This window comes from Lissotriton helveticus, chromosome 6 (genome assembly GCF_964261635.1).
Source record: "Lissotriton helveticus chromosome 6, aLisHel1.1, whole genome shotgun sequence".
Lineage (NCBI taxonomy): Eukaryota > Metazoa > Chordata > Amphibia > Caudata > Salamandridae > Lissotriton > Lissotriton helveticus.
Genome location: NC_136067.1, coordinates 189662479 through 189806657, shown reverse-complemented (window position 1 = coordinate 189806657; position 144179 = coordinate 189662479).

Genomic DNA, 144179 nt, shown 5'->3' with positions numbered 1-144179 from the left:
TATGGTTTTTTCAGTGAATTTCTAAGGGTTTTTAAATGCTAATTCCTAACTATAACCTGCTTGAAACCTATTGTTTTTTCAGTGAATTCCTAATTTATTTTTTTTTAAATGTTTTTATTGGTATTTTCACATTACAATATATGACATGACATATAACAAATAACACATTTCGCGGGGCACTCGTGTTACAATATTGGCTACATGTATTTGTGGGGTAAGCGAATGGGCCTATCAGACTGCGCTTATCTGCCCTTCTGACCTGTACACATATAACATAGAACATGTAGGTATTTGCGATTGGTCTCGTATCTAAAAGGTACATATAGCATAACACAAAACATATAGGTCTTTGGCGGTTATTTTGTGGCTGACCGTCAGCCTCGCGAGGGAGTTTGGGGCCACTACTACCTTGTCACCCCGTCATGTCCCCACACCCCTCAGCTTAGCCGATCCCTTGTGGGAGTACATTCTTGCAGGTGTAGCATATTTTAAGTTGTTCATGGGGGTTCATATGGGTCTAGGAATTTGTCTAGTGATGACCACATCCCTCTATTGGAGTTCTTCCATGGTGTGCTTCTTAGTGCTGTGCTGTCGGACCCCCTTAGATATGTTACCCAGTGAAGCCACCCCTTGAATGTAGCTTTGATGGTGTCCTTCCATTTGGCTAGCACTGTTTTGACTGCTGTCGTTAGGAGGAAGTCCAGGAGGTTTCTGTCTTGTTGTGTGGCTATGTGCGCCGTAATTTGTGCTGTGGTGATTGCGACAAATTCTTCTTTTAGAGTACAGTCTAGGGCCTTGGTAATGAATTCAAACACCTTTTCCCAGAAATGTCTAACCTTAATGCATTGGAATATAAGGTGCGCTAGGTCTCCCTTTTCCGAGCCACTGTTCCAACAGCAGTCCTTATCTCTATGTCCTATCGACGCTAAGCGTGCTGGTGTCTAGTATGCTTGGTGTAGTAACCAGAATTTCGTCTGCGCTAACACTGGGGAGATCATATTTTTTTATGGGGCTGCCCAAAGGGTGTGTATCTCTTGCTCTGTAAGTGTGGAGCCTACCTGCATTTCCCAATAACTGGTATTTTTAGCATTAAGTCTGGAGGAACCAGGGCGGAGAAGCTTGTATAAGTGAGACACCTGGTTTGTTTAGGTTCTCCATATACTGAAAGATCGAAGGTTTCTGCTTGGTTATTTTTGATTTTGTCAGGCTGTTTTAATTGCGAGGAAGTTGTATAGTTCTATGTCTGGGAGGTTATGTCGTGTTTTTAGGCTGTTGAAGGTGTGTGGCTGCGCCTCGTCTTCCAACTGTGCAGGGTAAGAGAGCCATAGCCTTTTCCATGACTCTATGTCCAGGGGTTTCCCTCTGTATTTAATCTTGGGGTTTGCCCAGAGGGTTTCCCAGTACGAGTTTTTGATGTTGTGTTCGAGTTTCTGGTCTACCTTGAGAAGCGCGTGTCTAGTGGTTTTAAATATCGGGTTATTCTTTTGTGCCTGCTTGTTAGCGGTGAGGAGAGCTAAAGAGTCGGTGTTGTTTAGAATGGCCTTCTCGACAGAGATCCAGGTTGGGGTGTTTTTCTGGTTCGGTAATGTAATGTAAAAAATTCTTATATAGCGCTGCTGCCACCCTACGGGTATCCTGGCGCTCAGACCAAAAAAGACTGTCATGCGGAAGATCAAAGAAACTGAAGGAGGGGGGATCACGCCTAGGGGAAGAACCAGATCTTCAGGCTTCTTCTGAACTCAATCAGAGATTTATTTGCCTAATACTCTGAGGTAGCTCATTCCAAAGATGAGCAGCAGCCACGCTAAAGGTCCCCCCCATCCTAGACCGCTTAAATCTGGGAACTGCCAGCAGACTTGCGCTGGAAGAGCGCAGCTGCCTCTTGAGGAGGTACCAGCAAAACGTTTCCTGTTGTGGGACTGGGCCCAGATTGTGTACTGCTGTAGGCACCAGACAGAGTGATTTACAGTAAGCCCTTTCCTTGAAAGGCAGCCAATGGAGGTCTCTCAAGACGAGAGTAGCAGAAGCACTTCGTTGCCTCTTTAACACCAATTTTGCGGCTGCCAACTGGACTCTCTGCAGCCCCTGAAAGATATAATGTGGAGCCTCTAAATATAGGGAATTGCAGTAGTCCAGTCTGCTTAGCACTGTGCTTCTCACTACAAGGGAACGTGAGTCCTTCGGTAGTATTGGTAATATCTGACGCAACATGCGCATCAAAGTGAAACACACCCTGGCTGTCTTATTTGCCTGTGATTCCATCTGGAGGTTCTCATCTATCAGAACCCCCTATTTCCGCACCGTACTGACAGGAGCCAGGCAGCTTCGCTGGGGAACAGCACAGCACCTCAGTTTTCTCCCCATTAAACTGCAGAGAGTTCCTCCGAAGCCATCCTGCAGTCTGAGGCACACACTCCTGAAATGTATCCATGGAGACGGCATGTTTTCCTTCTATGGAAAACGCCCGTTGTGTATCTTCCGCATAGTTGACCAGGTCTACCCCGAACAATTTGATGATGGAAAACAGAGGCTGCAGGTAAATATTGAAGAGAATAGGGCTGATCGCAGAGCCCTGCTGGGGTACCCCATGAACTACCAGGGATTTGCAGGATGAGAACAGTGCCAAGGTTACCACCTGCTGCCTCCCTGCCAGGTAGGACCGCAACCACTGCAGAACCCATCCCTTCACCCCAATCTTCTCCAGCCTTTCCACTAGGACTGAGTGGATCACCTCGTCGAATGCGGCCGACATATCGAGAAGCACTAAAACAGTGGCATTCCCTTTGTCGGCACGCATACGTAAGTTGTCCAGCATAGTGGCTAGAGCTGACTCAGTCCCATGACCCGGCCGGAACCCAAATTGGTCCTTATCCAGTAGCTGATTGTCTTCCAGAAAGCAAGATAGAGTCTTGCTTACTGCTTTTTCCAGGATTTTAATTGGGAAAGGGAAGAGAGAGATCCAGTACATTCCTTGTCTAGCTATAAGGGCCGTATGGAATGTCTTGAGGTCCGCCAGGTTTAGTCCTCCTAGCCTCTTCTCTAGTCTTAGTTTTGGGAGGCTTAATCTAGGTTTTTTGTCTCGCCATATGAATTTGTTTATCATTTTGTCTACCTTCTGGTGGAATTAGTCTGTGAGAGTGAAGGGAAGCATTCCTGCTAGGTAGTTCACTACTGGAGTAATCATCATCTTTATGGTGTCTATTCTCCCCCACCAGGTGATGAATTTGGGCGACCAGGTTTCCAGGAGCCCTTTGATCTTTTCTAGGGTTACTTTCTCATTCTGCTCGAGAGTGGTCTTTAGGTTCTTCCCAAATTGGATCCCTAGGTATTTAACAAACCCTGGTTGCCAGGCTAACCCTGAGTCACCTATTACCTCTCTGGTTGTGTGTATGTCAAGTGGCATACATTCTGATTTGTCTTTGTTAAGTTTGTATCCAGAGTGGCTAGAGCACCTCTCTATGGTGTCCATGAGTGCTGTTATAGAATGATATGGGTCCTCTGTTATTATGAGTACGTCGTCCGCGTAGGCTACAAGTTTGGCTGTGGTCTTGTTGATGGTTACTCCCACCATAATTCTGTTTGCTAGGGTGTCTTTAATCAGGGGTTTGAGTGCTAGTAGGAACAGCGCCGGGGATAGGGGGCAGCCTTGCCTCGTTCCCTGCTGGAGGATGAATTGGTTTGATGTTGACCCGTTAATAGCTATCTGTGCCTTGGGGCTTTTATATAGTGCCATTACTTTCATCGTGAAGCTTTCTCCCAGGTTGTACGCTTGCATGCTCTTTTCTAGGAATTGCCAGGACACTCTGTTGAAGGCCTTTTCTGCGTCTAGCGTGATTGCTACCGCCGGTTTGTCAGATTTGGAAGAGTGCTCTATGACATGGCAAAGGAGTCATGAGACATATGTGTTTTCAGATAGCCTACCTGTGTGTTTCCAATCAGCTGTGCAAGCACGTTGTTTCATCTTGTGGCTAGGATTTTGGCATATATCTTGCAGTCTATGTTGATAAGTGAAATGGGGCGGTAGTTTTTGGGCCGCTGTGTGTCTTTGCCTTCTTTGGGTATGACAATTATGTTTGCTTGTGACATAGATTCTGTTACCTCCCACTCCCTTTCACAGTGGTTGAAGACTTTTTTTATGTCCGGGAGGAGCTGATTTTGGAAGGGTTTATAGAAAGGGACCATGTAGCCATCTGGCCCTAGGGCTTTGTTGTCCTTCAGGGACCTGATAGCTATTGTAATATCCTTGACTTTTATGTCATGACCTAGTACCCTGGCTTCCTCGTTTGATACCTTGGGCAAGTTAAGTCTGTTTAGGTAGGCCCTGCATCCTTCCTGGTCAAGAGTATTGTCTCTTTTGTAGAGCTCTTGGTAGAATTCCATGAACATGCGCAGGATGTCCTTATGTTGGGTGTGTGCAATGTTGTTTGCGTCTATGATTGCTGAGATGCAGTGTTGTCTTTGTTTGTGCTTAAGATATGATGCTAGGATTTTCCCTGCCTTGTTTGCCTCGCAGAGGTTAATTTGTTTGTATTTTTTTATCGATAGGCCTATAGGTTCACTAAGAATTCTGTTGAATTCGTACTTTTTTCCCTGTGAGCTCTACAAGCGTACCAGTGTTCGTAACTTCACGTAGAAAAAACAAGCCAAGCAACATTAGGATCAGGAAGGTAGTCTTAACCACACAACAGCCAATCAAATGTTTTTCAAAATCTGCGCAACAAAAGGGATTGGTTACTAATACGTCTTCTTACAATGCTTCACAACCAATCAAAAAGAGGTGTAGAAAGTTTCTGTTTTCACCATGCGAGCAAATCAGACAACCTTACAAGTACACGCAGCGAGAGGCAATTATTAAAGATGACTTGCTTTCGCAAGACCCCAAAAGACTTCTTCCAGAATAAGTACGCACTTCACTGCCAGACCCCATTTAATGATTATCCAGGCTCTGAAGCCTAAACATGTCACAAATCATCTCTCGTCACTTTCTCTTCTTCCACGTTCATCGTGAAAGTGCGTGTCTCCTTCTCCTTTAACTCCTTTCTTTTTCATAGTAATTGTTACTCATACACTATCCTGCAAATACCCCACAGATGCAACCCCCTGGATTTGCAATAGTAATTGTTACTCATACACTATCCAGCACATACCCTACAGATACACCACCTTGGGGTTGGAATATTTTTTTTTTTGTGACACACTATCCAGCACATTCCGTACAGATGCACCCCCCTGGTGTTAGAATAGTAATTGTTACCTCTACACTAACCTGCACTTAACCTACTGATGCACTCTACTCTCTATTTCAAAATCCAAACCATATTTACAACACCCTTGCACCTCTTTCGCGTCACTTTTACCATCTTAAAAGTGATGCAATAGTAACGCAATGAACTTGTAAATCTACCCTTATGCTCATTACGAGCAGAACAAGTACACAACTCATTCATTTCTTTATCGATCACAATTAGACCGTGTTGTTTCACGATTCACAATGAACTTCAATAAATACTTTGTGCCTATTTAAATGGAAGACGAGATTGTCGACATTACAAAACTTAGTGGCATATTTACAAAGACAGAGTTAAAATTGTCGTCGCTTTAACGCCTGCAAAGTAAAAAATAAAACACCGAAAATGGACTTCAAAATCCTTTGTTATCTTACCGGAAGATTGTCTCAACATTGCTGTTTCCTATACAAGACCGAGAGCCACCACCGAGGCAATAAAATAAATGGTTGTGGGGGGCTCCAATGCCCCCCCATCAAAATTAAAAGTGTAGGGACCTCAACGACCCCCCTCAATCCCCGGGAACCACCACCCCTGGGATTTAGTGTATTGTGCGAGGCAGACTGCGTGACCCTATGCCTAGAGCCCTCCAAGGCCCTGGATACCGCCACCCCCCAGGGACGGCTCCTGCAGTGTCCCGGGGTGCCTACCCCTGGGACACTGCTGTTTGCTACGAGGGGGCGTGAGTCTCGAGCTTTCCGCCCTCCTATAGCAAACTTATTTTGCATTTTGAAAGACACAACAGTGAAATCTGTTCTAATTTTCAAAATCCAAACCAGACTGCTTTTCCACATGCAAGATAGCATCTCCCCATGTGGAAAAGCAATGCTAGCTCCTGAAGAATGTGGGAAACTGGCAGGACGGTGGGGGCATTGTGGCGCCCCCCACGGTCCCCAACATTTTTTATAAGACCCGGGGTATAGGGATCCCGGGAATATATACAAAATTACTGATATGGGCTTTTTTTTACGGTAAAATTATAACTAGTGCACCCAGCTCAGTGCGGCCCCCTGGTGTGCGTGCGCTGGATACACGACTCATAATCTGTAGGGTGCGCGACTCCAGCGCCTTTGGTGCACAACTTCTACGCGTTTGGGAGCCGGGATTGCTTTTCCACATGGAGACCTACTAACATGCAGGTCGCCATGAGGAAAAGCAATCTCATTTACATTTTGAAAGAGAGAAAATATTTCCTTGCTATAGGAGGATGGGATAGACACCTCAGGACACTGCAGGAACTGGCTCTCCCACAATACATAAAACCCCGGGAGTTGTGGTCCCCGGGGCTTTGGACACCTTGCAGCCCCCCACAACCATTATTTTTTTTAGCCCCTGCAGTGCGGCCCCCTGGTGTGCACACGCTGCATGCACGACTCATGATCTGTAGGGCAGGACCGGCGCTAGGCATAGGCAGCGTGGGCAGCTGCCCAGGGCCTCGCTCTCAGCCCACCAGCATGGGGCCCCAAACCGATCGTGTTTCCTGTCTCCTGTCCTGTCCTGTCTCCTTGAAATTAGGGTCCAGGGAAGCCCCCCCTACCTGGGCCTCTCAGGGATGGTGTCTGGAGGCCTAGGGGAGGGAAATGCTTACCCTAGTCCCAATTGCAAGGAGACCCATTCAGAAACACGGCGGGAGGCCCATTGTACATGATTTTAGCACCCACACAGTGTTAACTCTCAGCCCACAAGCAATTCTTACACCTATCAGGCTGAGGAACTACTGAACAGATTAACACCATTTAAGCAAAAGGCACAAGTCTGAACTGAGGACTACCTCTTCGCCAAATTTGGTGTAATTCCATTCAGCCGTTTGGGCTATAGCCGTGGCTAAAGGTCCTATGGGAAATTGCATAGGGAAAATAAGTTTTGGAATCCCCTTTTTTCTCGGTCCCCGCTTGACCAATCATCCCCAAACTTTCAGGGAAGTAGCGGAACTGAGCTGGCCAAAAGTTTGGATAATTTTGAGAAGATTCATCAATCAGCGCCAAAGTTATTGGCAATAGAATCTTGCGGATTTCCCATGCATAATAGGTCCTAACTTAAGCTACCTACTGGTGTCCGCCAGTAGGTAATATATATATATATATATATATATATATATATATATATATATATATATATATATATATATATATATATATATTCAAGCTCCAAGTTTGTCCCACAAACGAGAACACACGCAGGCTGCAGCAAATCCCCTCAGACCTCCACACACTGAGGGATGTAGCCGACGCGTTTCGGAGAAAATTCTTTATCACAGGCTGGTAACCACAGTTCACAGCGTTTCTTGCCACACCTATTTATTCAATTACAAGCCTCCAGATGGGCCGGTAAGCTGCTCCAATGAGCATCGTCCAAGGTCTTATGGGACATGTAGTGCGGTGATTTTACCCAGATGGGTGCAGTGTTCTGTGGGTCCCCAATCAAACCCACTGATGGGCCCCGGAGTGAGCAAGGTTTACATACTCGGTACTGCTTCCCCATGTAAAGAGCCCGACAGGATGTCAAGCTCGATGGCCCGCTGTTCTTAGATGCGGTGGTGCGATCTCCAAGGCCGGACCACGGTGTAAAAATTCAAGCTCCAAGTTTGTCCCACAAACGAGAACTCACGCAGGCTGCAACAAATCCCCTCAGACCTCCACACACTGCGGGATGTAGCCGACGCGTTTCGGAGAAAATTCCTTTATCACAGGCTGGTAACCACAGTTCACAGCATTTCTTGCCACACCTATTTATTCAATTACAAGCCTCCAGATAGGCCGGTAAGCTGCTCCAATGAGCATGGTCCAAGGTCTTTTGGGACATGTAGTGCGGTGATTTTACCCAGATGGGTGCAGTGTTCTGTGGGTCCCCAATCAAACCCACTGATGGGCCCCGGAGTGAGCAAGGTCTACATACTCGGTACTGCTTCCCCATGTAAAGAGCCCGACAGGATGTCAAGCTCGATGGTCCGCTGCTCTTAGATGCGGTGGTGCGTTCTCCACGGCCGGACCACCGTGTAAAAATTCAAGCTCCAAGTTTGTCCCACAAACGAGAACGCAAGCAGGCTGCAGCAAATCCCCTCAGACCTCCACACACTGCGGGATGTAGCCGACGCGTTTCGGAGAAAATTCCTTTACCACAGGCTGGTAACCACAGTTCACAGCGTTTCTTGCCACACCTATTTATTCAATTACAAGCCTCCAGATAGGCCGGTAAGCTGCTCTAATGAGCATCGTCCAAGGTCTTATGGGATATGTAGTGCGCTGATTTTACCTAGATGGGTGCAGTGTTCTGTGGGTCCCTAATCAAACCCACTGATGGGCCCCGGAGTGAGCAAGGTCTACATACTCGGTACTGCTTCCCCATGTAAAGAGCCCGACAGGATGTCAAGCTCGATGGCCCGCTGCTCTTAGATGTGGTGGTGCGTTCTCCACGGCCGGACCACCGTGTAAAAATTCAAGCTCCAAGTTTGTCCCACAAACGAGAACGCAAGCAGGCTGCAGCAAATCCCAGCAGACCTCCACACACTACGGGATGTAGCCGGAGCGTTACGGAGAAAACTCCTTTATCACAGGCTGGTAACCACAGTTCACAGCGTTTCTTGCCACACCTATTTATTCAATTACAAGCCTCCAGATAGGCCGGTAAGCTGCTCCAATGAGCTCCGTCCAAGGTCTTATGGGACATGTAGTGCGGTGATTTTACCCAGATGGGTGCAGTGTTCTGTGGGTCCCTAATCAAACCCACTGATGGGCCCCGGAGTGAGCAAGGTCTTCATACTCGGTAATGCTTCCCCATGTAAAGAGCCCGACAGGATGTCAAGCTCGATGACCCGCTGCTCTTAGATGCGGTGTTGTGTTCTACACGGCCGGACCACCGTGTAAAAATTCAAGCTCCAAGTTTGTCCCACAATCGAGAATGCACGCAGGCTGCAGCAAATCCCCTCAGACTTCCACACACTGCGGGATGTAGCCGACGCGTTGCGGAGAAAATTCCTTTATCACAGGCTGGTAACCACAGTTCACAGCGTTTCTTGCCACACCTATTTATTCAATTACAAGCCTCCAGATAGGCTGGTAAGCTGCTCCAATGAGCATCGTCCAAGGACTTATGGGACATGTAGTGCGGTGATTTTACCCAGATGGGTGCAGTGTTCTGTGGGTCCCCAATCAAACCCACTGATGGGCCCCGGAGTGAGCAAGGTATACATACTCGGTACTGCTTCCCCATATAAAGAGCCCGACAGGATGTCAAGCTCGATGGCCCGCTGCTCTTAGATGCGGTGGTGCGTTCTCCACGGCCGGACCACCGTGTGAAAATTCAAGCTCCAAGTTTTCCCACAAACGAGAACGCACGCAGGCTGCAGCAAATCCCCTCAGACCTCCACACACTGCGGGATGTAGCCGATGCGTAAGACCTTGGACGAAGCTCATTGGAGCAGCTTACCGGCCTATCTGGAGGCTTGTAATTGAATAAATAGGTGTGGCAAGAAACGCTGTGAACTGTGGTTACCAGCCTGTGATAAAGGAATTTTCTCTGAAATGCGTCTGCTACATCCCGCAGTGTGTGGAGGTCTGAGGGGATTTTCTGCAGCCTGCGTGCGTTCTCGTTTGTGGGACAAACTTGGAGCTTGAATTTTTACACGGTGGTCCGGCCGTGGAGAACGCACCACCGCATCTAAGAGCAGCGGGCCATCGAGCTTGACATCCTGTCGGGCTCTTTACATGGGGAAGCAGTACCAAGTATGTAGACCTTGCTCACTTCGGGGCCCATCAGTGGGTTTGATTGGGGACCCACAGAACACTGCACCCATCTGGGTAAAATCACCGCACTACATGTCCCATAAGACCTTGGACGATGCTCATTGGAGAAGCTTACCGGCCTATCTGGTGGCTTGTAATTGAATAAATAGGTGTGGCAAGAAATGCTGTGAACTGTGGTTACCAGCCTGTGATAAAGGAATTTTCTCCGAAACGCGTAGGCTACATCCCGCAGTGTGTGGAAGTCTGAGGGGATTTGCTGCAGCCTGCGTGCGTTCTCGTTTGTGGGACAAACTTGGAGCTTGAACTTTTACACGGTGGTCCGGCCGTGCAGAACGCACCACCGCATCTAAGAGCAGCGGGCCATCGAGCTTGACATCCTGTCGGGCTCTTTACATGGGGAAGCAGTACCGAGTATGTAGACCTTGCTCACTCCGGGACCCATCAGTGGGTTTGATTGGGGACCCACAGAAGACTGCACCCATCTGGGTAAAATCACCGCACTACATGTCCCATAAGACCTTGGACGATGCTCATTTGAGCAGCTTACCGGCCTATCTGGAGGCTGGTAATTGAATAAATAGGTGTGGCAAGAAACGCCGTGAACTGTTTTTACCAGCCTGTGATAAAGGAATTTTCTCCGAAACGCGTCGGCTACATCCCGCAGTGTGTGGAGGTCTGAAGGGATTTGCTGCAGCCTGCGTGCATTCTCGTTTGTGGGACAAACTTGGAGCTTGAATTTTTACACGGTGGTCCGGCCGTGGAGAACGCACCACCGCATCTAAGAGCAGTGGGCCATCGAGCTTGACATCCTGTCGGGCTCTTTACATGGGGAAGCAGTACCGAGTATGTAGACCTTGCTCACTCCGGGGTCCATCAGTGGGTTTGATTGGGGACCCAGAGAACACTGCACCCATCTGGGTAAAATCACCGCACTACATGTCCCATAAGACCTTGGACGATGCTCATTGGAGCAGCTTACCGGCCTATCTGGAGGCTTTTAATTGAATAAATAGGTGTGGCAAGAAACGCTGTGAACTGTTTTTACCAGCCTGTGATAAAGGAATTTTACTCCGAAACGCGTCGGCTACATCCCGCAGTGTGTGGAGGTCTGAGGGGATTTGCTGCAGCCTGCGTGCGTTCCCGTTTGTGGGAAAAACTTGGAGCTTGAATTTTTACACTGTGGTCCGGCCGTGGAGAACCCACCACCGCATCTAAGAACAGCGGGCCATCAAGCTTGACATCCTGTCGGGCTCTTTACATGGGGAAGCAGTACCGAGTATGTAGACCTTGCTCACTCCGGGGCCCATCAGTGGGTTTGATTGGGGACTCACAGAACACTGCACCCATCTGGGTAAAATCACCGCACTACATGTCCCATAAGCCCTTGGACGATGCTCATTGGAGCAGCTTAGCGGCCTATCTGGAGGCTTGTAATTGAATAAATAGGTGTGGCAAGAAACGCTGTGAACTGTGGTTACCAGCCTGTGAAAAAAGGAATTTTCTCCGAAACGCGTCGGCTATATCTCGCAGTGTGTGGAGGTCTGAGGGGATTTGCTGCAGCCTGCGTGCGTTCTCGTTTGTGGGACAAACTTGGAGCTTGAATTTTTACACGGTGGTCCGGCCGTGGAGAACACACCACCGCATCTAGGAGCAGCGGGCCATCGAGCTTGACATCCTGTCGGGTTCTTTAAATGGGGAAGCAGTACCGAGTATGTAGACCTCGCTCACTCCGGGGCCCATCAGTGGGTTTTATTGGGGGACACACAGAACACTGCACCCATCTGGGTAAAATCACCGCACTACATGTCCCATAAGACCTTGGACGATGCTCATTGGAGCAGCTTACCGGCCTATCTGGAGGCTTGTAATTGAATAAATAGGTGTGGCAAAAACGCTGTGAACTGTTTTTACCAGCCTGTGATAAAGGAATTTTCTCTGAAACGCGTCGGCTACATCCCGCAGTGTGTGGAGGTCTGAGGGGATTTGTTGCAGCCTGCGTGCGATCTCGTTTGTGGGACAAACTTGGAGCTTGAATATATATATATATATTACCTACTGGCGGTCGCCAGTAGGTATATATAGTTAGGATTTTTTCTCTATGGGATTTTTGAAAATTCTATGTCTAATAACTTTGGCGTTTGTGGACGGAATTGGCAGAAATTTTCAGGAAAATTGAACATTTTGTTTCTGAGCAGCCCCTGGAAATTTGGGGGGGGGGTTCGTCAAGGGGGGGCCGAGAAAAAATGGGGGTCCCAAAACGCGTTTTTCCAATGTTAATTTCCATAGGGCGGTTGGCCTCACTTTTAGCCCGAACGGCTGAATGGATTTGCACGAAACTTGGCAAAATTGTAGGGACTGGTAGCCCGATGTGCCTTTGCTAGGTCTCAATATATGTGCTCCAGTGGATTTTGAGAAATTAACGTTCAAAAAAAGATATATATCTGTAACAGCGGACCGGGCAGCGCTCCGGTTCGCGTACTTTTCGCGTTACGGAGCTTTGTGAAGCGAAGCTGATTGGTTCTCCGGCGTCTGTAAACATTCCAAACAGTCCGTAGCGGCCGCCATCTTGTCTCTCGGTAGGATCGAGAGACAAGAGGAGGCCAAAGCGAAGGGGCAAATGACCATAAGGGGGCATAGTAGATCCTCCCTTACCCCCTAGGTTTGATGTGGAGGTTTTAAAAGGGCCCCGCGGGGCAAAAAAAAAAAATAATAATAATAATCGAACGGCTGAATGGATTTGCACGAAACTTGGCAAAATTGTAGGTACTAGTAGCCCGATGTGCCTTTGCTATGTCTCAATATACGTGCTCCAGTGGATTTTGAGAAATTAACGTTCAAAAAAAGATATATATCTGTGACAGCGGACCGGGCAGCGCTCCGCTTCGCGTACTTTTCGCGTTACGGAGCTTTGTGAAGCGAAGCTGATTGGTTCTCCGGCGTCTGTAAACATTCCAAACAGTCCGTAGCGGCCGCCATCTTGTCTCTCGGTAGGATCGAGAGACAAGAGGAGGCCAAAGCGAAGGGGCAAATGACCATAAGGGGGCATAGTAGATCCTCCCTGACCCCTTAGGTTTGATGTACCATTTTGCCAAGTTTGGTGTAAATCCGTTCAGCCAATCAGGCTGTAGACGTATCTAAATGTCCTATGGAAAATTGCATGGGGGAAACACATTTGAAAGTGTTGAAATTTAGAACCAATTAAAATGTTACTTTGGTTTTGCATTTGTGTGTGATGAAAGTTAATTGGTTATGTATATATCTAAAATGAGAGGAAACCACAGCCATTTTGTGATACTACTGTCTGAGGTACATTTGTGAGGAATTTTTGGTGCTCAATTTCTGGTGTTTGATTTACACAGTATTAACGCTTCTTCTACTTTCAAAAAGGTGAGTTGTTAATTTGTAAGGGGAACTATGTTGTACACTTTAAGATAATTTGAAAAATGTTTTCTGTTATTTATTTACAGTCCTTCTGTTATACTAAATACTTGATAAAGTTAGTTTTATATTATGTATTACTAAAAACGATAAATGAAAGTGATTATTTTTTTCTGCAATTTACAGCAAGAAATTTCAAAATAAAATGGATCTCAATGAAGAGACCGTGGCAATTTCTTTTGAATTATCCACTACATTTATTGAAATTGACAGCACCAATAATGAAATATTCTCACAAGGAGGAGATGATTTGAATGATTTTTTTGATCAATCTCTTGACGGCGAATTTATCGAATGTTTGGAGACCATAGAGTTACAAGAATCATCATTGCAGACTTTTCATGAGGAGATTCCTGATGAGATGATTGAAGAGGAAATTCCTGATGAGGACATGTTACTAGTTCCTTCAAATTATGAAAATTCAGAAGAATAAATTTATATTTAGAAATCAAAAATTGTTTGAGACATTATTCATTTTTATTTTTAATTTATGAGGTTGTAGCGAAGTGATTGTAGTATAAAATGAGACTTATAGTATAGAGTGCAACATTTTTATGTTACATAGTAAGTTTACTCATATTTACTTCCCTTCTCCCACTATATTATCTCCAATGTGTATTTGACATCTCTTCTTCATCTCCGGCCTCCTTTCTCTCACTGTCTGTCTCTGATGCATCCTATCGCTGCCATTTTGTGTAATTACAGAAGAGAGTAAAATAAAATAGTTCAGAACGTGAAAAGGGGGCAAAGTAGAGTGCCCCTCACCCCCTAGGCCTTCTCAGGCGGTCCCAAAAGGATCAGTTCCTGCTTTCCTGAGAGATTATGGTATGAGTTCCATATACCACAATAACTTGCATTACAACATGCAAGATATCTATCTCCTATTACCAACTTTTGGAGATATTCGCGCTAAGCGCGAATATCTCCAAAAACTAACACCTGCCCTGAGCAGTTCTTAGCCATGTTATCCAATGGGAGGTGGATAACATGGCTAAGAGCATTAGCTCGGTAATGCATGAATATCGCTGACTTTTCAGCGATATTCATGCATTGCGGCCGTTTTTTATCGCATTTGCGATAAACCTTAATAATAGCAAGGTTTATCTGCGATAATTTCTGACGATGCTTAGCGGTAAAAAATTCGTTGCTAAGCATCGTTAGCGATAAATATCGCTTAACTTTGGTAATATGCCCCAACGTCTGTTAACGTTCGATTCGAAGGAAATCAGGAAGTGTTGAAAAAGATTGTCTGCGCCATCTTGCCTTTTTTCAAATGCCACACTTTTGTCGTGCACGGCAGCCATTTTAGATGCCTTGACCAGACCCATTCTCTGCACGCTGTCGATCCGTAGCATGGCACCCCACCCTCGCAAGCATCTCCCCCAGGCACTGGTCACCCCCGCTCTCTGTCTTATGCATGGGCAATAAACCTCCCCCCATCTGCGCTGCTCTTCCCTGAGAATCACACTCTGTGCCCGCCCGACACCTCCCTTTCGCCCTATTCACTACCGCACCCTCTGACACTCCTCTTCCTCTGTGTCCGATTGTCCAGGCCGGTCTCAGGCTATCAGCTAGCCCTTCAGATGTAGTTTATGGCCCCAGCTGTAAAGAATCACCCCTCTTCAAAGGAGTTACAGTAGATCAAGGCCCACACCCGATGAGATCCGTCACACCACACGCGTTCCTACTATCTGAAAACCATCCTGTATTGTGATTGGGGAGGGGACCGAGCCTGAAGCGGAAGATTCCAGGGATGACTCTTTGTACATCAAAGTTTTTACAATTATGTGTCACATTAAAAATATATAGCACTCCAACAAAGTAGTAGGAATATAAAACTTTAATAACTTATAAATATATACAACAAAACAAAAACAGTAAAAACATTTAAACATTTTTAGGGAAAAAGAAGGAACAATGGTCAGTAGCGGTCGGTTGTGCGAATAGTCCCAAGGCAGCACAACGTCCAGATTTCTGGACGGCACCCAGGTGATGTTGCCTGGGTGCCGCACTGATTTGGGTATCCGGCGTGGGGCGTCCCGGGGGGTGGGTCGTCAGTAGCGGTCTGTTGTGCGAATAGTTCCAGGGCAGCAGAACGCGCTGAAATGTGGATGGCACCAAGGTGATGTCCAGTAAGTTGCCGCCCTCCGAATAACGGCGTGGGGCGCCCCGGGGGGGGGGGAGGCAGTCCAAAGTTCCGTTAAAAGGGCAAAGGAAAGGATCGGTGGTTTGAACCATCAGTCAAAAAGGGGAGGGGGTGCAACAATTTTTCCTACCGGGTCACACTGTGCTTTCACCGGAACTGATCCGAACTGTGGTCTGCAGGATTCTAGTCATTCAAACTGAGGCTGGCGCCAGCATGGGAGCGCCGACGTCCCGCGGCTACAGTTTCGTCACTCCACGGGCGATCATGGCAGTCATTCCCCATCGGGGGTGTCTGCGGGGGTCGGGGACTCCCGCGGCTCCTCTAGAATCTTCAAGGTCGTGGAGGACTATGGTGGTGGAGTCAACCAGTGACCGGGCCATTTCTTTATGCTGGGCCCGCTCTTGCCAGGTCGACCGCCATTTTGAGAGTTCGGTAGCTACAGGCGATCGCGGGGTCAAATGAGCGGACGGGCTCCACCCTGCCGGGCGAGACGTTGCAGCATCGCCACAGTGGAAGAATCCTTTTCCGGGCGCCTGGAGCGATGAGGGTGCAGCTGGGAAGCCTCCACCTGGGGAGGCGGGAGAGGCCTGTTTGCACCGTCTCTCCCACCCAGTGCACCCCACGGCGTCTCGCTTGACATTTGTTATGGCCGGACCAGGCGATGAGGACGAGGGGGGCGGGGGGTCGGAGGCATGTGCAAGACATCCCCCCCCAGTGTTGTCGCAGCCATTATAAAAGAAAGAAGAAATGTCCTGTCCGTCTTTGGGCCGGACCTCCGGTGGATGGCGGCCGGACGCCCTTTGCTCTGGCCCCATGAACGGGTTCCTTGGCTCATCCGGTGGGGCAGGCCTTGGCGTGTGGTGCCTCTCCTGGGCCTTTCGTGCAGTGGCCTCTCCACTCCCAGGCCCTCCATGGATGCTGGCCCAGAATGGGAGAGAGAGGGTCTAACCTGCAATTCTCCAGGGTTACCGCCACCGCGGCCGGATCCCGTCGGCCTCGGCCTCTGGTTGATGGTGGCCGGACTGGGAGAGAGAGGGGAGGGTCGAGGACACAGACATTCCCCCCCTTGCAACTCTCCAGGGTTGTCGTAGCAATCCCCCTGGCCGGGTCCCATTGGCCTCGGCCTTTCCTCCGGCTACTCCCTACGTGATGATCTTCTGCCGACGGTTGGCAGCAGGACCCGCCTTATATGTGTTGCTTCCGGCTGGGCGTAGCCGCAAACCTGTTGCACTTTGGAAGTTTCCAGAATGGGGCGGATGTCTGCTGACTTGTATCTTTCCCAGTTTGCCGTTATTTGGCCGTGGCAGGCGGTGGGACAGACACGTTTTGGGGCAGTGAGGGGCGATGAAGCCTCGTTGCCTTGTGGCCGTTGCAATGTCACACTTGGTTTCTCTTACTGTTTTCAGGTTTCTTATTACGGGCTTACTTCTAACGTTTCTTGTTTCTAGGAAAATAATAGGTTTTATCATTACGTATTGTTATCGTTTCTTTGTTTGTTATTTAATAAAAAGTTCATCAGTGGCCTACTGATTTTCGTTTTCCTATTCCTTTCTTTCCAGGTTGTTTCATGCTAAAGTTTCTGTTAACAGGATACAGTGATCACTTCGTTATTATTGCATATGTCCTTTTCACTAGGGGTGCTCTCTGGTCGGGCCAGATGACCTATCTCTAGTAAATGGTCCGGGTGAAACAGGTGCATCAATCAGTGGGGAGTAGATAGGCATGACAGATTACAACGGGGGAGAAAGGTCCGCATTACCTACCCTTTCACTACTTGCAAAGATTTTCCTACGTTTATTTGCAAACAGGGAATACCTCCAAAAAGAACCAATTCCCAAACAGTCAATGTTCGGGCAAACAATCAATCAATGAGGAACGAAATAGGCACGACGTGTTAAAGGTTTGCGTTACCTACCCTTCACTATCTGCAAAGGGAGAGAGAATATTCCTATTCTTCCCCGTTTGCAGGCAGAGAAGATCCTTAAGAGAACCAACTTCGAACAATTCAATGCTCGATTCAAACAATCAACAAGGGGTACTGTGAACACAAATGAACGCCGCTTATGTACATACACATTGCTATTTTCAACAGGTTGTTCCTAATGTTTCTATTTTAGCGAGGTCAAAAAGAGATCCCATTAGTGGCCTACTGATTTTGCTCGATTCCTTTTGTTTTTTTACACGATTTTTCGCTATCTGCAAAGACTAAACAGAGTATTGCGACTCTGTGCTTGTTTGTAAATAGAGAATGAACCAAAGAGAACCAATTCTAAAACAGTAAATGCTTGGATAACAATCAATCAAATGAAGAGAGAAGCAGGCACGACGGATTACAACGGGGGCAAAGGCCTGCGTTAACTACCCTTCACTATCTGCAAAGAGAGAGTACTCCTAATAGAAATGAGGGGGGGGCAGCATTGAAAGCAGATCAGTGTGCATAAACACGAAAATGTTTTTTCTTACCACGTACTTGACAATCGACAGCTTATGATATTTGCTATTAAAAAACCATTGAAATTCACTGAAAAAACCATAGGTTATAGACCATATATAGTTAGGAATTAGCATTTACAAAACCTTGAAAATTCACTGAAAAAACCATAGGTTATAGACCATATATAGTTAGGAATTAGCATTTAAAAAACCTTATTTTACTGACACAAAACCATTGAAATTCCATATATAGTTAGTTGTACTAACTATATATCGCGCACCCGCAATCCACTGCTGATCATGTCACATATTACATCATTCATGACATGGTCAGTGACATCACTGATGACATCGCTGATGACATCACTGATGACATCTCAAATGACATCACTGATGACATCACTGATGACATCTCAAATGTCATACCCTCTCACAGTAAATCTTGCCACACCTTCAGATGCTGCTCTCTCAAAGTCTTCCTCTCTTGTTCAGTTTCTTTTTAACCAGAGGAATTCTCCATAGGGTATGCTCTGCACTAATTTAATTGGATGGCTACTCTTAGCAAAGAGAACTGAATTTCCTGCCGTAGTTTTTCGGAAAAGTGCAGTTTGTACGGCATTATTTTCAATGAACACTTTCAGATCCAGATATTCCGCTGCCACCTGACTTACTGTGCCTGAAAAGTGAAGATTTAAATTATTTTCATTGAGCACCGTGATGTATTCATTGGCCGATGCCTGTGTACTTTGCCATACAATGAATAGGTCGTCAATGTACCTAGGCCATTGCACCACCCTGCCTGTCTCGCTGCCCTCCACGGTTGTGGGCACCTGCTCCTCCCACCAGCCAATGAAAAGATTCGTGTAACTGGGGGCAAAGCAGGTGCTCATCGCCGTTCCGGAGGTTTGTTTGTAGAGTTGATTTTCAAAAAGAAAAATGCTGTTTCTCAGGCAAAAGTCTACACATTCCAATAACATTTGATTATGTAGTGCAAATCTCATTTGACTCTTCTCAAGATAAAATTGTACTGCTTTTAAGCCTAATACATGATCTATACAAGTGTATAGGCTTGTGATGTCTAGTACAATCATCATATAGCTATATAAGAAGCGTCAAATGAGTTTTGTCAGGCGGGGCACAAACATGTTGACGCTCTCTTCATACTGTCTTTAACTTCATGTCTGAATTCGCAACAACCCCCCTCCCCCCCTCTGTTTCATCTTGGGCACTTGTCCGCTGTTCACTGGGGGACTGATTTGTGTGATTAGACTTTGTCCGTTCTATTGCAATCACTTTTTCAACTGCCCTCATGGGCTCACAATGTGTTGCAGTGACACGGTTGCACGCTACCTACAGTGCCACTTGTGCAGCTCACTGGCTGCTGTCACAGTTTGTCTACTGACCACTTGTGAATTTTGCGTGTTTCTTTTACGGACTCAAGGAACAAGACCATGCAATTTGCGCACTGTGCGTTGATTCTTTAGCGGTGGTCTTTTCCCTCACTGTGCATGATGCATTTTTCAGTTGGCGCTAATATTTGTTATTTAGACATGCGTTGTGTGCAGAAATTGACAATCTGTATGTGTACATTGTATTTACTTTTACCATTGTAAGATGGCCACCACGTATTCCCTGTACATACACTTCTTGGACGCAGGACCATGTGATTTTTTATTTAAGCCTATTGTATGCTGTGCACTTTACACATGACCAAGACTGGGGCTGCAGTCAAGACAAATTGTGTAATTAAATGCTTTGTAAAGTTTCTGAGTCGTGGATTCTTGTTTATCCTGAGAGCACACATACTGTTTGACTTTGCTGAATTTTGATTGCCGTACGCTCTGCCGGCGAGTGTGCCACTTTTCATGGGTCCCTGTGTTAGCAGAAGGAGCTTTTTGGAGTTATATATATATATATATATATATACACAAAGAGACTCGGAACAAAAAATGGAGATACAATAAACAATCCCAGCAATACGAGGCGCTGATAACTAAATTGCAAAAAAGAAAAGGATGTTATTATTAGAGGCAGTGACAAAGATGGGAACATCGTCCTTCTTACTTGTGATAATTATGACAATAAAGCATACTTGCAGCTAAATGATAGACAATGTTATACACGAAACAATCCGGCGACAATGCAAATATCCTACAAGGATTACAATCAAAAACTATTCAGATGGAAGAATACACAACTGATATCTGAGGACGAATATAAATATCTCAAGAATGACAACCCTGTCACTCCCTCAATTTACTTTATCCCCAAAGTACATAAGAATATTGACAAACCGCCTGGCAGACCAATCATCACTGCAAGGGATGGAATTTATGGAGAAAACCTCAGAATATATTGATTACTTCTTGCAAGACTATGTGAGGTCTCTGAAATCCTATGTTCAGGACACAGGACTGTTTACGGAAAATTCAGAAGGTAACATGGAGGGAGGGTTATTGGATGTTGGCCATGGATGTTACATCCCTCTACACAAGTATCAGGTACGAGGATGGGATGCGTGCAGTCCGTCATTATCTTCCACAAAGACCACAACAGTTTAATGACCATAGTGAAATGTTATTGCAAATGCAGGAACATTGTCTCAAAAACAATAATTTCATGTTTAACAACTTGTTATACTAACAGATACAGGGTGTGGCAATGGGGGCCAGTTTCTCCCCAAGCAACGCCTGTCTGCACGTGGGTTGCTGGGAGGAACTGGTCCTCGAGGATCAGTACAACACAACCCTGAATGAAAACATAGTTGTCTGGCTGCGTTATAATGACAACTTATTTGTAGTATGGAAAGGCACCAGGGAACAGGCTGAAGCCTTTGTAACCCAAATCAATGTCAATAACTTGAATCTCCATTTCACAGTTACCATGAGTCAGTCTTCTATCACTTTCCTGGACACAGATGTGTACATTAAGAACAACAACATTGAAACTAGATTGTTTAGAAAGGCCACCTCTGGTAACACGATTCTACATGCTGGTAGTGCTCATCCAGCACATCTAATCACGAGTATCCCTTACGGAGAGATGCTCCACCTCAGGAGGGTGTGCAGTAATGAATATGATTTAAAACAGACACAACAGGCTAGCAAACTCAGAGGGGGTATACTGAACACACCATTGACAGCGCTATTGCCAAATCCATGAGAAAGAGCAGACAGAAACTTCTTGGTATACATGAGACAACTGAACAAACAGAAGCCCAAGGAATAACAAGCTGTGAAGTGCAAGGAGGTAACAAACCTAACCCGTTCAGAATAATTACAGGCTTCAGCAGGCAACATTCTGATCTTTATAAGATCGTGAATAGAAACTGGCCAACAGTACCGAGTGACCAAGTTATAGGTTCAACCTTACCCCGCAAGATCTCTATTACATACAGCAAGACTCCCTCTATGAGGGTTAGTCTTGTTAACACCAGTCCAGAGGCATTTGAGAAAACTTGGCTTCAGACTAATAGTGTTTTTTATGAATGCAAAACCTGCAAGTCATGCACCCATGGAGTTAACATGAAAACGTACACAGATCTATTCAGTAACAGGGAACACAGAATTAGCAAAGTCTCAACCTGTAAAATGAATATGTGGTATACGTGATTATTTGCCCTTGTGGACTTAGACTTATGTATGTAGAAAGTACTAAGCATGCTGTACATAAACGCATTTTGCAGCATCTTCGTGCCATAGCCAATCAGGATAACACCTACCCGGTGGCTACGCACTTTAGGGAGGTCCACCATAGCAACAAGAGTGGTCTTAAGTATTTTGTGATCGATGCAGTCACATCCAGTAGGAGGGGTGGAGACAGAGAATCTAAGCTTCGGAAGTTAGAGACAAGATACATTCTCCAGCTAGATTCTAAGACCCCTGGTCGCCTTAATATAACTGAAGATTTGCACACTTGCTTGGGTTAAGTCATTGTTTACTGATTGCACCATGAAAATATCTGGGTACTGTATTAGGTCAGTGTACGTTCCACCACTAGGTATCAATACCTGTAAGTACATCTATACTTGGTCTACAATAAGCTACCAATCCGCCCGGCTGGTTCTGGCTTTTTAAATATTTATAGATGCAATGTAGAGACTATTATAGTATTTGTTTCTTTATTGATCTATTTATATATTGGTTCATACATATATTTATATATTTATCTATTTATATATCAACCAACCAGCATTACAACATGAAAAGTCTTCGCAGGGGGAAGGTAAAACTATTCCTGATGCACGATGTGGCATTCCAGCTAGGTACTCTATGGGTATTGGCTTGTAGCTCCCACCAAACACATTACAGATCTTGCCACTAACATAAGTCCACGCGATAACCTCACGAGTGGGTCATACAAGGTACAAAATATATTAAAGAGCCAGATTAGTCAACATATGAGAGACCTCCAAGAGATATAAACCATGCTTTATGAATAGGCGTGACTACAATTTCTAGTATATCTATAGGTCATCTGTATGTATTTTTAAAGAAAATATACATAATCATAGCAAGATAATTGTAACCATTTATTTGGAAATACCATCTATCAACGAATGTTTGATTTTTAACAGTCACTTTTATAATTTTTCCCCACCACATCATTTGCACTTGGGCATTAGGGGCATATACATAGATGGCACTGACGGCAATGAACAACAGGAAATTAAGTATTTCGGGATTTATCCCATTATTTGTCAGATTTAAATTTAATTGTACTGTGGAAAACGGACTGTTTATTAAAAATGTCGACATCTTCAATCATTATTTGCATTTATGCAGACTATACGGTCGAAAACAGACTATTTTGCACATATTCTATTTTGCACTTTATGAGAATATTTGCACATTCTTTACACAGATACAGAGTGTATAATGAGTGTTAAATAGCAACATTTTCAAGAATGGTTTTAAACCTCTTCTGTTATCCATGATATTATTCAAATCTTTTATATTATTAATTTCGACTGATTGGCTGAGGCGTTACGAGCTTGCTGCTGATTGGCTGTGAGCAGTGCGAGCGGTTGCAACTAGGAAGTGTTGGCCACCATTGTGTGATTCCGTTGAAGCGAGTAAGGGGAAAAAAGGGAAAAAAGTGGGAAAGAGGAGCACTGTAACCTCTGTGGGGTGTTTAGGGTGTGCAATAGAGGGGTGCGAAGTGTAGTATTCACCCCTACCAGTGTGAAAGTTGTGGGCTACGGGAATTAAGTGAGGTATTGCCTAGAGTCTGATGGTGCTAAGGTGAGCTGGTGTGGGACTCAGGGATTAAAGCGTGAGCCCAAATTGTGTGTCTTATGCTGAGAAGTCATGTCCTGTGGCCGCTCCACTACAACTGTGGAAGTAGTGTCAGCATGTGCTTATACCTACTAGGATGAACTACTGACCCATATTGGTCTGAAAGTCCTGGGGTGCGGAAAATATGTGAGGTACTGTCTAGAGCCTCATGCTGCTAAGCTGAGCTGCTGCCAGACTCGGGGATGAAAGCGTGAGCCCAAACTTTGTGTCATATGCTGTGAAGTCATGTGCTCTAGGCGCTGACCCATACCTGTCCAAGAAATGTGAGTATGTAGTTATAGTTACTTGGATGAACTTTTGTTTTGAACATTGTAGCTTGTGTATGGTGCTTAGGGGGTGGTATAGAGGGAGTGTGAAGGTAAATGTGCGTGCATCAAATCAATTTGGTATTTGTGAAGTGCTAACTACTCACTCTTACGGGTCTGATGTCGCTGGGGGTGTAAGCTGAGCTACTGACAGAATCGGGGTAAAGCCGTTAAACTACTGACCACAACCGGTCTGAAAGTGCTGGGTACGGAAATTAAGTGAGGTATTGCCTAGAGTGTCATGCTGTTAAATTGAGCTGCTGTTGGACTCGAGGATGAAACCGTGAGCCTAAACTGTGTGTGCTGTGCTTTGAAGTCATGTGCTCTGGGCACTGTGCTACACCTGTCCAACTTGTATATGGTGCTTAGGTGGTGTTGTATAGGGAGTTTGAAGGTAAATCAATACGGTATTTGTAAAGCGCAAACTACTCACCCCTATGGGTGAGTAGAGCTGGGGATCAAAGCGAGAGGTCTGTGCTGCAAAGGGAGATGGTCTGGCCGCTGCGCCACAGCTGTGTGGAGAATACATTTTGGCGAGGGTCCGGGAGTTGCCGTTATCTGGCCCTAAAGTAAGTTATAGGGTGGCTCTAAAAAGAGCCCTTGCGTTCATTAGTTGGAGCTATATATAAGTGCGGATGCGCAGCTTCAATTTATTCAGGAAAACTCGATTTCCCTGATCTGTGAAGTGTACTCCATCACTTCTGTACATATCTGCCATATCAAAACATATGTTGTTGTTGTATATGGACCCCATTTTGTGATCTCTGAGGTATGCAGAGACAGCTTTGTTTACTTTTTTCCGAGATTTTTCAATCTGAAGACAAAATTGTTTGGACCATTTCTATTTCTGTCTATTTCTGTCTTTGGCATATATTAGAATAGACAAAGACAGTTTGAGGCAAAAGTAACATTAATTGTTCAAAGGTGTCCTGATAAGATCAAGCTGATCCAGGACTCTTTCCCAGCCCCAGTCATCGGGACTAGAATGTGCCAGGAGATCCACGGGAATTTGGCGGAAGATTCTGAGCGTACTTTATCGGAATTTCCACCTTTATCGATCACTGCGTCGCTTGATTTGCTTTCTCAGCTTAAATCAGGTTCACCTGCTGACCCGTGTCCAGCCAGGTTTTTGGCAAGGACGGCGGAGGTGGTCAATCCTCTTGTGAATCCTGTGCTGAATTGTTCCTTGACCAGCGGCGTTGTTCCTGGTGTTTGGAAAGAGGCGAGGGTGGTTCCGCTTCTCAAAAAACCGGGCCTTGATCCTGACCTTCATGCTAACTATCGCCCGATCTCTCTCCTACCTGCTTTTGCCAAAATCGTTGAGAAGCATGTCCATAAGGTCCTCTCTGCCTTTCTTGAGTCACATAGCCTGCTGCATGCCACCCAGTCTGGCTTCCGTACCAACTTTAGCACTGAAACTGTGCTTCTCGAAGTCAGTGAGGCTATCAAGGATGTGCTGGATTCAGGGGGTAGGGCCATGTTGGTCATGCTTGATCTGTCGGCGGCCTTCGACACCGTCCCTCATGAAGGTCTTCTCCGCAGACTGTATGAGATTGGTCTGCGTGGGACGGTGTTGAGGTGGTTTCAATCTTACCTGTCTGGTCGCCGGCAGGTGGTCTGGGCCCCCCCTTACTCAGCCGAAGTGCCGCCGCTGGAGGTTGGAGTACCGCAGGGCTCCGTGTTGAGCCCCACAAATCTGTGATCGGACGACTACAGGTAGCACAAAACGCTGCGGTCAGACTCCTTTGCAATATTCCGAAGAACTCTGGAGTCTCGAACCATCGTCGGAATCTTCATTGGCTCAGGATAGAGAGCAGAATCCGCTTTAAGGCCCTGAACTACATGTTCAAAATAAAAGCAGGAATAGCACCAAAATATCTCCAATCTCTTGCCTGCCTCTATACGCCCAAGAGAAACCTCCGGTCACAGACAGCAGCCTGTTTCTGCATACCTAGGTTTAAACGTGCAAGAACAGGTGGCAGATCTTTTTCCTATCTGGGACCCTCCCTGTGGAACACGCTTCCCCCCGGTATCCGGAAGGAGGAAAACTACTGTAGGTTCAGAAAGCTTGTAAAGACCTGGCTGTATGAACAATAACCACTTAACAGTCACCTCCTTTTCTATCCTCAATCTAGCTGTGTCTAGGCGCCGGGAAACCCTTTTTGGGTAGCTGTTGCGCCCTATAAATTGATAAAATAAAATAAATAAAATAAACGCTCTTTAATATCTTTCTGACCCCTTTGGCGGTGCTGGCTGAGTCCCTTGGGGCCCAGATAATATCATACGCCGACGACACCCAGCTCCTTTTCACATGTGCAAAGGGGGCTGAGTTCGATGGAGAGAGTATTCGTGGTTGCCTGGGAGCGGTATTTGAATGGTTTCAGGGTAATAGTCTTAAGTGTAACCCTGGAAAATCTGAGGTGCTCTTTTTTGGGTGCCAATCTGACCCGAGTTGGCAGGAATGGTGGCCGCATGACATGTTTCCACCGGTATCTTCCTCCACCGTGGCGAAAAATCTGGGGGTCAAAATTGATAATGGCCTGACGATGAAAGCCCAAGTTCTTGGCCTTGTGGGCGTTTGCTTTGGCCTGCTTAGGATGCTGCGGAGGTTTCTCCCTCTGCTCTCAATTGACCATCGCAAAATTACCGTCCATGCCCTCATTGGCTCGAGGCTGGACAACTCCAATGTTCTCTACCTGGGTTTACCCGACTACCTGTTGCAGCGTCTTCAGGTAGTCCAGAACTCGGCGGCCCGCGCCATTTATGGTCTTCCCCGCCGTGCCAGTGCCTCTGATCTTTTATCCACCTTGCACTGGCTCCCTGTCAGAAAGCGCATTGCCTTTAAGACCCTTACTTTGGTCCTCTATTCTACGGGAGCAACCTATATTCGGAAAAGGCTAGCCTTTTACAAACCTACTAGGGCTCTGAGATCAGAAACTCTCTCTCTTGCGGTGGTGCCAGCGGTGAAGAAAGCCCGGACTGGTGGACGCTCCTTCAAACGGCTTGCTCCTCAGCTCTGGAACACTCTTCCCTTATCACTCCGCAGCACTGCCAATTTGCTTGCTTTTAGAAAGGGACTTAAAACCTGGTTGTTCTGTCTTTAGTTTTCTGTTTTCTTTTTTGCCGGTCTTCTTTCCTGTTGTGTTATGTGTTAGCTGTTGACCTGTTGGTCTGAAAGCGCCAGGACACTCCTTTGGAGTAGCTGAGCGCTATACAAAACCTCCCTATAACATAACATAACATAACATAACATAAGCATTTCGAAACCTATCCCAGTCAATGTGCCTTGGTCGTTTCCATCACAGTGCACAATCAGAAGGTCAGTGTTTTGGAGATGCAAACAGGTTTTAACCAAAGGCAACAATTGGTGCCACTTCAATCCTGTCTGTCCAAATCATTTAATGTCCACATTTTGTAAACCGAGGTCTAAGTCAATAGTCTCTGTTCTGCATACCTCTTGCACCAGAAAACATAGCTATGTCCTATGATCCACACTAGCATTTTGAAGGTATGGCTGGAAGGTATGGAAAGATGTCTGTAGCTCATGCAGTTCCTTCGTAGAATAAGAGATATGTTTAAAGATGGGGAAGTAGTTTCTTTTTGCATACAAAACGGTACCTGACTGGGAGATGAAAAGCATTGTTTTTTAAAAGTAGGGTGCACATTCGTTTTGTGGAAAATCATCTTTGTGATTGGTTAAGAAAAAGCAGTTTGAACGTGGAGTACATATTATAGGATACAATTTGATCAACTCAACCACACCTGCTACTTTCATTTTGAATGCAGTGTTTGAACTTAAAACAATTGTGAACTTTTAACCTGAACGTGCCGTTAAAGGTTTGAGAAAATGTTGCAAAGAAATATCGTTAGGTTTAAAAAAATTGATGAACTTTTAACCTCTACTTGTTGTAGAATGTTCTAGAAAGTGTGTTGATAGAATACATTGCATTTCTGACTTCTATGTGTACTTGGATATTTAAAAAACTGTTTATATGGACAATTAGAAAGACAGTAATAGAGAGATATTTTGAAAGCTAAAAGAATCAAGGAACTATTCTAATTTGTTTTTATTACCTACTGGGGGTTGCCAGTAGGTAGTTATAGAGTTAGGACCGATGTTCCATAGGAAGAGCATTTTTTGGTTTTGCTTATAACTTTGGCTTTGCTTGATGAATCTTCAAGAAATTCTGAAAAACAATTCGTTATTGATATCAGCTTCTATGTTGAAAGGTTGGGGATGATTTGTCAAAGGGGGCCGAGATAAAAAGGGGGTCCCAAAACGTGTTTTCTCCATGTTAATTTCATAGGAAACTTTAGACAAGGCTACAGGTCGAACGGGTGAACGGAATTACCCCAAATTTAGCAGGGAGAAGTGCTTTGGAGTAGAGAGCACGCTTTTGTTTATTTGGTGTAAATCCATTCAGTAGTTTTTGAGAAATATTAAAATGTATAGCTATTGATATTTGGGAATTCTGCCATCTGATTGGCTGCGGCGTTACGAGCTGGAGCTTGCTGCTTATTGGCTGCGAGCGCTGCAAGCGGTTGCAACTAGGGAGCCTTGGCTGCCATTTTGTGATTCGATTGAAGCGAGTAAGGGGAAAAAAGAGTGAAAAAAGTTAGAATGGAGGGTAGGAGCATTATAACTTCTGTGGGCAAGTGCGAAGCGAAGTCGTTACTGTTACCGGTCTGAAAGTGACATGGTGCTGATATGATATGGTGCTACACTCGAGTATGAAACCGAGAGCCAAAACCGTGAGGTCATTGCTGTAAAGTGATGTGGTCTGGTCTTTGTAGCATACATGTGCAAGTAGTGTTAGTAGGCTTTTATACCATACATGGAGTTGGAAATGAACTACTGACCGCTACTGTGTGTTTATAGTATACCGGAAGCGGGAAGCGAAGTACTCACGCCTACCGGTGTGAAGAGTTGGGGATTAAACCAAGGTAATTCATGTAAAGGGATGGGCTCTGGGCGCTGTAGTATACGTGTATAAGTAGTGTTAGTAGGCGTTTATACCATACAGGGAGTGGGAAGCGAACTACTGACCGGTACCATGCGTTTATACTATACCGGAAGTGGGAAGCGAAGTAGTCACGCCTACCAGTCTGTAGAGTCGGGAATGAAACTGAGCTGTTTGGTGTAAATTGATGGGCTCTGGGCGCTGTAGTATACTAGCCGCTGTAGTATAAGTGTGTAAGTAGTGTTAGTATGTGTTTATAGTATATAGGGAGTGGGAAGCAAAGTACTCACCCCTACTGGTTGCAAGACTCTGGGATTAAACCGTGAGCCTAAATCGTGAGCCCATTGCTGTAAAGTGATGTGCTCTGTGCGCTGTAGCATACCTGTGGAAGTAGTGTTAGTTTGCGTTTATACAATACAGGGAGTGGGAAGCGAACTACTCACTCATACTGGTCTCAAGACTCGTGGATGAAACCATGAGCTCATTGCTGTAAAGCCATGCACTCTGTGTAGTATTCCAATATAAAAGAGAAATCCTTTCTGTGTATTAGTCTTTCGATAAGTGACCTACAGGCCTACACATTTGACTCATTTGATATTACTTTATGTTTAAACAGTTTTTCAACATTAGTACGCCACAGTAGAATTTCATTTTTAGTTACTCTCAAAGTTTTTTTATTTAAAAAAATTTTTTGTAAAAACTTTTTTTTAAAAAGAAAAACATGTATATTCACAAACTTTATATTACATTTAACACACTTAAAATCATTAAACAAGGGTGCTCTGTTACACTTATAGCTGCTATCTAACAATTCCGAATTACGGTTTCTAGTTCAGAGTCACACCTGGTTCAAAATCAGTGATGTCATTTGAGATGTCATCAGTGATGTCATCAGTGATGTCATTTGAGATGTCATCAGTGATGTCATCAGTGATGTCACTGACCATGTCATGAATGATGTAATATGTGACATGATCAGCAGTGGATTGCGGGTGCGCGATATATAGTTAGTACAACTAACTATATATGGAATTTCATTGGTTTTGTGTGAGTAAAATAAGGTTTTATAAATGCTAATTCCTAACTATATATGGTGTATAACCTATGGTTTTTTCAGTGAATTTTCAAGGTTTTGTAAATGCTAATTCCTAACTATATATGGTCTATAACCTATGGTTTTTTCAGTGAATTTCATTGGTTTTTTAAAAGCTAATATCTATAGCTGTAAAATGTATTCTTCTTTAAATCCAAAAATATATTTTATATGTTTATTAATAATTTTTTTAAAATATTTTTTTTGTTTCGCTCCCGGTCCGCGAACCGGAAAGCTTTCCGTTAGCTCAAATTGATGCCGCGACCCGGTCCGCGAACCGGTAAGAAATCAACATCGTGACGGTATCGCGTTGCCGCGTAATGCGTCTTATGACGTACCGCGTTAGCGCACCCGGAAGTGCTCCGGGGCGCGGACCGAGGCGCGAAACGAAGCTCCCCGGAAGCGATCCGCGACGCGTCGTGAAAGCGCGACGTATCGCGTTGCCGCGTAATGCGTCTTGTGACGTACCGCGTTAGCGCACCCAGAAGTGCCCCGGGGCGCGGACCGAGGCGCGAAGCGCAGCGACCCGGAAGCTAACCGGGGCGCGTTCCGCAGCGCGTAACATGAGCGTGAGAGGTCATGTGACTTGTTAATAAAACTTTTCATTGGTTCATTTCACTTTTGGTTTCATAATGATGTAAGGCTAGGTCAGGTGACCTAAAAATAACACTTTTCATTGGTTGAGAACTATTGTTTTTCCCAAATGATGAAAACCCCTCCTTCTTTCCTCACTCTGACTTTCATCATTGTGAGAGGAAGACCTTTATTACTACTACTTCAGAAATGGCTTCAGTAGTTGCTTCAGCTGGTGCACCCCCACCACCACCTCCACCTCCTCATGGGAAGAGAGGACCACCTCCCCAGGTCATGACCAACACAGAGGAGGAAGAGGAAGAAATGGAGGAAGAGGAGGGAGAAGAACCACAGTTCTTGGAAGAGGTGCCCCGGGTTTCCCATAAGAAAGCCAGTTTCATCTGGCAGTTTTATTCAATCCCTCCTGGCCAAAAAAAAGTGAATGCGAGGTATGTCACCTGCCTCATCTGTAAAGAAAAATTATCCAGAGGGACGGATAAGAAATATAGTTATGGGAACTATACTATGCATAGGCATATGACCAGGAAGCATCCACTCAATTACAGCCGGGCGGAAATACGGGATTTGCAGGAAAATCCAACATCAACTCCTGTGGCCAGATCAAGATCAACAATTTCATTGACACCAGCAGAGGCACGGGAAACTGTGCCAAACATACAAGAGAATTTTGGCCACATGAAACACACTTGTATGCACTGTGGTGCGTTGATAGCATGTGGCAATATGAGTATAAATGCTATCAACCTGGCTTATGAACATCATAATTGCCCTAACCGCCCCCAGTAATTTTTTTTTTGCTCCTGTTGAGCCCTTTTCAATGCCTGTTTTTTGTTGTTTCCCCCCCCCCAAAAAACCCAAAAAAATATAAAATCGTTCAAAAAATACAAAAAAACCAAAAAATGTTCAAAAAAAAAAAAATATAAAACAACAAAAATATTTTTTAAAAAAGTTCTTTTCAGAACTACCTTCCCTTTCAAAAAAAATTGCTAGAATGTTTAGCACTCTGGCAAGCTCTATTTCTTTTGCTTCGCTTAAGGTTCGCGAACCGGGGCGCTCCCTGGGAAGCGCACCATCAAAAAAGGTGGGAAAGTAGTTTACAGAAAAAATTAAAATTAAAAAATAATCAACAAAACCAACAATCAATTAACATACAGTATTTGAAAAGTCTATCATTCATTTTTCATTGCAGTACGCTGCCCAGAACGCTTCCCGGTTCGCGGACCGGGCGCTACCCACGCAAAAAAACAACAAAAAAAAAATTTTTTTTTGGGCCTGCGGGGCCCTTTTAAAACCTCCACTTTAAACCTAGGGGGTCAGGGAGGATCTACTATGCCCCCTTATGGTTATTTCCCCCTTTGTTTTGGCCTCCTCTTGTCTCTCAATCCTACCGAGAGACAAGATGGCGGCCGCTCCGGACTGTTTAGAATGTTGACAGACACCGGAGAGCCAATCAGCTTCGCTACGCGAAGTTCCGTTACGCGTAAAGTCCGCGAACCGGAGCGCTGCCCGGTCCGCTGTTACAGATATATATCTTTTTTTAAACGTTAATTTCTCAAAATCCACTGGAGCACATATATTGAGACCTACAAAAGGCACATCGGGCTACCAGTCCCTACAATTTTGCCAAGTTTCGTGCAAATCCATTCAGCCGTTCGGGCTAAAAGTGAGGCCAACCGCCCTATGGAAAACTCAATGTTAAAAACACGTTTTGGGACCCCCCTTTTTTCTCGACCCCCCCCTGGACGAAACCCCCCCCAATTTTCAAGGGCTGCTCAGAAACAAAATGTGCCATTTTCCTGAAAATTTCAGCCAATTCCGTCCACAAACGCCAAAGTTATTAGACATAGAATTTTCAAAAATCCCATAGGGAAAAAAATCCTAACTATATATACCTACTGGCGACCGCCAGTAGGTAATATATATATATATATATATATATTTATATATATATATATATACATACATACGTACATACATATATATATATATTATATATATATATATATATATATCAAACAAACCACTCCGTCCACCTCCACCAAAGACCTCGGCGGCGAAGAAGGAGAAGCGAACCACTTCTTTGTAGGCAAGATGTTTTATTACAACCTCCTCAACAGCATACGACAGATGACGCGTTTCGGGCTCAGGCGCCCTTGATCACATAAAGGCTGTGACTGATTGTAGCCATTTTTAAATAATATGCCCTTCCCATTCCGGTCACATGTTTAGCAAGCTGGTTATAGACATAGCAAACAGACTGCGTGATGGTAACAAAACAGTCAATTGAATATTGCACATATATATTTGATTCATTATGTCCACAGGACCACTTATCATGACCTACTAAAACAATTCATACTATACAACTTGATAGAACGAAAATTTAGTTTTAACACTTGTGTCATGAAAACATTTAATTGAAACCACAATCTAATCTCAACCAAATTGGTCCAAAGGGCAATGTAAAATTTCTGGATAAATCCATATATACAAATAAAGTGCAATAGAGCAATTTTAACATAACTGCATAAATGCATATATTCCATCGCTAATTAGTGACTCTGATCAAAAGGAATTTGCAAAACAATTGCAGAGCATAGCAGCAATATTATAATTCATTATCAGTATAATTTTTTCTCAAAACTGTGCAAAATACCATGTGCAAAAAATGTGTTGTTACGTGCATGATTAAAATGATTGTAAGACAAAAATATATCTAAACAACCCGACCAAGGCTGGGACATAATACATAACGAAAACACAAAGGAACCCCGATGTGTATTAAGGTGGCAACAGCTAGATTGTAGAGAAACAATTCATGAAATCCTCAGCTATATTTAAGGAGATTAATTCTCTTACATAAACGATGCCTTATACCTGTTCAAAATGTTTCAGCCAAAGTGTGAATAAGTGAAAAACTTAGGAATTGGCAGTCCTCATACAACGTGTATCGGAAACTGCCCAATATTCCTATCTATAATACAAAATAACAATATGTACATGATGAAAAGAAAAAATAAAATAAAAAGATATAGGGTTCTATATATCAAGACCAGCGACACAATGTGGAATATAAGATACAATATACATTCCTTCCAGTCATCAGAATACATATATGTTACAAGCATGTGTACATATCTTCGGTGTTATTCAGCCCATTCGGGCATTTGCTGTCGAAGTTGAGAATAAATTTGGTTTCTAACCTTCTTAGCAAAGCCTCTCTATTCCCCCCTCGGCGTGGTTTCGGGACAGATGATACCACACAATACTTCAAACAGGATAAGTTGTTTGCATGTACTTGCTTAAAGTGGCGTGCCACTGGATAATTGGGATCACTATGTAGAATGGCACGTAGATGTTGAAGAATTCTTTCGTGAACCTGCAGCTTCGTACTACCGATGTAGTTAAGCCCACAGGTACAAGAAAGAACGTAAACTGCAAATTCAGTTTTGCAATTGAAATTCCCAACTATCTTATGTGGTATAGGACTGAATGGAGTATGGTATTCTGTTGTATTGATTCCAAACTTGCACGCACGACATGTGGAGCATTTATAGAATCCATCTTTAGGTTTCAACCAATTTGGTTTACTTTGTATTTCAGGACTCGTAGGATCTAACACTGCTCCCATGTTTCTAGCTCTACTGAAAGTGATGGTAGGGTTGGATGGTAAATTCATTCTAAGAACGGGGTCAGTAAGAACTATTGCCCAATTCTTATTAATGATAGATCTTAACTTACGTTCATTCTCACTATAACCTGTGATTAGTCTTGGACATTGGTCAATTGCAGATGACCCAGAGATTGCTGGTGAATTATATACATCATGCGGGGCAGGTTCTTCCTCAATCTGGGCTGGTAATAAACTTGCCCTAGATCTTGACGGGGTTTTAGACAGGGCTAATGTCAAGATCTTGTCAGAATAACCTCTTGCCTTCATGCGCCGCATGGATGCTGCAGCACAGGCATCAAATTCTGCCTCTGTGCTACATATCCTTTTTAAGCGTAATAGCTCCCCATAAGGAATGCTTGCAATCAAGTGCTTGGGATGTGCACTTGAGGCATGAAGTGTGACATTGCCCGCAGTTGATTTCCTAAACAGGGTACTTTCTATTCTTCCTTTATCTACATACAGTTTTACATCCAGAAATTCCAAACTGGAACTATCTATGTGGTGGGTGAAGTGGAGATTCAAACTATTGTGATTGATATTTTGAATGAATTCCAATGCTTTCTCTTTACTACCCTGCCACACGATGAAAACATCATCGATGTACCTATAGTAGTGTTTGATGTTATTTTTCAAAATGGAAGAATAGTCCCTTTTGAGGACCTGCTCCTCCCACCAGCCGACATGCAAGCATGCATAGCTGGGGGAGAAGCAGGCTCCCATAGCCACACCCCTTAGTTGTTTGAACAACTCCCTTCGGAAAAGAAAGAAATTGTTATTAAGACACCAACTTATCAAATTGATTATAGCTTTGTTGTGCTGATAGTATTCACACGGTCTTGAATCCAAAAAGAATTTTACAGCCCTCAAACCTGCTTGGTGGTCTATACTGGTGTATAAGGATTCTATGTCTAATGAGATTAAAAACATATCATCAGACCATTGGATATCCTTGATTTTACCCAGAAAATCACCAGTATCTTTGATATAACTAGGCAGGGTTTTTACATGACTCTGTAAAAAGAAGTCCACATATTGGCCCACCTGTTCCGCTGCACTCCCTATAGCGGAAATGATAGGCCTGCCAGGAATGGGAGACACACCTTTATGCACTTTAGGTATTAGGTACAATACTGGTACAATAGGATGTTCATTGTGCATAAATTTGAATTCATCATTAGAAATCAGGCCATCACTGCGTGATTGTGTCAACAGTTTCTTAAGTGAATTCGTGGCCATATTGTATTTCTTGATGTTAGACGGCTCATAACAGTTTATGTCATTCAATTGGCGTTTAGCTTCCTTGATGTAATCCACTCGGGGCCATATTACCAAGTTGCCGCCCTTGTCTGATTTTTTGATGATGATTTCATTGTTCTCACTAAGTTTTTTCATCAACTTGGCATAGTCTTTTTTCCTTTGTTCGATTTGCTTTTTTTGTTTAAACTTTTTGGATTTTTTAGATTGTACTTGTTTATTTAGCTTTTTGATGTCCTCAACCACACAGTCGTGAAACGTATCTAACGCATCTCTTGGCATCATGGGGATATACTTGGATTTCTTCTTGAAGGGACTGATCCCAGCACCCTTCTGCAGCAGATTGATGTTTCGCATCCTAGTTTGAGTGGATGGGTCATACTCAGTGTCATCTGATTCTGCCTCACCAGTATTTAAGTCATGTAGGTCTAGGTATGTCGGAATATCCGCCGCTTCAATGCCCAGACTTTCTACATGATTGCCGGACTCTCGCTGTAGCTCAACATCTTTGTCTTTGATGTTTCTCAAAGAAAAATATTTTTTCAGCTTGAGTTTCCTCACAAATCTGAAAACATCTATTCTCGTCGAGCTATAGTTAAATGTTTGGCTGGGGCAAAAGTTGAGACCTAACGACAGCAAGGATTTTTCTGTATCCGTCAAGGGCACATTGGACAGATTAATAATAGTTCTATCTCCATTTACTTCTTCCGTGTCCAATTGCTCTTCTTTTTGTTTTTTCCTCTTTTGTTTGTACTTTTTTCGTCTTTCTTTTCTTCGTCTGTTTTTTCTTGATTTTTTTGTTGTTGTTTGCTGTCTTTTCTCGGTCTCAACGTACGCAGTCTCTCTGATGCTAAAAAATCCAATTCCTCGCCCATGTCTAGTACAATTGGTGGTATGGACCTTTCTCCGCTCCCTGCGCTTGATTCGCTAGATAAGGAGATAGAATCAAAACTAGAACTCTCTGCCGCTGCCCCTTCCATTGTGGCAGGCTGCTGTACATTCGTCTCCACACTGCTCTTTCCCTTGCGTTCCCCGTATTTTTTACGGTTTTCATTGTTGTATTTTCGGGCAAATGTGAAGATTTGTCCGTTGTTATAGTCTGATTCGTCTCTGGCAAATTTATGGGCTTTACGATGTTTAATCTTCTCCTCATGCTTGCGTAGTCTTTCTTCAATAGCGATTCTAGCAGTTTTAATATACTCGACTTTGGCCGATTTCTTGAGTTCTTCTTCAATTTTTTCAATTTTTTTCAAGATTTCCGCCCGGTCGATTGCTGCATATTTAATTAGGATGCGGACTGAGGTCATGGAAGCCTCCAAATTATTATGTGCCCATTCTTTCAACATTGCAGGATTAGGATTATCATAGGTCGGAGCCAAAAGAAAACTAAAACCTCTCGGAACTCGGCCTACCTCTGCATACTTTGATAATGAGCAATGCTCCCACCATTTAGTCGTTTCCAACCGCATGTATTTTTCTAGTTCTCTCAATAGCGTTTTTTCATTCTCATCCGCTCCTATCACTTTACTTGTTGTCGGTGCAACATTTGAATTTGCCGCCGGTCTTTTGCAGAACAACTCTTCCGCTGCTGCTTCGCGCTGACGCTGGCGTACAGCCTCGTCTGTCATGCTGTTTGGTAGGCGTTTACGATGTTAACGTAGCCCGAATCACTTCTCGGATTACTCAATGAATGCCTATTTATCTCCCCACCTCTGCCACAATGCCGTCGTCACTCACCGGGCGCTGTCTCTGCTTCTGCTTCGAACCAGTCCGGTTCTACTCGCCAGCCAGTATCCCTTAATCTCGTGTGACGTGTGGCGGCAAGAGGGGGCTGCTACCAATGTTTCACCACGAACATCCAACTTCCTCGACTTAATGGCGGCAGCCACTTCCGGGTGAGAGGGTTCGCAAAACGGAAGAAAGCCAAACTTCCGTGAATTTTAAATCAAACAAACCACTCCGTCCACCTCCACCAAAGACCTCGGCGGCGAAGAAGGAGAAGCGAACCACTTCTTTGTAGGCAAGATGTTTTATTACAACCTCCTCAACAGCATACGACAGATGACGCGTTTCGGGCTCAGGCGCCCTTGATCACATAAAGGCTGTGACTGATTGTAGCCATTTTTAAATAATATGCCCTTCCCATTCCGGTCACATGTTTAGCAAGCTGGTTATAGACATAGCAAACAGACTGCGTGATGGTAACAAAACAGTCAATTGAATATTGCACATATATATTTGATTCATTATGTCCACAGGACCACTTATCATGACCTACTAAAACAATTCATACTATACAACTTGATAGAACGAAAATTTAGTTTTAACACTTGTGTCATGAAAACATTTAATTGAAACCACAATCTAATCTCAACCAAATTGGTCCAAAGGGCAATGTAAAATTTCTGGATAAATCCATATATACAAATAAAGTGCAATAGAGCAATTTTAACATAACTATATATATATTCACTGAAAAAACCATAGGTTATAGACCATGTATAGTTAGGAATTAGCATTTACAAAACCTTGAAAATTCACTGAAAAAACCATAGGTTATAGACCATATATAGTTAGGAATTAGCATTTATAAAACCTTATTTTACTCACACAAAACCATTGAAATTCGCATATATAGTTAGTTGCAATATATATATATTTCGCGCACCCGCAATCCACTGCTGATGACGTCACATATTACATCATTCATGACATGGTCAGTGACATCACTGATGACATCTCAAATGACATCACTGATGACATCACTGATGACATCTCAAATGACATCACTGATGACATCACTGAAAACAACATCCAGGGATTTTATGTTTCCGTAAAGTTTAAATATGTCTTACATATTGAAGAATGAGTGGATGTAGAAGTGTCTGGATGAAGGATTTAGTAGGTGCATGACTGACTGTATGAGTGAGTGATTAAATATGTCTCGCTGAGTGCATGGGTTAGTGACTAAACTGTCTTAATTTGTGCATCATTATGTCTGTTGTTCTGTAAACTGCTGCATGTGTTGATCAGTAGCTATATGAGTAACTATATGGGTTATTGATTGGTTGCCCAAGTATTTGTATGGGAGACTGAGTGTGTGTGTTGGTGGTTGAGAGGTGTATGACTCTGTGCATAGATGTGTGAGCAGTTGATTCACTAGATGTATGGGTTCAAAAGTGCATGTGGAAACAGCTGTATGGGTGGTTGACTGTGTGCATGAGTGTATTGGTGAGTGAATGGATATCTCAGTGCTACATGTCAAAGTAAAGACATATGTAAAACACAGTATATGTGAGAGTTGACATATATAAATAACTGTGCATAAGAGCCAGTGAATGTGTGAGTGGCTGTATGGATCATTATGAAATTGTATCAGGGATTGTATAAGAGAGTAAATATGTGTTAGTATCTGTTTGAATAAGTAAGGTGTGTATAACTGTATAGTTGAGGAAATGGAGGTGTGATTGATTCTTTGCATGACTGACTAGGTGTGTGAGTAACTCCATGGATGAGTGACAGTCTGTGAGTGTCTGTTTACACTGAGTGTATAGAAGGTTATATCAGAGTCTGAAGAAGTTCATCGTATTATCACATGAATGATGTCATCAGTGATGTGATCAGTCATGTCAAATGAGATGTCATCAGTGATGTCATCAGTGATGTCATTTGAGATGTCATCAGTGATGTCATCAGTGATGTCACTGACCATGTCATGAATGATGTAATATGTGACATCATCAGCAGTGGATTGCGGGTGCGCGAAATATATAGTTAGTGCAACTAACTATATATGCGAATTTCAATGGTTTTGTGTGAGTAAAATAAGGTTTTATAAATGCTAATTCCTAACTATATAGGGTCTATAACCTTTGTTTTTTTCAGTGAATTTTCAAGGTTTTGTAAATGCTAATTCCTAACTATATATGGTCTATAACCTATGGTTTTTTCAGTGAATTTCAATGGTTTTTTAATAGCAAATATTAAAAGCTGTTAAATGTATTCTTCTTTTAAAGGAAAAATATATTTTATATGTATTTAATATAATTTTTTTATGTATATATATATTTTTTTTTAGTTTCGCTACCGGTCCGCGCACCGGGTAGCTTCCCGTTAGCTCATTTTTATGCCGCGACCCGGTCCGCGTACCGGGAAACGTACCGTTTGCACATCTGCCGCGTTCAAGAACAACATCGTGACGCGTCGCGTAAGCGCGACGTATCGCGTTGCCGCGTAATGCGTCTTATGACGCGCCAAGTGCGCGCACTCGGAAGTGCTCCGGTGCGCGGAGCGGGACGCGTAACGTAAGCGTAACAGGTCATGTGACCTGTAAATAACACTTTTCATTGGTTTAGAACTTTTTTTTTCCCAAATGATGAAAACCCCTCCTTCTTTCCTCACTCTGACTTTCATCTTTGTGAGAGGAAGACCTTAGTTATGGCATCTGTAGTAGCTGCAGCTGGTGGACCCCCACCACCACCACAACCACCTAGGAAGGAAGGACCACCTCCACAGTTCCTTCCCAACCCAGAGGAAGAGGAAGAAGAAGAGGAAGAAGACGTAGAGCCGAGGCAGTTCTTACGTGAAGAGCCCCGGAAATCCCACCACAAATACAGTTTTATTTGGCAATTTTATTCATACCCTCAAGGCCAAAAAAAGTCAATGCCCGACATGTGACATGCCCCATTTGTAAAGATGTTTTGTCTAGAGGTACAGACAAAAAGTATAGTTATGGTAACTATACTATGCACCGCCATATGCAGAGGTGGCATCCACTCAATTACAGCGTTGCAGAGATGCGTCACCTCCAAGATAACCCACCAACTCCTCTGGCCAGTACATCGGCACATGTAACTCTATCGGGACCAGAGGCGAGGGAGACGGTCCCAAATATACAACAGAATTTTGTGCACATGAAGATAGTGTGCCTTTATTGTGGTGACCTAATTTCATGTGCGAATATGAGTATCATTTTGATTAATAGAGCATTTGAAAACCACAAGTGCTCAAAACGCCCCAAGAAATAATTTTTTTTTTTGCTCCTGTTGAGCCCTTTCTAATGCCTGTTTTTCGTTGTTCCCCCCCAAAAAAACCAAAAAAACATAAAATTGTTCATAAAAAAAAAAAAAAATGTTCAGAAAATAAAAAAATATATAAAACAACAAAAACATTTTAAAAAAAGTTCTTTTCAGAACTACCTCCCATTTTTAAAAAATTACTAAAATTTTTAGCACTCTTGACTTCATTTTTCTCATGGGTGCGCTTCCCGGTACGCGCACCGGTGAGCGCCCCGCTAGCGCAACTAAAAAAAAAAGAAAGAAAAAACAAGAGAAGGAGAGCATAAGAGAAAGAGAAAGAGAGAGTAATGTTAAGAGACAGACAGCAAGAGAGAGCAACACAGATGTACTGTGTAATACATAGTAAAACAGTGTAAAAGATATAACAAAGTGTAAGAGAGAAAATGAAAAAAATATAAGGCTGTGAAACAAAGAAAGAGAGAAGAAGAATACTAAAGCAGAGGCACATGAAGAATGTGAGTGGCTGTAAAGAGTAAAAGGAAAGAGAAAAAATGATGTACAAATAAAAGGTAATAACGGAACCAGATTTAAATAACACTGGTAAGGGAGAGAGAGAAAAAAGTAGTGTGCATAACTAAAGAGGGATGAAATAAGATGGATAACATCGAATAAAGTTAAAACATGTGGATTGACAGAGAGAAAAAACTAAAAGAAGAAAAGAAGAAGTAACAGAAAGGAAATAATTGAAGCAGCAAAGAAATGTAAATAACGTAGTGTGCTTGAACTTCAGGGAGAAAGCATAATGAACAAGTAGTGAAAGAGTGAAGAGACAGAGACAATTACAGTAAGATAGACGGACTGAGTGAATGGGAATGAAGAACTGTGAGAACAGAGGTACTGAGAAAAGGAGTGGAAGGAGTGCAGTAAGTAAATCACCCACACACCACAACAGCTACCCTACCTCAAAGCACTCTAAAATATTATTTTACTGTTTCTCTTGGTTTTCCCCTTGTTACGCTCCCCGGTGCGCTACCCATAGTATAAGTAAAGCGGGGTGATAGAGGGAGAAATATTGAATTAGGATAACACATGGTGTTAGCAAAAAAAGATAAATAATGCAGTGTGTGTGACTTACAGGGAGTTAGTGGGTGTAGGTCAAAGTGTGGGTGTGTAAGGTGTGTCTGTGGGTGTGGTTGTGTGGACTGTTTTGGTGTGCGTAGAAATGAGGGTGTGTTAAATATGTATGAAAAGTGTATGAGTGTGGGGTGTATATGTGTTCGATGTATGTGTGTGTATGGAATGTGTGTGTGTTTTTGAAGAGTGTGTGTGGGAGGTTTTTTTGTGTGTATGAGGTGTGTGTGTGGTGTGTGTGTGGGTGTATGTTACAGGTGGGTGCATGTGTTGGGAGGGGGATGAGCTATATGTGTAGGAGTAAGGTAAATAATTAAGACAAAGAGAATGAGTGAAGAAGCAAAGGAAGGGAACAGAGGGTAAGTGAAGTAAAGAATAGGGATCAAAATAAGTTGAATATGAGAGGGTAAATAGGGAAAGGGAAGTAAACATGGAGAATAAAAATAAGTGAAAGAAGCAGAGTAAAAACACAGGAGTGAGGTAGATTGAGAAAATGTTAGTGACCTTAAAGCAAAGGGTGATAACAAACTACATTTTTTTAGTCATACTTACCATATAATAAACTTTATTTTTTTACTACAGTTGGTATCTGTGAAACAGAGAAGAAAAAATAAGTTATAATTAGTAAAATATGTATTTTAAATTAAAAGATACAAATGAAGAGCTAAAAACATCATAACACTCTATTTAGAAATAAAGTGAGAGTGAAGAACACAGAAAGGGGAATAAACTAAGGTAGAAGGACAAAAAGAGGGAAAAAGAAATAGAAGGAGAGCAAATTACAAAGAGTACTAAGAGAAGAAAAAGAGAGAGAAGTACAGAGAAATGAACTGAAGGTAAGAAAGATACTAAAACAATGTGAGTTAGCAAAACTAAATCAGGAAACAGAAGTAAGTAAAAAGATAATGACTAGGACAGAAAACAGTCTAATTAAGGATGCATTTAGAAGAATGAGGAATAGAAGATAACTGAGAGTAAGAGAAGAACAGTCGTACAGTGAAAGGATGAAGTGAGACAGAATAATATACAACAATTGAAGGAAATGGACTGAGAAAGTTATAACGTAGACACACTAAGAGAAAAACTGAGTGAGATGGAGTACAATGAGTGAGAAAAGAAAAAAAGTAAGTCTGCAAAAAAAGGAAAGAGAGGAGAAGACGACTAAAACAGTGGTACTGAGAGAAAATAATTTGGTGATGAAAGTAAAGAGAAGGACATTGAAAGAAAGGAAATGATGGATAGTAACGGAACCAGAGTAAAAGAAATGGGATGAAGAACGATGAGAGAGGAGAGAGGAGCAGTGAAGTTGTTGTAAAAGAAGTGATAGAAGGTAGATGAACACAAGTGAAAATAACACAAATAGAGTGCGGCACTGAGGACATAGAAGTAGTGAACGAAAAACAGAGAGAAGAGGTCAAAAGTAAAGAGCAAACAAAGATAAGCTAAGGAGAGTGGGTGATTTATAGTGATAGAGTGCAATAATACTGCTGAGTGAGTAAACAGGAATTACTAAAAGAGCAAAGGAGGAAAATACGGAAAAGAGAAGAAAAGCAGAAAGACTGAAAGCTGAAGAGTTATGCAAGGGAGAGACGGGATACACACAGTTGAAATGAAAATGAGGGGTTGTCAAAGAAGTGGAGTAAGGGAACGGGGGTTACAGAGAGTGAGAGAAAGACATTATAAGTGAGTAAAAAGAGCTGAAAGATGATAAAAAAAGGAAAGTAAGTGTCAGAGAATGGGAATACAAATTAATTTACACAATCCAAAGTATAGAATAACTTCTACAACATGTTACATAGTTTATTTTTGCTGTTCTCAGAATATATTGAATTTCACTTAAAATAGTGAGTTCAAATTACTCATCATATGACAGCGGGAAAAAAAAAACACAATCTAAAAGATTGTGTTTTAAAAAAAACCTTACATACTGACAAATGACAAATGTACGCTAATCTTTGATTGACTTACTTTTCCTTGAGGCCAAATAGTATATCATGGAGGTCCTTTTCTCGTTGCATAGTATTTTGCTGTTCACTTAGAAATCCATTTCATCGACTTTCTACAAGAAAAACTCCAAGAACATCTGAAATATTTTCAAAATGTTAGTATACTCCTTTTTGGTACACAGACATAATATCGACTCCAAAATATCGTTTGGACATAATATCGACTCCAAAATATCGTTTGGAGAAAATATCGACAGGACAGAATATCGACAGCCAAAATATCGTTTTTAAGGTAAGTGAAGTAATATCGTTTTTAAGGTAAGTGAAGTAATATCGTTTTTATTTTTAGGGTTCAGGGTCAGTTTTGTGTTTTTGGGTAAAGGGGTATTTTTAGGGTTCAGGGTCAGTTTTGGGTTTTTGGGTAAAGGGGTATTTTTAGGGTTCAGGGTCAGTTTTGGGTTTTTGGGTAAAGGGGTATTTTTAGGGTTCAGGGTCAGTTTTGGGTTTTTGGGTAAAGGGGTATTTTTAGGGGTCAGGGTCAGTTTTCAGTTTTTGGGCAAAGGGGTATTTTTAGGGTTCAGGGTCAGTTTTCAGTTTTTGGGTAAAGGGGTATTTTTAGGGTTCAGGGTCAGTTTTCAGTTTTTGGGTATTATTTTATTATATTTTATTACTATATATATATGTTTAATAAATATGAAATAAAAAAATATTTATTTAACTTTCACTAATTATTTAATTATTATAAGTTAATTTAAGTAATTTTAAGTATATTTTAGTAATTAATTATTAATATTAATTTAATTTAACACTGTTTTTAGTAAATACGATATTTTTTACAACTATATTTTTGTAAACGATATTTTTAACTCGATATTTTTGTACTTACCTGTTTGTAGATAGAAACTCGATATTTTGACTGTCGATATTTTCTCAACGATATTTTTGATGGTCGATATTCTGTCCGTCGATATTCTTTCAGTGATCCCTCCTTTTTTTCAGTCATGACTCGTTACTCATTCTTGCACCTTTCCATTTGGCCAAATAGTGTCAGATGTATGAGTATATATGACTACTCCTCCCGTCTTCATAGGCCAATTACCTTTACCTAAATTTTGGCTGTAAAAACACTAGATATGAATTTATAAAGCCAAAAGGCAAACGTTGTTTGAAAGTCAAATTATTGTCGTTACATTGGGTCCAACCTTTAGAAGTTTTTAAATAGCATGTGTAATGCCCTGATGTTGTAGAAGGACCGTCATGAAAAATAATAGCTACAGTTGCAAAGGTTCTTCCTGATATCGATAACTGAGAAGCCACAACATTTTTAATAGAAGTTGTCAATTTAGTTCCATCAGGTCTACATCGTTAGAACATTAAAATGACATAGTGACCATATCTTTGTAGAAATAATGTGGACAGCATTGCAGACTTACATTGGGTACACACCATATTGTGATCCGCTGCTTTAACTAGATTATTGAAAGACACTGATTTGCAGTCTGGTAAAGTTAAATATATAAATCTTTCAGAGTCTATTCTAGTAGTACTTGATGAAGCACAGTTATCACAGTCATGTTGCCATTGATAAGAAAGGCCAAATAGATTTTTTATATCTACTCCTTCATCTTGTAATACATCAAACATATATATTAAAAATTTCTGACAATCCTGCTGAATATTCTGTGAAAATTGATTTTGACCTGAACATATATCTAGAAGATTTCTAATTTCTGAAACACTTTCTATTTTTGCTCTATCACTACTACATTTGTCTAACACAGAATTCAATAAACAGCACAATGTTTGTTCCCGATTTTCAACAATCTGTCTTTGTAAATTTTGAAGAAAAAAAACAACATTAACTACTACATTAGCATAGCAGTTGACACCAGAACTGTTTTCAAACTGAAATCCAACAACATCTTCCACAGAATCCTTTTTGTTTCTCTTTACAATTACTCTTTTATCTACTTTATGCCTTTTTGCTGATACCTCACTGCAATTACTCTCATTTCTTCTTTTTCGGCCTACCACACGTTTTTCAATCAGCGGATATTGAGGCAAATGTGGAGCATACTCTCTTCTTAACCTATTGTATTCTTTTACACAATCTAAATCTGCACAAATCTTTGTTTCATCACACTCAATCAAGTACAATCCTGATAAAGTTCTGACGCGTGATATTGCCACATATGCCATACCCTCTTTAAACACAGAACTTCCAATGTTCACCAAAGCACTATCTACACTTAAACCTTGAGACTTATGAATTGTCACCGCATATGCCAAACAAATAGGAAACTGTTTTCGGCGAACATATAAGTCTTTCACGAGCAAAAATCTAGCTGAACAACGACAAATTTGTTCTACTTCATCAATGTCATCAAATTTAATTTTTAAAATTTCAATTCCATCTCTATTTTTGTAATTCACAAAACCAACAACATAACCCATTGCTCCATTTACTAGACCTCTTTCAACATTTAAATTCCTTCTTAAAATGACACGACAATTCAAACACACATTCAGAGTCTTTTCAAAACCAGCAGTTTTAGATATAGTCTTCTCTAATGAATCCAATTTTGATTTCAAATTTTCAGACAAAATAATTGTTGCTCCCATTTGCTCTATTTTATCAATAGCTTCCAGTTTCACTATCTCTTCATTTTCTAACTGTAACATTTTGTTGTTGAACATGGAACATTCTTTCAGAGTTGGCAACAAACATATGCCAGATTTCTTCTCGTTAATTTTCTTAAATATGTTCTCTGGAAGAATGTTTTCATTTGGGTACAAATTTGAAATTAATCGTGCATGTAAAGCTTCTTTCCCTTGCTGACTTACTTCTTGTAGAATATTTTTATAATCTTCATCATTTGCCTGCCGCATATTTTGAAGCAGTTCTGCATATTTAAAGTTTAACCATATATTAACGTTTCCAATGCTCCCTAAGCACTTCCTGGTATCTTCATGTGTGAGCATTTTGAACACAGGTTGTCCTTTCACTGGAGTTAACTGCAGAAGATCTCCAAAAACAATAATATGTTTTCCACCAAATAAGACATCATGGTCTGTTCTAAGAATTTCTTGAATTCTCAAATGCACAAAAGCAAGCATGATATTTGACACCATGCTTACTTCATCAATGATAAGAAGTTTCATTTTCTTCAGGACTCTCGAAACTTCAGAACACGCATCTCCTGATAGCTTGTGGTACTCCAATTTGTTATCATGCTCCACTGGCAGCATCAGTAAACGATGTAAAGTAATCCCTTTAATGTTATGTGCTGCCAGCCCAGCTGGAGCAGTAACAACACAAGACAGCGGTGATTCAGTCCTTTTCTGCAGATAAGTTGCAATGGCTTTAATCAGAAAACTTTTTCCAGTTCCCGCTTCTCCACTCACGTACAGTTGGACAGGCTTAAATGATGTACATGAGCACTCTTTTTTCTCATGACTGAATCCATGTTCAATCTGTTCTGTGACTTCGTCATATATCTGTTTCTGCTCAAGGTTTAGTTGTTTCACCAAATCTTCTAAGTTAACTTCATCATCTTGACCTTGTTCCATAGCTCTTTCCACCTCATCCATGGCAGTAGCAGCTTCATTTTGGATAATTGGTCCTCCTAGTGGATCCTGACTCAATGAAGCAGAACTCTGACTGCCTTGAGAACTGTCTCTCGCAATCTCTGCAGCAATTGTGGCTGCTTGCTCTATTTCTTCATTCAACATTTGCAGATAATTTGGAAAAACAAGACATTCTATGGTATCCTTCGTTGCATTAAAGGAGTCTTCATAACAGAGAAAATCTCCAAGAAGTTCCTCTTCTTCACGCCATGGTTTAAACAGTTGCAAAAGAGCCAAATAATAAAATTCTCTTTTATCTGGATTATCACAACTCAATTTGCGATGATTAATCAAATGACCTTTTTTCTGTTTCACTAGACATCCTTCACATCCAATGACTCCATATATTCCATTATTGATATCTTCTCTGATGTTCCTCTTATAAATATATCTCTGCAGAACTTCATAGAGACAAGCGTTCTCAAGGTGATGACTTCTATTTGGATAGTATGTATTCAACATGTTTGTCTTCAAAATATCTCTACTTTCTGGTTCTTTCTCCGCCAAATACTCTATCTCTTGTACAGATTTCAAAACTCGATTTCGTGTTGCAGCAAGACCTAGACTCACCCAAATGATAGTTCTAGATTTGGCATAGAGACTTGCTGACGACAATCGATCAGAACATTCATACGCTCCAATTTCTCGATGCGACAACATCTTCAGACTGCAACTGTATAATTTCTTGCTTAGACTCTTTTCATGTGAAATGTCCTCCCACATTTCCTTTAGTTCTGTCTTTTCTTTTTTTGTGATGTAAGACGTCACATATCGAGCCACAGCAATAGAGTTGTCAGCAACGAATTGAATATCCATGTTAGCATTCCACATGGACAAAATCACTGGGTTGTAGTTGTTGATGTACTCTTCGTCTCTTTTTAAATTGTATGTATTTTTTAGTGATTTCGTCACAGTATGTCGCAGAGAAGACATCAAATTATTTACTCTTCCTTTAGAAATCACTGGTCGTGGAAAGCTGAAACGACATTTTGTGTAGAACTTGTCCTTATTTCTGAATTTTCGACGAAAGTACTTTCCACAACGATGGGATTGAAAGTGTAAAACTTGTTGCCTTAAACTGTTTTCTTCCGTAGTTTTCGGAACAGCACATGTTGAATACTCTTCAATGAAACTCATCACTGTCTCATCCGAATCTGTTCCAAATTTGGGTGCATCTTTAATCCACAACAACATATGTATGTGAGGAGCACCTCTCGCTTGATTCTCCTTTCTCCAAAAGAAATCCAAATCCTCTCCAAGGGGAGGATTTTTTTTGTTGGTAATAAAAGACATCATAGCTTCAAATCTATGATTAAAATATCTGCATACATTCACTGGATCCAAAGAACACAGTTCTCCAGGTGTTTTGAATTCTATATTTTGTATATTAGCATTGGCCTCTCGTAGAAATTGAAGTAAGTCCTCCCATGCATACTCGGCACAGCTAAGAGTGAGGAACCATGTAGGAGTTCCTAAGTTTCTTGGCATACATTTCAATTCCCCATGGCGACGGTACCAATACTCATTTGTACCACGCTGACATGCCATGAGATTGATTCGATGAGATTCTAAAATATTATCTTGCAGATTCACTTTCTCCATAAAGTCCCTCGCCGAAACATTTTGTAGATGTGCTCCACTTTTCAGAATATGGTTTACTGCATAAAAAAGCCCACAAGTCACTTTCATACAGTAGATGAAACAAATAGGGAATGCATTGACGAAACCTTGCATCTTCAGCATATAATCTTACAGTTCGATATTCAGATGCAGGAATTTGAAGTGGTCGATCGTCATATCGTCCACCTCGACCTGTTGTAAATAGCTGTGGAAAACAACGAGCTTCCAAACTTTATTCCCATACACTAATGGGACTTCCTTTTGCTGTTTTCATTTGAAACAAGTCAATTGCATTCCCCATTACTTCTTTGGAATGCAAAGGATGAACAGTATAATGTTCATATATTTCTTCACTTCTAGACACATCAACTTTTTCAATTTGGCCACCTGAACAATCACTTTCTTCATCTGTAGCTGTTTCCTCTGCTGCAACACATACATCTTTGTAGTACTCATTGTTTTTGACTAAATACAACGTTGCCTTTTTGACTTTCCTAACATCCACTAAATCTTGCCAGATTTTTTTACTCTTTGTTGGAACCCCATTAACTAGAATAACTAAAGGTTCCTCTTCTACTTTTTCTATACCAATTGTATCAATATTTTTTTTCAAATCTAGGGGCAAATAAACAACTCTTCCCTTTAATCCTCTCTGCAAATCTGTAGGAGGCAATTTCCCTATCTTAGGCTCCATGCGAACAATTGCCTGAAAAGGATGGACACATTGAATCAAAATAGACTCATATGTATTTAAATCCATCAATTCACGGGGAATGTCTATCAACTCCAGATTATTATGAACAGCTCTAGCAGGCATTCTGTTTTGATTTAATTTGTCATAACAATATTTACAAATACGCTGATCAGAACTCAAATCAAAAGAATTCTCCACCCACAAATAAGTTGCTAAATCTTTCCACTCATAATTATCCATCTTTTCACTTTTTGCATATAAATCAACTAACCTAGTCTGAATCTTATAATGAGTCCGTCGACAACACACACAAGTAAAATTCGGCCTTTCACTTGACTTCACCTTAAACCTGGTAATTTCCTTCTCAAACTTTTCTGTATTTAAAATCTGTACATTGTCTTCCACATTACCTTGAATTGCTGTCTCAATTTCTACACTGTCCTCTTGCTCATGAAAATAACAAATCTCAATTTCTTCACAAATCTTCTTCACATCTAATTCTGTTCCATGCAAAAGAGCACTGTTTAATTGTTTAAGCTTAAGTGCTGGACTTTTTGCATAATACAACATTCTCACTAATTTCCTCAGTTTGGTATTATGCACTGCTAACATCCTAAAATGATGAAAAACACTCTGACAGACTTTTCTAGAAAGACAAGCCAGTGAATGGCCTTGCACACCTGTGATTCCTCTCACTCTGCAAGAACTAAGTCTTGCAACAACTTCACTTTCTGCTTTATACTTTTTTTACTATATGTACGTAAGAAATTACAAAACAAATCAATTGATTCCTGTCGCACACTACAAATACTACTACACTTCCAAGTGTACACTGGACCCTTAGTACGTCTCCCCAAAACTCCATCAGATAACACCTCTTCTGGTTCTCTAGGCACAAGTTTCTCTTTTTCAATCGGACAACCGTCTTTCACTTCATACGCTCGACCACTGGTGTCAACTGCATGCACTAAATCATTCTCCTGGAAGTAACTCTCCACATTAAAAAATGGCTCACAACTTGAACAGTGCATCCATTCTCCAGAAATTTTTTTACAAAAATTAGTCCGATTAATTACTCTTTTCCATCTACTGTTTGATTTGAAAACATCAATTGTCTTGTTAAGTGTCCTAATTCTATTGATTATTAAAATAAATAATTTTTTCTTAGCTTCAAAAGCCTGATCAACAATCTTCTCTACACTTTTCTTTTTCTTATAAAAAGCAGCTCTCTGTTTACCTTTCCTAATGTTTTTAAAAAAATGTAAAACCACCCTATTGCGAAACATTCGTCTAGGAATGTTTCTAAACTGATTCTGCCTTCTATTCCTATACATATTATTCTCTCCTGCTCCAGTTTTAGGATTCTTTGAAGTTCTCTCCTTCCTTTTCAATTTTACTCTCTCATTTTCTTTTTCTACATGGTGTCCATTATTTTTTCTGGATGTACATATGTTGCGTAAAAAAGACTTAGTTGTCTTACCAGGAGCTTTGTTCCGGTTTTTTGAAGTATCTGTTGTGGAAGAATGCTGTAATTCCGTTGCTGTTTTTGATTTTTCCCGGTTACGTTGTTTCTTTGTCCTTTCCTTTGTGGGCATCTTTGCTTTTTCTTCAAATAACGATTTCAATCTGTGTTAAAGAAAAACAGTAGCACATTATAGACCACTATTACCAAACAACAAAGCAATGACAAAAGCAAACAATCAATACAGGGTTTCAGATCAGGTGAGGATTCTCCAGTGGTGCACAAAAGGTGAGGACTGTATTGAAAAATATAGTGGAAGACAGCTCTGTCCACAACTACAAAGAAGATCAGACCTATGTCTAACTCCACTGCACTCTTATACACAGGCTTCACCACCTATGCTTCCCAAGAATATATTGAGTTATATAGTTATATAGAATTGTATTTTATAAAATTGTGAAGCTCCATGAGAAAGCGTTTGCCTCAGTCTTATTCCTGTTGTGAGGCAGGTGCAAGATTTTGCCCCAGTCTTATCCCTGCTGTGAGGCAGATGATTGTAAATAGGATATATGCTGTGTTTCCTAAATGTGATGTCAAAAACGATTTTGGAGAAAATGATTGGTTTTTACATTTTTTATTATAATGTGGCACAGAGGTTTAAAAAGTGACGCATCTACCTACATGCATAAATTTTTAAATATGGAGCAAAAAGGTACTTGTTTGGGTTTTCCTGGGGAGCGTATTTGGTGAAGCTTGTGTCTAAGAGTGCAGTGGACTAGGCTTCATGAAGCATATACCTGTCTGCATTCTTAGACGCAGGTGTCAATTTGACTCTTTACAGTGATGTTAGCTGTGTTTTAAATCAGTGTAGGAATCATATTGAGTTTGTTTGCATAGAGGAATTGTATTTTGTAAAATTGTGAAGCTCCATGTGAAAGCGTTTGCCTCAGTCTTATTCCTGTTGTGAGGCAGGTGCAAGATTTTGCCTCAGTCTTATCCCTGTTGTGAGGCAGATGATTGTAAATATGATCTGTGCTGTGTTTCCTAAATTTGATATCAAAAACGATTTTGGGGAAAATAAATGGATTTTACATTTTTGAGTATAATGTGGCGCAAACGTTTAAAAAATGATGCATACATGCGTCACTTTTTAAATATGGGGAAAAAAGGTACATGTTTGGGTTTTCCTGGGGAGCCTAGATGGTGAGGATTGTATCTAAGTGTGCAATGGACTAGGCTTCATGAAGCATATCCCTGTCTGCATTCTTAGAGACAGGTGTCAATTTGACTCTTTACAATGATGTTACCTGTGTTTTAAATCAGTGTAGGTAGCATATTGAGTTTGTTTACATAGAGGAATTGTATTTTGTAAAATTGTGAAGCTCCATGAGAAAGCGTTTGCCTCAGTCTTATTCCTGTTGAGAGACAAGTGCAAGATTTTGCCTCAAAACACCTGTGTCTAAGAATGCAGCAGAGATAGGCTTCATGAAGCCTAATCCACTGCACTCTTAGACACAAGCCTCAACACCTATGCTCCCAGGAAAGCCCAAACAAGTACCCTTTTTTGCCCCATATTTAAAAAGTGACGCATGTAGGTAGATGCGTCACTTTTTAAACCTCTGTGCCACATTATACTCAAAAATGTAAAATCCATTTATTTTCCCCAAAATCGTTTTTCACATCACATTTAGGAAACACAGCACAGATCATATTTACAACCATCTGCCTCACATCAGGGATAAGACTGAGGCAAAATCTTGCAAACATGAAGCTTCACAATTTTACAAAATACAATTCCTCTATGCAAACAAACTCAATATGCTTCCTACACTGAGTTAACACAGGTAACATCATTGTAAAGAGTCAAATGTATTTCTATTAAACATGCACACATTCTTTATTCCTTTTAAAAAATGTAAAAACTATTTATTTTCCCCAAAATCGTTTTTTACATCACATTTACAAAACACAGCACAGGTCCTATGTAGAAGCATTCCATGTCACGACTAAATATTCACAATTTTACAAAATACAATTAACGCTTTCACATGAAGCTTCACAATTTTACAAAATACAATTCCTCTATGCAAACAAACTCAATATGCTTCCTACACTGTTTTAAAACACAGCTAACATCATTGTAAAGAGTCAAATTGACACCTGTGTCTAAGAATGCAGACAGGGATATGCTTCATGAAGCCTAGTCCACTGCACACTTAGATACAATCCTCACCACCTAGGCTCCCCAGGAAAGCCCAAACATGTACCTTTTTTCCCCATATTTAAAAAGTGACGCATGTATGCGTCATTTTTTAAACCTTTGCGCCACATTATACTCAAAAATGTAAAATCCATTTATTTTCCCCCAAATCGTTTTTGACATCACATTTAGGAAACACAGCACAGATCATATTTACAACCATCTGCCTCACAGCAGGGATAAGACTGAGGCAAAATCTTGCACATGAAGCTTCACAATTTTACAAAATACAATTCCTCTATGCAAACAAACTCAATATGCTTCCTACACTGAGTTAACACAGCTAACATCATTGTAAAGAGTCAAATGTATTTCTATTAAACATGCACACATTCTTTATTCCTTTTAAAAAATTTAAAAACTATTTTTATGCTTCATGAAGCCTAGTCCACTGCACACTTAGATACAATCCTCACCTCCTAGGCTCCCCAGGAAAGCCCAAACATGTACCTTTTTTCCCCATATTTAAAAAGTGACGCATGTATGCGTCATTTTTTAAACCTTTCCACCACATTATACTCAAATATGTAGAATCCATTTATTTTCCCCAAAATCGTTTTTGACATCAAATTTAGGAAAGACAGCACAGATCATATTTACAACCATCTGCCTCACAGCAGGGATAATACTGAGGCAAAATCTTACACATGAAGCTTCACAATTTTACAAAATACAATTTCTCTGTGCAAACAAACTCAATATGCTTCCTACACTGAGTTAACACAGGTAACATCATTGTAAAGAGTCAAATGTATTTCTATTAAACATGCACACATTCTTTATTCCTTTTAAAAAATGTAAAAACTATTTTTCCCCCCCAAAATCGTTTTTTACATCACATTTACAAAACACAGCACAGGTCCTACGTAGAAGCATTCCATGTCATGACAAAAAATTCACAATTTTACAAAATACAATTACTCTATGCAGTAAAAACTTTTTACCAAGCATTATCAAAAAGCATGGCACAAAGCAACATGTAAAACCACAATTTCCTTCCAAATCTTCTCCATAGAGTATACAAGTCTCTATGTATATTAAATGAATCATAACTCACCTTTACAAATGCTTTAGGAGATTCACAACAGTGTCAGATACACACACCAATATTTCTTTAGCAGAGCAAAAGGTATGTTCTCCAGGCAATGCGAACCATAAAGGCACAGAAAACCTCTAATTCTACACAGATATCCCTTTTTGTTAACCAATTAAAACTCTTCCCTCTCTATTTTCAAACCAACACCCTTCCCCCCCTCAGCCCTTTCTACCTGTTACCATAGCAACTCCCTCCTCACTGAGCTCCCAGGGTTAAAAGTTTATTCTACAATGTTGCAAATCACCTCTGCAAGGATGTTTGACCTGCAAATACACCAGCTTATCTGGTGTAAGGTTTCTTTAAATAACTTTTTTTAACCATTCAAATTACTTCTTACACAGAACACAACCATGCACCCTAACTTTCAGTTTTCACCTATCTCATTCTACCAATCATTGAAACTCCACAGTTTTTTTTTTGCAAACTCCTATTATTCCAACTGCCATTTCTTTTCCACACTTCATCTAACTGCACCAGAATCTCCTCTGACCATGTATTCTGTCTGGATTATTGGACATAGCTATATCCACTGGGCTCAAAGGTATGCTAGTACCAGAAATTTACACAACCTTGATTTATCAAACGTGAACATAAAATGGATTGGCCACAGAGGATTAAAATGTCACCAATTGATTCCATTGGTGAAAACCTTTTTGCATTTGCCACACCCTGACCTGTTAATTGTGCACTGTGGAGGAAATGACTTGGGCACTTTGACTGGGGTAGGTCTGGAAATGCTTTTAAAGGACACCTTTGAGCAATTGATGGCACTTTTTCCACAAACTGCCTTGGTATATTCCAATATATGCCAAAGGCAGAAATGGAAGTGGTCCAACCAATTTTGTCCACAATTTGAAAAAGGACGGAAACATGTGAATAAATCTGTTTCTGCTTACATGAGAGACTATGGAATGGGTTCAATATACAACAACAACTTGCGTTACAACATGCAAGATATTTACAGAGAAGATGGTGTGCACTTCTCAGATGAAGGGAATAGAATATTCCTCCTGAATTTAAGACTGTGCATTGGTACCTACTTGTAGGTACCTAAATCAGCCACAGAACCCAAAAGCCCTTTTCAGGGCTACCCTATCTCTGATCACTCCAAATGATTATCTTTTTCTAACTTTTTTCACTAGTTTTCACTATAGTACGCTCCCCGATACGCTTCCCGGTGCGCGTACCGGGCGCCCCCCCCCCCGCGAAAAATAAACCCTTTTTTTTTATTGTTTGCCTCTTTCGGCCTCCTAAGACCCCCTCAGAAAACCTAGAGGGTCAAGCAGTGCCTACGATGCCCCCTTATACCCATTCCCAACATTGTTTGTCCTCCATTTTCTGTCTGAAATCTACCGAAACACAAAATGGAGGACTCCCGTAGCGCTGCCGGTACGCGTACCGGGGCGCCCACCGGTGAGCGCTCCCAACATTTGTAAAAAGTTAATTTACATAAAAACCTCTGTAGAAAAGTTCACCAAATATAGAATAGGCAATACTACATACCAGTCCCTACCATTTTCCCAAATTTGGTGGAATTCCATTCAGCCATTTGGCCTGTAGCCCTGTCTAAATATCCTGAGGTAAATTACATAACAAAAACACATCTGAAGTGTTATAATTGACAACCAATTAAAATGTTACTTTCATTTTCTATTTTTTTTCCTGACATTTGATTGGTTATGTACATGAATATAAATGAAAAATGAGAGGGAAACACGGCCATTTTGACTACAACTACCTGAGGTACATCTTGAAAGGATTTTCGCATTTTGTCTTCTTCACCTCTCTGTAAAGTAAGTTGATTATTTGTAAGGGGCACTTGAAGTTATTTTTTAAAAACGTTTTCTGATAGTTATTTACTGTCCCTCTGCTATAGTTATAGATAGAGATAGGCTCCTCTGTTATATTTATAAATTGACTTAGGCTTCTCTGCTATAATTATGAATTTACTTAAGCTTCTTCACAGGCACTTTTTAATATTTCTACTTCCTGCCTGTTACCATACATTGCCCAAAGTTAACTTCACTATTAAAAAATCAATACTACCTGTCTGAACTTAAACCCAACAGTGCCATATTTCTACTGATTTTTTTCATGCAAATTTCAGCACAAAAATGGAAGGAGAACAGAACATTTCCTTTGAAATTGTCCTAGAGATGAACAATGAGGAAATCATTGAACCCATTGACTTGGAATTCATGGATGAATCACGGGACCATGAACTTCTACAATGTGTAGAATCTGTCGATTTGTTAATTCAATATGAGGACGTTTCTGACAGTCAAATGTTGGAAGTTATGTTCACTCAACAAGAGAACATTTCGGACAGTCAAATATTAGACGTTCTATTAAATTTTGAAAAAGAATCAGAAAAATAAATGTATATTTAATAATCAAAAATTGTTCGAAACATTATTCATTATTATATGTAATTCATAAACTAGTACCAAATTGATTATAATATAAACTCAGACTTATAGTATACTGTGAAACGTATTTCTGTTACATAGTAATTTTGCTCATAGTTACTTCCTTTCTCCCACTATATTATCTCCAATGTGTATTTGACATCTCTTTTTCATCTCCTGCCTCCATGTTGTTTCTGCTTCCCTGACAGACTATGGTATAGATTCCATATACCACAATAACTTCTGTAACAAAATGCAAATTATCTACAGAGGAGACGATGTACATTGACTTTAAGACTCAGCATTGGTACCTACATGTTGGTACTTAAAACACCCAAACAACACAACAACTCTATTCAGAGATACCCTACCTCTAAGCACTTTAAATTATTATTTTAGTGTTTCACTGAGTTTTCCCCATGTGTAGGCGTGGGGGAGGTGTTTGTGGGGGATGTGCGGGGGGTGTCTGTGAGATGTGTATGTGTGTGTGTGTGTCTGGGGGGATGAGGTGTATAGGTGTGTGGGGTATGTGGATGTGGGTGGGGATATGGGTATGTAAGGTGTGTGTGTGGGTGTGAGTGTGTGGGGTGTTTGGGTGTAGGTGGGAGTGTGGGTGTGTGAGGTGTGTGTGGGGTGTGTGTGGGTGTGGGAGGTATGTGTGTAGGATGTGTATGTATGTGTGGGATGTGTGGATGTGTCTGTGAGTTGTCTCTGTGTATGTGGGGGGGGAGATGTGTGTGTGGGATGTGTGTGTGGTGGAAGGGGGGTGAGGTGTGTGTTTGAGTGTGGGTGTGTGGGATGTGGGTGTGGGTGTGGATATGTAAGGTGTCGATGTGGGGGTGTAGGGTGTTTCAGTGTGGTTGGAGGTGTGCGTGTGTAAGGTGTGTGTGGGGAGTGCGTGGGTGTGTGGGTGTGGGGTTGTGTGCATGTGGGTGTGTGTGGGACACACTTGTAGGTACCTAAAACAGCCACAGAACCCAAAAGCTCTTTTCAGAGCTACCCTACCTGTAATCACTCAAAATGATTATTTTACACTATTATTTTCACTATTTTTCACCTAAGTACGCTCCCTGGTACGCTCCCCGGTGCGCGTACCGGGCGCTCCCCCCGTGAAAATCGAAAGAAAACTTTTTTTTTTTGACCCACGGGACCCTTTTATGGCCCCCACATCAAACCTAGGGGGTCAGGGGGGGTGTACCCTGCCCCCTTTTGCTCATTTCTCCCTTTGATTTTTGCCACCTCTTGTATCTCAATCCTACCGAGACACAAGATGGCGGCCGCTGCTGACTGTTTCGAATGTTTACAGACACCCGAGAACCAATCAGCTTGCCGTGCGCAAGTCGCGTGGCGCGCCCGGAGCGCTCCCCGGTACGCGTACCGGGGCGCGCTTACAGATATATACATTTTTTTAAACCTAAATTACTCAAAATCCACTGGAGCACATATCTTGAGACATAGCAAAGGCACATCGGGCTACCAGTCCCTACAATTTTGCCAAGTTTGGTGCAAATCCATTCAGCCGTTCGAGCTAAAACTGCGACAGACCGCCCTATGGAAATTAACATGGGGAAAACACGTTTTGGGACCCCCCTTTTATCTCAGCCCCCGCTTGACGAATCCCCCCCTCCCTATGTAAATCGATCCTAACTATATATACCTACTGGCAACCGCCAGTAGGTAATATATATATAAATTAATGTTTGATGATATCATACATTGTCCATTATATTAATGTTATATATCTCAAATATTTAAATGTATTACTATAAAGCAAAGATCTTCAAACTTTTTTGTTCTGAGCCCCCCTAAGCAAAATATTTTGAAGTCGGCCCCCCCTCTTGAAACCTTTGTGTCAAGGATTAGGAGGGGGGAGAGTCATGGCTTGGCCAGAACAGGGGGTACTTTTTCTGCAACTCATTATCCACAATAAATGTGAGACTTATAAATACATTAGAGAATTATAAATACGTTAGACAAACACTTTTGATTAAACTGATCAAAAACGTTGCTTCCCATAGTTGGGATGTTGTGCAACCACCCTGACAATCCTGGGCCCCAATGCAATACAGCTGCTCCACTAATAATAGCTGCACCTCCATAGAAAAAGACTGTCTCCTTTGCATGCCCCCCCACAATCCCCACGATGAAGGGTATCATGCCAATCTTAAACAAGCATTTACAATGCAATGGTTTCGCCTTTTGAAAAGTTTGAGCTATTGGCATTGTAAATGACAACATTTTTATTTATGTGTTTGTTTTGAAAATAAATAAATAAATGGCATTGTCATTTACAATGCCAATAGCTTCAGAAAGCTTAAAAAAGGCAAGAGTGAACGTCGTGCAGGGCCAAAACACAATTATGCTCAACATAAACTCCTAAATAATTTGTTGCATGCAAAAAATAATAGGAAAATTAAAACCGAATCATACTGCACACTTACAATTCCAATAGCTTCAGAAAGCTTAAAAAAAGGCAAGAGTGAACGTCGTGCAGGGCCAAAACACAATTATGCTCAACATAAACTCCTAAATAATTTGTTGCATGCAAATAATAATAGGAAAACTAAAACCGAATCATGCTGCACACTTACTAAAAAACAAAATCTATATTGGCATTATTAAAACACTAGTTCGATTTCTGAACTCTAAACATTATACATAAACGCAATAACAGCAATGCACGTTAACCTATAAATAAGGCACATAAATCATGCCATGTCTTCTACTATAAAGCCCTATGTTTGAGGTAAGAAACTCAAAGTATACATTATACCAAGGGATAAATATTCATCTATGGCCCTTACTACAAATTTTAGGTAAAATCAAGGGGCATATTGAGCAATGTGGCGTAATTGCATAACTTCGAAAATTTCATAACAGGTGCAACATTAGGTTATCAAAAGTATGTCAGATTATGCCAGCAGAACAAAAATGTTATCTCGGCCTTCTACAAAGCAATTGTGCGCCTGCTGTGTTTTTCGCAGAATTATGGTTTTGCCGCATTTGCCACCTAATCCATCAACCGCTGCATAATCTTCAAATTTTAACAAAAATAAATCCTAGCTCAAGCGGCTCAAAGGTTACTAAAAACACAGCACTGTGTTGCTGCGCAGTGGAAGGGCCTTTGCAAAGGTTGTCTGGCCACGTTTCTTTTGCTTCTTGCTATATTTAGGCATTAAACTATTAGCAATGAGGTGCAGCCTATGTCCATACAATGTGAATAAGTGTAAAAATGACAAAATAATACTATCACAAATGTGCCGCATAATTTTCCTTTTCTTGCTGCATAATCTAGTCAACCCTGCCACATTATTCCTCTGCCGCATAATTTCAGTGGTACTGGATATAAGTAACATCGGGGAGAGATTGAGTATAAAGGTAGGGGCGGGAAGACAAGGGGCTAAAAAGAAATGGATAAGAGTAACTGTGGAAATCAGATGAGAGAGGAAAGGGTGGTGCCATGACAGAGTCCTGCGAGAGAGAGAGGGGTGATTACTTTGAGAGTACTTTTGACAGCGTGCTCGCAGGAGGGGCAATGAAAACGCAGACGACCGGCAGAAATAGCTGCCAGATATATTACCTCTTGTCACCGATTTGGCCAGTGAAACACAATCGCACGAACGTCTACTGTACTTCCGTTTCCGTGGAAGGCCTTGTGTCAATCCTATCTAAAAAAAAGAAGTGTGCGTTTGAGCAGCGTGTCCGTAGGTTGTACAGTGTCTTCTATTTACTGTGGAACACTGATTGAACTTGTCCTGCCAATAAAGTTAATTTGAACTTGAATTAGTTAGGGGGTGCTGGCCAGAGAGGTAGCACTGAAAAGAATATCGCGCAAGAGCATTACAGAGTGAGGAAGGTGTAAAGCAGCAGGGAGCCGGTGGGGCGTGGGGGATTAAAAGGGAGCGAGAAAGAGTGCTTGGAAGCCTGGGAAGATGAGGACATGCGTGTGTATAGAAGGAAAGCAAATGAAAACTACAGGGGTGGGAGAGATAGGAGGGAAGGAGGAAAGTTAAAAAAGAGGAAGACTCGTGAGAAAAGGAGCGAGTGGGGCGTCATGCAAGCCGAGGGAGGGAGCCATTGTGAGAGCAAAAAACATCCCGAGAACTGGTTCACACACAAGAGCTCAGAGAACTACGCAGAGCCCGCAGAGCCGGGCAAGGGAGGGGGTAAAAGATAGCGAGAGAGAGAGCAGGAGGGTCTGAACTGAAGAAGAGAGGGAGAGCATTGGCAAGAGAGAAAGAGAGGGTTAATGAGATGGGTGGAGAAAGATCGAAAGGGAGAGAGGCTGAGGAATAGGTTTAGAGAGGCAGAGACAATCAGAGTGATGGAAAGAGAGAACGCACGAAATTGGGGAGGGGAATGCAGCCAACTAAACAATATGCAAAGCCGACCTACGAAAATGACGGCGTGACTTTACAACAACTGACAGGAAAAAACGAGCACCTACGGGCACACGGACAGCGGGAGTGGGGGCGGGAACGGAAAGCGGGAGGGGATGCGGGAACGGGCACACAGACAGCAGGGGGGCAGGAACGGGCACACGGACAGCGGGAGGGGGGCAGGAACGGGCACACGGGCAGCGGGGGGGGCAGGAACGGGCTCACGGACAGTGGGAGGGGGGGCGGGAACGGACAGCGGGACATCGCGCAACCTACTCCTGCAAACGACACTTCCAAAATGGCGAACACAAAGCTTTAAAAAAATTTAAAAAACACCGCCGCTTGATGATCGCAAGGGGGCGGGATGAGTAAAAATCGCCGGAACGCCCACGAATCTGCTCCGGCAGTGACGGACTAATCGCTCTTCCAATGGCTAGCCTCCATTTATGGAGCTAGCCAATGGAAGAGAAGAAGGTACAAAGTGCCCATACTGTTAAAACATGAGATTTCGCCTGCGTGAACGCTGAGGCATCTCTGCCTGAAAGTGTAGGGGAGGGAGGGCTATGGTCTTCTGTGCAGGGAAGCCAAGGGAGGGACTAAGAGCTAAACAACAAGCAGGCATTCTTACCACTGTGCCTGCTACCTGCAAGAAATGTGAAGGTGTTCAATTGATTAATCACCAAATGTAAAGGTTGCTTAGGAGCAAGCATATGCTTTTATTGAGTGAGTCACTAAGCTTCATGGTTACAAAGATTTATTATTTTTGAGAGGTAATGTAAAGATGTTATCAGCTGAGTTCTGCACTTCCGCCTTTTAATAGACACATACAAATGTTGGCACTAGGTGCAATCTGATTGTTTTAATAAAATATACGGATTGGAAGCACTTGTTTTATTTTCAAAAATCATTTTGCTGCAGCCTATCATATACATTTTAAAATAATGAGTTACATATTCAGAAATGTTTCTGTCAGGCTGAGATCTCGTAGTGCTTTATATGTACAAGTCACTATTCTCCACTTAACCAACCAGAATTCAATTATGTGATTCTCTGGTCACACACAAAGACACCTGCAGTGATCACATTAGCCATTTGATATTTAATGATGTAAAATAGTACATTTTGCACTGATTAGTATAATTTGCGTGTAGTTTTCATTTAAGTGTTAGCATTATTTGATATGCACTTATCTTATCGTAAAAAAACAATGAAATATTTACAGAATGTCTTTAACTCACCAACCATGTTCACTCATCACAGCCCCCACTAATTTCACAGTTCCAATGCTTTTTAATACAGTTCAAATGCTGCTTGTAAATGCAGACAGCCTAGAAATGCAACAAATAAACAAGGTCACACTTCCAGACCATCTTCATTTACAAGTCTTTGCAGAGGCATTTGTGTCCCCTGGGAATACAGCCACTGGCCCCCTGGGATCACACCCCACAGTTTGTAGATCTATGATTTAAAGTTATTAATATATATATATATAAAAAAACTATATTTTTACCGGTTTTGCATGAAATTTACTTCCACAATATTTTTGACTTGATATTTTTTATATTTATTTTTTTGTCTACACTATTTTTCACCACAATATTCTGTCAGTGAGCCGTCTTAACAGAATTTGAATCTGCCTCATTGATATCTGCTTAGCCATGATAGTGGTAGCTGGCCCCTAACTAACAGAAACCCTGCTATTAGGGGTATGAGTGTCTAATACTATGGGATGAAATATGAGATTCTATTGATAACTATATCATATTTTATTACTGGCCTACAAGACAACAAAGTAAGTTTTTTATAAACCAATGTTTTTTGAGGTTCAACACTATATGCATGGTGTAGGGGTATAGACATTTCAGAATAACAGTAACATGACTCATAGTCCACAAGCCCTGTCCATCATATGGCGAGCAGAATTCCAAAGTTGCAATGTACAGTAGTTTTTCCAGAGGGTGAAGCCCTCGGGTATATCATAAATCAGAGAAACAGCAAACAGAACATACCATGTACGCCACCGCATCCCCTATCGTCGGCTGCTCGGATCAGGGCATTTAAGCTCTCCATCCTTGAAATATATGACTACTAAGTCTCATCACAACAGAACCATAATAGTACTGGATCACCCCTGTCCAGTGTCCCAATGTTCCCACCACATCTGTAGATTCACAACATTAGCATGCAGTGTATATCTATGAATGTCACTGGGAATCAGGGTGATATTTTTAAATTGTTTGAGGAGCATATCCCAGGACTGAGCAATAAAGTACTTTTGCAAACCTGCCCTCTCCTCCTTGTGAAGCAATGTACTTTCCCTACTACCACAACAGGCCATCACCCTAGCCCACACCAGCAGGGAGGACGTCGTTGGTAGCTTCCAGTGGATAGTAATGATACATTTTTCCAATAACAGGGCCAAGTCTAGGAATTTAAGCGCAGTTCTTTCCATCTCAGGTCGCCGACATAGGCCCAACAGCACTTCCTCAGGCCAATCATGCATGGAAAGACTAGTTGTACAGCTGATCACTGTCAATAATTGAGACCAGAATGTGTGCAACCGGGGCAGGACCAAAGCATATGGAGAAGGTCCGCATCTGGGAGTGAGCATAGCATGGGTTAGATCCTGGGAAGATCCTATTAATACGGGCTTGGGTGAGGTTGGCCCTATTCAAAACATTACATTGGATGTATTTCAATTGGGCCCCTCTAAAACCCTTTGAGGGTATTCAAGCACTCTGGTCCACTCAGAGACATGAATGGTTGTAGGTGATAGGCAATATCTATCAGACTGGTGCTGAATGCTCTGTAAAACTACACAATCTGTTCCCCACACATTCCTGCTAAGTAGAGTACCTGGTATTCCTCGTGGGCCGGGGTCAATGGAGTCATTAAATAATGTGTAAAAGAAGTGGAGAATATGTCCATAGGTAAGGAACTGTCTGGGTGGAAGATCAAAATCTGTCTATTGGGCCTGGAAGTTATCTCATTGTAATGATAGAGATCGCCAGTAACTGAAATACCCACTGCATGCCAGGGTTGTAAAGACCCCATTTGCAATTGTCCTATGGGCAAGTAAGTCCCAGCAGGGGAATATCAGGGGCAAAAGGTTTTTGTGAAAGCATTAACTTGTTAGTCCGGTCCAGACATGCCCATCCCAGCCCAAAAAGCTATGTGATATAGGAAGTCAGACGAATAGAGGGGAACAGAAGATAATTCAAAAGACCGTCCCTATAAACAGTCAGTAAAATCCCTGTTTTGTAAAGGAGATGACCAGAGAGCCAGTGGGTTGTCCACTGCAACTGTGCCGCAAAGTAGTATCTTTCAAAGTCTGAGAGAGCCAGCTCTCCCACATCTACCAGAAGTTTCAGTTTAGCAAGTGACGCCCTACATCTTCCAGATCCCTATATTAACATAACCACTGAGGAGCCCAGTTGCCTTAAGAAAGACCATGGAAGGAGGAGGGATAGGTTAGCAAAATAATAAAGACAGCAGGATAACACAACCATTTTCACCAGGGCAACATGGCCAATCACTGACAGGGACAAGGTTGACCAGAAGGTTAATTGTGAGCAGAGCGTTCTAATTGCACTGCCGAAGTTGCCATCACATAGATCGGCAGGTGTATGATACTTGTTAATATCTAGATATCAAAATACAGTAGGTGTAAATTGCAGCTGAGGATCTAACCTGGAGGAGTACTGGGGTCGTCCCCTGTGGTGTAAAGGAAATATACAGGATTTAGCCCAGTTCACCCAGAGACCCTATATAGAAGCAAACGCAGAGAAGATCTGCACAATTTTGAATATGTCAACGCTGTGGTCTCGGACATAAAAGACATGCTAGCATAGGTTTAAAGCATTGTATTCCTGTTTTCCTGGTGTTTTTCAGGAGGCACTTGGAGGTTTTTGTAGCACCCTCAGGATGTGGAAGCAGGTGAAGGTCACCGAGTTTATCTGGGCTTACATGTTGAGTTACTCATCGTGGATGATTTCTAGGTTCCTGGCATGAGCGGTAGGGATTGATACGGGCCCGAGGTCTGGTGGCCACCAGGTGTAGTCTCATACAAAGGTCTTCTTTCTGAAGATCACCACTTCGGTCTTGTCCGTGTTGAGCTTTAAGCAGCTGGATCTTATCCAGGTTGTCAGGGTGGATATGTATCTGGCAACGTTGTTTTTGATTGCGGGGGTCTTGTCCAGCAGGGAGTGAATCAGTTGAGTGCTGTCTGCATAGGAAAGTATGTTGGTGACTTATGATCCAATGAGGTCTGCGAGCGGGGTATTGTAGCTGCTGAATGGGGTCAGGCTGCGAGATGCTCCTTGGGAAATCCTGCATTTGAGGTTCTTGGCTTCCATCTTGTATGGTGCAAGTTGACTCTTTGGGTTCTTCCTGCAAGGAAAGAGCAAATCAAGTTGAAGGCAGGTCCCTGGAGGCCTACTTCATGAAGTCTTCTGATGAGAGTAGTGTGGCAGACTGCGTTGAAGGATACAGAGAGGGTGAGCAGGATGAGGCCACTGTTTCGCTCAATTTGAGCATCGTCCTGCTGTCTTAAATTACTGCATTGAGGGCTGTTTCAGTGCTGTGGTTGGCTCTAAAGCCTGATTGTGTAATGTCCAGGATGTGGTGTTTGTCGAGGTGATGGTAATTTTCTCCACTACCTTGGCTGAGTAGGGAAGAAGGTAGATCTGGCAGTAGTTTGCTAGCAGGGCGGGGTCAGCTGAAGATTTCTTCAGTGGTGTGTTTGCTGCTTCGTGTTTTCAGGTCTCCTGGAATGTTGCCATGGTAAAGTTTGAGTTCAGGATATGAGTGAGAACTTTACTGATTGGGGAGGTGCCCATGTTGAAGACATGCTAGGGGCATAGGTCTGTCGGGCCCCAGAGTGGATGGATCGCATGATTTTGTCTGTCTCTTCCATGGTGTCAGGTTGTTTCTCAGGTGTTTGATTGGCAGGCTGGCAGCAAGTTTGGTGGGATCTAGCTGTGGGTTGAAATTGTTGTAGATGGCTTCAATTTTGTTGCTGAAGAATTCTGATAGGTCATTGCATAAGTCTGACAAGAGATGCTAGTGGTCAAGGCTAGTGCAGGTAATTTTGTGACTATTCTGAAAATATCTTTGCATCTGTTGGTGCTGTGTTCTATGCTTTCCGCTAGGGCCTTCTTTTTGTTTTTCTGATCTGCTGGTTGTAGTGTTTCAGGGCCGCTTTGAAGGTGTTTTTCTGTACTTATTTGCGATGTAGGCTCCACCTTCTCTCCAGTTGCTTGCAGTGTTGTTTCATTGCTTGTATACTCCATCTGTGTACCAACATGCTTACTTTTTGGTTCTTTTTTGCTTTCGGTTTTTGTGGGGTGCCAGGCATTGGTGCAGTATGAGATCCATTTGTCGAGTTGTTTGATGTCACAATTCAGGTTGCTTGTGGGGTTGGGCTAGTTCATGCGCAGAGTGTGGGACCATTTTGATTCTGTGTGTCTGCTCCAGTTACATCTGGCCTTGATGGTGATGGCAGGTTTGGTATGGTGAGGGAAGTTGATTTGGAAATGGACAATGGAATGGTCGATCAAGTAAGGTGAGTGGTAGCAGTGATTTTCATGTCCTCAAAGGGCATGAAAATCGGGTTGAGGATGTGTCCTGCAGGGTGTGTTGGTCTGGTGCGGTCCTGTAAGGAGTTGACTTAGTCCAAGCTTTCGTAGGTTTTCGAGTAGTATGGTGGAACTAGGTTCATTCTAGTTCTCCAGTGTGGATCAGCTTGTGAGCTGTGATTCCATCCTCTTCATTAATAAACTTTTGTTTGGACAAGTTATTGTTTGCATATAAGATCGCAAAAAACACATGCAGTAGCAGCTCATGCTCCTCAAAACATCTCTAAATTCGGACATCTAGAAGGGGTAGCAGGATATACAGATCAGGCTGTGAGTCCTCCATCAAATGTAAGTAGGCCACCTTTTGTCTTTTCTGCCAAATGGATTACCTGCTTTCCTGCTCATGCAGGTAACTGAAAGAGTTATATTAGATTCCACAGTCAGGCTTATGACCTCTTCGAGAATGTTTGACCACATATCTCAAATATTACATCAATTACATTGGCTGTGTTAGATCTGTCAGGCTAGGAGTGACCTTCCCCCAAACATTTGTACTTGCTCCCTCTGTTTTGATGAACTTGTTTTTGTTGACATTAGCACTCTGAGCATGTCACCACAGCTCATCGGAATTAATGTGCTTGTGCTGACTCATTAAAACATAAGAAAATTGGCTTACATCTAATTGGCACATTTTAATTTACCTAGAAGTCCCTATAAAGTGGTGCCATCTGTACTCAGGGCCAATAAAATACATGCGACTAGTGGGGCTGCAGCATTGATTGTGCCAACACTTAGGTATCCCTTGTTATGAACCCCAATGCACCCCAATATAAGCCTAGGTAGTCACACGACCTTTTACCTACATCGGTCCTACCATTGTTTGACATAATTTGTTTTGACACTGACCTTTTACCTAGTTAGGTGCTACATGATTGTCCTGTGGTTTTCACCGAAAACTAGCCTCCTGCATTATGCATAAGGATTCTCAGCATCAGAGCAGGATTACCATCTTCTTCTGTATAAGGGTCACCTCTGTAGTCATCCTTCCCTGACATGCCCACAGTACACTTTTAGGTAGAAGCCCTGAGAGTAGCTTTTGGGTGTATAAGCTCTACATCTTGGCTGGGCAAACCAGAGGAGAAAGACTTCCATGCAGACACACTGACACAAGACGCTGAGGTCCCTGCATGCAGACACTCCAGGACGTAGTGGTCTGACATCCATTGCGGGGTGTCCATCTTGAAACCAATACGGGGTCCTTCGCTCTCCTACATCAGGTAATGGGGTTGGCTCTATCTTAAGGAGATTCTTGGCTATACACCTACATACATTCAAGGTACATTTAGGTACATCTAGTTAGGGTTTGCATCGTAGGTGCATACATTATTACTGTTAAGCATTTATATGGCTGCATATGTTCATTTTTTAGCTCTATGGTAGAATTCTACCTTTTCTTTACTCTATTGGTGCTCATAACCGTATATATCTGTTTGTGTCTAATGTTTGTTGCAGCACACGTATTTAATACTAGAATGACGCTGGTTCAATAAAAACATTTTTTGAAAACAACCCCACCGTTCATCCTGTGTATCTCTTTGAGACAAAGTAAGTATGAGTGACCGAGCGAAAGGTACTGTATTGTTTCCACAATCCCTGAGGGGTTAGTGTTGTCATGTTCGATAGTTGCTAGAAACTATTCACTACTTGGTAAAAGGAGCTCATAGCGGCGCCGACAACATTGGTTTGCTTTTTATTTAATGGTCAAATCTGAGTAGTTCAGTCATGCTATCTCAGAGAACTCTACTCACATCTACCAAGAGAGGTCTGGAGAGGGAAGGGAAAATTTGCTGCAGCTGAGTAGGCACAACCTATGTATTGGCTGTAGGTTTATTCAAGCTAGCTTGAAGAATTAAGGTTCCCTACATTGTGCATAAAACCTTATCTCCTTTGCCTTGAAACTCTTTCAACATTGTCTGTCAAAGAGAACGCTGTGGCAGCATTACATGCAAATGCAGCGTGAGAAGGAGAGCAGGAAGGTGCTATAAACATTTCAGCAAATGTCAGAAATACACTTACTTTAAAACTAGCAGACTATGGAGTCCCAGCATTAGGTGGGACCATAGCATTTGTGATTGAGGCACACAAGACATTTAGGACCGAGGTATTCTATTCATGGGTCAAATTCCCACCTGCAGACGCATGCACAAAAACATTTAATTCTTACACTCCGGATGAAACACCAGAAAAATACTGTTGATATGAGGACATCAAAGTTCCGCTCAGTTACCAGGAGCATATAAACTGGTTTAAAGGCCACCTCCCACATACCACAGAAAAAGTGAGACTCAGTCCACTCAGCAGAGACAGAGCAACTTGGCCGGTCGTAGCTGCTTACACACCGTATCCAGACATTGAAACATTGCCAATTGCAGACCTACGTCCACTTCACAAAGAAATAATAACAATGTACAGAAATCGGACACGCAGTCATGGGAAGAATTCCAACTACAAGCAACGAGTATGAAGTTACTCAATTGGTCACAAACCACAGTAAGAGAGCTATGTGATGTCACCTTGGTAGGTTGTCCTCCAAGAAGGAGGGAAACCATCCCGGTTGCAGCGGTGTGCGGTAGGTCTACCACTGGGCTTCTATTTGGAGCAGACACAATAACACGTGTTTCTAATATCCCGCTGAAACTGATGACGCGATCTTACAAGCATTAGGTTGGCCTCTGCACCTGCGGTTACAGTTCCACTGAGTGGTAGGTAAATTCTCACCTCACCATTAGGTGTAGCTAGTTTTCTTTCCATGTGGTCCTGAGGAATCGCCACAGATCATTTTGACTACTAGGAGAGAAACATGTCGACCAGGAGTAGAGCGCTTTTTTGATACATTACAGCCAGATAGTCGCCTCTCCTAATCCTTATTTTAACCAGGCTGGGATCCTTCCAGAATAAAGTTTATTTAGAGGATTCCCTCCCCTGTTTTAATTTACACATCCACGATTACATCTACACGTACTAGGCCCCTCACACCCATGGCACCTAATCGACAAAGAACAAACTGCTAGATTCATTAAAGACCCGTTTTGCGAGTCTTTAATAGCGTTTCATAAGGAATCGCTATTAAGGACTTGCAAAACGGGATTCATGTAGGAATTGCAAAAAATATTGCGATTCCTACATGTTCCTTATTTGCGATTAGCAAATTGCTAATCACAAATAAGGAATAACTCCCCATGCATTCCTACGGGCCCATAGGAATGAATGGGGAGTTATTCCTTATTTGCGATTAGCAATCTGCTAATCGCAAATAAGGATGCGATTTCAAGGGTGCAGGGGTGTCCAAAGGACACCCTGTAGCACCCCTGAAATGTGAATTTACACTGATGTTGTGCACACACATGTCCAAAGGACGTGTGTGTGTAACATGCAACTTAGAAAAATGCATTAAAATGTATTTTTCTAAGTTTTCGCTATTTACCACGAGGTTTGACTTTGTGGTAAATAGCGGTCCTAAATTGCGAATTCGCAATTTTTAAATGTTTCATGAATAGCATTTAAGGAATCTCTAATAGAGATTCCTTAAATGCTAATCCTCGCATATTAGCGAATTCTTTATTAGCGATTTTTGCATTTGGGATGATTAATCCCAAATGCAAAAATTGCACTCGCAAAGGGCCAGATTCTCAGAATCTGGCCCTTTTGCCAGCGCATTTCGCTTGATGAATTTGGCCCAAAAGATCTCCGGTATGGAGCCCCTTTATGCGTGCCCGTCGAGTATTGCTGTGCCGGACCGACGAGGAGAAGGCCCTTATGATGAAGCATGACACCTAGCTTGCTGGGTGTGTGAGGGCCCCAGTTCCAAAAGGAGGAATTTCCCTCCTCCTTGGAGGACAACCTACCAAGGTGACATCACATAGCTCTCTTACTGTGGTTTGTGACCCATTGAGGAACTTCATACTCAGTTCTTGTAGTATATCAGGGCACGTACGCTGGACCTTTCCAAAAGCCTATTGTCCCTAATCGTTGAATGAAAGAATGCCAACTAAACATGAGCAAATGCCATTCTGGATAGCACTGAAATTTACACAGTCAGCGGCAGTGCTTCCACACACAGGCCCACAAGAAAAACACAGAATAGTGTTAATCTGCTTGCCAATGGGGATAGCTTCCCTGATAGCGGATTGTACCACTTGGGGTACAGTCTTCGCTGCCATATATACGAGAACTCATGATATCCTTTTAAGAGCAGTAATACCAGAAGTATTAGGACAAATACAAAATGAATATGGAGCAGAACTTGCTCTGAACTTGGGGATGAAATTACTAGGAAATTTTTCCCAGGTATCACCGATTATGTTAGCAAACATAAAAGGGGAGGCAGCAGAGGTGGCTATACTCCAGTGCTTGAGGGAATGCACTCCTGCACAACAGAAGCAAGAACTACCTAAAATTAACAAAGATGCGTACGCTGAGATAATTTGGGAGCTAAAGCTGCAAAACCACAAGTAATGGATTGTTCTTCAAAAACGAAATGGGATAATGAAAAACAAAAGAATAGAAAAAATAGATCACAATCGAGGGTTGGGTCTCCTCAGCAGGAGCCCTCGAAAGGAGATATAACCTCAGACATTAAAAACCTGACAGGTATCAGGATACTGATACACATTCCTCTGGTTCCTTTCAGGGTACATCAAAAAACTCTGAGAGGGAAAGGACGGTCAGAACACAGATCAGAAGAGCAAACAAAGTCAAGAGACACGCATTGCTGTTCAGACTTTAATATAAAATAGAAGCTAAACCAAAATCAAAACCTCAATTCAAAAAGAAGAAAGTAGTAGGCTTTAAAATAAGAAATGCCCAAGCTACTGAGGACTCAGCTTTTGAACGGGGAATAGGCTCTAAGGGCCAGATTCATCAAGCGAAATGCGCTTGCAAAAGGGCCAGATTCTGAGAATCTGGCCCTTTGCGAGTGCAATTTTTGCATTTGGGATTCATCATCCCAAATGCAAAAATCGCTAATAAAGAATTCGCTAATATGCGAGGATTAGCATTTAAGGAATCTCTATTATAGATTCCTTAAATGCTATTCATGAAACATTTAAAAATTGCGAATTCGCAATTTAGGACCGCTATTTACCACGAAGTCAAACCTCGTGGTAAATAGCGAAAACTCGTGGTAAATTGCATGTTACACACACACATCCTTTGGACATGTGTGTGCACATCAGTGTAAATTCACATTTCAGGGGTGCTACAGGGTGTCCTTTGGACACCCCTGCACCCTTGAAATCACATCCTTATTTGCGATTAGCAAATTGCTATTCGCAAATAAGGAATAACTCCCCATTCATTCCTATAGGCCTGTAGGCACATAGGAATGCATGGGGAGTTATTCCTTATTTGCATGGGGAGTTATTCCTTATTTGCGTTTAGCAATTTGCTAATCACAAATAAGGAACATGTAGGAATCGCAATATTTTTTGCAATTCCTACATGACAGCGGTGTTGAATGAACATGTCACAGTGGGAACACCTGATGCTAGGATAAGTGTCCCACACCAGTTACACATAATAACGCTCCCCATGAAGGGGGACATACCCAGGAAGGTTAAAGGTCTCTTTTGGGAGAACCTGTTCTTTGGATACAACATTCTGTTAGCAGAAAACAATTGGCAGTCTGAGTTTGTTATGGACTGCCCAAAAGGAGAAACAGTGATTTTACTGGCCTTGTCTGACCTCGTTCCAGAAACAATGAAACATTCAAATGTGCAGGAGTGGGTGGTAGCATTAGCTCCTGCATTATGCTGCAATCATGTAGGGTGGGATGCTGAGTCACCTCACCATGCAACCCCAGTAAAAACTACTCCTACTCCAACAAAACAATACCCAATAAAACATGACGCAAAACCAAGTCAGGGAGATCTTAGATCACCTTGAATACCAAGGTGTAATAGAGAATTGCACCTCTTCCATGAATAATCCGTTGTTTCCTGTAATGAAACCCGACAGTTCAAATCCTCTAGTTTTAGACTATAGACATTTGAACACATGCACAAAGACATTTGCGGTACAAAATTCTCACAGTGCCGCATTAATGAATAACATTGTGCGGAAAAAATACAACATTAGATAGCTCAAAAGGATTCTTTTGCCAAAATATAGTGCCTGAAAGCAGATCATTTTCAGCATTTTCAGCCCTAGGCTCACAGATTCAATTCTGTTGACTTCCCCACGGGTATAAGAATAACAGTGGGCTGTTCTCAGTAAGAGTAACAGTGTTGCTTCAATATTTTGATGGGGAGGCATTGTCCTATGTAGATGATATTTATCTGATGGATGATTAATTATTGGATCACTTGACCAGGGTAAACAACATAATTTTGGTTTCACCTCTGAGGGCTACAGATTTAACTTCAAAAAATCTAAAATTGCCCACCTCAATGTCCTATTTTTGAGATATGACCTCTCAAGTGAAGGGAAAAGATTGGCAGATAACCTTTTAGAAAAGTGTGCATTACAACAACCTCCAAAGACTCTAAAAAACGTACAATCCATTCTAGAATTCCTACATTTTGGCAGAAGATACATTTTGGATTATGCAGAAAGAGTAAAACCCTTCTACGACTTAATCAGACCTCATTTCTCAGTTCATTGAACACAGGAACATACAGAAATACTACGTTCCCTACAAGCTGATATGATAGCTTCCAAACACTTACACACACATGTAAACACAACGAATTTGATGATTCATGTAATCGCGGGTCAATCTGGGTACACGTACCTCACCTTCAATGAAGGTGAAACTGTACTAATTGCATACAAATCTCATTTGTACACAAACACTGAGATGCGTTTTGCATCAACCGAGAACATTTTAACAGTGAGAGAAAGAGCACTGGCTCAGGGGAAACGAATAATTGTTGTCACTCCAGTACCAACCTTAGAGGCTGTTACAAAAGCTAGTATTCCAAATGCTAAATCACTGCATCCACGATTGATAAAAGGGTTAATCGTCTCACTGCACCAGATGTACACTATAAATTCGACTCTACATTGAAAACACTGGCATTTCTGCAGTACGAACAAGAATATCCTCTCCCTTAAATGAAATTATGGCTCTAGATCAGTATGAATATATTATTTACACTGACGGGTTCTGCTCAGCCTGCCTTAGTAAGTAACCAGTAATACAGAGCAGCTTGTATGATTGTAAAGGGACATATACGGAATGGCAAGTTCTGTCCTAGCAATATGCAGACACAGTCTCAAGGAGATTGCACAGTTCAGTTGGCTAGAACTAAAAGCCCTCATACTGGTACAAAATAATACGGATCGAGAATTCCCCACACTCATAGTATGCAATTCTTTTCACTGTGTCCAGTAGTGCAATGAATATCTAAACTATTGGGGTCAGAATGGGTTTAAAGATTCAAAAGGTTGCACAATAAAGTGTAAACTACTTTGGGAACAAATGACAGAGCTGAAAAAAGGCTTGCCACAGGCACACGTGATTCATAAGCTGAGTCATCATCTTGTTGGCTTGCGCGTTGAAGGGAATTCATCAGCTGATTAAGCCACCAAGGTGACAGTGCAAACTGCTGCTGTTGCTGCAATCACTCGTTCTCACACAACTATAAACTGACAGATAATGGTAGCTGTCATCGCTTCTTGAAAAAACAGCACAGCCTTGCCAAAAGGTTTTCCACTCAAGTTAGATGCACAAAGTATACTGTATGCTTACATTCCAGGAGTGGGGGATAGAGTAAGACCGAATATGGATCGCAGATTAAGTTTAATACTAGCTGCACATGAGGGTCTGGGCTCAGCGCATATAGGTATCACTGCGACAGTTTCATTGCTGAAACAACGTTATTGGTGGCTAGGTCTTACTAAACAAGCCAAGGCTTTTGCCCTCAAGTGCGACATCTGCCAGCACATGATGGGTTACACCATAGCATGTCCACCACAGACACCTTTACTGATATCAGACAGACCTCTTGCATGTGTCTATTTAGACCACTGCGGCCCCCTTTAACCTGACAGGGCTTAAAAGTACCTCTTGGTGGCATGGGATTCATGCTCTAGATTCCTGTGGGTCTGGCCTCAGTGCTCGGCTGATGCATGTAGTGTTATAAAGGATATGTGAGTCTTCATAGAGGCATACGCAATTGGCACATTATATTCTGACTGTTGCCCTGCATTTCACTGTTGGGCTTACAAGCAAGCCATGGGAAGTTTGGGTGTAGCATTGCAGTACTCCTCTCTGTGTCATCCTGAGGGAAATTCTATTGTGGAAAGGAAAAACCGGGACTTAAAGCCATCTTTCAAAGCAAGGGTATTAGGCTTAGGTAGCAGTTGGCTCAATCACCTGTACGAGGTCCAGAGGGCACTTACTAACATGCCAAGAAGCTCCCTGAGAGGCCTTACTCCATATGAGGTCCTGTTTGAGAAGAGACCCTGGGTACCCAACCTCGATAGTGGCAGCACAGTGACAGATGAAAAAGGCTTTGACATCATTGATCGTTTGGAAGTTTTACAGGAACTCATGGAATTCCGGATATTACAAAGCAACGTCCACGTAAAACACACCGCCACTGGGGAAGTTAAAGCTGTTCCAGCAAAACCTGCCTGGGGACCTGGTCAGAGAAAAGATAGTTCACAAAAAAGAATTTGGACCATCTTACAGAGCGTCTGTACCTGTCCTGGCTGTCACAGGAACAAGAACAGTACTTCTTCCGCCCCTTATTGGCAAGAAAGAGAAGAGATTTGTCTCCATTGATCTGATAAACCACACTATATGACCGATACTGAATAACAGGCCACATGAGATCCTGGGTAGCCGTTGATCTCGTCTTGCTACCATACAGGAAGTTCAGACAGAAAAACAAATAACTTTTGAAGATTCTACTCTACAAAGTAACAGAGTTGCGGACAATGGAATGGAACTCATGCCTATTGAAATTGAACATCAACAAAATTCAAATGAAACACAGATCACAATTCGGTATGATGTGGATATCTATGTGAATATGCCTCAAAATGAGTCAACTCCCAGTTCTATAAAACCTGCTGAGCTACCAAAGATAGATCGAACAGCATCTGGCTACTGCCTCGATTTGATACCTACTCTCTGGATCAAAGTGAACCTGAGTCACTGCCAGCTCCTGTTTCCCTAAAAGAAAAGATATATAATATCTACCTTTGGCTGAAAAATACTTACTTTGTTTCTCTCTGACAACAGCTCTGGGTAGCAATTGGTCTACTGTTCCTAGTCCTGTGGATAGGGGTGGTGACTGTCTTTTTCCTGTTTCTGAATGGATATTACCTCCCAGAACGCTCTGCAGTACCACATGTGAATGTGATTCTGAAACCACATACATCATCTCATCGTGAACAAAGAGACCTGTCCTTTGTGAAAATAGAGCAGTTAGATTCCTGAAGGGATAGTTTGGGATAGGGTTTCATATGATTTATTTGGTCCCACTGAACTTTTGAAAATACTGCATGTATTTAAAATTTCTTTGAATGATATCATAACCTCCAGTACATTTTCTGATGATTGGGGTTTTGAAACTGTAAATAGCATGCTATCTGACTTAGAACAAAGTGCTGCTTTTTCCAAAAATGAAGTGTATGATGATACATCTGATTTTGACACCATGCATTGTTATCAACACTATGGTTATAATTTCTAGCACAAAGCTAGTATTCCATGTAACATTTCTACTTACCCTGAATGGGTCTTTGAGCGATGCCACCGAAAGGTAGTTCACAAACGTTTGCAAACAAGTTTGCTTATGTTTCTGGGTCTAACAATTCAGACCCAACCTCATATTATTATAAGGTGCATCTACACCTGCAAGGAAAAATATGTTTACTAACATGAAATAGATACACTCTGCTTCCTTTATTTTCCGGCTGTCTTTCCAAGGGTTTGACTTATGGAGGGACACAATAGACACAAAATCGGTCTGGGTGATGAAAGAGTGGCATGTTCAGGGGACTGAGGCATTTTTTAGAGCATGTCTCATACACAACAGATTTTCTTCCTGAACAATACAGTGCAACAAACTTTCTGTCTTGGACTAGCCAAGATCAGGGACTTGAACACACCTTCGATTCCCTCGCTTTGACACTTTCGTAAAATTATACACAGCATAGTGAGGATAAGCTAGATGACATTATACAGGATGGTTCACACATTTTATCAGACCCCATTTGGAAAGGATGGTTGGCTTGGCCTACAGACATGAATAGGTGTCAGTCAAGATTCTGGGGTACCCCGAAGGGTTTGGTATCCATAGGCCTAACAAACACTATGTACCGGGGGTAGTGACATCATACAGTATTGGGAAGTTATGCCTAGATTGGCTAAAGACCTCAACACTGTCACAGGTGAAACAACACTTATCCTTACTTTCAGATGACATGGATCTAAGGGAAGTATGGAAGATATCTCAACAGAAGGCTGCTGAGAGATTAAGTGAAATTGATAGGGCTAACTTATAAAAGGCTTTGGCAGTGGTCAACAATGGCATGCCCACACACACATCAAGGATTTATTCAGTGGGCAACATTGTGTCTTCAGCCATAGACATTTTGGAACAGGATTAGTCCATTCTCTAATATGGGCAAATTTTGTTACTAAGCTGGACGCTACATTCCTTGCACTCTAGTCATGTGCCTTGGCAATATATTACCAGTACATCTCTGTTCTCTGCTTATAATTTTACAAAAAAGCAGACCACATTGGCACAAAGAGATGCAAAATATACAATGTTGCACATTACAAAATTTAACCAATTACCTTTCATCATGGCTTAATCACCTTCCACAGAATGGTTAAATCATGGTCATATCACATTGCCAGTGACAACATTTCAATTTCAATATTGCCTATAATACCACCAGGTAGGAAGGTATGAAGCGTTGGGTAGGGAGTACATCCATGAATCTTGGGCCTTACCGTACAGATTTAGATGCAGAAATAGTGAAACTAAAGTCTATTGCAGTAGTTCAGACTGCGAAAATTCATTAAGTGGATCATCAACTTGCCAAGATGTTAAGCTTCATGGAGCTTGCAACACTTCGGTTGCAAACCTATCTTGTCACTTGAAAGGATCCCCAGCTACTGTGATTCATCCGGTGTTCAAACTATTCTTGAACTGGAGTTATTTGATATTGAATGATCAAGTTTGTTGTGGGATGCTGTCAGGCATCATATATCTGGTCACAGAAAGTTCCAGGGTTACCTGTTGTATCAAAGTATTGTTTTCAGCGACCCACACAGTCAGAGAGGCACAGCTATGGCCTTTGGTGAATGTTTCCCTAAAACGGTTTGATTCTCTGAGCAGACTGAAAGCCATACTTTTAAGAAAGAGGTGGCCTTAACCTCAGCCAGCAAGACTTTTGATCTACAGGTTGCTAGGTTTTCGGCTGAGATACAGGCCCTAGTCCGTTCTAACTTCACGCTCCATTTCCGGGCAATGGTACATCATATCTTTAACATGTCTTATACAAGTGGGATAGTACACCTATTTAAGACCATAGGTTCTGGGCTATTAAGCACTTTTCAGATGATTTTTGGAGTTATTCCATCTTTGATACACTCCGTATTTGGAAGCATTTTTGGAGGGCTTCCACTGAGCCTGCTACTTGTAGTGGTAATCCTGGTTTCATTTTTTCTGCTACAAAATGGATGTCCCAAATACCAAGGAGATGGGAAAAGCGCTCTTGGATTGACGTTGCTGTGAACGCATGGTACTCCATCTGGGCACAACTCGGCTTTGGGAACTATTTGAGCACTGGTTTCTGTCAGTCATATCAGTCTGGGTTGACTGCATCTTGCCTGTACTCTGCTGCTTATTCTATGGACAAGAATGCATGTTGGACATCTGTCTAACACTTCCAACGGTTGCACCTCCGAACATGGATGTACTGCTGGACCCGTTAAAGCCCCATGTTGTGCAGTGTTCTCAGCGTATTCCCATCCTGATGTCAGCATTGTTAGAGACCTCACAGGATGCATCAGCTCCTGTTGGAATGGACACCCGCTCGGCACCAGACTTGCAGGCATCGAAAACCTCCTCAGCAAAGGCTGTGGGAACCAGAGAAGATCAACTTTGCTCCATTGACCTGATCCAAGAGGTGTTTCAGGGACCGTCGTCTGCGAAGGCAGGCAACAGTGATGTTGTGTCTACAGCACAGGACATATAAACATTTGGCTCTCCGTATGCTGGGAACATTTTTTTTCTTTTAAAAAAACAACTACAAATGGAATTCAAAACATTATTTTTGTTTTATTTTTCCTGTTTTGCTCTCACTGAGCACTGTGGCTTTCGGCGTGCTCAGTTGGACTGACAGTATATTGACTTTCAGAGGACTCATAGAGCTTTTCCCTATACATCATATGTTTTTTAATACATATTATATTTTTCGATTTTTTAGACTCATATTTTAGGCATGTTTTTATGCTTTTAATTACGACGTATTTCTGGCATTTAGTAGCATGTTTTCCAGTCGATGAGGAGTGGGTGTTATGAATCCCAAACTACCGCAATATAAGCCTAGTAAGTTACACAACCTTTTACCTACATCGGTCCTACCATTGTTCCACTTAACGGGTTTTAGCAGTGACCTTTAGCTAGTTAGGTGCTACATGATTGTACTGTGGTTTTCTCAGAAAACTAGCTCCATGTATTATGCCTGAGGATTCTCAGCATCGCAGCAGGATTACCATCTTCTGCTTAATAACTCTGTATATGGGTCACCTCTGTTGTCATTCTTGCCCAACATGCCCACAGTACCCTTTTAAGTAGAACCCCTGAGGGTACCTTTTGGATAAATAAGCACAACATAATCGCTGGACAAAGCAGAGGAGAAAGACTTCCATGCTGATACACCGACGCAAGATGCTGAGGTCCCTGCACGCAGACATTCCAGCATGCAGTGGTCTGACATCCCTTGTGGGGTGTCCATCTAGAGACCAAGATGGGGTCCTTCGCTCTCCCACAACAAATAATGGGTTTGGCTCTATCCTAAGGGGATTCTTTGCTATACACATACATACCTGCTAGGTACATTTAGGTACATCTATTTTTTTATTTCTGAATATGAATATCATACAAATAAAGTTTTTTAACCACACAGATCACATACAAAATGTATCAACATAAATCTCAACAACACAGTAAACATAAACACAATTTAATATGGTAATAAACAGCTGCTGAGGTCTTTATAGGAATTCCAGATACACTGGGCGCACGCCTGGGTAACCGCTAGATAGTGGAAAACAAGGGTAAATGGTGTAGGCAATAGGGCGAGTGGTAATACCTCACAACCACTCAATAAGGCCAGAAACCTGGTCTACAATGGATATGAACAACTGTGACTTATATACCAAAGGGGATGAAAAGGTCTAAAACGTGTGGTAACACAAAGAAGCTACAAAAGAAGTGGATACTAGAGTGGCAGTTGGCCGAGATATTCCCATCAAACCACCCTAACTTGGCGGAGTTTCATCATATGGGATATTTGTAGGAGCACCCGACTCTACCGCCCAAACCATCAGCTGATGGTGCGGGAGTGGATGAGGATCTTACACTCGTGCCAAACTTACACTCATAGAGTGGTGATGAAAGTGTATGTGCAGTGCTGTGGTGAAAAAATGTTAAAATTAGCGACTCAGACAAGAGCACATTTAATAAAGAAAGTCCGAGTGTTAAAGTTAAAAACACGCCAGGTAGTTGGAGCTTATGACTACACTATGGCGCTGTGCAGGTGGTCAACATGTTTCAGCCCTATAGACGTGTCGTCGGGCTTTCGTCAGGACCAAAGATTTAAAGCTACTGCCACAAAAAGTGAATTATAATAAAGTGAAGTGAGAACATAAATAGAATGCAATCAGCTACCATGAACTTGGAGCCCCAATGTCCATATGTAGAAGGTATTTTCCTTTCACAATCCTGAAAATATAAACAAGATTATGTGCATTACTAATATATACCACAAATTCATAGCAAAACATGTGTATACCACACCACAAACGGGATCAAGAGATATCCCGTCCAACAGTAGAGTCTACTTACTCATTCACAGAACACACCTCTTATGTCTGTGAATACTCACCAAGCTTTGCAAGGAAGTGGACCTCACCTCACCCGGCAACCGCTCGGGAATATGAGGCCCCGCTCTAAAAGTGCATAAGAAAGCAAAATATCCCTAAGAATTATAAGCTTTCCACCACTAGTTGCAACAATTGTTATCCACCACCCATAAACTGTGAACTTGCTTAAAAAAGACCATAACGCAACTTAAAGGGGAGGGGAGGTAATGAATGTGGGTGATGATATGCTGTGGCCAAAGAGAATTAGACTCAGGCCAGGACAGCTAAAACAACTGAGAAAATTTTAATAGATAGCGACTAACAAAGGTCAGCAAAGCGCTACTACATGACAGCAGAGGGCAGCAGCGTGGGCATACAATCTACATCAATGCAGCACTCTATCAGTATGTACAGCTTGGAGTCTCACTTTACCTGTCCGTCGGTACCTCTCTCAGGCGTCCGAGAGGAAGTGGAGGTACCGACCGGATCAGGAAGCCCGCTTTAAATACTACCGTCAATTGGTAGTTTACTTGTTAATTCGCGCTAATTGTTTGCCAAAAACCGCGTTTTTGTTCGTAATGCGCATGCGCGCAGAACACCCGCTACAGTGGTGCGGGAGAGCATGCGCCGTGTAATCAGCCCAAGTAAGCTCGCTACCCAAGCGCGCATGCGCTCCCGGAGAGCCCGCTGTCCATGCGCGCATGTGCTCTGCAATAGGAGAGGAGAGGACTGATCTTGTGAGCCTGCGCTGAAGTGTTCAGACGCATGGCTACAAACCCGGGTAAACACAGCAGCGAAGGCAGATAATTAACTACGCGCTGTGCCCATGCATAATGTACATGCAGCTAGGAAATCTAGGTAACCGCCATCTACAGATATAGTAAATTAAAATAAATCATATAGATAGACGAATCAATTACCGGATGACCCGGAAAAAATTACCAATTACCAAAAACCTCGATTTATGAGAGGTCTGGAGGAGGAAATGGACAGGGTAAAAGCTAACCATCCTTCCTGCTACCAATGAGTGTATGTGCGACAGACGCATAGGGAGGCATGTTAGGACAAAAATATTAGGACAAAAATATTAATGACTGTCTCACCTCCTGGAGCTGGTCAGTGTGTGACAGACTGGATCACCCTACCAGAATGCAAATGTTCCTGTACAAGATGCATAACTACTAGAGAATTCTAGCTAATGGTGGAGTAACTGATGTTTAGATCCCTCATCACATAGAGGTCCACGGAATGGGATCATTCAACCCTCTGCTGTCACTGCGGAGCCTAAACACCCACTTCTGCTCTTTCACAAACAAGAACTTGGATTTATCATTAATGTGGTGTGGAATGTAAGGATGTTCTAAAATCACCCACTTTAGATCTTCTACTCTGTGTTTCTTTTCAAGAAAGTGGTTGGTGAGGCCAGTCGATTGCTTATGGCAGCGAATAGTACTTTTATGCTCACTTATTCGTACTTTCATTTTCCTAGTAGTGTGTCCTATGTACTGCAGGGAACAAGGACAAGTGATCAGATATATAACACCTTCTGTGTTACAGTTCGTGTGTTTGCGGAGTATCCAGGGTGTCCCTGTGCCTATGTCGACCTGGTCTGTTTTATAGGTCTGTGGACAGGCACTACAAGAACCACACGGAAAATGCCCACGCACTGGCTGGGTGTTCCAGAGTGTATTCTGCTGTTCAACTTTCTTCATAACTGGTCTAGTATGCACCAAGCTGTCTCTTATACTACGAGCTCTTTTGAAAGAAAACAGTGGTGGAGTGATAGTGGTGTCAGCGGTGTTAAGAATGGCCCAGTGTTTCTGCACAGTTTTCTGTATTTGGTTGGACAAGACAGAGAAGGTGCTCACAAATGTTAGTCTCTCCAAAGGTTCTTTGGTAGTTCTGGTTTCCAGTAGGGCGTCCCTGTTGTTATTAGACGCCCGCTTCCAAGCTCTACGTACCAGATGGCGTGGATACTGCCTATCCTCTAAATTCCTGGATAAAATCCGAGCATGTTTGTCGAATGCTGCTCTAGATGAGCAGTTCCTGCGAACCCTGAGGAACTGTCCCACAGGGAGATTGTCCCGCAAGGCCCGCGGATGATGGCTGTCGTAGGACAGGAGTGAGTTCTTCGCCATTGGTTTTTTGTAGAGCTCACATCCCAGATGGCCATCCTGCGGAAAAATCAGGATGTCCTGAAAGGGCAACTGTTGTTTGCTCCACTCTATGGTGAACCTGAGGTATTGATTCTGATGGTTCAACCACTCATGGAAAGCCTCCACTTCCAAAACAGTGCCTCGCCACACCACAAGGATGTCATCTATATACCGTTTCCACAGCAACACCTGGTGGAAAAAAGGGTTGCTGTGGTTGAGCACGATGTTCTGCTCAAAGAGGTGCATATATAGGTTGGCGAGGCTAGGGGCAAAAATGCTGCCCATGGAGGTACCAGAAGTCTGTAAGTAGATCTGGTCCTCAAATCTGAAGTGGTTTTCCATCATAGCTATCCTCGCACACTCCATGATAAAACTAACAGGAGTGATGCTCTGCAAATCACGTCTCTCAAGGAGAGATCTGATAGCTTCAAGGGTCTCTACCTGTGGGATACAAGTATAAAGAGACTCGACATCAAAGCTGACCAATAGGTCAGCGTCGATGTCAAACCTCACCTCTGGCAGTAGTCTAAGGACATCGGCCGTGTCCTGCAAATAGGTGGGCATCTCTTTTACAAGGGGTCGTAAGAAAAAGTCTACAAAGGTAGACAAGGGCTCCAAAATAGAGCCTATACCGGAGATGATGGGACGGCCCGGGGGAGGCCGTGTCGGTTTATGAATCTTGGGTAGACAGTAGAAAGCAGGCATAACAGGTTTGTCTGTTACTAGAAATCTGGCCTCATGTGGTGTTATCCACCCCTCAGTACTTGCTTCCTCCACCATGCTCTTAATTTCAGTGAGAAGACGAGGAGTAGGGTCCACAGCAACGCGTTGGTATGAGTCACTGTTGGTAAGTTGCCTCAAGCACTCCTGCTGGTAAGAGGTAGTGTCTAAAATGACGATAGCTCCGCCCTTATCTGCCGGCTTAATGATGATTTTGTGGTCGGCTGCAAGGCGGGCCATGGCAATCTTCTCATTTTTAGACAAATTCTGAAAGCACCGATGTTCACTCTGAAACAGAGCCATGACATCATGAGTCACGGCCTGTTCAAATGTAGAAACCTTGGAAGGAACCTGGTGTCCCAAAGGTGTGAAAACAGACTTAGGACGTAGGCCAGTGTTGCTCAACGGCTCCAAACGCTCAGTTGTGTCAGTGCCATCTTTATTAAAGAAAAAGTGCAGCCGCACTTTTCTAAAGAACTTAGCAAGTTCACAACGTGTCTCAAAGGCATCTCCCTTATTAGTGGGGACAAACCCTAAACCCCTTTCTAGTACTGATATTTCATCCGATTCAAGATGGGGTCCTTCGCTCTCCCACAACAAATAATGGGTTTGGCTCTATCCTAAGGGGATTCTTTGCTATACACATACATACCTGCTAGGTACATTTAAGTACATCTATTTTTTTATTTCTGAATATGAATATCATACAAATAAAGTTTTTTAACCACACAGATCACATACAAAATGTATCAACATAAATCTCAACAACACAGTAAACATAAACACAATTTAATATGGTAATAAACAGCTGCTGAGGTCTTTATAGGAATTCCAGATACACTGGGCGCACGCCTGGGTAACCGCTAGATAGTGGAAAACAAGGGTAAATGGTGTAGGCAATAGGGCGAGTGGTAATACCTCACAACCACTCAATAAGGCCAGAAACCTGGTCTACAATGGATATGAACAACTGTGCCCCTGCACTAACACAATAAGTGCAAAGCTTCCAACTTTTTCAATAAGATTGTATACATGTAATAGTGACATATAGCACATCAATCTAAACAGTTGGTGGAGGTACGTAATTCAGTGACACATGGTTGAGTGAGACAGGTAAGTCAATCAATAGTCTGTAATTGGAGTGTCCATTTTCTGTTTATTGTTCCGTTTCAAAAGCCAACACGTGTTTCATCGCAAGGAACAAATGCGAATCTTCAGGGCTAAACAAAAAATACAGAGTATATCTTTACTAAATATGTTCTGTTTGTAGAATTTTCGCAACGACGGGTGACTCTTAGTGTCACCCTGGTGACATACGGCATGCTAAAAAGGTGGGTGGGTGACTTGGTGTCTATGTGAAGAACAGTCATGGCTAGAATGACATATGTGACATGGTGGCGTGTGTGATGTCAAACGATATTTTTTAGATAAAAGTGACTGGTGTAACTCGTTATTAAACATTTGGAAAAACTGGCCGGTCAGAGAGGTGAAGTGGTGAGGCAGATGGTGTGTGTGATAGAAAAGACGGTATCCCCAGTTACTCATGAGTGACATATGTGAACATGTTGGAATCACACTGTACGAAAAGTTATGGCAGTGTTACATAGTTCTGGTTGTACGTCTACTGGTATGCTGAGAATGCGGTGATTTAAATTTTTTAAAATCAATTGTGCACAGTCTTTTTGGATCATGTCTGTTCTATCTAGGTAAAATGCAAATTTGTCATGCCAGACATACCTGGGATAGGATGTGCTGGGTCGGATAGAACAGAAAAAGGGGCGCAAAAGGACCGGTCAGTGCGTGGTCTATGTTGATAGTTACACACAAGAATCCAAAGAGAAAAAAGAAAGATAGAAGAGAGACGGAGGAAAAATGGATACGTGAGAAATAATGTCAAAAAGTATAAATAGAAAACAAGTTAAAAAGCAAGTTTCAGAAATAAACAACAAGCTGGGCATTAGGTTTAAGTGTGGGAAGAGAAGGTTTTATGTATTACACCATAGCAGGATCTGATTTCAAAAATAATAGTATGCGACAGGAAACCCAAAAGAATCCAAAGTATCAATATTCCAAAGCCGGGGGGACAGGGCTACATGTGATCTATAGCCTCGGACTGACACTAATTATGGTTGGTAGTAGGGTGCTGTCTGTAAAGATAAAGGAACTCACCAGGAAACTCCAAAAATTGTGTAATCTTGGAATTTTAGCTCTAAGGGTATTTACCACGATGTGGGTGGAATCCCAATTATCGATTTATAGGACGATAGTCTCTTAAGTGAAGAAAGACAAATCTGCAAATAAGGCAAGGTATAAAACGCAAAGTCAAAATCAAAATACGTCGTCCAAGAAACAGTGAACACAAAGGCAGAGAGGGCGCATGAGGGTGGAAACCCACTTACCTCAGTACTTAGCAGGTTAAGTGGAGACCGGGAGGAGAGAGGTCTTCGTGGTTTGGGCGGGTGCGCTCGTGACCAACGAAATACCTTGTCCTTAGAAAAAAGTAAAAGGAGGGGTTTCAATCTCCATGTGTTACAGAGGATACGAAACGTTTTCTAATGTAGTTGCCATGCTACATGGGGTCGCAAATTTTATGGGACCCAAAGCGCTTACCTAGGGGACGACTTTCTCCCTCTTCGAGTTTCCCGGCGCCGTGTTTCGGATACGGACACGTGACCGGAAGTGGAGTTCCTTTAAGTACCATTTGCGTGTTTAGTATGCTTGAGAGACTAGAGCGTAGTCTTCAAGCTCTATTGAAGAAAGAATGGCCGAAAGAAGAAGAAACACTACCCTGTGTAGTTGGGTAGAGGAAATACATAACACTCCTCAATGGATGCTGTTTTTCACAAAAACGAGCGCGGGCACGGCCGGGGTTTCTTGACGTGCCCAAGATCGGTGTAAGCTATTGCCTTCTCGTTTTTAGGTCAAATGTTATGAAACACCTCTTGATCATACGAAAATAAATATTTTCTATTTCATATTTTTTGTTTTAATGTTGTAAGCACTATAATAAACGGTATGTTCCTTACAAATAATCTTAAGATCGTGGATAACATAAAAGAGGTGATAGACTTTTACTAATGTGAGGTCCAAAAAGCCTCAGTCATAATACGTCAAAAGTCCGATTGGACATAAAAATATACGTAACGAAAACACCCAGCTGGGTGAGTATGAGCATCGTCATGCAGGTGTGTCTGCATACATAGATTAGATAATATACCTTTGGATGGTCTCGGTTGAGAGACGTGGACGAGATGCGTTACATTTTACTGCCCGGGTAGGGGTAAATTAGGTTCATTATTGCCGATTGGGTACGACTTTTAATTTTAGGGGTCACACGAAGGATCAGAAATGTCCTTAATGGGTGCTTGTGATTAGGTGGAGCAGCTATTTGCGCATATGGACAGGTGTGTACACTGGCTGGTATAGAACGCAAAATGAAAACAACAATACAGTATCTTTAACATGCTGTTAGCTGTATCAGTACATATTCATGTTAGAGTTCTTGCAGGGGAAAGAGAATTACAGCACCAGAAATACAGTTAGCAATAGGTTGCATATTTAGTCACCCAAGAAAAATTGTAATTCTGGGTCATAATTTAAACCGCACTCTATGCTACGAAGGCGCATTATCCAAGTAGCTTCCTTGCGTCTTAAAAGTAGTTCTCGGTTACCACCCCATACGTGGATAGGCACAGTTTCTATTCCATAGAATGAAACTTGAAAGTCATCTATGTTCGGTTGGCATTTGGCTACATGAAGTGCCACGGGGTATTTGGGATCTTGCTTCAAAATTGCTCTCATATGTTCAGAGATTCTTTCTTTTAAAGATCTTATTGTGCTACCAACATACTTCTTACCACAATGGCATTCGATGATATAAATTACATATTTGGTGGTGCAGTTTATGTTGGTTCTGATCTCGTATGTATCTTCTGAGGGGCCTGTGAAGTGTTTGGTCTTGTGTTTGGCCCATTTTCACATTGGGCATAGTCCACATTTGAAGAAACCATTACCACGTTGGGTTAGCCATGTCGGATTTCTATCCAACCGTGGCACCGTGGGACTGAGCCTGTTTCTCAGGGTCCTCCCTTTGCGAAATGTAATTTGAGGGGTGGTCGGGATCATTTCTTTTAGTGTAGAGTCATCTCTTAATAGCTTCCAGTGTTTGGTCATGCTGGTCCTGATCGGGTTGTGTAGAGCATTGTATTCTGTGATCATTCTCACTGTATTCTCTTTCTTTGTCTGAGGTTCTTTGGTCCTCAGAGTTTCCTCTCTCTTGATTTTGTTTAATTTGGATTTTGCTTTCGACAAAATTGCTCTTGGGTAACCTCGTTTGGTGAATCTCAGATTCATATCATTGATTGTTTTATCTAGTTCATCATCATCGCTGCAGTTTCGTCTCGCACGAAGAAATTCGCCATACGGTATAGATTTGATCTGATGGAAGGGATGAAAGCTATCCGCTCTTAGGATTGCATTACAGGATGTGGGTTTCCTGTATAGTTTACTCTGTAGGGTGTTGTCGATTACATAGAATTCTAAATCTAGAAATTCAATGTGCGATTTGCTCTGTTTCATGGTGAAACTGAGTTCCCAAACATTATTGTTGAGCAATTCTCAGCATACCAGTAGACGTACAACCAGAACTATGTAACACTGCCATAACTTTTCGTACAGTGTGATTCCAACATGTTCACATATGTCACTCAAGAGTAACTGGGGATACCGTCTTTTCTATCACACACACCATCTGCCTCACCACTTCACCTCTCTGACCGGCCAGTTTTTCCAAATGTTTAATAACGAGTTACACCAGTCACTTTTATCTAAAAAATATCGTTTGACATCACACACGCCACCATGTCACATATGTCACTCTAGCCATGACTGTTCTTCACATAGACACCAAGTCACCCACCCACCTTTTTAGCATGCCGTATGTCACCAGGGTGACACTAAGAGTCACCCGTCGTTGCGAAAATTCTACAAACAGAACATATTTAGTAAAGATATACTCTGTATTTTTTGTTTAGCCCTGAAGATTCGCATTTGTTCCTTGCGATGAAACACGTGTTGGCTTTTGAAACGGAACAATAAACAGAAAATGGACACTCCAATTACAGACTATTGATTGACTTACCTGTCTCACTCAACCATGTGTCACTGAATTACGTACCTCCACCAACTGTTTAGATTGATGTGCTATATGTCACTATTACATGTATACAATCTTATTGAAAAAGTTGGAAGCTTTGCACTTATTGTGTTAGTGCAGGGGCACAGTTGTTCATGTAAACACAATTTAGACACAACCAAAAATGACCACAAACACAACAAAACAAATTGTTGATTCAAGACCAAACACATTATCAGTTCACATTATTTACAAATCCAGATGAGAGCTTAAGAATGATCAATAATATAATTCTAAATACAATTTGACAATTCAATGCATTGCTCTCGTATCAATGGACAAGGTACCTCTGGAAAAGCAGGATTTTGACACCAAGGATATGATTTGATTTTTAAAAAAATCTTTTTATTGGATTTTGTACAACGAAAAAGACAATACAACACATACGACAGCACCCCCCACCCCCCTGATCGGGCAGATTAAATGTAGAACAGAAAGAATTTCAAAAGCTTATATATAATAATAATACATAAAATTAAATATTTGAATTAAGACATGATTCTTCAAGATACAAATAAACATAAAATTAGATGGGTATACATTACAGCTAGACGATTTTAGCCATGTTATTGTTATATGAGTGACTAGGATTCAGACCATTCTATTAAAGGAGACCACATTTTTAAGCCTTTTATTCTACGTTTCCTACCTTTAGTTTTATATATTGCCATTTCTAAATTAAAAATTGCTAACAGTCTTGAAAACCACTGTTGATATGAGGGGGCAATAGGATCTAGCCAAGCCGATGCTATACAAATTCTTAATACGGCCATCGAAATAAAAATCAATTCATGACCAGTATTCAAATTAGTACCATTTGTTAGGCCCAATACAAATGTTTGATCAGATAGATTAACCACAGTTTTAAGAATCAATGAGAGGAAATGTTAAATTTTTGATTTAAGAAAAGTTAAGGAGGGACAAGATGAAAAAATATGTATACAATCCGCATCTTGTAAGTTACATCGAAAGCAACATGTTCCTTTCCCATTACCCCATTTGGCGATTCTATCTGGAGTATAGTACATAAAAAAACAAATTTTATAAAATTGTGTTTGTAATTGGGTTGACATGAGTGCGGTTTGTGATAGCCCATTTACATACTCAAATTCTTCTATAGAGATTATAAATTTCTTTTGCCATGTCTGAATAATCTTCTGCCTGTCATCCGATAAATGTGTCAGTAATAATTGGTAAAAACCCCCAATCCGTATTTTTTCCTCATAATGGCTAAGAGTTTCAGCTATGGTGAAGGATATGATTTGAGAAGAAAGCAGACCATTAACATTAACAAAACATTAACAAAAATGTTATTGTATGATATTCATATACATAATTATAAAATAAATGTTGACCGCTGCTATTGATTAAAGCACTCATGAATTAATTAAAATGGAAAAAGAATTGTCAGTTTTGCCAAAACTTTCTAGAGGTTCAGTCTAACTGACTTTATGAGCCTAACCCCTTTGTTTGGTGTAACTTTTTGAAACTTAGCATTTTCTTGTCCTAACCATTTGGTGCCTGCAGCATGTTCCTGGGTTACATGACTAGGTGTAGTGAGCAGTTGAGGTTTGTGTATTCCTCCCAGACAGTATCAAAATAGAGGGTCTGGTACTTGGCAGGATGAGTCATCTCTGGCACGATGAGGGTACTGAACTGTCACCTACAACACATGTACCTCAAGTGGACTACTCAAGCACACTTGCAAAGGATTTCACACGAGCCTACTGTGAACCAATCTGGAACCTGGGTAGGGAGGAAAGAAATTCCAGTGTTATCTGTGTGGGGGTGGGGAGGTAAACTCTAGAAGCATCTCCCAGATTAAAAGCTGTCACCACGTATAAATATTGGACCCTGATACCAAACTCTTCAGATCACTTCTGGAACTGTGAACTCTACAGAAGAAGGGTTGCCCAGCTGGCTGAAGCCTGTCCTGCAGACCAACGACGTCTGATTGCCTAAGGCCTGCTCTGCTGCTCAAGGACTCTCCTGCTGCTGTGGGAATCCCTGCTGAGGTCAGCCTGCCTGTTTGGACCCAGACCCTCCAAAGGGCCTCCAAGGGTCAGTCGGTTGACCTCCTGTTTGAACTACAAGGACCCAACAGGTGTCAACCCAACTTGACACATCTCGATGCAGGACCACACATTGCAGCTTCTGTTCAGTGGCTTCACAAGCACTGGCCCAAGGCGGTGCATCGCAACGCCAACAACTGGCCTTCCTAGACACTCCCTGATGTTAGTTCTTGCACCTCCAGTGGCTTCTTTGACCTCGACGCAGCTCAAACAACACAACACATTTCAATGCTTGTATCGCAGTACCTGTTCAGCGGCCTCACTAGACCTGACTCAGCATGACGCATCTCGATGCCAAACCTTGACACACTAATCCTGTCTAAGACTTCTTGATGCCAGTGTAGCACAAGCAATCACAGGACTTTGCATCTTGATGCTGAGGATACAAGGTGCTTTTGACAGCGGACTGAACTCAGTCCTATATCCTGCCTTCACTCCATCACAGTCGGCCTGAACTTGTGCCTTGGACCAGTCCACTGCAACCATGTAACTGCAAATGCCGCTTCTTGCTTCTAACCACCACTTTTTCTCCACAACATGTAAAATTGCATATTTTTTGTTCCACTAATTGTTTTTTTTTGTTTTGGTCTCAAATAGTTTATTGAAATGTACTCTATTTTTTCTAACTTAGTATGGGATTTAGCTTGAGTCGTGTTTTCACTTTATTACTACTAAATGATGTGCAAATACTTTACACATTGCCTCTAAGTTACACCTGACTACATTTGTGCCAATCTTCCAAAATGTAAGTACAGGTAGAGTTAGTGACTTTTTGTGATTCATCCTGACAACAATTGTGGCTGTTGATTGAGTAGGGTTTCACCCCCCCCCCCTCAACCAACAACCCCATTTCTCATAGGCTACCACTGAAATGAAGGACGATCATCAACATACATTACTTGACCTATGATGCAAATAATGCTAACAGTCACTCCTACCTCTCTTCAAACTCTTCTTCAAATCTCGGGAGGGCAAAGAAACCGCCACAGCAGGAAAGACCAGAGGATTAAGGTCTATAAATTCAAAACGTCTTTCTCCCAGAACAGATCCTTGCCAAGGACAGCAAAATCATCTTGAATCTCACTAACAAAACAGTCTGAAGCCAACTGATCCTTGTAGTATTCAGGAATCACCTAAAACACGTGTATTCCATTTCTTGCTTGAATACGACTTTCTGTGCAGCAGCCTTGCTATTTTCGCCCCTGTCTCCCAACTCCACCATCCCCCACTTGTTCACGGATGTACAAAGCTGTTTCAACTATGAGGACTCCCAGTTGAAAAGCACTTGCATGCTATTGGTTCCTATTTACTGTTAAGTGTATGTTTTTGTTGTATGTTAAGTGCCTAAATGCCTGTTAGGTCTAAGGCACTATATAAGAATATGATTTAAGTAAATGCATTGAATGGGGTACACATGGCAATATGGGAGGATCCTTGCTAGGCTCTGCTAACCCTTGATACCATTCTATGCTGTTTCTCCTTTTTTTATTTGTATTAATTTTTTCCGCTGTATTTGTGAACAATGTCAGAAACAAAATAACCATCCAATGGACAATTTGAAGCATACTTCCACCATGCAGAATCCATCTCTGTACAAACGCCGGTCAGTTATGTCCTATCCAAGCTGACTTTTCCATAATTACGTTTTTCTGGTTGTGCACATGTTATGGGTATATAGCAAGCATGTATACATTAAAGAGCATTATTTTTGGGGGTTTCCGTAAAACCATTGGATATAAATTCCCCAATCCATAAAGGAAACTAAAAGAAGCAGAGAGGAATTTGTTTGCTAAGTCACTCCAAAAGTATTTGTCCAAGAAGATTGGTCCTAAATGTTGCTCCTGCAAATCTGGATTAGAGTGTTCACAAGTGGAAAATATGTAAGAGGTCCCAAAAAGTTATGTTTCAACTTGAAATTCCAATAGCAATTCTAGAGGCAAGACCACAAAACTGTTAGACCACTCTACAGCAAACTTGACACGAAACCAGAGGTCATTTCAGTTCGCACACATTTCTAGCTTTGGGTTTAACACAGACACCAGCAGCCCCGCACTACAGAGGGTCCTCAGGTTTTCGCATCCTAAAGAGTGCCCCCCCCCCTCTCGACCTTAGAAGTGCAACTATCATCATGACCTGGCTTGGCAGACAGCAAGCACCAGGCACCTACCTGCTGCTTTGAAAGTGTTAATGCAGGACCTTCACTGAACCTAAGGCAACACACTTAAAAAACATATTGCTTTATTCTTGCAGGTGGAGAGGCCCCGGGCCAAAAGGGGTCTCTCTGTCTCTCAGTGTAACTGTATGCGCTGGAAGTATGGGTGTGGGGGTGGGGAGGTGCTGCAGCATCCCTCCAAAAACGCTATGCTGGTGTTCAAAAGCTAAAACAGCAATAAAGATGCCTTTACATTTTAGTTTTTATCTTGTTACAATTGCTGTGTGTTTAAAGACAGAGAGGTCAAATGTCTGGCTATGTCTTCAGACAAGTTGTTGTTTATTCTTTTACGAAGAAGATTAATGTTGACTTTTCTTTCTCTAACTGCATACTTGGAAGCTTTTAGAATGTCAACTTTCTGACAATCTGGCTAGGATACAGAGAGTGTGAAAGAAAAGGAATAGGATGTCAGATTTTTCTTGCACACATTTGAATACCTGCAAAATACATGTTGTGAGAAGTTGGCCCGGCATATGCTGTCCACTATTCTAGTGGGCACCTTGCACCAGTCCAAATGACCCCTTATTGATGGTAGGTTAAAGACAACCTTATAGAAAGCTATCCCAGTGGCAGCTGTGGAAAGCAGCCTTCAGGCTAAGTCTTGAAGGAATGTAAAGCAGCTTGTTTTACCAGTCTATAGTTGTGATAATATGTGCCCTCCTTATTATATTATATGCTTGTTTCTTTAAGGCCATAGAACCTATTCATTGTATTCTCTTTTAGAATTCCTATGTTTGTGCTTGGTCAGTTGACTAGCGTCAGTTGGTGGCTGAGGTTGAATAAACCCACATCTCAAGTTCATCTTGTCTATATTCTTTATTTATTTAAATGTAGTAGACACTACAATAATCTCATGTAATGACCAAATAAAAAGGAGAACCACACCAGGTATATATATATATATATATATATATATATATATATTCACTGAAAAAACCATAGGTTATAGACCATATATAGTTAGGGATTAGCATTTACAAAACCTTATTTTACTCACACAAAACCAATGAAATTCCATATATAGTTAGTTGTACTAACTATATATCACGCACCCGCAATCCACTGCTGATGATGTCACATATTACATCATTCATGACATGGTCAGTGACATCACTGATGACATCACTGATGACATCTCAAATGACATCACTGATGACATCACTGATGACATCTCAAATGACATCACTGATGACATCACTGATGACAACATCCAGTGACTGTATTTTTCTGCAAAGTTAAAATATGTCTTACATATTTATGAATGAGTCGATGTATAAGTGTCTGGACGAAGGATTTAGTAGGTGCATGACTGAATGTATGAGTGAGTGATTAAATGTGTCTCACTGAGTGCATGGGTTAGTGACTAAACTGTCTTAATTTGTGCATCATTATGTCTGTTGTTCTGTAAACTGCTGCATGTGTTGATCAGTAGCTATATGAGTAACTATATGGGTTATTGATTGGTTGCCCAAGCATTTGTATGGGAGACTGAGTGTGTGTGTGGGTGGCTGGGAAGTGTATGACTCTGTGCATAGATGTATGGGTTCAAAAGTGCATGTTGGAAACAGCTGTATGGGCGGTTGACTGTGTGCATGACTGTATTGGTGAGTGAATAGATATCTCAGTGCTACATGTCAAATTAAGTACATATGTAAAATACAGTACATGTGAGAGTTGACATATATAAATAACTGTGCATAAGAGCCAGTGAATGTGTGAGTGGCTGTATGGATCATTGTGAACTTGTATCCAGGATTGTATAAGTGAGTAAATATGTTTTAGTATATGTTTGAATAAGTAAGGTGTGTTTAACTGTATAGTTAAGGAAATGGAGGTGTGATTGATTGTTTGCATGACTGTCTAGGTGTGTGTGTAACTTCATGGATGAGTGACAATCTGTGAGTCTGTGTTTACACTGAGTGTATCTAAGGTTATATTAGAGTCTGAAGAGGTTCATCGTATTATCACATGAATGATTTTATCAGTGATGTCATCAGTAATGTCATTTGAGATGTTATCAGTGATGTCATCAGTGATGTCATTTGAGATGTCATCAGTGATGTCATCAGTGATGTCATTTGAGATGTCATCAGTGATGTCATCAGTGATGTCACTGACCATGTCATGAATGATGTAATATGTGACATCATCAGCAGTGGATTGCGGGTGCGTGATATATAGTTAGTACAACTAACTATATATGGAATTTCATTGGTTTTGTGTGAGTAAAATAAGGTTTTGTAAATGCTAATCCCTAACTATATATGGTCTATAACCTATGGTTTTTTCAGTGAATTTTCAAGGTTTTGTAAATGCTAATTCCTAACTATATATGGTCTATAACCTATGGTTTTTTCAGTGAATTTCATTGGTTTTTTAATAGCTAATATCAAAACCTTTACAATGTATTATTCTTTAAATAGAAAAATATTTTTTACATGTTTTTAATACAATTTTTTTTTAATTATTTTTTTTGTTTCGCTCCCGGTACGCGAACCGGTTAGCTTCCCGTTAGCTCAATCCGGAGGCACGACCCGGTCCGCGAACCGGTAAACGTTCCTTTTGCGCACCTCTCGCGTTAGAAAACAACATCGTGACGCGTCGCGTCAGCATGACGTTTCGCGTTCTCGCGTAATACGTCATATTACGTGCTACGTTCGCGTACCCGGAAGCGCAGCGGTACGCGAACCGGAAGCGATCCGCGGCGCGGCGCCGACCGCGTAACGTAAACACAGCAGGTCATGTGACTCGGTAATAACACTTTTCATTGGTTCATTTCACTTTTGGTTTCCTAATGATGTAATACTAGGTCATGTGATCTAAAATGAACACTTTTCATTGGTTTAGAACTTTTGCTTTTCCCAAATGATGAAAACCCCTCCTTCTTTCCTCACTCTGACTTTCATCTTGGTGAGAGAAAGACCCTTTATTTACACTTTGACATGGCTTCATTAGTAGCTTCAGCTGGTGCTAACCCACCACCTCCACCAAATCCAAGAAAGAGAGGACCACCTGCAGAAGTAATTTTGCAAGAAGAGGAAGAACAGGAAGAGGAGAAAGAGGAGGAAGAGCCAAGGTTTTTGCCAGAGGAGCCCAGGAGGTACAATCGAAAGGAGAATTACATTTGGCAATTCTATAGAATTCCTGAGGGGCAAAAAAAAGTGAATGCACGCTACGTGTTTTGCCGTATATGCGGTGATAGATTGTCAAGGGGAACTGATAAAAAATACAGTTACGGCAATCACACTATGCATCGGCATATGAGTAGGTGGCACCCAAATAATTATAGTGCTGCCCAGCTACGTGATGAGCAACAAAATCCCCTCCCAATGGCAAGAAGATCGGTTGTTCCAGAGGTGTCGGGACCAGAGGCGAGGGAGATGATCGCAAACATCCAAATGTTGTTTGGGCACGTGAAGCAAGTGTGCGTGGAATGTGGCGATTTCATCTGCTACAGGGAAAGTAGCATCACTTTGATTTTGCGAGCTATTCAAAATCATGTTAATGTTTGTACGAAACGCCCCAAAAAATAAATTCTTTTTTTTTGTTGCTCCTGTTGAGCCCTTTACAATGGATCGTTTTTGTTTCCCCCCCCCAAAAAAAACAAAATTTTTTTAAAAACGTTCAGAAAATACAAAAAAAGTAAAAAAATGTTCAAAAAATACTAAAAAAAATATAAATCAACAAAAACATTAAAAAAAAGTTCTTTTCAGAACTACCTCCCCATTATAAAAAAATTGGTAGAATATTTAGAACTCTGCCAACCGCTATTTCTCTTAGTTCGCTCCCCGGAGCGCTACCTGGTACGCGTACCGGAAGCTAACCAAAAAAAATATTTTTTAAAAAAAAGAACAGTAAGTATAAGGTAAGCAAACAGACAGTTATGTGAAAAGAAAGACAGCGCTAGGGAGTAAACAAGAGATACTGTTACCTACAATCCACTGCTGATGATGTCACATATTACATCATTCATGACATGGTCAGTAACATCAACAGCAGTGGATTGTGGGTAACAGTATCCTTAGTTTACTCCCTATAGCTGTCTTTCTTTTAACATAACTGTCTGTTTCCTTCCCTTATAGTTACTGTTCTTTTTTTTAAAAAAATTTTTTGATCAGTCATAAACAGTGACATTAATAGAAACAGAGAGAGTGAACAAGAGTGAAGAACTATGGTCCTCCTCAGCCACCCTCAGAAAACCAAGGGGGTCAAGATACATCTACCGTGCCCCCTTCTACCCATTCTGAACATTATTTGACCTCCATCTTGTATCTTGATTCGACCGAAACACAAAATGGTGGACTCCCATAACGCTGCTGGTTTGCGAACCGGGCCACTTCCCGGTAAGCGGTCCAAAAAAAAAGGTGGGAAAGTAATTCACAGACAAGAGTAATAGAGATGGAGTGAGTGAACAAGACTGAGGAACTATGAGAACAGAGGGACTGAGAAAAAGAGTGGAAGGAGTTGAGTAAGTAGGTAATAGAGAAAGGAATGAGGAAAGTAGCAAAGGCAGGAAACTGAGGGTTAAAGAAGTGAAGCAGTGGATCTAATAGTAGGTGAATGTGATAGAAATGTAACGAAAAGAGTACAACTATTTACCTTATAATTGCCGTTAAATTAATCACTTTTTATTTTTATACTTTCAATCTGTGAAAGAGAGAACAAACATTTGAAAAATATTAAAACATGTATTTAAAAATTACAAAAGACAAGGGAAAAGATTGAAGGACAAATAGTTTTTCAACAACTTTGACACTGACAGAAGCTTCTGCTTCTCCAGGTCCCCTACACAATCCTAAAGATATACATTTTAAACTAACAGTATCTTGATGCAGATGAAGTGAGGCCTATCTTAAAACATGGTGCATCTTTTGCATTGCTCTTGTTTCAGAAAAGTGTCGCTTCAGGATGCCAATAACATGTCTCCTATCCAGAGATTTGTTTGAGGTGAGGCCTACTCAGAGTTCAAGATGAGATTTGCACTTGTTGAAGTGTACAGAGGAGATAATATCTGTGAAAGTCTACCAATGAAGTGAGTCATGTCCACTGCACTCTTCAACAAAGTAGAAACCTCCTATGTTTCCCTGGACAGACCTAAACTTGATCTGCACAATGTGATTCATAATGATAGGAAACACAGGTGATGTAATTGAAATATGTGCAATTTATTTTGCTCATTTCACAATCACATCACTTGTGTTTCCTTTGCTTAGGTATCTCATTGTGCAGATGTAGTCCAGCATATGAAAGAATACGTAGAAGTGCAGCACTGCATGCAATAAATTTAACACTTACAGAAAACTCACCTTCTCCATGCCTCCTACACAGTTCTACATATACATCATAAATGCAAACAGTACAGAATTAATTATACATGTTAAATGGTTTATTTTTGCTGTTCTCAGAATGTATCAAAATTCACTAAAAACAGTGACTTGAAGGTATTCATCATGTAACAGCGGGGAAAAAAAAACACAATCAAAATGATTGTGTTTAAAAAACCCATACAACATCAGAAATCAAAATTCAGAACTCCTTAAAGTTAACTTACTTTCCATGACGTCCAAGGATGTCCTATGAACAGCTTACACTCTTTTGTGCTGTTATTACTTTCAGCCCGCCACTTTCTGAAAGAAAACCTCCATCGTTTTTAAAAACACGTTACATGCAATAAATGACTTCTTGCTCTCTACCACTATTTTCCACAAGGCCAAATCTAGTCAGAGCTATTTATAACTCTTGGATTTCTTGTAAGCCAATCCCATCATTTGGCATTTCCGCAACTTTCAGAATTAAAATGTTGAAGATCATTTACACAATCCTGGAATAGTAATATCTTCCCCTTCTTGCTCAGTCATGTTCTACATTTCCTATGACACTGATACTGCTTAATATGAAGCAGACTTACACTACCTCTATGACTACAACAATTATTTAATTCTCTACATCACTTTTAATCACAAAGCAATGTAAAACAGTAGACAGCATTGCAGACTTACATTCCCTCTACTCCATGTTTTGATTGGCTGCTTCAATTAGCTTATAAAAAGAAACAGTTTTTCTGAACTCATTCAAAGTGCACATATATCTCCATGATGTCCAGTCCTATGATTAGAAGTTATGTCTCTGAACTACACTTATCCTCAAGGCCAAATTGTGTAGGAGCCATTAGAACTTCTTGAAATTCCACAGAGCACATCCCGAGATTATTTCCCTAAAATTTTGGTTTTAAAAACACCAGGTAAGAGTTTTTAAGGTCATACGGCAATTTTTTTTTGAAAATTAAAACAGAATCATTGCAGAATGACCAGCCATTTCTAGACTTTAAATAAGCTGTGTAATGTCCTGATGATATTGAAGGGCCGTCATGATATATAATTGCTGTAGTTACAAAAGTCCTTATTGATATTGACAACTGCGAAGCTACAATTTTTTTTATTAAAGTTGTCAATTTTGTTCCATCAGGCCTACATCGTTGGAACATTAAAATGACGTACTGGCCATATGTTCGTATAAATAATGTGGACATCATTTCAGATTTACATTGGCTACACTCCATGTTGTGATTAGCAGCTTTTACTAGCTTATTAAAGGAGACTGATTTACTGTCTGGCAAAGTTAAATATATAAATCTTTCTGAGTCTACACTAGTAGTACTTGATATCATACAGTTCTCGCAGTCATGCTGCCATTGATAAGAAAGCCCAAACAGCTGATCTACATCTACACCTTCAGCATGTAATACATCAAGCATATACATTAAAAACTCCTGACAATCTTGCTGAATATTTTGAGAGAATTGTGTTTGGCCTGAACATCTGTCTAACAGATTTCGAATTTCAGACACACTTTCAATGTTTCTTCTATCAGTGGTACATTTCTCTAACACAGAATTTAACAAACCGCAAAATCTTTGATCAGAATTGACCACAATCTCTTCTTTTACATTTTTTAGAGAAAACAAAACATTAATTACTACATTAGCATAGCAGTTGACACCAGAACTGTTTTCAAACTGAAAACCAACAACATCTTCAACAGAATCCTTTTTGTTTCTGCTTGTAATTTTAGGTTCATTCACTTTTTGTCTTTTTGCTATAACCTCCCCAGTATTGTTCTCATTTCTTCGTTTCCGGCCTACCAGACGTTTCTCAAACAAAGGAAACTGAGGCAAATGTGGCACATACTCTCTTCTTAACCTATTGTATTCCTTAACACAATCTAGATCTGCACAAATGTTTGTGACATCACACTCAATCAAGTACAATCCCGATAAAGTTCTAACTCGTGACAATGCCACATATGCCATACCCTCCTTGAACACAGAACTGCCAATATTCACCAATGCACTGTCTACACTTAAACCTTGCGATTTATGGATTGTCACCGCATATGCCAAGCAAACAGGAAACTGCTTACGGCGAACATATAAGTCTTTTACAAGCAAAAATCTAGCAGAACAACGAGCAATTAGCTGTACTTCCTCAATGCCATCAAATTTAATTTTTAAAAATTCAATTCCATCTCTATTTCTGTATTTCACAAAATCAACAACATTACCCATTGATCCATTTACCAGACCTCTTTCAACATGTAAATTCCTTCTTAAAACTATACGGCAGTTCAAGCACACATTCAGAGTCTTTTCAAAACCTGCAGTTTTAGATATACTCTTCTCTAATGAATCCAATTTTGTTTTCAGATTCTCAGACAAAATAATTGTTGATCTCATATGCTCTACTCTATCAATAGCTTCCAGTTTCACAATCTCTTGCTTTTCTAAATGCAACATTTTGTTGTTGAATTTGGCACATTCTGCAAGAGTTGGCATCAAACATATTCCAGATTTCTTTTCAGTAATTTTCTGAAAAATATTCTCAGGCACAACATCTTGTTCTGGATATAAATTTGACAGTAATCGTGCATGTAAAGCTTCTTTCCCATGCTCGGTCACTTTTCCAATTCTAACATCTTGTAGAATAGTCTTGTAAACTTCATCCTTCGCCTGACGCATATTTTCATGCAGTTCAGCATAATTGAAGTTTAACCATATATTGACGTTGCCAATGCTGCCTAGGCACTTCCTGGTATCTTCATGCGTGAGCATTTTGAACACAGGTTGGCCTTTCACTGGTGTCAGCTGCAGAAGATCTCCGAAAACAATGATGTGTTTGCCACCAAATAACACATCATACTCTGTTTTGAGAACTTCTTGCATCCTCAAATGCACAAAGGCAAGCATGACATTGGAAACCATGCTTACTTCGTCAATGATAAGAAGTTTCATTTTCCTCAAGATTCTTGAAACTTCAAAACAAGCATCTCCAGATAGCTTGTGATATTCTAATTTGTTGTCATGCTCCACTGGCAGCATCAGTAAACGATGTAAAGTAATCCCTTTAATATTATGTGCTGCCAGTCCAGTTGGAGCAGTGACAACACAAGACAGCGATGACTCTGTCCTTTCCTGCAAATAGCATGAAATTGCTTTAATGAGGAAACTTTTTCCAGTTCCCGCTTCTCCACTCACGTACAGTTGGACAGGCTTCAACGACGTACATGAGCACTCTTTCTTATCATGACTTAATCCATGATCAATTTGCATGGTAACTTCGTCATATATTTTCCTCTGCTCAACGTTGAGTTGCCTTTCCAACTCTTCTAAGTTAACCGCATCCTCTTGAGCATGTGCCATGGCTCTTTCCACTTCATTCATAGCAGTGGCAGCTTCATTTTCGATAAGAGGTCCTCCTAGTGGATCCTGACTCAATGAAGCAGAACTCTGACTGTCCTGAGAACTGTCTCTGGCAATCTCGGCTGCAATCGTTGCTTCCTGCTCAATTTCCGCATTCAACATTTCTACATATTTGGGAAAAGCAGGACATTCTATGGTCTCCTTGGCGGCATTGAAAGAGTCTTCGTAACAGAGGAAATCTCCAAGCAGTTCCTCTTCTGCACGCCAAGGCTTGAAAAGTTGCAAAAGTGCTAAATAGAAAAACTCCTTTTTTTCAGGAGATTCGCCACTCAATTTTCGATGGTTTACCAAGTGGCATTTTCTTTGCTTGACCAGACATCCCTCACTTCCTATTACAGCATACACTCCTTTCTCAGTATCTTCTTTGATGTTCCTCTTGAATATGTAATTTTGCAGAACCTCATACAGACAAACATTCTCGAGGTGACTGCTTCGATTTGGATAATATGTATCCAACATGTTTGTCTTCAAAATGTCGGTACTGTTTGGCTCCTTTTCCGCCAAATACTCAATTTCCCGCACAGGTTTCAGAACTCGATTACGCGTTGCAGCAAGGCCAAGACTCGCCCAAACGATACTCCTGGACTTGGCATAGAGACTTGCTGAAGACAACCGGTCAGAACATTCGTACGCTCCGATTTCTCGATGCGACAACATCTTCAGACTGAAACTGTACAACTTCTTGCTGAGGCTCTTTTCATGGGAAATGTCCTCCCACATATCCTTCAATTCTGTCTTCTCTTTTTTGGTGATGTAAGACGTCACATACCGAGCCACAGCCATACAGTTATCAGCCACAAACTGTATATCCATGTTAGCATTCCACATGGACAAAATCACCGGGTTGTAGTCGTTGATGTACTTGGACTCTTCGTTCCTCTTCAAATTGTATGTGTTTTTAGGTGATTTCTTCATCACATTATGTTGCAGCGAAGACATCAAACTGTTTACTCTTCCTTTAGAAATCACCGGTCGTGGAAAGCCGAAACGACATTTGGTGTAGAACTTGTCTTTGTTTCGGAATTTACGACGGCAGTACTTTCCACATCGATGGCTTTGGAAACGCAGAACTTTTTCTCTTAGGCTTTTCTTCTCCTTTGCGTTTGGAACAGCACACGTAGAATACTGTTGGATGAAACTCATCACTGAGTCTTCTGGATCCGTTCCAAATTTAGGTGCATCCTTGATCCACAGCAACATATGTATATGAGGAGCACCTCTTGCTTGGTACTCCTTTCTCCAGAAGAAATCCAACACCTCTCCAAGAGGTGGATTCTTCTTATTCATGATGAAAGACATCATAGCTTCAAATCTATGATTGAAGTACCTACATACATTGACTGGATCCAAAGAGCACAGTTCTCCGGGTGTCTTGAATTCGATGTTATCTACGTTAGCATTTGCCTCTCGTAGAAATTGAAGTAAGTCTTCCCAGCCATACTCGGCACAACTCAGAGTGAGGAACCATGTGGGAGTACCTAAGTTCCTCAGCATACATTTTAAATCACCATGACGACGGTACCAGTACTCATTAGTACCACGCTGACACGCCATGAGATTAATCAGGTGAGAATACAAAATACTATCTTGGACATTGACTTTATCCATAAAATCACTTGCCGAGATGTTTTGCATGTGTAAACCACTTTTCAAGATGTGGTTCACTGCATATGACAGTCCAGACAGATCGCTTTCAAACAGGAGATGAAACAAATAAGGAATGCATTGTCGAAACCTAGCATCTCCTGCATACAATCGCAAAGTCCGGTATTCAGAAGCAGGAATTTGATGAGGTCGCTCATCATATCTTCCTCCCTGACCTGTTGGAAAAAGCTGTGGGAAACACCGAGCTTCCAAACTTTCCTCCCAAACACTAATGGGACTGCCTTTGGCTTGTTTCATTTGAAACAACTCAATAGCATTCCCCATGACTTCCTTGGAATGCAAAGGATGAACACTATAATGTTCATATATTTCTTCAGTAGTAGAGGGTTCTACTTTCTCAATTTGACCAGCACACAAATCGCTATCCTCTTCCTCACTTACTTCCTCTTCTGCAACATATACATTCTTATAGTATTTATTATTTTTTTTCAAATGCAATGTTGCCTTTTTAACTTTCCTAACATCTACTAAATCTTGCCATATTTTCTTATTCTTTGTCGGAACCCCATTAACTAAGATAACCAGAGGTTCCTCTTCCACTTTTTCTACTCCAATTGTGTTAATGTTTTTCTTGAAATCTAGAGGCAAATAAACAACTCTTCCCTTTAATCCTCTCTGTAAATCTGATGGAGGCAATTTCCCTGTCTTTGGCTCCATTCTTACAATAGCCTGAAAGGGATGGATACTTTGAATCAAAATAGATTCATAAGTATTTAAGTCCTTCAATTCAGAAGGAATCTCAACCAATTCCAGATTATTATGAACTGCTCTAGCAGGCATCTGGTTTTGTTTTAATTTGTTACAACAATAAGTACACACACGTTGATCCAATCCCAAATCAAAACAATTTTCTACCATCAAGTATGTTGCAAAATCCTTCCATTCACTATTATTTTCCCTTTCACTTTTTGCATATAAATCCACTAACTTAGTCTGATTCTTATAATAAGTGCGTCTACAACACACACAAGTGAAATTAGGCCTCTCACTTGATTTCACGTCAAACGTCGCAATTTCCCTCTGGAAATTATCTGTACTGGAAACCTGTACACTATCTTCCACATGACCCTCTACTTCTTGCTCAATTTCAACATTCTCCTCTTTACTTCCAAAGTAACAAAACTCAATTTCTTCACATATATTCTTCACATCTATTTCAGAACCATGCAAAAGAGCAGCACATAATTGTTTCAGCATAATTGCTGGACTCTTAGCATAATACAACATTCTAACTAATTTCCTCACTTTGTTATGATGCACTGCTAGCATCCTGAAATGATGAAAAACACTCTGGCATACTCTCCTGGAAAGACAAGCCAGTGAATGACCATGCAAACCTGTCACTTCTCTTACTCTGCAAGGATCTAATTCTTGCAACAACATCATTTTCTGCTTCAAACTTTTTTTGTTAAATGACCGTACAAAATCACAAAGCAAATTGATGGAATCCTGTCGCACACTGCAAATACTACTACACTTCCAGGTGTACACAGGACCCTTAGCACGTCTTCCTAAAACCTCATTACCTAACAACTCTTCTGCCTCTGTTGTCACAAGTTTTTCTTTTTCAACTGGACAACCATCTTTCACTTCATAAGCACGACCACTGGTGTCAACTGCATGCACCAAATCATTATCCTGGAAATAACTCTCCTCATTAAAAAATGCCTCACAGCTTGAACTATGCATCCATTCTCCAGAAAAAACTTCACAAAAATTACTACGATTAACTATTCTCTTCCATCTACTATTTCTTTTGAAATCAAAAATTGCCTTGTTTAGCTTCCTAATTCTATTGATTATCAAAATAAATAACTTACGTTTAATTTCAAATGCCTGATCAATAACTTTCTCAACTTTTTTTTTTCTCTTATAAAAAACTAGTTTCTGTTGACCTTTCTTAATATTTTTTAACAAATTGCCAATTATCCTGTTGCGGAACATTCATTTACGAATCTCCCTAAACTGTTGTTTCCTTCTACTATCATGCACAGATTTATCTCTTGCTCTAGCAGTAACATTTTTCATTGTCCTTTTCTTTCCATTTGATTTCCTTCTCGTTTTATGGACGGAAACATTTTCTGTAGTAATATTTTTTTTATTACAAATATTTCTTATGAAATATTTAGAGCTCTTACCCGGTGCTTTCTTCGTGGCTTGAGAAATCTTTTTGTTAGAGGACTGCTGCGTTTTTTTTTTACCTGCTGTCTTTGACGTTTTGCAGCCTTTATCTGTCTTTGTATTGTAGGCATGGTGAAATCTTGAAATGATCTGCAGTTGAATCTGTGGAAAAATATAATAAAAAATTTTAATAAACATTATTATCAAACAGTAAATCAGTAACAGTGATCAAAAACATAACACACTACTTGACATTTTAATTTGAAGATTTTTTAGTCATTGGCAATTTTACAATACAGAAATACCAGAAAAGAAATGACATTTATATTTATGTTACCTATGCTATTTTATATGTGAATCTGATCTAATTTTATGAGCATATTTTAATATTTTATTGAAGACACTACACATAACCTGTTTTTGAAGGTGTCTTTATTTTTAAATTAAACGGTTTACCTTTTTACTTTTTATTGATTATAAAATTTAAAAATAAATGTTTATATTTCCAAAGGCTCAAGCAGGTCAGCTTCCCATCCTATATCATATAATTCGGACAAATCTGCATCCTCATCACGCTCTTCTTCATCCTCAGGATTTAAATCATCCAAAGGATCAACATCCACTGATGTTTCAATTACAAGTTCAATGATGAGGTCAAAATCAACTGATTGCAGATTGTCGCTCATGTTGAGGTTGTCTTTATCTTTAAAGAAAGATAACAACAATGAGATGTTGCAGAGTAAGAAACAAATCTCAGAGATTATAATAGTAAAATTGTTTAACAAGATTAACATTTTGCAGCTATTATTTAGCCATGTCCAGCAATGCTGAGCAGGTGAAGCCTATGTCTAAATTTTCACTGAACAGGACTCATCTCTTCTTAACCTTGGATAAGCCTCACCGACTCTGTGTCCCCTGCACATACTTAAATGTTAAAGGGCAGATTTATATTAAATGGCACATCCCCAGGCATGCACCAGTTAATGTGCACCACTGCTTTACCACCCATGGTGTGCCGCATTTACAATCAGATAGGAGAAAGCTGCGTCAAAACCCTGCGCCTGCTTGAAGCTGGCATAGGTCTTGACGCAGCATTGTGGAGATGGGGCACCCCTGAGCCTTGCTGGAGCTGCATCGCACTTGCGATACAACTCCAGCAATGTGCCACCTTTACGGCACAGATGCGTCACGCATCTGTGCCGTTTTTGCCCCATGCTGCGCCGCATTGTAAATGCAGCACAACATGGGTGGCGGAACAGTGGCGCAGGATGACTGTCACATCCCTGGTGATGCGCCAGTCATCATAAATCTATCCCTAAGCTTCTTATCTTGTTACAGATGAACTGCCATATGTATCATCAAAATATTTTAAATTTTCTAAATAGCGAATTTTAAGGAATAAATAGCGATTCTTTACCATTCCTAATTAGCGATGAGCAAATTGCTAATTGCAAGTTACCCATTCATTTCCATGGCCTAGGAGGCTCATATGAATGAAGGTTTAATTTGCGATTAGCAATTTGCTTATCACAAATTAGGAATTTTTCCAAGGGTGCAGGGGTGTCTCAAGAACACCCTGCTGCACCCCTGAAAAACAAATTTGGGGGCATATGGCACACATACATGCCCTAAGGGCATGTGTTGGCGTCATATGGCACCTTTTGTTTTTTTGAAAAAAAGCTTTTTGAAAAGAATTCACAAATTACCACCAATTTACCACAATAGTTTCCAAATCCTTAATGTCATTTTTTACATAGTTTTTGTTTGATACATTGCATTTAAGTAGTCACAAAATTTGCAAATCCTTCAGTGCAATTGCAAAATAAGGAATAGCAAATTTTGCTACTCCTTATTTTGCATCAAACTTGTTTGATACATACCATTTGTCTAATTAACATTCGCAAAGGCCGAAATTCATAGAATTTTGATCTTTGCAAATGCTAATTAGCTTGATACATATGGCCCCAAGTGAGGACTGTCTTGCGACATGGTGCATCTTTTGCATCACTACTGCTTGGGTTTTATGTGGTACGTTTTTTTTACACCATGACATATCTACCTAAATGCATCAATTTGTAATGTTGTCGCCTCATAGCGAATCTTTTGCACCACCGCTGCATCATAAAAGTGACGCACAGTGGCACAAAAAAGGCATACACCTATCATAAATCTGTCCCTAGCATTTTAAATGATTAATCCAGGATGACAATAAAGTGTGTCCTATCCAGAGGTTTGTTTAAGGTGAGGCCTACTCAGGATTGCAGATTAAAGTTACGCTTGATGAAGAATACAGAGGAGATAATACATATAAAGGCCTACCAATGAAGTAAGTAATGTGCACTTTATTGCGCCAGTCATCATAAATGTATCCCTAAGCTTCTTATCTTGTTACAGATGAACCACCATATGTACCATCAAACTATTTTGCATTTCCTAAATAGCAAATTTTAAGGAATAAATAGCAATTCTTTACTATTCCTAATTTGCAATGAGCAAATTGCTAATTGCAAATTACCCATTCATTTCCATGGGCTAGGAGGCTCATAGGAATGAAGGTTGCAATTTGTGATTAGCAATTAGCTCAACACAAAATAGGATTTTTTTCAAGCGTGCAGGGGTATCCCAAGAACACCCTGCTGCACCCCTGAAAAAGAAATTTGGGAGCATATGGCACACCTACATGCCCTAAGGGCATGTATGGGCGTCATATGGGAGCTTTTTTTTTTTTTGAAAAAAATGCTTTTTGAAAAGAATTCGCAAATTACCACAAACTAGAAGTTGGTGGTAGTTTCCAAATCCTTAATATCATTTTTTACATATTTTTTTTTTGATACATTGCATTTAAGGAATCGCAAATTTTGAATTATTGACATTTTAAGTCATTTCCACATGTGCAGTGTTTTCAAAATATAATTTGAAAATCGTTTTTGGGGAAAAGTAATGGTTTGCAAATTTATGACAAGGACATAATGGTGTATGCTTCTCTATAAGGCATTTCAGTGTCTCTGATGTCATTTTTCCCATATTACATTATAAGACCTTTCCCCATGAAGTACATTCCTTGTAAATATGCTCCCACCTGTGCATTGCGAATTTAGATTTTGACTGTTTCAGTCACATAGCCATGTTGAAAGTGACCCAAAAAAATTGCAAACGTTTTAAAATAACACATTCATGTGTCTTAAGGACATTTTAAGTCATTTCCCCATGGACAATGTTTTCTAAGTGGCGCAAAAGAGGTATACACCTATCATAAATCTGTCCCTAGCATTTTAAATGATTAATACAGGATAACAATAAGATGTAGCCTATCCAGAGGTTTGTTTAAAGTGAGGCCTACTCAGGATTGCAGATTAAATTTACGCTTGATGAAGAATACAGAGGAGATAATACATGTAAAGCTCTACCAATGAAGTAAGTGATGTCTACTTCATTGCGCCAGTCACCATAAATGAATCCATAAGCTTCTTATCTTGTTAGACATCAACCGCCATATGTATCATATAACTATTTTGCATTTCCAAAAAAGCAAATTTTAAGGAATAATTAGCGATTCTTTACCATTCCTAATTTGCGATGAGAAAATTGCTAATTGCTATTTTACCCATTCATTTCCATGCGCTAGGAGGCTCATATAAATGAAGGTGCAATTTGCGATTAACAATTTGCTCGTCACAAATTAGGAATTTATTCCAAAGGTGCAGGGGTGTCTCAAGAACACCCTGCTGCAACCCTAAAAAAGAAATTTGGGGGCATATGGCGCACATAAATTTTAACAACATTCCTTTACCTCAACAACGATTTTCAAATCATAACTTCAAAACACTACACATGGGAAAATTACTTAAATTGTCCTTAAGACACATAAAAGCGTTTTTTGATTGCTTTCCTGCATGGTAGGGTCACTTTTAACATGGCTATGTAACACAAACATTCAAAATCAAAATTTTCCATGCACATGTGGGAGCATATTTACAAGCAATTTGCGCCACAGAGAAATGTCTTACACTAAAATGAGAAAAATGACATCAGGGACAGTCAATTGCCTTATAAAGAACCATACACCATTATGTCCTTGTCATGAATTTAAAAACAATTCCTTTTCCCCAAAAACGATTTTCAAATCATAATTTCAAAACACTGCACATGAGAAAATGACTTAAAATGTCATTAAAACACATGAAAGCGTTTTTTGATTGCCTTTCGAGCATGGTTGGGTCACTTTTAACATGGCTATGTAACACAAACATTCAAAATCTAAATTTTCCATGCACATGTGAGAGCATATTTACAAGCAATTTGCGCCACAGAGAAAGGTCTTACACTAAAATGAGAAAAATAACATCAGGGACAGTCAATTGCCTTATAAAGAAGCATACACCATTATGTCCTTGTCATGAATTTAAAAACAATTCCTTTTCCCCAAAAACGATTTTCAAATCATAATTTCTAAACACTGCACATGGGAAAATGACTTAAAATGTCATTAAAACACATGAAAGCATTTTTTGATTGGCTTTCCAGCATGGTTTGGTCACTTTTAACATGGCTATGTAACACAAACATTCAAAATCAAAATTTTCCATACACATGTGAGAGCATATTTACAAGCAATTTGCGCCACATAAATCATAATTTTCTCCTTAAAGCACACTATTCTCTATCTAAATTAAAGAAATATTTTCTCACCTTAGCAAATACTTTGAGTTTGAAAACAGTCTAAGAAACACACCAATTTGTCTTCAGCAGAGCAAAAGGTATGCACTCCAGAGTCTGCAGCTATCAAAAGCACAGAAATGCTGTAATTCTTCACACATATTTCTCATGTCACCCAATCAAAACTCTTCCCTCACTTTTTTTCAAATGAAAACCCTTCCCCCTCTGCCCTTTCTGCCTATTTTCCATAGCAACCACCTCTTGGAAAAACTCTGGTGTTTGCAAGTTCACACAACAATGTTGCAATTGAACTCTGAACTCTCAGTGCACCTGCATATCCAGTGCATTCTTTCATTTAATGATTTTTTATTGACCACTCAAAATACATCTTTCAAAGAACACATCTGTGCACCCTAACTTTCTGTTTTCATCAATCAAAATCCACCAATCACTGTTACTGCTTCATGAACACAGAAACTCCACAGTTTTTTTTTCATTTTACACTCTCATTTTTTCAACTGCCATTTCATTGCCACACTTCATCTGACTGCAGGAGAACCTTCTCTCACCATGTTTTCTGTCTGGATTGTTGGTCATAGTTATATTCACTGGGCTCAAAGGTACGTTGAAAGCAGGAATTTACCTAACCTCAATTTACAAGATGTGGAAATTAAGTGGTTTGGCCACAGAGGATTAAAATGTCACCAATTGATACCATTGGTGAAAACCTTTATGCATTTGCCAAAACCTGACCTGTTAATTGTGCACTGTGGAGGTAATGACTTGGGCACTTTGACTGGTGTAGGTCTGGAAATGCTTTTAAAGGACACCTTTGAGCAATTAATGGCACTTTTTCCTCAGACTGCCTTGGTATATTCAAATATATGCCAAAGACAGAAATGGAGGTGGTCAAACCAATTTTGTCCACAAATTGAGAAGTCGAGGAAGCATGTAAACAAATCTGTTTCAGCTTACATGAGAGACCATGGAATGGGCTCCCTGTACAACAATAACTTGCGTTACTACATGCAAGATATCTACAGAGGAGATGGAGTTCACTTCTCAGATGAGGGCAACAGAGTTTTCACTCTGAATTTAAAAATGTGCATTGGTACCTACTTATAAGTACCTAAATGTACCATAAACCCAAAAGCTCTTCTCAGAGCTACCCTACATCTGATCACTCACAATTATTATTTTACTCTAACTTTTTTCACTAATTTTCAAGAAAGTACGCTCCCTGGGGCGCTACCCGGTACGCGTACCGGGAGCTAACCGCGCGAAATTTTTTTAAAAAAATGTTTTTTTTTCGCACATATAAACCTCCTCAGCCACCCTCAGAAAACCTAGGGGGTCAAGATAACTCTACCGTGCCCCCTTCTACCCATTCCGAACATTATTTGCCCTCCATCTTGTATCTTAATTCGACCAAAACACAAAATGGTGGACTCCCGGAACGCTTAAGGTCCGCGAACCGAGGCGCTCAACGGTTCGCGTACCGGGTCGCTCCCTGGGAAGATAAAGGAAATAAAAAATAATCAAAAAATCCAACAATCAATTAACATACAGCATTTGAAAAGACTATCATTCATTTTTCATTGTAGTACGCTCCCCAGAACGCTTCCCGGTTCGCGGACCGGGCGCTAACCACGAAAAAAAACTAAAAAAAAAGTTATTTTTTTTTGCCCCGCGGGGCCCCTTTAAAACCTCCACATTAAACCTAGGGGGTCAGCGAGGATCTACTATGCCCCCTTATAGTTATTTCCCCGTTTGTTTTGGCCTCCTCTTGTCTCTCGATCCTACCGAGAGACAAGATGGCGGCCGCTCCGGACTGTTTAGAATGTTGACAGACACCGGAGAGCCAATCAGCTTCGCTACGCGAAGTTCCGGTACGCTTAAGGTCCGCGAACCGGGGCGCTGCCCGGTCCGCGCTTACAGATATATATCTTTTTTTGAACGTTAATTTCTCAAAATCCACTGCAGCACATATATTGAGACCTACAAAAGGCACATCGGGCTACCAGTCCCTACAATTTAGCCAAGTTTCGTGCAAATCCATTCAGCCGTTCGGGCTAAAAGTGAGGCTAACCGCCCTATGGAAAACTCAATGTTAAAAACACGTTTTGGGACCCCCCTTTTTTCTCGGCCCCCCCTGGACGAACCCCCCCCAAATTTTCAGGGGCTGCTCAGAAACAAAATGTTCCATTTTCCAGAAAATTTCAGCCAATTCCGTCCACAAACGCCAAAGTTATTAGACATAGAATTTTCAAAAATCCCATAGGGAAAAAATCCTAACTATATATACCTACTGGCGACCGCCAGTAGGTAATATATATATATAAAATATATGTATTTATTCTAAACACATCCCCCTAGTCTCTTTATGAGGCTAGTGGCAAAAGTACACAAGTACACTTATTCAATACACAGTAAATTAGCACAAAATATGATTAGTCCTAGGGGCGTCACAAACCATATACTAAGAAAGTGGTATAAGAACCATGACTGACATACATACAAGGCCTAGAGCCTTTTGAACCACTGGGGCCACCAGGAACCACCCAAGGTAGTGACACAGGGGACCCACAGGGGACGTGTGCAGTGTCTAAACACAGCAGCGAATCACCGTTAACTTCTATGGGGAGACTCGCGGTTGGAAAATTACAGCATATGGACACTTAGGAGTGGACTTGGAAGAAACCCCTTGAGAACTAGACAGTTCGAGAGACAATACCCACGGAAGCAGCGTAGTACTCGTGTTCCCTCACCCAGGGAAGCCGGGAGCATAGGTGTCTTTTGGTGTCGGGTTTCGTCGTTGTTTCCTATGGCGAGCTGCGAAGAAGTGCTGCAGGCGACCAAGTGGAAAATGTCCAGATGGATTCAAGAGTGGATCGAAGATCTGAAGAACCTGAAAGCAGAGGGGACAGAGTCTGGGTCACTAGCCAGTGACAAGGAAGGCAAGGAGACGATGCCAACCAATGTCGGTTGATTTCAGGTGAAGAAGTTGAAGCTTTGATTCTTCAGCCATGAGGACCAGGAGGCATCGATGACAACCAGGAGCTGGATTTGAGCTGTCCCAAAGATGTTGAGTTCTGCAGTGTCGGTATCCGGATTGGACCCAACAAGCCGTGGCAACAGCAACCCATGCAGAAAGCAAAGATTGGCTTCAGTGCAGACCAGCAAGGTCTGAGGGACTCACCCTTTGGAGGGGAGTCAGGGCACATCTGGAGCAACCAGGAAAACCCAAGAAAGAGATGAGTTACCTTCGTGGGGACCCACCAGTAGATGGACCAGGGATCGCAAAGGGGCCTCAAGCAGAAATGCAAGAAGCGGGCCCACAGAACACTTGTGGAGTGTAGGCCCACAATCTTCAGTGCAGATGGTGCTTAGGGCTTGGATTACGAGTAGCCCAATGCACAACTTCAGGAAAGCTCGGGAAGTAGGTGCACTAGCAAATGTGAACGGGGTCCAGGAGTTCCGGTCCCACGTCTCTCGTGATGGCTACAGGACTCAACTTTGCTGGAATCTCGTGTCGGCCTCGGAGATGTCTGGAAGTCCATTTCCTGTGTCACAAAACCTTCGGGTTCCAGCGGGAGCCTTGGAAATGCAGACCGGCAAGATGCTTTGTTGGTGCCTGTTTGAACAGGGGAGTCACTCCTTGACCCCAATGGAGATTCTTCCGTCTTCTAGTCGAAATAGAATGTTGAAGTTCCAGCATATATGTTGCAGAGTTTCATCCAGGGTAATCTAAAGTCCTAAGGACTGTATTCTATACTAATTCTAAGTTTAGGGGTTGGACTTACTCTAGGATCCCACCTATGGGAGTACCCAGGGCGGGTGTGATTACACCCCTTTCCCTTTCTCCAGTTTTGTACCAGAGCAGGGGCTGAGTGCCCCTGCAACCAGTTTGAACTGGGGTATGCACTGGGACACCAATTGTGCCCCCAGCACTGTCTGAAAAAGCATTCTATGAAGGCACCCACCCAGCCCCAATACACTAAAGCCTGTCTGGGAGATGGTTACACCTCCCTGTGACAGGAAACCTATTGTCCTGGCCTCCCCTGCCGGAGTTTACGCCAGCAGCAGGAGGTCAGACCCGTGTCTGTGTCATCCATTTTGTGATGCCAGGGCTCTTTAAAACTATTACCGTTTAAGTAAGTGTGTACATGTCTTCTCCTTGTAGAAGGGTGGAATTCTACGCCCGCCACCAGGATTGGCGGGGGGCTAGGATTCCAAAGTGTTTGACACCAAACACGACATGTTTTGATGCAGCCATCCCAAAGTTAGCATTTACCGCAAGGTTATAATGCACTTAAGAGTATATGGTATGGCTGTATCACAGAACAGCTACAGAGAAGTGATTCCGAAAGCAGCAGAAGGGCTCAGTTCATGCTTGGGCACCCTCTCGCACAAAACCACGCACTCTTCCTTCAGGATTGTTAAGGCCTGCCATAGGAGTGACTTATAGGTTTATATGTGTCTGTCATTTAAGGTAGATATAGGTAGCCTATATCTCAGTAAGGGGTGCATGCACCACCTTACCCAGGCTGCAGTAGCAGACCTGTGGTGCCATTTTGGAAGGCTTCCCAGGGTGGCATAATACATGCTTAAGCCCCTGGTAGGCCTCTGGGGTACCTATGCCCTTAGTACCTAAGGTACCATATACTAGGGACTCACAAGGGTAACCCAGTAACCAATCTGGAGTGTAGCTAATGTACATGCAATCAATTTAGAGTGGAAGCAGCTAGGCTGGGGTCCTAGTTAGCAGGGCCCCAGCTAGACTAAAGTCGAAAAAACAGTGAAACACCAGCAAAAATGTGGGGGTAACCATGGTAAGCAGATCCTACTCTCCTACACATGTACACATATTTCAAAATATATCAGCAGCTAAGAAAGCATAAATAAAACACATTTGTTTGTACTGAAGTGTGATGGAAACAAACATTTTAATATGATAAAAACAAATCAAAACACAGTACTTGGCGATGTGTTAATAGTAAATACTTGCTGAAAACCGATTTCCACGCATTATCGTTTGAGCACTCTATAATTTAGTAAAACTGCCTCATTTGCTACACTTCTTCTTTGTGTGAGATTTGGGGTTCTCCCAATCCCTAGGACTTCAGTAATGTCACATTGATGCCAGCAGCGCCACTCTGAAAATTGGCCCAGCACCACTGAGTGTAACCGAGTGCACAGCTGAAGTAGGAAAGGGGAAAGACTGTCGAGGGTAAGAGAAAGGGCTGCAGGGACTGAATAAACACCCAATGCCACCATAATATGTTGTGCTGAAGGAGGCTGGCCTCAATTGCCAAGCACTACAAGACTACTTTAAATGAAAGTAGGACTCTGAAGAAGGTGTGTTCTCTTCCCCTGACAAGCAATGGCATTTTAGGGAGAGGATGTGGATTAACAGCTAGAGTGGTCGACCTCGAAGCTGGCGAACCAGGTTCAGGTCTTGGCAGGGACAGCTCAACATTACGAGTAGCCCAATGCACAACTTCAGGAAAGCTCGGGAAGTAGGTGCACTAGCAAATGTGCACGGTGTCGATGGAGTTCCGGTCCCACGTCTCTCGTGATGGCTACAGGTCTCAACTTTGCTGGAATCTGGTGTCGGCCTCGGAGATGTCTGGAAGTCCATTTCCTGTGTCGCAAAACCTTCGGGTTCCAGCGGGAGCCTTGGAAATGCAGACCGGCAAGATGCTTTGTTGGTGCCTGTTTGAACAGGGGAGTCACTCCTTGACCCCAAGGGAGATTCTTCCGTCTTCTAGTCGAAATAGAATGTCGAAGTTCCAGCATATATGTTGCAGAGTTTCATCCAGGGTAATCTAAAGTCCTAAGGACTGGGTTTCTATACTTATTCTAAGTTTAGGGGTTGGACTTACTCTAGGATCTCACCTATGAGAGGACCCAGGGTGGGTGTGATTACACCCCTTTCCCTTTCTCCAGTTTTGTACCAGAGCAGGGGCTGAGTGCCCCTGCAACCGGTTTGAACTGGGGTATGCACTGGGACACCAAGTGTGCCCCCAGCACTGTCTGAAAAAGCATTCTATGAAGTCACCCACCCAGCCCCAATACACTAAAGCCTGTCTGGGAGGTTGTTACACCTCCCGGGGACAGGAAACCTAATGTCCTGGCCTCCCCTGCCGGAGTTACGTCCAGCAGCAGGAGGTCAGACCCGTGTCTGTGTCATCCATTTTGTGATGCCAGGGCTCTTTAAAACTATTACCGTTTAAGTAAGTGTGTACATGTCTTCTCCTTGTAGAAGGGTGGAATTCTACGCCCACCACCAGGACTGGCGGGGGGCTAGGATTCCAAAGTGTTTGACACCCAACACAACATGTTTTGATGCAGCCATCCCAAAGTTAGCATTTACCGCAAGGTTATAATGCACTTGAGAGTATATGGTATGCTTGTATCACAGAACAGCTACAGAGAAGTGATTCCGAAAGCTGCAGAGGGGCTCAGTTCATGCTTGGGCACCCTCTCACACAAAACCACGCACTCTTCCTTCAGGATTGTTAAGGCCTGCCATAGGAGTGACTTATAGGTTTATATGTGTCTGTCATTTAAGGTAGATATAGGTAGTCTATATCTCAGTAAGGGGTGCATGCATCACCTTACCCAGGCTGCAGGAGCAGACCTGGGGTGCCATTTTGGAAGGCTTCCCAGGGTGGCATAATACATGCTTCAGCCCCTGGTAGGCCTCTGGGGTACCTATGCCCTTAGTACCTAAGGTACCATATACTAGGGACTCACAAGGGTAACCCAGTAACCAATCTTGAGTGTAGCTAATGTACATGCAATCAATTTAGAGAGGATGCAGCTAGGCTGGGGTCCTGGTAAGCAGGGCCCCAGCGAGACTAAAGTCGAAAAAACAGTGAAACACCAGCAAAAATGTGGGGGTAACCATGGTAAGCAGATCCTACTCTCCTACACATGTACACATATTTCAAAATATATCAGGAGCTAAGAAAGCATAAATAAAACACATTTGTTTGTACTGAAGTGTGATGGAAACAAACATTTTAATATGATAAAAACAAATCAAAACACAGTACTTGGCGATGTGTTAATAGTAAATACTTGCTGAAAACCGATTTCCACGCATTATCGTTTGAGCACACCACTGAGTGTAACCGAGTGCACAGCAGAAGTAGGAAAGGGGAAAGACTGTCCAGGGTAAGAGAAAGGGCTGCAGGGACTGAATAAACACCCAATGCCACCATAATATGTTGTGCTGAAGGAGGCTGGCCTCAATTGCCAAGCAATACAAGACCACTTTAAATGAAAGTAGGACTCTGAAGAAGGTGTGCTCTCTCCCCCTGACAAGCAATAGCATTTTAGGGAGAGGATGTGGATTAACAGCATAAATAAAACACATTTGTTTGTACTGAAGTGTGATGGAAACAAACATTTTAATATGATAAAAACAAATCAAAACACAGTACTTGGCGATGTGTTAATAGTAAATACTTGCTGAAAACCGATTTCCACGCATTATCGTTTGAGCACACCACTGAGTGTAACCGAGTGCACAGCAGAAGTAGGAAAGGGGAAAGACTGTCCAGGGTAAGAGAAAGGGCTGCAGGGACTGAATAAACACCCAATGCCACCATAATATGTTGTGCTGAAGGAGGCTGGCCTCAATTGCCAAGCAATACAAGACCACTTTAAATGAAAGTAGGACTCTGAAGAAGGTGTGCTCTCTCCCCCTGACAAGCAATAGCATTTTAGGGAGAGGATGTGGATTAACAGCTAGAGGGGTCGACCTCAAAGCTGGCGAACCGGGTTCGGGTCTCGGCAGGGACAGCTCAACATCCTGTAATTCTGGGCAAATCACTTCATCTCCCAGTTCCTAACAAAATGAATGTGTCCGCCTGTTACGCAACTGGTGCTCATGTAAAGCACTCTGATACCTTTGGGTCAACTTTGCGCTATATAAAACTCATAAGAACAAAAGATTGCCATGCCCCCCACAGAGACAGAGAAAAGAATATTCCCCTGTTCAGTTGGGTAGTAAATAGCAGTCAAACTTGGAATTGTGCCCCTCACGCCCCCTGTCCCCATGGGGCCGGTGCAATTGCCTCTCCGTCACTCTCCTGCTTGCCTGTCTGCCCTGACCACTGGGAGAGCGCCCTACACGAACTTTAATCAGATTCTGCAGTATTTGTAAAGCGCTGCTTATCACCCCAGGGGTATCCAGGCGCTGTGCGGCGGGTGTCAGTGAAGAGCCACGTCTTAAGTTCCTTCCTGAAGAGGTTGGGTGATCCCATGAGGACCCTGACAGGATGCTCTCTGTGGTGCTCTCTGCACACTGAGACATGTTTTGCTTCATTTATGAACTGCAGCCACTGAACAACGTTCCATGCTCCAGCTCCCACAACAATGTGTACTGTATGGATTGAAAATAAACGTATAAATATATGTCAAAGCAATTTTCGGAATGCACGTATTCAGCCATGCAGATGGCCAAACACAATGTATGTTTACACATTTACATTTACATGTTCAAGCTCTCAGAACGTATTTGCTTAGCTGTAACAAGGTCAGAATTAGAACCGTCACTGTGAGAATGACTGCATTTTCAACATTAAAACAGGCCCTCTAAAAATAAGCACAGGATACGAACACACACGAACACACACACAAAAAAGCCCTATTTCTGTGGGTCATATTTGCACTCTGACTACGGAACATGACGATTTCAAATAGGTAGCATTTTTCTATGACAGTTAGGACCTGATTACGAATTGCACCGTACTGACCGAGTGGTAAATCTGCATGCACAATATACAGTACCATGCAGTTACGTGTTAGAATGAGGAATTACCATGTGGACTGAGATTTACAAGTCAATTTACTCCCAAAGTTGAAGAATGTGTGCCACATTTGTATGCACGTCCAAAGTTACAACTGGCTGTGCCATCATGTGGCAATTGCTTGATAATTTTTTGGAGCAAATTTAAGTGACTTTATTAATGTGCTTGTAAGAAAATCATCTTTTTGCATGTTCATCCCACTTTTTTTTCTGGACTGCTGCTTCTAGTTTATTGCCTCCGTGCACTGGGACACTGTTAACCAGGCCCAGGGGCATGTGCTCTGAACCCTAAAACATGTCAAAATTAGCTACAACTTGGCTACAATGTTGGCTAATGGGTGTGCTGATTGACCTAGTCAACTTACCCACAAATTCATTGGATATGGCACAATAGCATACCCAGGACCTGTATGCTAAATGTTACTAGTTGACTGCTTCACATATTGTGACACCACTTTTACTGGCTTTGAGCTCAGACGGCATTACCACTGCTAATCAGTGACAAAGTGATTGTGCTCTCTCCTCTAAAACATGGTAACATTGGCTCATACCCAATTGGCATATTTTATTTACATAGAAGTCCCTGGTGAATGGCACAATATGTGCCCAGGACCTCTAAATTAAATGCTACTAGTGGGCCTGCAGCACTGATTGTGCCCCCCACACAGGTAGCCCCTTAACCGCATGCGTGCGGCCGTTTTTCCCGCTGTATGCAGCATTTTTCAAATTACCGCGATTCATGACGAGCTCAGCTCGTCATCAGCACACGGCAGGTAACGCTGATGACGAGCTGAGCTCGTCATCAGCATGGAAGGGGTTAACCAAGTCTTTGGCTTGCCATTGCAGGGCCTCTGTGTGCAACTCTCTGCCACAGCGACTTGGAATTGCAAACTACTTACCAAGCCTTAAACTCCCCTTTTACTACATATAGGTCACCGCTAAGAAAAGCTGTTGGTAACCCAACGGGCAGAGTGCTATGTAAGTAAAAGGTAGGACATGTACTTGCATGTCTTACATGTGCTGGTTGCGACAAACAGCCTATTTCGTTTTACACTCCTGTTTGGCCTACTCCTCTCATGGACTAGCATTGGGAGTTCCTTATATACTATCAAGAGATAATTCCTGATCCCAAAGAACTTGCTTTATCATATTTGGTATGGTTGGCATAGTAATAATAAATCCTCCTTGCGGGTCAAATTGGATTTAACACTACTATGGTAGAAATGCCCCTTTTAGAAAGCTCTTAACTTTGCTCTGTGGCCTGTCTGCAGTATACATCTTGACTGGGTGACAGTTCCCCTTTGTGCATTCCCCCCAGACTGCCACAAGCACAGGAAGGCCAGGTGTGGCTGAGCACCCATCTGCATTCTGATACCCCTGCCTGGGCAGACTGGAGAAAGAGGCTCACATTGGCACACCAAAGACCTGACACCACACAAACGACTGATGACCCCCCTCCCCCCCCCTGCCCCCCACAGATAGCCTGGCAGACAGTACTGGTTTGGAACGGGTGCTGGTGCACTTCAAAACCACTCTTTGAAGTTTCCCGCACTTCAAACTTTATATTGGGGTATAAGTCCCTGCCCCCTCCTCCCTTCTCTATCTTGGACTAAATCTCTTTCAGAAGGAATGCTGTGCTGCCCAAATGACTCATCTGGACTGCTTTTCTGTTTTAGCCCTGAAGCTCTCTGACTCTGTGGAAGAAGAGTGGAACTTTGCCTTCTCCCAAAAAGTGATCTCCAAGGGCTTGTCCGTTTGCATCCCGTTCTCTCCAAGGTCTTAGGGACATTAAAGACCCCATGCTTTCATGCTTCAGAAGTGAGCATGGTGCTTCATCCCCTTGTCTCACTGTTCTGGGTGTGCCTGTTGCCGCTGCCAGTTCGGCGAAGTGAGCTCGGTGCTCGTCTCCTCCCTACACCGTCTTGAGCATGCCTGCCTGCCTTTCTGGCTGCCCGAATCTACTGAAACAAAGGGATATGGTGAGTCCTAAAGCACATTTGTTCTATTTGTGTGCACTTTTAAAGGATTACCGTAATGGCTCCAGTAGAGTCTCATTGATGCCAAACACTGACTTTTGAACCTTGCCGTTACAGAAGCATAACTTGTGAGTTCCTGATTGGATTTCTGTCATCTTGGTTTTATCCTACACAGATAAAGATTCTTTATTTTTCTAACCTGTTGTGGAGTCTCGTTTTGTGGTGTATTTATTTTGTTTTTGTATGAGATATTGAACAATACTTTACACATTGCCTTCTAAGTTAAGCCACCCTGCTCTGTGTTAAGCTACCCATGTGTGAGCACAGGATAATTTAGCATTGTGTTGTGTCTTACCCTGACTAGGATTGTGGTCCCTAATTTGACAGGGTGTTTACCTCTACCAATTGGAGAACCGGTTTCTAACCCAGGCCTAAACTTTCCTTTTTAATAGTTAAAAGTATTCCAGCTCGGAATTCAAACCCATGTGCAGATGAGGTGAAACTCAAGCTCTGAAGATTTGATCTGAAGACACCAAGTGCTGTCTTGCTGTGTGCTGGCCTATTCTGGAAATGTTATTTTTATGAACTTTTTTTCAACTTTCTCAGGCCTTCTTAAATATCGTTCATCCTCATTACTAATAAAATACTTTGAACTAAACTGGTGTGCAAACTGCCACCCAGGCATTCAGAGTGAGAGATAGTTATATACCCACCGTAATATTCATATTAAATGTATTGTCCTGTGCTTCAATACTATGGACAAGTTTGGAAAAGCAAAAGAGTCCTTTGAGCACTCATCAACCTGCACTAGCGATCTTCTTTTCTCTCATGCTTGTACATGTCAGCATAAACAGTATGCCGAGATGTGGTTTTGTATTTGCCAACTATTGGTGGGAGGTCCAACTTGCAGGCTTTTTTATCATCTGTCTATTGATTTAGTGCAATCAAGTGAAAAGAACAAAAACAAGTTCATGATGGAGAAGTGTTTAGTTAATTCCTTAATTCCTTCATTTCTTGACAGACTATTAAGCACGAGATTGAAACATTGATAGGATCTCATATACACCTCCAGCAAATGATAAAGGAATAATCAGTTAATTTCATAGGCTTCTTGCACTCTTTGTTCAAATATATTTCCAGCATAAGTGTCCTACCATTTACAAAACTTTGAATATGGATCTACAAGGCATTATTCAGCCTCTTTTTTTAGCACAGGCAGGCCCTAATGCTAGATTAGGCCTAACAGAAACAGTCCTCACAGAAAGAAGGTGTCACTCATCAGTGCATTTGAAAAGGAGGAACCAACTCTAGCCCACAGTAAAGGTTCAGAAAAGACACAATATTGTGATTGTATATCTAGGGGCCGAAGTGAGACTGGTAAACAGATTTGCTGAATAAGTATCCTTAGCCATTACCCTCCACAAATTCTACATCCAGCCAAACCGACAAAATGAAAATATTGATGAATTGTTGTGCAGACTGTGAGAGCTGGCAATTAAATATACATTGTTGTCATGACATCCAACCTGCTAAAATGCCAATTGATAGTACAGTGTAAAGGTAATCCACCAACAATCTCAACCTTAAATAGGCTAGAGAATTAGATAAAATAGTGAAAGAATCAAATGCGTGCATGAAGGAGATGGCGGATGTAGAGAACACAAGAGGGGCACTGATATATTCACAGCTGGGTTGGGGAATAAATCAATGATGGATGGGATAAAGGACATTTGGGCAGGAGAAGTGGTAGTGCAATTGGAAATACCAGTCAAAGCAGTACGAGTGTACTAGGTGTGCTTAGGTGGAACTGTAGTAAGTGCCATAGTAGCTACTATTCCTCTGTTCCAAGAATTATCTCCCTTTAAGAAAGCGTGTAGGAAGAGTGGGACATATTGACCCCCTCACAATAGTATGTTGAGGCAAGGTAAGTATAGCTATGATATGTGAGGAAAGCATTTATCCTGATCATATTTTGAGCGTTGATGGCGAAAAAGACTATACAGGTAGGAAAAGTCGTTCCAAGCCATTGCTTTTAGTAAATGACAAAGAGGTGGATTTTAAAGTTGATAATGGAGCAATGTACACTATTATTCAGAGGAAATGTTAGCTGATAGATGTGGACATGTTCAGTTGGAACCAAAGAATATCAATCCCACTGAATACCAGGGTAGACCAAATATGTTTTAGGCTACATGTCTGCTGACAATAGGTCTGAAGACAGACAGCTCTGACACTGGGACAAGCTGGATTAACGCTTAGGAAACCTAAATGCACATTTTTGGAAGAAGCTTGAACATCTAGGTTATACCCTTTCAGCATCTGACGATTTGTTAAGAGCGTTTGAATGAATGAATGAATGAATGAATAGGTACTTGTAAAGCGCATGGCTACCAAAGGCCTCCCAGCGCTAATGACAAAGCCAATTACCGAAAAGGGAGCATCAAGGGAACTGCAGGGTCTTCAGAGATTTATGGAAGGAGAAATGATTGGTCTCGAGCCGAATATGGTTTGGAAGTTGATTCCAGCTCTTCGCTGATATGGTGGAAAACATCCGTCCACCGCTCCGAACTCGATTAACTTTCGGAACTACTGCGAGTCATTTATTTTCCGAGCATAATGTTCTTTTTAGCAGGTAGGGGGTGATGATAGTTCTTAGAATCGGAGATGACCTAGAGGATAGCACCTTGTGGGCAATGCACAAGGCCTTAAACTGAATTCTCTTGGCCATAAACTGAATTCTCTCGGCCAATGGCAGCCAGTGCAAAGAAACAATCAAGGGCATGACCGATGCCCGATATGGAGCCTGCAGTAAAGGGCGTGCAGCACAGTTTTGCACCATTTGAAGCTTTTTAATGGTGGCGCATGAGGCTCCTAGATAAAGCTGTGCCAATATCAGGCCTGAACCAGCAGTTTCCCTGCACTAAAAGGCATTTTGAGAATTCCAAAGCAGGTGGCTGCCACTTTACGTGCTTGCTCCTTAAAGTCCATTTTGTGATCAAACCACACTCCGAGACTTTTTATGTGTTCTTTAGATGTGGGCATAACACCTAAGCATTTAGGAGAGAAACACAAGAATTAATATTTATGGATTTCCCCAAAAACATCAGTTCCATTTTGGCACCATTTAACTTTAGGAAAGAGTTATCCATCCAGGTGGACACACTCTCCAGACAATTGACCAAGCAATACTGTTTGTCATCCAGCTGATTGAGAGACAGAATCAGCTGTGTATCATCTGCTATTGAGACGATCTTAACCCCAAAAGGCTTAACCACTTCTGCCAGAGGTCGTATGTAAACATTAAAAAGCATGGGGCTCAGGGAAGATCCCTGGGGAACCACACAATGCACAGGCATTCTCTCTGAGATGAAGTTGTCATCGATGACTTGAAAGGACCTATCTTTAAGGAATGACTTCAACCATTTAGGTAAAACTCCTGAAACCTCAATCTCTTTAAGTCTTTCGGTCAGAAGTTGATGGTTGACCGTGTCGAAGGCCGCGCTGAGATCGGGTAGCACGTTGGCTGCGGACCCACCAACATCTAAAATTTTTCTTAATTCTTCAACCACAACTAGCAAGGCCGTTTCAGTGCATTGCTGTGGGCGGAATGCAGTTTGAGAGGGGTGCAGGTGATCGTCCTCCTCCAGAAAAGCCGAGCAGATAGAATTAACATATTTTTCTCTAATTTTAGCCAACCCTGGTAACAGCGAGATTGGTCAATAGTTTGCAAACATTTCCGGGTCCATGGAAGGTTTCTTCTAAAGGGCTCAAACCATGGCCCGTTTCCATGGGGATGGAACAATCCCAGTGGAGAGTGAAAGGTTAATGAGGTCCAGAATAACTGGCCTGATGGAGTCAAAAACCTGGGTAATGAAAGCGGGGGCAATCACATCACTGGGGGAGTCAGATTTCAACTGGTGAGAATAAGTTTTTAAAGATTTCAAGTCAATGGGGGGAATAGTCTCCATGCCTGAGCCTGGAAGTTGAACTAGGCTATGTGTAGTGGGGATATCTCCTTGTCCTGATGGAGGCGGGAAGGTAGAATAGATATCATCTATTTTTTTAAAAAAGAAATGCGCCAAATTATTACACCGCCCTAAAGGGTCAACAGAAGGAGGAGAAGGCTCAGAAGGCTCTAGGAGAGATTTGGCAATTTTAAAAATTTCCCAGGGGGAATTGGAGGCAGTGAAAATCTTCTTTCAATAATATTCTGCTTGTGCTAACCTAATTTCAGCCTTATAGGTCTTAATGGCTTTTCTATACTTCACTTTCTCGATCACCGAGAAATCCTTTCTCCAGCTTCTTTCCAAGCATTTACAAATTTGTTTATACTCCCTAAGTTTGGAGTTGCACCATTCAGAACCATGGCTAAATTTTTTACTGGTCATCAGTTTTTTTCAGGATTAGTGAGTCTAACGACATTTCCAGACATCTAATCACTTTATTATTGGCTAGCTCAGGATCATTACCTAGCGTAGGTCTAGATTTTTCAAGAGTCAATGCCCACGGTCCATGTCCAATTTGGACCAATTTCGACTCCAACTTTTTATCTTTTCCCGTGGCTGAACACCACCCTGATTGGTCCATGCAAAGGGAATCATAAAATGGTCATACCACGGTAACAGAATATGCATTCCTACTTTCAGGTTATTAATGTTAGAGAAAAGTGGGTCAAGAAGGTGCCCTTTTTGGTGGGTGGGGCTAGAAACTTTAAGCTTCAGTGCTAAGGCACCCAGGCTGTAAGTTACGGCTTCAGCTTCTGTGGAAGATTCTTTGTCAAAGTGGAGATTAAAATCTCCTAATACGGAAAAATTGGAATTTAAAGGCCTGCCTTCTCTACTAAGTAAAGATCAAGTGCAGTTCTACAAGGACATAGGTGCAAACTATGCTAAGTTCAAAAAGGATTTTGCAGATAAAAAAACATAAGGGTAATTCTGTGCAAGGGAAAGAATTTAGAATGGACTGATGTGCAACAAAATGCTTCTTAGACAGTTAAGGAGGAAATGTCAAAGGCTAATGTTCTTACACCTTTTGATCCTAGGAAGAAAATATCATGGTTGATGTGTGTTCGATGGTATTTGAGAAGTCCTGTCACAGTTTCATAAGGGGCGTGAGAAAACTGTAGCCTTTACTGCCTCTGTAGATCTCTAACTATTTCTGAGAGAAATTATGCAATTATAGAGGGAGAAAGGTAGTGGCTGCACCTGGGTCATTAAAATACTTGCAGACTTACATTTAGGGACATAAACTTGCGCTAAGAACAGACTACAAGCTAGTGCTGAGAGTGTTACAACAAGGTGGAAAAGTGAGAGTGTCAATTCAGTTTGCTCAGTTGGCTACAAAATTACAGGACTATATGGACTATATTTATATACCTTTAGTGTGTTGTTACTTCATTGATTTGTGCTATCTCTCTCCTAAGCGGAGAATTGCTGACCCTATGAATCTTGGGCAGTGACACTGTGTTAAAAAAGATCCATTCTGGGCTTTCTAACAAGTCTGCAGGAGCGGGTCTCTCCTTTTACCTCTCTCAACCACATTCCCCCCTACTCTTGGGTTCACTTCACAGAGCTTGAGATAAACACAGTAGTGAGAGGACCCATGGGGGTGAGAAGGAATCGTAGGCCTTGAGCTCGCTACCGCTATTAGAGCCCTGTAAGGAAATAGTGTGATGATAGAGATATAATCAAAAGTTAAATTAATGCATTGATGTAAGGGAGTGACTCTGAAACTGGCCAATTAAAGAGCATAATAAATGTATTTTCTGATAAATAGTTGGGCACAGGCACTTTCAATCGGGTATGGTGGGGTGTCTGTCAGATTTCATTATTATCCTTTTATTTTTTGTAGCTATAGGGCTAGGTTAGGGCGGGGCAGGGCTATTTTAGGGCGGACAGGACGGGGGTCAGAGGGGGAGGAGAGGTGGGCGCACTTTAAATCGTGAGCCAGCCAAACAGTCATGCACACTTTGCATGTTCCTCAACAGGTTGTGATGCATAGCCTGGTGGAGAACATGCACAGGCTTATAGTCCCCGCTTGAGTGACGAACCATGGCACTCAGACCAATCACCAAACTGCTGCCATGGTGACAGCAGCTTTGTGATTGGCTTAGGGGAGTCTCTGTGCTTCCAGCTTCTGGAGTTGGAGTCAGGAAGAGAAGCAGAGAGACGACGGCGGTCGGACTGCGAAAGAGGTACGTGATTTTAAAAAAAAATTATGTTGTTTTCAACCCTCCACCCTGCCCTGCCACCCCCGTTCCGTACCAGCCACCACTGGAAGTAAAACCATCCCAGCAGCCAGAAAAGCAGGCTACACAGGGATCCATCAGACCGGCCCATCTGGCAATGTCTGATTGCCTTACAGGTCAGTCCAAACCTGATGGAATGACTGGTGGCTGACACTGGGAAGTGATTAGCTCTGCAGACTGCAGTACACAATAGGTTTCTAAATTTCAGAAAGAGTGAATTCCATTGAAAATGGAACAGCGACAAAAGGAACAGAAAGATTGTTTTATTTTCTGTGAGCTGAATGATGCTGCTGCTGCTTTTCCAGCTCAGACTTGTTTTGTTCTGATATCTGCACAGTATTTAAAGATCTCCTCCCCCGCTCAACTTTTATGGCACTGGAAGAAGATTGTGTAACATGCGTCCTTAATGATCTTCGGAGTGATGAGAAGTCACACAGCTTACAGGGAACACAGCCTAAGACACTACTCCATAGCCTCAAAAATACTAAATGGGTGCTACAGGAGTAGCCCTGGTATGGATTTAGGATGTCCTCGAAGATTAGACACAGCAGTTAGGAAGGGGATGAATGTATGTAGGTAACCAATGTAATTCTTCCATACTGGGGTCCTGCAAGTACATCGCTATCTACTTGGCTGTTAAATACATCCATATGTTCCCAAGCTGAAATCATTAGCCAATGTAGACGCCATTTCAAACCTATGCTGAGAACACACAGATCAGAACATAGGAGATGGCAGTGGTAGACCCTCAGACTTTGTATAGTGTCTTACACATGTCAAGTACCAGATGAGCGAAAGCAATATCTATCTTAATTTGCTGAAAAACTAAAATGCCATTCTTTGGCAAAATAAATATGTCCAGTGGGCCCGATGGTGGGTGATTCCCCACCCTGCTTCCCAAAATATGACACCTAGGATGAGTTTGAGGGCGGAATGGTCAATGGTTCTGACACAAAATTCTTGTTCACTCCTCGAGTAAATGGTGAATTAAAGAGGGTACACAGTAGACCTCCACTTTAATGTGCTGAGCAAAGCCACAATGCTACACTTTCACAGTTGACTTTGTCTTTTCTCTGGTTATGTCACACCACAATTATTGTAACAGCATATACACAAGTCTCTGAAAAGCAGAATGACTTCAACTTCAGATGGTACGGGACCGAAAAAAAAGACGTCATGTGTGAAAAAGACAGGCCACTTTATTTATGTGTGTATCTATGTATATATAGCATGAACCTAGCTAGCCAAAAGGCAATAGAGAGCTGTACATAGTCAAAGACAAGCATAAAGTCAACGACTAAAAGGAGAGGTAGCTGGCTTTTGGGCCATTAATGTATTGTGATGTAGTGATCTTTAGAGAGGTGAGTCTTCATCATTTTCCCAAATTGGAGCAGCGCTGTGGCGGTCCTGATGAATAAGGAGATGTTGGTCTAGATTCTGAATGCATAGATAAAAATGGCCTGCTGTCTTGTTATTTCTTTTTTACACTTCTTAGTTTGCCATTTAGTATTGTCGTCCTGGCTGCAGGTAAGGCTAATACCAGCAGAGATTGTGAGTTTGTCTGATAATAAGCAGGGATGCTGGTTGTGATGCCTTTGTAAATGATGCAGCTGTTTTTGAAGACAGTGCCGGCCGGCAAGGAGAGCTATTGGAGTTCCATAAGGATGGAGGTGATGTGATCATATTTCTTCCGGCACTGGATAAGATGTGCTGCAGTATGTAAAATGCCTTAAGGGGTGTAATTGTGGAGTCTGGGAAGTCATAGAGAAGCCCATTACCACCATCAAAATGTGAGAGTACTAGGACTTGAACAGCAGTTCTGATGTCGCTTTCTGGAAGTTCGGTTTGATGTTTTTAGAAGAGAGATCTGGTACCTGCCCATCTTTGTGCTTTTTGCAATGTATTCCTAGAGGGAGAGGTTGATGTTCAGGGTGAATACAAGTAACTTAGTAGTTAATAAAAGTTGGGGTTCGACGCCATCAAAGCTCATGCCATTGACCCAGGTTTGTACTGTACCTTGTTGTTGATCTTGGCAAACAAAGGAAATTCTGTCTTGGATAGGTTGGGCTTCAGGTAGGCTTGACATCCAGGTGTGAATGATGTGCACACCGTACTTGCATCATTGGGAAGGACAGAGGATGCTTTCAAGTGGAGTTATGTATCCTCAGCATATTAGTGAATCTTGTAGATTAGAGCACCAAACTGGTCAAGATAAAGGTTGAAGATGACAGGAGACAGTATGGAGCCTCGGGGACTCCACAGGTGATAGGGATATCTTGTGACCTAGAGGAGTCCATGTGGAAATATTAGTGTTGGTTGGAAAAGAAGGAAGAGAACCGGTGAAGGGCATTGTAATGAATCTCATTAAAGATTGAAGGACGCGTTTGAGGGTGTGATGGTCAATGGTTCTGCCCTTCAAGCCTTACAAATGCTACCTCTAGAACGGAGGATAACTTTCAATATGTTCTACGGAAAGGGCACAGTTGCCTCAGGGCCCGAACATTCTTATATGAATTATTCTACAAGTACAAGCCATTTAACAACCTAATATCGGTATCTGATAACAGGATAACCAGTTTCTTTCAAAATTAAGGGTGTCCATGGAGGAACCCCAGCAGTATGCAGTCTGAAAGCCTGGAACAGTCTGACCTAGTATTTCAAGTTCAGAAGATAATTGAAGTTTTGCCTGTTGCATGAGACCTTTCCCTGAGTTCACTCAATGATCGACTGCCTCCCTGATTTCAAATATAGCACGTGGCAACATTTAACTTTGAAATATGCCTAAAGGAATAACTTTTGCCTACAGCAAGGGGCAATTAATGGTCTCATTTTGGAAAGAAGAAACCACAACGTTCCTCTGGATAAGTGCACCTGAAATCCAACTATGTAAGTCAGTGGTGTAACAAAACTTGAAGGGGCTCCCTGCACAGCACATGGAGGGTGCCCCCTCTGGACTCACCCAGGAGTTCTCAAGCCAGGGTACTGTGCTGAGTGGGACCACCAGAGCTTGGGCCCCCCCCCGCACTGCAGGGGCTGCGGACGCCTTTGTTACGCCACTAATCTAAGTGCAGTGACCTTAAGCAACACAGAAGGTACAAGTGGGGGAAAGCAGAACCGAGGGTGCAGGTGTGGGGAAGCAAGATGGAGGAAGAGGGGAGATGTGCATTACACAGTGAGAGAGCAAAGCAGTATGTTTGGGGAGAGAAGCACAGGGTTAGAGAGAGCAGTGTGGAGCTGGGAGGGAGAAGCACATGGGTGAGAAAGAAATGTGGAGGGATCTGGGGAGTAGATCATGCATGAGAAAGAAAAACACGTGTGATGAGAGGTACACAAGGAAGACGACTGGAAAACTCTCATGGAGCGCTTAACCAAAAAGAAAAAAGCAGTGCTTGAAAAACAAGCAGTGGAAGGACACAAGCAATGAGCGGCAAATACTAAAAAGGAAGGTAAACCCACACAACCTAATGAATGAAAAAGGCAAACAAATGAGAGTGACAATAAAGCCAACCAATGGTAAGCAATATGTGGGCTCTAAGTCCACTGCAAGCTGGGAATAGCTCTTTACACAAACAGACTGCTTGCGCTGTCTGGTGGGCAAGACCTAAAATGTGTAGGCTACCATCAAACCCTTTTTTGTGTTTATAGATTTGAAAATGCAAATTACACTGGATTATAGATCGCAAACTCTCCAACTCTCTGAACAGGATGATCGGATGGGTGGAGCTACTGAGATAAGAACCTTTGATGATGAGCTGAAATACAGATTCCTGGAGTGGATTTATTAGTTCACTGAGCCACCAGATGCAGCAGTCAAAGCTGATGCCCCCAGATCTAGAACTTCCATCTGTTGAAGAAATCACTCTCATATACATATGGGTAACCGATGGAATCTTCTCTGGTCAGGTGTTGTTCCACCATGACTACACTTATGACATTTTACCTCAGCATCCCCCCAAAGGGATATTCACCTTATTCCAGCGGTACAACTCAGCTGTATGATGCAAACCATGCAAACCTTAGGGATCTCCTCCCTCACACACATGTGCACGCACATTCTCTATCTCTCTCTCTCTCTAATAGTTTTTTGGCTAACATAGGTTTTTACAGAATAGGGGCGCAAAGTAACTAAGGGCCACAATCCATCAGCTCATAACTACTAGCGCTTTCAGTTTCGTGATAACAGGTAAATTGTGGTCATATATTTTAATCTTTCTTCATAATGAAAACTGGCCCCTAACACTTAGAGAATATAGGGGCATATGTACAAGCCCCTATCGCCACGGGAACGTCACATATTGTGACGGTCCCATGGCAATAGAGGCCTTGCCTTATGTAGAAGGCAGCGTTAAGCCACTTAATGTGGCTTAACACTGCCATGTACATAAGCCACCCTTTCACTCTATGTTTAGCATGAAAGGGGCGTGCAGTGGGTGTTGTGGTGGGCGTTCCACCGCAACACCCATTGTATTTGATGGTGCCCCCTATGTACAAGTGTGGCGTACATAGGAGGCAGCGCCAAAATTAAGACCAGGAAAATCCTGGTCTTAAGTTGGCAAAACGAGGAGAAATGCATTATTTCTTATCGTTTGTGCTTTTTCCATGTGTGGTGCCTTGTGCAGCACACTTGGAAAAAGCAAAATGCCATGGTTTGTTTATGTACAGGAAGGTGCCCATTCCTGTACATAAACAAACCTTTAAAAAAAAGCAATTTTGTAACTTTCATGCGTGCTGCATGAAGCAGCAGACATGAAAGTTACAAAATGGCATTTTAGGATTGTTTATGTGCAGGAAGGGACACCTTCCTACACATAAACAATCCTCCCCTGCACGTACACACCCTTGCACTCTGGCGCAAGGGTGCCTGCGTTGGCGCTAAGTTGTTAAACATAGCGCCATCACAGGGGGAAACACAAGGCTGCACCACATTCTTGTAAATATGGTGCAGCCATTCGTTTCCAAGGTGGCGGATGGAGCATGTCATTAAGCCCAGGAGGCTAACGACACGCTATGACACTTCATTGTACAAATCCCCCTCAGTCTTTTAAAATACCTCCACTCTCGCTAAGTATTTAAAATACTACCAAGGCCACTTGAAATTGTTGAACTAGCTAAAGATGCATCCTCTCGAAATGTCCTTCAAAATCTCTAAGTCGTAACCCTATTCAAGTATGACACCTGCCCGCCTATAGTTTGAGCCAACACCTACTCTGAAGCATCACCGGGTACCACTGGTGGCAAAATAAATTCCCATGACATAAAATATATATTGTTTTCTTATTACAGTTTATTTATTGGAGCTTAAAAAACTATATTATCATGAAATCATGGCCAATTCAAAGTAATGATGTGCACAGTTGTAATACACATGCACACTTTCGTGAGAGTCCCGAATATTACCCTTCCCATGGCCCATGGCTCATAAATTTGCTGATTTCCCCTCTGTTTATGCACTTGTATGGATTTTCCTTATAAACGAGCAATATTCTCCAGTGAGTGCTCTTTAGCACTTAAAATGCAAGTGCCACTTTCTTGGAAGAAAACTATTTTCCTCACGACCTCGATAGATGTTAGTGATTGTTTTGTCACAAAACAACTTAAAAAGGATGAGAAAGCCCACATTTTTATGTGAAAAGCCACATGTAGAAACCTTCAGGACCACGGGCACTAACAGTATTCATGAGAATTACGGTAAACTCTCAACAGAAAATCCTTGCAACTTCACACCTTGGGTAAAAACAACATTTTGGTTCAGAAAAAACTCACTCGTTTCATACTGGTGATATCTGGATAACGAAAACCCCGGCATTGATAGTTCATCTGACACCCCTCATGAACCACTGCAATGTAAACACAGGCCCGAAAGAGCAAATCTAATAAAACCATAGGAGACGTAAAATCTAAACCAAATGAGGGAAGAATGGGATTGCGGTACAGCAAAGTGATAATTTGAGGAAATTAGGACAGCCGTTGTTTGAAAATATTTGGTTTGGGTTTGCTTTGGTTGTATTCTCGAGTTACCACCAATGAAGCTCGTCTGCCGGCTGCAAAATAAGTTATTACACTTTATTCATGTTACGTGTAGTTTGCTGGCAGAACTATTGGTAAAATCAGTTAGTGATGTGATAAGTCTCTGCAGATGGAGACTCCAAAAATTGTGTAAATTGGATCATTTGCAAAAAATAAAAACGAATAAATACATCTGTCTCTCATTTCCATGCAAGCTGGGCCCGATTCCCTCTGAAGTTTGCATGAATGGCACACTTACAAATAACAAAACCCAACCAAATAAGCACTAATTATAAAGTTCTCAGATAGAGGACATGCATGATTATATATAAATAATTACAAAATGTACGCCCTTGTCCTATGAGGTAGAACCAAGGAACCTTCACATATGTAGAGAAGGGAGGATGAGTGGTTTTACCCAGGGTTTATATTATAAAGCAGTACATGTATATATCCAAACAGCACTATTTCACACAACAAGAAGCTAGTAATATGCAGATGTGAAAAATGTACTATGTTATTTATCACTATTATTGAATTTGGAAAGGTGCCTTGACTCACTAGCTTTGAGTGAGTCGTGTTGTCTCTTCCTTCCACCCATTTCCGATCTGTCATTGAAGAGTTGAAGTAAAACACAGATTTTGTTGTATAGCACATAACATAAAGGCGACCACTTCAACCCCCTTCAACTGGACATCATGCGGAATCATAGTTATAAGATGCTGAACCCTAAACACATGATTTGAAATAAATATCGCCCTAACCTTCCATCATTCCTCAGGTCGTGGTGCAGGAATGGCTTATATTTTTGGAGCCAACCTGGATTGTAAGAGAGTTACTTCTCGATTTATCACAAATATAATCATTACTGATAAGATGAACAGCTGCCCTCGTCTATAATATATCTGTTTTTCGGACCTCTCTTCAGTGTTTCTGTGTTACAGAAATCTTTCCAGACACAGTAGCAGATTTTGCAACACCACAGGCTTGATTCAAAAAGATTTTTCAAACCTTAGTGTTGTCTTTACTCCTGCTCAGATGTGAATTGCTCAAGATTTCCAATGCTTGGTTCACAAAATATTTTTTGTGTTCCTCCAGGCTTGAGTGTGTCTTAGTTATTAATTTCCAGGAGTAAGACATACTGCCTCATATAAAAAACTGACAGCCTTCAATCATTCCTTTAGTTTTCTTGCTTCACTTCACTTCACTGTGGCAGCCTAATCATATTTGAACTCAAGCCCTGTCAGGGCTGTCAGTAAACTAGAACATTTACCATCTAGACTAATAAACTCAACTGGCCTCAAGTGGAATCCAACAAAAATGGAAATGATGGTTGTGGGCACTCTCACACAACATGCAGTTACTCTGCCCATCAGTCATTTGTGCCATCTCACTACCAACCTAAGTTGTGTGTAAATGTGAAGGCTTACTGAGTTCAGATATGTGAGTGGTACCAGATCTAGCTGATGCTGTCATGACTAGGCCTGGCTGAAATTTAAATTACACTGGTGTCATTTTCATAAATTTGAGGAATTTCATGTTATGCTTGTTACACGAAATTCCTGAAATTCCATCATTACGCTACTTCACATACTTATACAGCATTCATGGAAAAAAATTACTGTAATGGTGCTGGAAGAACAGAATGCGAGCGGCTCTTATTAGCCGTGCTTTGGGTTTTTTTTGCACTATTTTAATTGCAAAATGCATCAAAAACGAACATGAGGAGACATTTTGCGCTACAATATAGAGCAAACAGACAGATTTGCATTTTATGTCATTGTTCATAACTGAATAATATTGGTGAGATTTCACATAAATATGCAAAAGAAAATTACTTGAAATTCGAGTACACCTAGTGCTGATCAGTTTATTTCATGTGAAATAATTGTATCAGTGACTACGAACAGAGTTTGGCCTTCATCTGCACCCCCTCTTGATACCTCACAAATTATCTGAATCAGGCCTTGTTATGTTATGCAGATTTGAGAGTGCACTATCACTCAGGAGGGTATCCTGGTGCTGAGTAGGTGTCAGATTAGGAAGACCTAGGGCCTAGTGGAGCTACTCAAAATGCCAGGTGTTTAGATTCTTGCGGAATTCAAGAAGTAAGGAGGAGGCTGTTGTGTGTAGCAGCAAGTGGTTCCATGATTTAGGAGTGATCTAGAAGAAGGCTCCACCACCGGATCTGGTTTTCTGAATGCGTGGAATTTGTGCAAGCAGGAGTCTAGATGAGCAGAAGTGTCTGGATTTTTTGTGAAAGCAGATGAGATTGTTTTTTTTTTTGAATTTTTTTTATTGAAATATTGAACAGAAAAAATAACAAACTACACAAGGCATAAATACGGTAAATGTACGGTCATGGGTCCATGCAATCGGCGCTCCAGCACTGCAACATATACAATACATTCGATATCCGGAGTGGGGGGGGGGTAGCGAGGAAACCATAAGCAATACAGTAAAAGTTAATACTTGGAATGACAATTAGGGGGACAGGGTAACATCGGGAGCAAAGCATGTGGGGGGTGCATATATTTCCACGGTATGCGTTCCATTGTGACCAAATTCTACCCTATTTCTTGGGCCTACCCCGTGACAGATACACAGTTTTCTCCCTAAACATGCACCAGTCCATGTTCTCCTCCCATAATGATACAGTGGGCGGCCTATGGGAACCCCAGGGCTGTGCAATATCTCTTTTTGCGACCATATTACCAAGGGTCGCCCAGTTGATCTGTGCCGTACTGTAATCATTGGGTTCCCAGACATTCAGGAGACAGAGCCTGGCTTCGGGCAGTAGCGCCACACCAGTGACCCTTTCCATTACTACATGCACACGGGACCAAAATTCATCCACCTCCGGGAATTCCCATAGAATGTGGAGGAAAGTGCCAGTCATGCCGCAGCCACGCTTACACAAATCATCCAAAGAGTAACCCATGCGAACCGACTCGGACCAGTGACGTACACACGATGGAGGATCTTAAGTTGAACAAATCTAAGGTGAGCGGGTATGGCAACCTCCTTGGGCGAGGACAGGGCGGATTGCCAGCCCTCATCAACCAATTCCAGACCGTCGGCGGTCCACGAAGCCCTTAAGCGTACAAGCAGATCAGCCCTATTGTTTATCAGCTTCTTGTAAATCAATGAAATTGTGCCATCGGGCACATATCCATCCAGGATACGATCCTCAAGAGGTGAGGACTCAGGAATATCCGTACCCACAGCAAAAACCGACAATAGGGCATGACGGACCTGGGCGTACCTGAAGAATTCCCTGTCCCCGAGTTCGTATTCCGCCTTTAGCACCTCAAAGGTCTTAACGTCGCCTTTAGACCAGAGATCCTCCACCTTGCTAATGCCAATGATATCCCATTTATCAAAACCTTTAGTTCGCCACAAATTACCCAAACCTTCAGATGCATACAAAGGGGTCGCACGGGTAAGTCTGTCACTCCATCCAAGAGCCGCATTTGCGTCGTCCCACACACGTACAGCAATTTTAGTGGGTCCAGCCAGTGTTTTACAGAGCCTCTTGGAATACAGCGCCCTGTTGAAGTTCCCCCCCGGCAGGAGGTGTTTATCCATTGCAAAGGCCGGGGCAGGACCGGGAGCATATGTTGCATGATTAACCGCACTTAATTGAGAAGCCCAGTAGTAGCGCGTGATGTCAGGGAGGGCAATGCCTCCGTCATACCACGGAAGCGTGAGTTTAGACAGGGCGATTCGTGCACATCCATCCCAGACCAGTCGCCTTTGCAAACTCTCCACCTCTCGAAAGTAACCCAAAGGAACGGGGTCAAATGAGTTCTGGAGAGCGTACAAAAATCGAGGCAGCGACATCATTTTAAAAAGAGCCGCACGACCGAGCAGCGACAGTGGAAGCTGACGCCAGCGTGTAACATCAAGCTTCAGCCTTTGGAGAGGGGGTAGCAAATTACGCTCATAGCGAACGGTGGAATCCAAAGAGACATATATCCCCAGGTATTTAAAACCAGCCTCAGTTACTTGAATTGGAAATCTACGAGGCAATGGGGGGAGACCTCCAGCCAAAACGTAGACACAGGATTTAGTCCAATTAATAATGAGACCCGAGTTCTTTCCGAAGGAAGTCAGAACATCGAAGAGCACATTAAGGGATTTCTGAGGGGAGGTAAGATATAAAAGAATGTCATCTGCGTGTAGCGAGATACGATCCTCGAAATCGGGAACCCACCGAATGCCCTTTATAGAAGGCTCCCAACGGAGCCATGCAGCCAACGGTTCTAAAGCGAGGGCGAAGAGCAGCGGAGACAGCGGGCAGCCCTGTCGAGTGCCTCGCCCGAGTGTAAAAACACCGGACACCTTCCCATTAACCACCACCTGAGCCAGGGGCTTCTCATAAAGAAGTTTCACCCAAGCGATGAACGCCGGGCTGAATCCAAACTTTGAGAGAGCCGCCCAAAGGTAGGGCCATTCAATGGTGTCGAAAGCCATGGTAGCGTCAAGGGAAGCTAAAATGGCCGACTCAGTGAGAGTCCCAGCCCTCGCGAGAACTCCGTGGAGTCTACGAAGATTAAGGGCGGTGTTTTGATGTGGGATGAAACCTGACTGATCCGGATGGACCAAGTTCCCGATCACCAAGCGATTAGCTAACAATTTAGCTAGAATTTTGGGTTCGGCGTTAAGCAGTGAAATAGGTCTGTACGAGGCACAGCGGTCACACGGCTTACCCTCCTTGTGGATGACCACGATGGTGGCGAGTCGCTGGTCAGTGGGAAGGGAGCCAGAGTCCAAAGCCTCAAGGAACATCCCCCTCAAGTAGGGCGCCATTTTGTCGGGTCGCAATTTATACAGTTCAATGAGTAAGCCATTGGGGCCCATTGCTTTGCCAGAGCGGAGGGAACGTATGGCCACCGCGACTTCGTCTACTGTAAGGGGTGTGTCCATGAGGTCTCTGTCATCGTCGGAAAGGCAGGGTAACGCAATGTCCCGAAGCAACAACCGGGAGTCATCCTCGTCTCTATCACAGACTGAGGCATACACGGTTTTAAAGTGGTCAACAAAGCACTCAACAATCCCGACTGGGTCAGTAACACACTCACCATCAGGCCTCTCAATCACAGGGACAACACGATTCACTCTTTCTTTCTTATCCAGCCACGCAATCAGTTTACCGGCCTTGTCCCCCACATCGTACAACCTGCCCTGTTGCTCTCTGTTCATAACCTTCGCCGCGTCAGTGAGGAGGGCTCTGTATTCAGCCTGCTTCAGACTGAGGGAATGCAGTTTCAAACGTGTTACTCCAGAATCAAGATCATTCTCAAGTGCAGTTATATCGGTTTCAAGGCACACAAGTTCCTCATCTTTAGCCTTCTTGGCAGCAGCAATCAGTGACAGAGAATGCCCACAAATAACCGTCTTGAAAGCTTCCCACAGTGAAACAGAAGAAGAAACATACCCCACATTGTCATTGAAGTAATGGTCCATAGCTTTCACAAGTTCAGAACGGGTTTTAGGATTACGGAAATACCAGGGGTTAATGGGAGCCACTCTACCCGCAATGCCTGCCACAACCTTAAACCGAAGCCACAAGGGGGAATGATCAGAAATACCCCTGGGAAGATGACGAACCTCACTGATGGAGGGGGATTGGGCTGATGGCATTAAAAAATAGTCTAGCCTGGAGAGACTACCATGTGCCCCAGAATGGAAGGTGTATTGAAGCTGTGTAGGGTGCATCAACCTCCAGCTGTCTATCAGCCCAAAAGTTTCCAGTAGGTCGCTCAGCCACATATGAGATCTAGCCAGGTCCCTGGGGGGAAAACGGTCGACAGTGCCAGAAACAACGGAGTTAAAGTCCCCACCGAGGATAAGGAGACCCTCAGGCAGCCCTAGTATAACCCTAAACAGATCAGCCTAGGTGGAGGCCTGTAGGCCCGGAGGGATATATATCGTGAGTATGGACAGTGTTTTCCCCTCCCATCTACCAGTGAGCGCAGCATAGCGCCCTCTGTCGTCAAGTATTACTTCATCAATTTCAAAGGGGAGAGAAGACCGGATGAGAATGCCCACCCCCCTGGAACCAGAAGTGAAACCAGAATGAGCGACTAGTCGGTATCCACGCCTGTTCAAGGCTTGACATGTATTACCTATCAGATGCGTCTCCTGCAGAAGAACAATATCAGGGGAATGGCGTCTGAGGAACTGCAACACTACCCCTCGCTTTATCCCGTCTCCCAACCCATTAACATTCCAGGATAGCAGTCTCAACTCACCACCCCCCATCCCCGAGAAGGAAGCAGAGCACCCCACACACGAAACCCAGTGACCTGAGCAGTTAGAAAAAACAATACAATGCCTTGTGAAAAGAAACAGTCACACACACACACACCCCCACCATCCCCCCAACTTAAACCCGTTACAATGCCCCCCACCCTGCACCCCTGCGTACGACTCAAAAGCCACCCCAACTTGCAGTGTGCCTGTCGCCCCATCATAAAACTACTCTACACAAAGAACCCAGGAGGAGGAAGAGTCCCCATTCACCCCCGCCACCCTCAGGCCAATCTAAAATAAGAACAAAAGAACCATTGTCCAGACTCAGCTGAAATAGTCGGAAAGTTCAGACGTCAGGATCCACAATGTCACACCTGCTCCAGCGAGCCGCCGTCGGCGCCGCCGGGGTGCTCAGTTCGATCATCCCTTTTTGGCAAAGAGTCAAGCCAATCACTGACACTGTCCGGGCGGTCAAAGAAAAACGTTCGTTCCTCATACTCGACACGAAGTCTGGTCGGAAACAACATGGCGTACTTGAGGCCCAGGTCCCGCAGCCATCTCTTGACTCCCTGAAACCCCATTCTCTGCTTTTGAACAAGCGGGGTAAAGTCAGGGTAAAAGTTCACGGTGGTATTTTCAAACTTCACAGGGCCTTTGTCCCGAGAGGCTTGCAGGATAGCGTCCCTATCCCTAAAGTGGAACAGTCTAGCAATAATGGGTCTCGGGGGGGGGGGGCACTCGGCTTAACCTTCCCGCCTGGAACTCGATGTGCCCGCTCAACCGCGAAGAATTTAGTAAGTCCGGCCGGAGCAAGATAGTTTGAGACCAGATCTTCCACAAGGAGGTCGGTTGCAGAGGTCTCGGGATTTTCAGGGACCCGATAATGCGCACGTTGTTGCGACGGGCCCTATTTTCATAATCCTCCAGACGACAGTTCATCATGTCATGAGAAGAGCGCAAGTTCCCGATCTCGGTCTGAACGTCCGTAACATCTGTAGTCAGGCTGGAGGTCTTGAGATCTAATGCCTTGACCCTCTCGTTGGTCTTTGCCAGGTCCGCTCTAATCAGCGTAACATCAACGGCCACCGTGTCGATCTTGGAGGCATGCCTCATATTGCTGTCCCATGGAGGCCTGCATATTTGTGATGGCACTCATGACATCTTGCAACGATACTTCCGAGGTCACAGCAGAAACAGCCTTAGGATCGTCAGGCGTACGGCCAGCACCACTGGGGGATCCCTTGAAGTGGGAGTAGTGATCCATAATATTCGTCTGGGTTTGTCCCCCACGGAGAGGTGTCTTAGTCTTGCGTCTCTCCGCATCAGGTTTGGTGGCCATATTGGAAAAGGGACCCGGGAGGGGCCCGCGCAACCTGGTGAAAATGGCCGGTCGTGATATGATCAAAGAACAACGAAACCGGACCAAAGTAGCGCAAATGCCAATAATGCTGAGAACAAGGCGATCCGTTGGGATGGCACACAGCAGTGTGGTAACACCAAGCAGGATCAAGGGTAGATCCGAGCAGCGTTTCAGTCGATCCGAGCCGGGAGTAGGAAAGTGAAACTGAAAGTTAGGCAGAGGCCGTCGGGGGGAGAAACCCCTCCGGCCGTTGTTGTTCAACTACTCCTCGGCCTGCAAAGCAACCGAGCCCCCAGTCTCGCCCCGGGGCGGGCCGCAAAAGCTTAAGACGATGTAAAAGTGGATCCCAACGTCCGAATTCGATTCTTCAAAGAATGTTGGGATCAGCCAGAGTCTGTCTTCAAAAACCGTCTTCAAAATCAGGATGTAGAAAGGATATTTGCGAAGGGCGGCGCGGGTCTCGGGAGCTCTGTGCTCATGTGACCATCTTGGATGCCCGTGAAGCTCCTCCTCCATGATGAGATTGTTGAGGCTTTCTGGGAAAGTGCAATGTAGTGCCTTGAAACTGTGGGTGAGGAGTTTGAATTGTCCCCATTTGTGAAGGGGAGCCAGTGCAGCTCCTTCCAGCGTGGTGTGATGTGAGTGCAGCATATGAGGTTGAGAGCGATTCTGGCTGCTGAGTTCTGAATGGTCTGCAGACTTGTGTTGAGTTTTTTGTTGATCCCTGCATATAGGGTGTTCCCATAGACCAGCTTGCTTGTGGCCAGGGCATGTGAGAGGGTGTTATGGGTGCTGTTTGGGAGCCATTTAAAAGGTTTCATCAGCATCTTCAGCATATGGAGGCATGGGATGGTTACTTGGGCTGTCATGTAGAGTTTGCTGTTGATGGTGATCCTGAGGTTCTTGGCATGGGTGGTGGTAGGCGGGGGTGGTCCTAGCTCTGTTGCCTATCAAGTGGAGCAGCAAAATGATGTGCTCTTCCCGAAGATCACAATTTCGGTCTTTTCAGTGATCAGTTTTAAGCAGTTGGTCTTCATTCCGTCGGCAAATTCCGTCATTCAGGCATTCAAGCTGATCCAGGTACTGGGTGTCTTTGTCTGTGAGGGAGAGAATGAGTTGCATGTCATCAGCGTAGGAGAGGATGGTGATAACATATGAGCAGGTGATACTGGTTAGAGGGATCGTGTATGGGTTAAAGAAGGTTGGGCTCAAGGAGGATCCTTGCAGAACTCCGCAGATGAGGTTGCGGGTGTCCCATGTGCACGGTGCCAGGCTGACTGACTGGGTCCTTCCAGTCAAGCAGGAGCAGATTTATCAGAGTGCGTGTCATTTTGATGTCATGTAGGTGTTGGTTGAGGATGGGGTGGGAGAGTGTGTCAGATACTGCAGAAAGGTCCAGGAAGATGAGGGATGCTGTGTCTCCTCTGTTCAAGGTCATGCAGATGTAATCCGTGGCAGCATTGAGGGCAGTTTCTGTGCTGTGGTTGGGCCGGAACCCAGACTGTCTGTTATCGAAGAGTTGGTGGTTTTTGAGGAATTGGGTGAGGTGGCATAGTGAGTAAACAAAATATAGATTCAACCCAGATCGGTGACTGGAGTGAACATTTGACAATGTACAGTATTCCGTTCATCATCTTTTTGTGTTGCTATAAGTCACCCTTAGTGGGAAGAGTATACCCAGACGTGGGTCCCATGCTCACTATGCCACTGGATTCAAGCTAGGCTGGCCGATGAGGGGTGACACCCTGAAACCGGTTCCAGGATGCCTGTTTTCTAGCCCAGAGAGGACCTGGCCTCGCAGTTCGAGCTGGACTGTTCCCACCGGGAGCAGGGTCAAGACTGATTTGCATATGACTGGATCCAAATTGGGTTGGCATGCTAGGCAAAAAAAATGATAAATTTAACCCAATTCTGTGACTGGGGATGAATTCGTGACAATGTACAGCATTCCGTCCATCATCTTTTTGTGTTGCTATAACTCGCCGTTAGTTGGAAGGGTATGCCCAGACGTGGGTCCTGTGCTCGCCATGCCACTGCATTCAACCTAGCCTAGCTGATGAGTGGTGATACCCTGAAACCATTCCCAGGATGCTTGTTTTCTGGTCCAGGGAGTACCTAGCGTGGCAATTTGGGCTGGACTGTTCCTATGGGGAGCAGGGTCAAGGCTGATTTGCAGATGGCTGGGTCCAAACTAGGGTCGCATAGAGAGTAACAAACGCTGGATTCAACCCAGATCTGTGACCAGGGGGTGAACGTTTGACAATGTTCAGCATTCTGTCCATCATTTTTTTGTGTTGCTATAAGTTGCCCTTAGTGGGAAGGGTATGCCCTGACGTGGGTGCAGTGCTCGCTATGTCACTAGTTTCAAGCTAGCCTGGCTGATGACTGGTGATACCGCAAAACTGGTCCCAGGATGCTTGTTTTCCGGTCCAGGGAGGATCTGGCCTGGCAGTTCAGGCTGGACTATTCCCATGGGGAGCAGGGTCAAGACTGATTTGCATAGGGCCTGGTCCAAACTGGGGTAGCATGGTGAGCAAAAAAATGATGGATTCAACTCAGATCTGTGACTTGAGGTGAATGTTTGACAATGTTCAGCAGTCCGTCCATTATCATTTTGTGTTGCTAGAATTCGGTGAGGTGTCTGTTGATAATGTTTTATAAGACCTTTGCCTGAATGGTAGCAGGGAGATCAGCCTGTAGTTGGCGAGCAATAAAGGGTCCACAGATGGTTTGGTCAACAATGGGAGGACAGTTGCATGTTTCCAAGCACCCGGGAAGGCTGTCAGAAATGTGGCACTGATGGGTTGCTGTCCTCTAGAGTAGGCATGGTGGGGGCAGGAGTCCGATGGGACCCCTGAGTGGATGGACTTCATAGTGACAGCGATTTCCTCTTGGGTGATAACAGGCCATGTGGTTAGAATGTTTTTTATACAAGATTGGGAGGTGTTTAGCGAGGTCTTTCCAGTCCAGTTGTAGGTGGAATTTGCTGTAAATGGTGCTGATTTTGTTGCTGAAGATTTGAAAGAGTTTGTTGCAGAGGTCCTGCGAGGGAGTGATAGAGTTGGAGGCAGCTGACAATGAGCTGAAATTCTTCACACTTTCAAAGATTCATTTGCTTCTGTTGCTGCTGGCATCAATGCGTTCTACCGGAGCAGTGCGTTTGCTGGTCTGGATCATTTGGTGGTAGCACCTCAGAGAGAATTTGAATGTGCTCCTGTCTGCATTCTCCTGGGTCATTCTCCATTTGTGCTCTAGTTGCTTGCAATGGTCTTTCATCAGTCTGAGTAAATCTGTTTACCAACTGGCTTGGGGTCTGGTGCTTGCTGTATTGTTGTGTCTGAGGGAATCAGCGCAGTAGGGGTTAATCATCAGATGAAGCTTGTTCAGGAGGTCAGAAATTAAATGC